Below are 144179 nucleotides of genomic sequence, written 5' to 3' on the forward strand. Positions count from 1 at the left end.
ACTCTCACTTTGGTAACTTCTCCCTCCCATTAAATGAGTCTTAGTAGTTGTGCCAACTCTTGGGAAGTCTTAGAAATGTTAGGCTCACCATATCAACTTCAGCAACTATAACCTCGATACTTCCAAGCTCACCCCGACATTGGGTGAACTTGGTCAAGTACTTCGATATTGTGTCACCCTTCTCCTCTTGATCTTTCTAACCTTATCCTTCAATGCCAGCTTCTTGTGGTCACTATTATTTTGGAACAGGTATGTCAAGGCCTTCCACATTGCAAATGGAGTTTCCTTACAGTGGAGGTTTGAGACAGTATGATATCAAACTCCTTGTAAGATAATCCTTCTCGCCTTTGCTACATAGTTTCTCCACTCTGCCAGATCCTAAGCATCAACTAGCTTAGGAATGTATTTGTTTATGAATTGCTTAAACCTGTTGTCTTCTAACACTGCCTCCATCCTGTCCTTTCAAGCGATATAATTAGAACTACCTCAAGGGAATATTTGAGTCTCAATCTGTAGAACAACATCTTGCTGGCTCTGAAGTATGATACTGCAAATTTGATTTCTCCTACAAAAGGCAAACTCGTGTTCTCCTCTTCTATAGTGATTTCAGCTCTGATACCATGTAGAAATTCCTTGTAGATTCAAACTGTAGATTGTAATATGTTTAAAAAATTGACTTGAGTCTACTCTACTCATCAACAAAAAAATAAATGATTGATCAAATCACGAAGAATAAAAAAGAAAGAATTCAATCACACATAACAAAATAATTTTCTAGGTAAATCCATAGCTAAAAACCCTTGCTATCTATATATTGCATTAATCGGAAAATATGAGAATATTACAATTCTTTGCTCAATCCGGAGCAACCTCTGCACTATCTCAATCTATCTCACTACTTCACAAACAAGCTCCAGCCAATACTTAGCCAAATTTATTGTCTGTCAAGCTCCTATTTCCTTATGTAGTTTCCTAGGGAATTTCCCATATTTAAATGGGAAATTCCTCAATAATGAACTACGCAATCCTCGTAGGCCTTCCTCTGATTGCAAGCACCACCTGTACAATTATAATGGTTATAAAACTAATAGTACATAGTCCCTAAACTCCAATCTCAACTGGGTCTTTCTCTAATCTGACATGCATGAGTTAATTATGAGTGAATCTTTAGTTTACTAGTTGAGCAGTGTTGGTTACACCCCACTACTGGATCTCCCACTAATTCCTCCATCAGTTCGAACTAGTTTAATTGAATTTGACTCAATTAAACTGAATTCAATAATTACAACTCAAAATAAACTCAACCTGGGCCCCTGAAATTTAGGAACCACTCTACATGACTCTAGATAGATTCCCAACTCGAATTAACTGAGCCAACTAAGTCAAATTAAATTAGTTAACTATTACAATTTTTTATGATAATTAGAATTACAATTTAATTCAAGGACAAAATAAAATTAGGATTTTCTTGTTGCATTTTCAACATCCTCATCACATAGATCCAGATCACGTTGGGTCCGATGTTGAGATGGAAGATGATGCTCATGATGACACAGATACAGATGACAATGAGGTCGACGTCAATACAGATGATGATCATGATCACAATCATAGTGATGATGATGATGACACAGTTGTTGCTACCAACCAATGACATTTGTGATCATATAGACTGCAGCGTGGATCATTTTTGTAGGTTTTTATGATGTCGATTTTCATGGTTACTTTCATATATATCATTTTCATGACCTCCAGTAGCATATTATTGAGTTGTATCTTTTTCGCATGTATCATTTTGACTTATATCATTTGGACATGACATATCATATTGACTTGTATCATTTTGTCTTACATAATATATCATTTATATTATTTGTACATGATGTATCATTTTGACTTATGTCAATTGTTGGACATGTACCATTTTCACATGTTATTGATGTACTAGTATATGTGAAATTCACTTGTTTTAGTTACATAAGATAATGATCTTATCAATATTGACTCATTTTTTATATATTGAAAGTGGTTGATGATTTGGATGCATATTTATTATGTATGATGGTTTTGATTTACTGCTCATGATGGATATTGTCAAATTCACTTAAATTATAGATATTTTACTCATTTGTTTTAATTATAGATGATGATCATGTTTATGATAATTATCATGGTATGTTTAGGCTGACAAGCCTTATTTTGAATCAATGCACCTCTCAGTTTAGTCTACACTTTTTCTCTACATTTGACATCTGGCACAATCCATCCTCTCTCCTTACATTTGGTTCCAGACATTATTTCTCTATACGCTCACTCTAAAACCACCGATACACCTATCGTTTACTCTCCTATAATTTTAGTTGGTTCCATAACCAAAAATTTTTGTGGTGCACGAGTTTTCGGTCATATATTTTTGGTCAGTTCCATACCCAACTATTTTTGCGGTGCATGATTAACAGATTCTTGGTTTCATAACGCATAATGAACATATCTGTTGTTGTATCAGTTCAAATTTCATCAACAATTGTGTTAATTTTGAAATCATATTAGTTACTTCGAAGATGCCTTCAGATTCCTAGTGATTTCTATCAGTCCACTCACTCCAGCGGTCCACCCGGTGCAGTTGCAACAACCATGACTTCTCTGGTCTACTTGAATGTTTGGACTGACAGAGGGAAGCCTTGGTCATTTTTGTGTCATTCGACAACAAGGAATTTTTGTCGAAACACCAAATTTGAGAGCTTGCACTGGGGTTGGAGGTGAGCATGCTCTCCTTCCTCTGGTGTATTCGTTTTCAAATTGTCAACAGTATTTGGACATCCGCTGGGGCTCCTTCCCAAGGAATCCCAAATTCGAACTTAGGACAGAGGACTAGTCGTGCAGGGTTGGGTACCATAGGTATGAATTCTTCGCATCCATCCAGTGGGTTTCTTAGCAACGCAAGATGAGCTATGTCATGAAGTCACCGAGCTTCAAAATATCTCTCATTCTTCTCCCAATCCAAGTTGACCAGAGCTTAAAGGCTCGGAAAATAGACACTGGATTGGAGGCAAATATCGAAATACAAAGAGGAGATGATGATTATTTTCTGAGGGAAAACATATATACAACATTAATAATGGCAATGGCGAGAGAGGAGGGGAAAAGTTGAGATCCAAAGCCGCAAAGGCCCCTAATATTATAACAGTCAAGAAGAAAAGTCACATCCATGATTTCCTTCAAAAGCTTGAACAGTTGGTTGAATAATACAAAATGAAAAGCCTGTAATGTATCGTTGTTATATAGCTGCTATTAGGATCATCATAGAATTATTAGTGCTTTGACGGGTTTTTGAAGGGAATTTGATACAAAATATTATATTCACAGTTGAGCACATATTTAACAGTTTGATATAGATTTGAATTCACCAGTTTTATATTTAGTAATCTAAAATTTTTGAACCAATCACCCTGCATGATGCGACACATGTTACAGTAACCACACATTGTATGTGACAAACGACTCGAGATGTCAGTGCAAGATAGAAATTGTTAATGTGCGTTGCACATGGTGTTCGTGATCCTGGTGCACGAAAAAAATATTAATATGCCTTTTGTAGACGGTTCGAAATCTTGGTGTAGGATAAAAATTGTTAATGTGCCTTGTGCAAATGGATGCAGATCTGGGTGCAAGATAAAATATGTCAACGTGCCTCGTGCACAATGTTCGCTATAGAATAAAAATTATTAAAATGCATCATTCTTAAAGAAGACATTTGGTTGTACACCAACTTGGATCTTAAGGAATGATTGATTTGTAGAGGAGTCATGATGCATCATAAAAATTTATTAACAACACATTTGGTTGTACACCAACTTGGTTTAATTGATGGAAGATTTGGAGAGGAGTCACTATGAATAATAATGCTCACATTACAGTGGCAGCAATTTTAATGTCCCTGATACATATGATTCCATAGATCAAATCGGTGCACATAAAATTATTAAGATGGGTCAAAAGGTGGCCAAAGTCATTTACATTATTGCTTTAAAAAAATCAGTTCCTTTACATGCACAACAATTTTAATGCATCTGGTTCAATAGATCAAATCGTTGCATATAAAATTCTTGAGATGGGTGAAAGGGACCAATACTGCTCTTTACATTATTGATTAATACCATATCTATTAAGCAAATTTTTTATTTTTTTTTACCCAATGAATTAATCTAAATTATTGCTATGGCAGAGACTCATGCATAGGGTTGTGGCCCATAAGCTATTCCAACTCCCAACACGAACCTACTCATTATTTAAATGACACATTAAGAAAATGTTAGGTAAACATGACCTTGTCATAGTGTTGACAAGGTTAATCCTCTCTGCAGACAGAGATGGTCCCTCTAGCCCAATGAGTGGGTCTAGCAACTGAAGTGACAATCAACTAGATATCTTCCTAGGTTATAATTGAAAAGTAGAATGAAAGAGATGACCTACCTCATTCTGATGCTATTCCAATTTCCTTTGTTGAAGGCCTTGAACCGCTTTTTTCATGAACTTGTTCCTGCTTCTCTCAATGTTTATATACTTGCACAAGTGATCAAGAAACAACAAAGCATGACAAAACCAATAGCAAATCCAATAACAACTTACTTAACTGATCAAGGAATGTCAAGCTAAATAAATATATGAGCATATATATTTTGGGAAGATGAACCAACAGTTGTATATTATTAGGAAATAAGGGGAAGCTTACAACCAAAGCCTTAATGTTGAAAGGCTCTCCTTGAGTGGTAATCTGAGTCCAAGCCAAGAAACTCTCCAAGCACTCCTCCAAGTCTAATGAACAGTCTTAGGCACAATCTCAGCATAAGGGTGCAAATAGACATAGACCAACCATTTGGGAATGGGAGAAGAGGAATTTATAGGCTGGGAGAGGGAGTTAGGACTTCTCCAAAGATATGATTAGGCCCAAATCTCAAGGAGGTAGCTCATAGGGATAAGACAAAGAGGTCAATATGGGAGGATTCGACCTCATCTACGTGAAACCACCTCTAGCTCGCCACTCTGGAAGCTTCTAGATCACGAAGCTTCTCATCTCCTTTGGGAAAATTACCTTTTTGGGATCATCACAGGTATGCAAGGGAACATAGTGATGCCATCACAGGTCAAACACAGTGCAACAGGCGACCATCATTGATTTAATCCTCATAAGAGCGATGATTCTCATTTTAGGGTTTTAAGAGCTATTTCTTCAGGGAAAGCTTAAGGAATTTTCCAAACAAAGTCTTAGGAGGGATTTGAGATATATACATGGATGAGTATACTGTATAATGATCATGTTTCAGGCACTTCAGGGTATGTCATAGGGAAGTGCAGGAGGCATGACAAAATACTGTGTAACAGATGCTCCCTAAAGCATGAAGGCAGAATGAGGAGTGATGGTTGAGATGCTTTACAAGCTCTTGCAAGGATGAGGACACGCATTGTCGGGAGACCTATAAATCAAAGATGCATATACATATACATATCTGAGATCAAGACATGAATCCAAAACATGGACGCAGCCATCCAAGCGATGAAGAATATATGAAAATATCCATGGTATGGGCACATCCATCCAGATAATGAGGATCATCATAAATATAAAGTCTCACAGTATGGTCACAGCCATTCATATAGTAGAAACATTTGTACAATCATCAATGACATATAACTCCATGCAACCTGAGTCATAACAGACAAGACTCAGGGTCTTGCGCTCCATCTTGACCCGATCAATGTATGAATCCTAACATGCGAATAAATGTGTTGAGGTTGAACATGCTAGAAAACTACCTGATTACTAGCCAATGGTGTAGATCGTTAACAGGTACCAGATAAACCACCAATAATTACAATGGCTCTCAAGGTAAAAAAAGTACAATATGTGAATGTGATAATGAAGCTGAGGTCGAACACTCATGCAATCACCCAATCGAAAGCCAATATTGAAGACCTGTCATCGGATGCGAAGAAATGGCTATTAGGGCATGCCAGCCCTAAGGTATTGAAAGGGAGTTTCTAAGTCATCTTCCTAGATAATGAGCTGAATTCGACAGGAAACGACCGGTCGAAGCAGGACAATGATCAATCCCCCATCATCGACATGAAACAAGGAATAAAGTGGAATAATATTCAGGACTGTAACAATGAATCAAACAATGCATAGGTAAATAGCTGCAAATTGGACTTCTCTGGAACATTGGTGACACGATTCCAGAGTGTGGCAACATCTGACTCGACATAGGACTAAAGGTCATGATGACAGAATGGAATAGTCAAATGAGAGGCAAAATGGATCACCCAAACCTGGGAGGACACGTGACTCAGTGAGGATATCCCAAACCTCCACGAGGGCAGAAGAGTGTCATGTTCAAGAGCAACATGTTGCCTATACAAAGGTTGTCTCATCTTCATTTCCCCCACTATTTCTAGCGAGTACCCCAATTATTTTTATCACAAGCTTGAAGAGGATAGCATATGCTTGTCATGTAAGTTCATTCTTCGAATGAATCCATCCTAGTAATTTTTACGAGCCCTAGGAAGGAGAAGCTCGGTCTCATCATGGTGACAAGTCTTTCGTCGTAAAGTTTTAACGAGTCCAACGTAAGAATAACTCGATATCTTTTTCATATTTAGAGAGTTTGAAAAAGAAACGAAAAAGAAAACTCCATCATGTCCCTTTTTGTAATTTGTCCCTCGAATCCGAAAAGGTAGAAAACAATATCTGAGGGAACCTCTTGACCATGTCGACCAAGGTGTACCTTTTTTCGTAAATAGTCAATCTCAGCTCGAAAAAGGGGTAAATGTATATTGAGGTGACGTTGATTCATTTACTTTAATGAGTTCAAAATGATAAGTACTCAACAATATTTTCAGTTTTCGAGAGCCAGAAAAGAGATCAAAGATGACTCCAGGGGGGTTCCTTTTTCATTTATTTAATGATTCTGAAAAGGAGATAAAATAAAACTCAAAAGAATCAGTCAATAATGATCATTGTTCAATTTGAAGGTACTTGTAGCTGCACAAGAAACACACCCATCACTGATATCGAGAGAAAATATTAAAATATTATGAAAATATCGACAAAAATGACTTGCAAAACTTATAAATAGTTAAAAGTAATTTCATTTTTTACCATTTTACCACAGTAAGCTCTGAAAGTGCATTTTTCACTCCGATTCTCTTGATTTTCAAGTGGTTGTTACGAGAGATCCAGGGTATTGTTTCACGAACCATCTGCAACAAGTAAGAGGATCATCCCTGATCTTGCATTTTATCACTTTTTTATGCATTTTAAACGGTAAATTTTATGCCATAAGGGAGGATTTTAAATTTTTAGGGTGCCGACAACCATCGCGGGTATGGTCATCGGACACACGATGATCGCACTTAAGCCCAAAGGCTCGTACAATGCCATTGCTCTGTTTGTAAAAACGGGAGTGATGGCACAGAGGCAGATTTCTTTGGAAATAAAATCCTATGTTAAAGCAAAAATTGATTATTTTAATCCATGAAAAAGCATTAATTGATGCTCAAATGATGTTTTGTAGGAGAAAATGGTTTTGGAATGGAAAGAAATAGGCCATGAGGTTGAATACTTCCAAGTAGCTCACGATCCTGAATGTATAAATGCTCTGAGGAATTGTGGGCTGCTAAAATTCTTCAGGACCACAGGCTTAAGGTCTTAGAGGGAATTGCTACCCTATTTGATCAATCTTTGAGATGTAGATCAAGAGATATTCATCATAAAAGGCCATGAACTAGAACTGGAGGAGATGGATATCTACTTCATCACGGGATTGTCCCGACAAGGGGAAGTGATCCAACTCTTTGGATCTCGCCAAGGAGGTGAAAGTACAAGGACTCTAGTCCAGAGGCATTGTCCCGGTGCCAAAATGACCAATGGAGGGAAGGTGAAGATAGCGACAATCACCAAAAACCTCATCTTGAGAACACTATGGCATGTGTTTCTAGCACGCAAGCCTTGCATGAGGCTTCAAAATCCTAGTTCCAATATGTTATTGCATGTTTGACCCCCACCATATTCAACTGGTGTGGAGGCCTTTTGGCAAACATGAAACGACAACTGACCAAGGGGAAGCATGGACACCTGAAGAAATTCAGGTTTGGTTCGATATTGGTGACCTTCTTTTTAGAGCGAGTGCCCTTATTTTGGTATCAGTGGGTAGAGGTACTAGATCCTACCCCCTGAGATCCAAGACTCGTGCGATGGAGTCAACTCATGCCTCGAGGAGGAACGGGTCAACATATGCATTACCCACCACAATTTTTCACTTGGCTAGAACATCAACTACTCATGGTAGATGACTATGCTTATGTTAGCACAGATTTCAGGTGGGATCCAAATCTACCTCTACCACCAAGAGAACAGTGGACTGATGTAGGTAAAAAACTTGTTTTTTGGATTTTTTCAAGTTTTATGATTTTATTAAAGTGTAAAATGAGACTCAACTTGTGATAAATGTGTAGATGTGGGACCAAAGAGACCACCAGGCATGTCGCCAATAGCACAGCAAGTTGCACATCAGATAGTGGGTGTAGACTATGAAGAAGGGGCAGACCCCTTAACTGAGATGGAGCATAATCTAGAGGCGATAACTCGTGGATTCCCAGAGTATGCCACTATTGATGATGTTCCATTGCGTTTGTAGAGACACACAGTGGGAGTATTTGTGAGACTGTGTTGGTTGTTAGTTCGAGTGATCAGAGCGGTCTTGTGCTATCATGAGCACCATGCAGGTTGATAGTTTATCTGGTTCTTTTACACATTTTGTAGGCTTAGAAAGCCAAGTGTCCCAGAACACTTTATTTTTTTATATTTTGATGTAAACACTCTGATAGACGCGATATATATATATATATATATATATATATATATATATATATATAATTTCCTACTTGTGTGTCGATAACATGATCAGTTTTATAAATAACACAAATGCCTATCATGGAAAAATTTTTCTAATGCACCTGTTAATGCATTTAAATTATGTGGAATATGTTGATATGTAATGAAATCAAAATTTATTTCTAGCAATCTAACATGTAAATACATATGCAATATTTGTGGATTTCTCACGAAGTAATGCTTATTTAATTGTAACACAATGAGTTGTGAATCCAACTTGACAACTAAATCCCTAATGCCAAGAACAGTTGCTTCTAACAAGAGTTCAATAACTGCACTATATTCAACAATATTATTGGTTGTTCAATGAAGGCAAATACCTTGTAAGTTAATCAACTCGCCATTAGGTTCATAGAGTACACATGCTGCGGAAGATAGATTACATGTGCTACGACAAGCACCATCAACAAAACCAATGTAATGGCTTGATGACATCTACAAACCGAGTGGAACACAAGGTAAGCACAAAAACACGTCTGCAAAGCAAACAAACACACCAAAACTCGAAAACGCACACTAATGAATTAACACACTAATGTACAAAAGTCATTACACAAATGTCATGCATAATACTTCTTCAGATACAACCCATTACGGGGTTGTGACAATGCATTTCCCTCATAATCACATAGTTCATAGGCACCTTTTTGTAAGACACGCAGGATGATGTAGGGCCCGTTCCACATGGGTTCAAACTTTCCTGCTCCCAATTTATAATTGGCTTGATCGTAAAGAAGGACCAAGTCGTCTTCAACAAAAGTGCGAGGGGAGACGGTTTGGTAAAAATGAGCTTTGACCCATTTATTTTGAGTTTCGATGACCATCACAGCAGTACGATGAGTCTCATCAAGCCTCTCAAGATATAGTAGCCACTCCTCTTCAGGCGAGGTATTCAGAATAAGTTCGATAGCTAGTTTAAGTGAGGGGATCTCGGATTTGATTGGAAGAGTTGCCTCTAAACCATACACCAGCTGGAATGGAGTGAATCTAGTGGCCGTCTTAGCAGAATTTTTGTAAGCCCAAAGAGCTAAGAATAGCATCAAATGCTAGTCCTTTTTGTGCTTCCCAATGGTATGCTGAAGCATAGTAATCAAAACTTTATTAACTGCTTCAACTTGGCCATTGGCCTGTGGATAATGAGTTGAGCTATCATGACGAAGGCCCAACTGAGCAGTCAGCTCTGCCATCATGTGCTAATGAAAATGTGATCCATGGTTAGTTATGATAGCTTGAGGAACACCAAAATGTGCTATGACATGGTTAAAAAGGAACTGAGCAGCAGTAATACTGTCAGCATTGTATGTAGGCATCACCTCAGCCCATTTTGTAAAATAGTCGATAGTGACGATTATATAACCATGCCCCCCTGTCGAGCGAGGTTTACATGTCATGAAATCAATGCCCCATATACCAAATGGGCCAATGTTAATTAATAGGTGTAAGGGTGCAGGTGGGGCGCGCTGCTTGTGGTTGAAAATCTAGCATTCATGGCATTTTTGGACAGCTAGAATGTAATCTTTAAAGATAGAAGGCCAGAAATAACTGGCGCGAAGGATTTTCTGAGTAGTGGCATATCCAGACATATGACCACCACAGGCACTAAAGTGGCAATCATTTAAGACCTGCTCAGCCTCTTCTAGGGTGAGACACCTGCGAAGAACAAAGTCCACACCGACCCGATACAATGTATCACCAAGGATCCGATAGGGTTGGGACTGATGCCGAATGCGGCGTCGATCGGATCGAGACAACTCAAATTGGAAGGTTTGGGTTTGGAGATAAACGATAATATCTCCATACCATGGGTCAAGAGTGCTGATCAGAAACAAAGTTTCATCGGGTATCTACTCAGTAAAATCAGTTGAAGTGCTTGCAGACAGAAGAGTGCAAATCAACTCAGCAAAGACGAGCGATTTCTTTGATTTGGTAGCAGTAAATTCCAAATCAAACTCTTGCAGGATAACGATCCATTTGGAGTATTTTCCCCCCAGTAACTAGCGAGTTAGTATATATGTCATGGGGTTGCAATCAGAAATCATTGTGGTTTTCCGTAAAAGGATATAGTGTCGAAATCTTTGGACGACATGAACTGCCGCCAAGGCAAGTTTCTCGACATGGGCATATCGAGACTCAGTATCAAGAAGATTTCAGCTCAAATAATAAACCACATGCTCATTTCCATTGTCGTCATCCTGAACTAACACCATAGCAATAGTGGTATCAGTTGCAGCCAAGTATAGGAAGTAATCGCGTCGATAATTGGGGGGATGCAGTAAAGGAGCACTGATAAGCGTGTCTTTTAAAGCATCGAAGGATTTCTGGGCAACTTCATCCCAAATAAAAGGGATCCCCTTCTTAAGTAAGCGAGTAAAACCCTTGGTGAGTTCGACATAATTAGGGACAAATCAACGGAGAAAATTAGCCTTTCCCTGCAGGCTCTGCAATTGCAGTAATGATGTAGGGGGGGTAAATTGACAATGGCCTCAAATTTCAAAGGATCAATCCAGATACCTTTGCGAGACACCACAAAACCCAAGAGTTGGCCAGACTCAACACAAAACACACATTTGTGTGGATTGAGATGGATATTATAATGCTGACATCATAAAAATATGGATATTAAGTTATCTGGATGGTCACAATGCTTAGCAGGATGAGTTGGTAAGTCGTTGAGGTATGGTTGAACAATGTGTCGAATGTCGTGAAATGCATAAGACATTTCTCTTTGGAAGGTAGCGCCAACATTCTTCAAACTGAAAGGAAGATTTTTGTAAGCAAAAGTACCCCAGGGATAGATAAAGGTTGTTTTATGTTGATCAGTAGGTGAAATGTTAATCTAGTTATAGCCATAAAAACTGTCCATGAACGAGAAAATCTCACTCCCAGTGCATTCGTCAATGATTTGATAGATAAATGGAATGGGATAATTGTCCTTGGGCATGCGCGATTGATATCATGGTAATCAACACAAACATGGATTGTACCCTGTATTTTGGCAATAGGGACAATATTATACACCCAATCCGTCAATGGAATAGGATAAATAAAACCGGATTTTAAAATCTTCTCCACTTTTGCTTTAATAGTAGCAGCCTTTCGAAGGTGCATAGGGCGAAGCCATTATCAAACGGGCTTAGCAGCAGGATAGGTCGAAATATCATGCACCACTATTTTTGGATCGATACCAAGCATTTTCTCGTATGACCATGCGAAGACGTCTCAAAATTCTTTAAAAATTTGAGTATAAATCCTAATCTCATCTGGAGAACAGGAAACCCCAATATGAATGTTCTCGACAATTCTAGGTTTAGTGGAAATGTTAAGAGGCATAGTAGTAGTTATGTTCCCCATATTACCCTCCAAAAAGACTTCATGCACCAGGAGAGGTGTCTGAAGTGGAAGCGTGGGACATTAAGAAAAAGACACTTCAAGACAAGAATGCATCTCATTGAGGCTGGGAAGAAATGAAGAATGATGATGTAGACCGTTCCATGGAGTTTCATCCAGAGACATGACCTCAACGATACTCTCGTTGGTGGGGAATGTCTCGTTCAAAGGATCCAGAGAATCCCAAGAACCAAGCCAAGGAGATGGCACATAAGTGTCCATGTTCATACTGAAAATAGTATGACTTTCTGAAGTGGCCATCAAAGACAAGATGATTTCTTGATAATTTTTCTCTAATTGACTTAAAGGCATAGCATCGCCAAATGAATCAATTTGATCTGGGGTAGGGATAATCCAAGGATCTGTAGAGACCGAGATCATATTGATTGAATGAAAATTGAAGGTGAGAGAGTAAAAGTACCCATTAAAGTAAAGTCTTTGAAGAGACTTGCCTCCACACTCTCGTAAGGAATTTCGGTATTTCCCACGTAAGGGACGTTGTCTCTCAACGAACTAGAAGAAAAGAAGGATAGTTGATCAATAGTGATAATTTTTCCTTCATGAGGAAAACAAAGTACTCTGAATAAAGAAGACACCACACAAAACATAGCATGGGTCTAGCTTCTTCCAAGAAGAAGGTTGTAGTTAAGATTGGCATCTACAACTTCTACTTCTAATTCAATGGTCTTTCCCTCCAATGTAATCAGAAAGTTCATGAGAATACTGTAAGGACGTGAACCTCTACCATCAAAGGAATCCAAGGTGTTCAAGGATTGGTTAAGAGTAGGAAATCCAATGGCCTTCCAACACGAAATAGACATGATGCAGGTAAAGGCACCTTCATCGATAATAGTCCCATGGATCATCTTTCCTTTGATAAGAACATGTATCAGAAAAACAATCTAATGAGGAAGACGAGGCACGTGGTTTTCAAGATCGAAGGTAATCAGACTCGAATCAGAAGGATCAATAGCACCTATAGTAGACAACAGTGACTTTCACTGCATTGGACAAGATTGGAGAACCTCCAACGCAGACATCGTTGGAAGTTCTTGAGCTAAATCCTCAACAATATTGTAATGTTGTGCAGCTCTAGCATTCAGATTAAAAGATGATTTCCAAAGAACACCTTTGGGAGGTGGTCAGATTACGGACTCACTGTTAGGGCGCTCAATATGGAGTGGACCAGAACTGGACGAAGTAGAAGTAGAAGGAATATCGGTAGCTTCTTTCTCCATCATCTGCTTAGGCGTGGTTTGATAGTCCTTAGTTTGAGTAGCGATCGAGATAGGTGATGAACCTTGCATCATGAACACTTGGGAACCTAAGGAAGTAGAGGACTACGGTTGATCTACCAACTGTGTTTGCTGAGATGGAAAGGGTTCTTTTAAGACAGTTGGAGTCCCTTTCAACAAGCGATTAACTTCAAAATGTCGGGGACAATCCTTGGTGTAATGATCCTCCTCATAGATGAGGAAAGGATACTTCGGCTTTCTCTTAGAAGCATCATCAACAGATGATTTAGGTGGGTCTTTTTTTGGGGCATCAGCTTTGACTTTGGCTTTTCCTTTGCCCTTCTTCTTACCTTTAGAGGCCTTATCTATTGCGGTAGACTAAACAACATGTACCTCAGAGGTTTTACCAGGACTGGATGAATTCTTCGAGGGATTATTGGAACTAGTGTTTGAGACAAATTTCTGCTTCGAAGAAGCTTTCGTGGAAGTCTGAGACACGGAACCAATCACACCATCAATAGGTGGTGTATCAGCGGACTTTGATGCTATTAGATCTGATGATGGTCTCGGAGCATCAAGAAACATCTCATACAACGTTCCAGATTTTGAGTAGACTAAGTCTAGATACTGAGCATGGGAAATAGATTGATCTTCAGTAACACATCCACCCATAGTTATGTCCTTAGCAATCTTGTTAATGAATGATTTTGTGAACCATTCTGTCAACAACTCATCAGCAATCTCAAATTTGATGAGGTGACGCTGACATCTCCATTCATGGATGTGATAAAAAATGTGGGTCGCGGTGTCTTGCTTAAGGGACGTAAAAAAATGAGTGACAGTTTCATATTAAACCTGCAATTGGAATTAAGTGAGGAAAGCCATAGCCAGAGAGCTGAAGTCACCATATGTACCTCGAGGAAACTCAATATACCATTTAGCAGCAGCACCTATGATAGTTCTTTGAAAGAGTCGAAGATGGATAGAATCATCGACATACGAATTGGAGGAGCACCATAGGTGATATGTCATCACATGGGCTTGCAGGTCCTCCTTAGCTTTTCCCTCGAATTTGGGGAAATCGCTCAGAATTTTCGTTGGAACTGGAGGCCAGTAAGGCAAATGAAGAATGGGATCATTCATGAGCCTTGAGACATCAGGAAGCTCCAACGTAGCCAAGAAAGGCAATTGCGTGTTAAACGACATATAGGGCCTTTGAGGAGACCCAAACTGCGGAGTCCATCCTTGCTGGTAAGGATTTTTCCCCCACAATGGAGGATTTTGTCCATATGGGACCTGATTTTGTCCCCACTGAGGGTTACCTTGATTGTAAGGTGGATTCGGTCCAGGGTAGGCTTGATATTGTCCTACCATAGGCCATTGATAAGCATTGTATGCGGCATATGGGTTATAAGGTTGTTGAACTTGTTGACCCTGGACGTAAGGAGATTGACCCTGCTGCTGCAGGGGTTGACCTTGGGCTTGCAAAGGCTAACCTTGTTGATATGCATATAAATCTTATTGTTGCCAAGTTTGACCTTTTTGTTGCAAAGGTTGACTTCGTTGCTATAAAGGTTGACCTTAATGTCGTAAAGGCGAGGAAAAAGGTTGAGAAAACTGTCGAACAAACTAAGTTTCTGGCTGCAAAGGCTACTGCGACTACGACAAAGGTTGTCCCTGTCACTGTAACAGTTTCCCTTGTTGCTGCAATGCTTGCCCTTGCTGTTGTTGTTGGGCCACTAATTTGTTATTATTATTATCACTTTTTAACGCCTATTTCATCCATTTCTACCCTTCTTTATCACGTCATTTATCATATAATTCCATTTTATAATTATTTATGCTCTTATAGATAAATATTATTTCTTCTCCTTTATTTTTAATAAATTGATGATTATTATGCATGATTTTACCAATGATGGCTTATTAATGAATTTGTTGTAACATCACTTATGATTTTAACCTCCAAGATCTTTTCCAAATTGAAATTTCGATCTCCAACTCATAATTAAATATTCCAACTCAGAAATTCGTTGGAATAAGAAGTGACAATTTTTCATTGGATGTTTTGGACAAATGAAGGAGAATATAGAAAATTTGAAACATGGGTTCTGTCGAGAACAGACCGAATTAGTTTTATATTGAACAGTTTTCCAAAATTCGGTCTCTATTAAGAGAAATGGAAGGTTCTTCAAAGATGATTTTCTCATATTTGATGTTGCGGTCGTTTTCCAAATTCTTCCAATTGCATTACCAAATTCGACTTGTTCTTGCTGAATGTTGATGGAAAGATCTTTAAGATATGATCTTGCTGATCAATATGTTTAGTACAATCCAAATTTGTAATGGAAATCAATTTGTAATCAACTTTGTTGAAACTTCCCTTTGCTCTCTGTGTATTTAAATGAAAACATAGATCAAAGAGGGAGGGGATAATTTGGAGGGATAATGGAAGGATAATTAGGAGATAGGATATGGACAATTATTAGATAGGATGTAGGAGATAAGAGATGAGATATTGGAGATGAACAATTGTTGAATTTCAGGAAAAGCTAAGAACTTCATTATGTTGTAATTATTTCTCAGAGATCTTTTAATGAAGTAAGTTATCCATTGAGTCTTACATCTGTTATCTGTAATCTGATCTGAGTTATTTCTCAAGGCGGAACTAAGTCTTGGGTAGTTGGGCCCACTACCTTGGATGAGGTGTTTCCTTGAGCATCTAAAGTAGTTTAATTATGTGCTTGTTTCTTTGAATTTCAACCGTTGTTCTTTAAAGTAAATTTCCATTTTAATCAAGTAATTTGTTAAGTTGCTACATTTCCAGATTTGTTATTTCCTGTAGCTTCTAGATTTCATTTGATTTGTTGCTATAGATTAGCATTTGAATTTTTTTGAGTGCAATAGATTAAATTTCAAATTTAGCAAGGTGTGATTTAATTTAGAAATTATTCAAGTTGTGTGATTAACATAATTGTTTTTCCTGTCATTTACTTTCTTCTTTTTAATTTTAGTTTTATTATTCAAGTCTTACATTTTATTTGTTTTTGAGTGAGCTTGATAGTATAGAACACAACCATATAGAACCAGTGTTAGTTGTTGGTATTTTTATGCATATATTTTTTCAATTGCCTTGAAATAAAAAGACGCTCCTTGGGTTGATAATTAATGTTCAACTGATTAGTTGTTTTTTAAGCAATTAATTTTACCCAACAGTTGCAAGGCTACCTGGACAGTCCCTTGGGATATACCCTGAGGGTATTGATAATTCTCAAATTGAATATGACCATATCCACCAGGAATAGCATATTGACCAGGCAGGACATAAGCTCCTGCTTGAGGAATGTAAGACGGATTAACCAAGGCTTGTGAACCATATAGGACATAAGCCTGTTGGAGTCGAACCTAAACCATATAAGGCTATTGATATTGGATGTTACCTGACCTAGATGGACCAACAGGGTTAGGAATACTACCATAATAAGGTTGATTAACTTTAACCATGTGAGTTTGGAATCCACTCACGTTGGTTCCGCCTGACACAAGAGGAGTATTCGGATCTTTCCCCCAGACAGTGGCACATTATGTCCACTTGATGGAGGGGTAGACGAAATTACCAAAACACGACCTAAAACAGTCGGTTGTACCAAAAGGGTCGGTTGAAATGACAAGACAGGCTGTGACGGAATGGTAGGTTGAGCAGGAACTGAAGTGACAACAGTTTGTATAGAAGTTCGAGAGGTCGTGCTCGGATTGAATGGACCTGATGTAGGTAGAGCATTAGAAGACCAAATGGGGTTTTGATACAATGACGAGGTAATACGAGTACCCAAAACTAACTGAGCTAAGGTGGTATAACCATGTGGCAACATGGGTCCACTAGTTTCAAGAAAGGTGAGAGATGAGACTCTTCCTATATAAGGAAAGCCTTCTGGAGGAAATTCATATCCTTTCTCATCATCGACATGAGGAGTATGGGTAGCAGAAACTTTTGAATGACCCAGAGAAGAGGCTGGGATTTCACCTTCTGACTCCATAGATGGAAACAACTGGTGACGAGGAACCCGAGATGTACGAGGAGATAACTCCAAAGGAATACCAAGCCGATCATAGGGACTGTAAGGATGTTGAGGAGATATCACAACATAATCGAATAACAGATTTGATGAATAGACAACAAGCCTCTGCAAACTCTCAGGGGTCTAAATAAGATTATTAGAGGTATCTGGATCATATTCTTGAGGTGACTAGGAATCTGATGGAGGGGGACGAGAAGACAAGGGTGGATACTTGGAATAATCCCAAGTTCAGAACCTTGATCCTCAAGTGACTAAGGAAGTTAAGGATGAACTCCTTGGGAAGACCCTTCAGTATCAGATAATGAAGGGGAACTATGAGATGAACTCAATGGTTTAGCAATGATGACTTCCTCTCAAAAGATAAAAAAGAAGGGAGATTCGTTTAAGGCTTTTAACAATCTTGAAATTAACATGGAATTACTCAATATTGGTCCAAGAAGCAACTTCTTGGGTTCGACATGTTTATCATGGGAAGTTATTTTTAGAAACAAAAACTTTGCCTTTTCATCTTTTAAGAGTCGAGAAAAGGATAAAAAGGTGACTCTAGTCACTTTCAATGGTTTATCGAGCTTGACATGACAATTTGCTCAATGATCTTTTCAAATTTAAAGAGTCAGAAAAGATCGAAATGACTGTTCAGGTGAATCTAGGTAAAAGGAGTACCAAGTAACTGTGAACTGCAATATACACCTCAACAAATAAATTTACCAAGGACTTGATGTACGTGTAGGCAATCTCCCTGAATGTTGTGTTCAGTGTATCACATTTACAGGGTGGAAGACTCAGCTTCCTATGGATAAAGTTTTGCAACCTATGGGGGTCTCCCTTTATATACGCGATAGTATGGGGAGCACAAGTCTGTGCTAGTGTTGTCTAATGTCGAAGCGAGCAACAACTGCTAAGTTTTAAAGACACCTCAATACATCTCCAGCCTAGACCACTAAATATGAATGTTAATGTTTCAAATTCTCCTTAGAGTAATTGATAGATTTTAAAGTTGATCTTGGAATTATGTTTCGATTTTAAGGCCTTAACGATGTTACCTATTCCTAAAATGCAAACTAGATGATGAAATGAAATCCTTCAATTCGATGAAAACTATCTATGTAGGGAAGAAGATCACTCAAATCATGCATCAAACCAAATTAAAAAATGCATCCATGACAATCTTCAAATGCTAAATGCAAAATATGAAATCTAATCTTTCATATGATAAGAAAATGCAATGCCAAAACAAACCTTAAAGCAAAACTTCCTTAAGATATAATGATGATTTTTCTCTTTTCACTTAAATGCAATCAATGTAATCTAGTGCAAAAGTAAAAGAGAATGCAAGCAAGCCAACAAATATGAAAATATCTTTCACATTAATGATTTGAATGCAACTCAAAATGCTTCGAAAACTATGAAAAGGTAAACACTTTCACTTTCAAAACACAAAACTCAAAGCAAAAGCTTCCTTTTGATTCAAATGGGACAATCAATTTGTAATATATTGTTTTTCAAGCGGAACTTAAGTGACTTCACAGTATCTACTAATGAAAACAACTTAAGGCACAAGAACCAAAAGTGATCTGCAAAGGACATCTGAACACACAAATACTTTTTAACACAGGTAATTGATCTCTAATCTCTTATGAGAAGACCAATGAGTGGACAAAAGTTGACCTAGAAGACCTAGAAACCCTAAAAGGCTAATCAAACTTCAAGCACACTCAAACCAAGTTAAAAGGTAATTGCAATCAGACAATAAGAGAGTCAACCAAAATCACACTGGTAAATCACTGGGAGAAGGCCAACAGAACTGAAAATAAGAAGACAAACCCTAAATTTCTTAATCTTCTACAATCATCACACCTGTCAAGAGGAAAGTAGCGATCATCGCTACTGTAATCAACAAACCCACGATATCATCGCAACTGTCAAGGTAAAAAACGTGATGGTCGAGGAAATCAAAGAAAAAACACAAAATCTTCAAGAACAGCTCAAATCAACAACCTCCAAGCATCTACCGGAAGGTGAGACTGACTACAAACAAACAATGAGGTCTAAGAATGAATAATTGATCAAACTCATCAAAAGACAAGGTGAAGAAAGGGAATGAAAGGATCATAGGCTCCCTAATGGAGTTGCCATTTTGTTGACAAGGTTAATCCTCTATGCAGACAGAGATGATCCCTCTAGCCCAATGAGTTGATCTAGAAACTGAAGTGACAATCAACTAGATATCTTCATAGGTTATAATTGAAAAGTAGAACGAAATAGATGACCTACCTCATTTTGATGCTATTTTGATTTCCTTTATTGAAGGCCTCGAACTGCTTGTGTCATGAACTTGTTCCTGCTTCTCTCAGTGTTTATGTACCTGCACAAGTGATCAAGAAACAACAAAGCATGCCAAAACCAATAGAAAATCCAATAACAGCGTACTTAACTGATCAAGGAATGTCAAGCTAAATAAATACATCAACATATATATTTTGGGAAGATGAACCAACAGTTTTATATTATTAGGAAATAAAAGGAAGCTTACAACCAAAGCCTTGATGTTAAAAGGCTCTCCTTGAGTGGCAATCCAAGTCCAAGCCAAGAAAATCTCCAAGCACTCCTTATCCAAGTCTAATGAATAGCCTTAGGCATAATCTCAGCATAAGGGTGCAAATAGACATAGACCAACCATTTGGGAATGGGAGAAGAGGAATTTATAGGCTAGGAGAGGGAGTTAGGACTTCTCCAAAGATAGGATTAGGCCCACATCTCAAGGAGGTAGCTCATAGGGATAAGACAAAGAGGTCAAGATGGGAGGATTCGACCTCATCTATGTGAAACCACCTCTAGCTCGCTACTCTGGAAGCTTCTAGATCACAAAGCTTCTCATCTCCTTTGGGAAAATTACCTTTTTGGGATCATCACGAGTATGCAAGGGAATAAAGCGATGCCATCACGGGTCAAACACAGTGCAATAGGCGACCATCGTTGTTTTAAGCCTCATAAGAATGATGACTCTCATTTTAGGGTTTTAAGAGTTATTTCTTCAGGAAAATCTCAAGGAATTTTTCAAACAAAGTTTTAAAAGGGATGTGAGCTATATACTTGGATGAGTATACTGTATAATGATCATGTTTTGGGAACTTCGGGGTATGTCACAAGGAAGTGCAGGAGGCGTGACAAAATACTATGTAACACATAGAGTTAAAAATTATTAGTTTATAGTGATGGTTTGAATAACATGTACTAAAGCTTCAAATCCTTACTTGGACAAATGGTAATAAAATATATTCTTCTCTTAGGGGTTGTTGCTATATTGTTCATGTTTTTCTCTATTGCATTTTAATTTTAAAAGTGGTATTAGGTTAAGATTAATTTATATTTTTCAAGGAAAGTGGTTTAATGTTGGTGCTAAAGAAGAATGGAAAGCCCGATGACATGATTACTGAAATACAAATTTAGGATTTTGATAAAAGAAATCCCATAAGGACTAGTTTTGAAAGAGTGAGAGAAAATCTCTTGCAAAAGTTCAATAACCATCAAATGTCAATGAAATGGTATGACAAAGAGTGTTTCTACATTAAATCGAATTCGAATGTTGGTCTTGTTTCTCAACATAATGAAGTTGTTGTTACTAAGGCAGGCTATGCACCATTCGATATACAACAATGATTTCACGGTCGACCATTGGAGGAATCCCAGTGTTATGCAGATTGTAACCACTGGTAAGCGTCTGCTAGACTTCCCAATATCTAGAATGAGCTCCTTTATTCGACTCTCTTCTGCCCAACAGGCTTGGAATCGTCAATACATCATTGGCAAGAGAGTTTGACCTCCAGACCCCACCCAATAACAAGTCGGCCGTGAAATGGGAGTTCACGGTCTACACTTTCTGATTCATCATTGTTAGAGCCAATAATTATTTTTATTGTTAGAGTTGTATCATTATCTGTAAGTTTGTTTTAACTTAAAGTTGGCATTCAGAGTATCTCCATATTTATATTTTTGATTGCCTCATGTATAAAGTTTACTTCATTGATTTTAAGTTTGTTTGAATGTAAAGTTGGATTCCAGGTCTCTTCATACCGTTATTTTAAATTTACCAAAAGTTTTGTATACCTTAATGGATAAGATAAACTTCATTATCTAATATATTTTGAATTTTGAATTATATTATAATGTGTTAATTTATTTTATTTTAAATTTATTTTTTATGGAAAATTAAAATTGATTTATAGAATTAAACCAAATATAATTTTTAAAAATTACAATATATTTAAAAAATAAATTAAAATATTAAATTAATCAATTAAATAAATAAAAAAGGCAAAAAAAAAACTCTTACTACATATAAACAAACTTGTTTTACACAAGTATTGTAAATATTTATGATGAATTTGAGAGTATGATATGGATGGAATCTTAACATTTTCCTATGGGTTGAATCTTAAAATTTCATATGAATATGTTGTCTTTTTTCCTCATGAATGGATTATCATTGCTTTAAATAAAATATATCACATATGCATATGAGAATTTAATAAATACTATAAAATATTGTTTTAAATTGTATGTTCTTTATTTTGATGTGTAATCATTATTTATATTTTTGGAATTATAATTATATAAAAAATGGAATTTTTCAAAATGTAAATTTTATTAATATGGTTGAAATAAATCAAATATATAATTATCATATAAATCTTTATTAGTATTTTTAAAAAATCATTATTTTTCTTTATAACAAATATATAATCACTAATAATAGGGAATACAAATGGAAATAAGAATACAACTTATATTTTGAATGCCACCATATCATAGATTGGCAAAAAAATATATTGAATGCCCTTCATCAAACGCCATAGAATGCCTAAAATGAGGCAAAATTAATTTGTACCTGCGGTTTCCTCACTGTATAAATTGCCCATTCTAGAAAATTGATATTTCTTCACAATAGTTCTAAATCTTTCATTGGTAAAATAAGTGGTAAATTATATCTTGGTCAACCTTCATCATCTATTGTGTATTACCAACTTAACACAAATACACTAAACAACCTAAATATAATACAACAACCATTATTATTTCAAACCAAAGTACAACTTTTCCAATTCATCAATTCCAATTTAACAATCCTATCGGCCTTTCTTTGGACCTTTTGGGGCAATTGGTAGAATATATATTGGATGTTGTAGATTCTATTTTGATGGAGATTTAACAAGTATAATGATGTTTTTAATTTGTACGCATTTTTGTTTCCCTAAAAATTCTTTATAAATGTTATCCTATAAAATATTTCAAATGCATTCATATGACTTACTATATAATCATATAAATTATTTAAGAGATATGATATATTTAACTAATAATTGAAATAAAACATATCAATTTAACTGTATGCAAAACAATAATCATTTCTGGAAGCAAAACAAGAAGCAACAATGGAATCCAAATTGAAAGTAAACTCGGAAGCCACACTAGAAGCAAAACAGAAAGCAAAACAGAAAGAAAAACTTGAAGCAAAACTGGAAGCCAAATTGGGTGCATATCCTGGCACTATTTTCGATGCATGGAAGAAAAAAAGCAACAATGGAAGCCAAAATTGGAAGAAAAATTGGAAGCGACACTAGAAGCAAAAGTAGAAGCAAAATTGGATGCAAAACTAAAAGCCAAATTAGAAACAAATCTTGGCGCTAAAACTATCACTATTTATGGCTCTATTCCTGACACTATTTCCAGCTCTATTCCTGACATTATTTCCAACGTAATTCTCGGTGTTTTTTACAGCACAATTCCCGATGTTATTTCTGGTGCGATTTCTGGCACTATTTCCAACGCTATTTTTGGCACAATTCCCGGTGTTCTTTTTCTGGCGTTATTTCTGACATTATTTCCAATGCAATTTCTGGTGCTATGATAAACATTCCTGATTACACCCTTTTTGTGCTGGAAAAAGTGTCCAATCCATGAACTGAAATACACTAAATTTCAACATTATTTTAGGTGTTATTTTCATGTTTTGTTGTAGTGGGTATTGCAAGGAAATCGAGGAAGATAATCAACTCTAATGGCATGATAAAACTTTTGAAGAAGGAATAATGAGGGGTAATTGCACAATTATGCTGACTAGTTGTTCAAACATTTAAGTCATCCATTTCTTCATATATCCAGGGTTTCCATGAAAACCATTCCAAGGTATTTGAGACTCCCAAAGGTCTCCCATTTATTAGCAATGATGATCAAGTTATTCAATTGATTTTAGGAAGTGTTTCTCCAAAAATTAGACCTTACAGATATCCATATTCCTAGAAGAGTGAAATTGAACATATGGTTGCAGAAATGCTAGAGGCTGGTATAATTCAACCTAGCCAAAGTTCTTTCTCTTCTCCAGTAGTATTGATACACAAGAAGGATGGATCATGGTGTATGTGTCTAGATTATAGAGAACTCAACAAGCTCACTATTAAAGATAATTTTCTCATTCCTATCATTGATGAATTCTTGAATAAAATACATAGTGAAATTAACTTCACCAAGTTGGATCTTCGTTAGGGATATCATTAAATTAGAATGAAGATAGAAAACATTCTGAAAACAACATTCAAAACTCATGAAGATCATTATGGACTTTTGGTCATTCCTTTTGGCCTTACTAATGCATCTTCCATATTTCAAGGTTTTTTTAATTCCAATTTCAAACCTTTCCTTAGAAAATATGTGTTAGTATATTTTGATGATACATTAATCTACAACAAGTCTCGGAAAGATCATGTTCAACATGTTGACAGGGTGCTCAAAATATTGCAGAAATAATTGTATGAAAAACTCTCCAAATTTTTCTTTGGGGTATATGAAGTAGAATATTTGGGTCATATTATATCTGATGAGGGTGTTAAGGTAGACCCTAACAAAAGTAAAGCCATCAAGGAATGAAAATCTACCACAACTTTAAGGCATCTTCAAGGATTTCTCGAGTTGATAGGGTATTATCACAAGTTTTTTAAACATTATGTGAAAATAGCAACATCTCTAACAACATTACTGAAGAAAGATGGATTTTTTTGGACTCTAAAAGAAACTAAGGCCTTTGAACATCTTAAAGAGGAAATGTGCTAAGCTCTAGTCTTAGCTACACTAGATTTCACAAAAACCTTCATTGTGGAATGTGATGCTTGAGGAAATGGAATTGGTGCTATTTTAATGCAAGAAGGAAGACCCATTGCTTTTGAAAATCATCCAATTAAGGGAAAGTATTTACATAAACCTAGTTATGAGAAGGAAATGTTGGCAATACTACATGCCCTAAAGCAATGGTATCCTTGCCTAATGGGAAGATACTTCAAGATAAAAACATGTCATGATAGTCTTAAATGCTTCTTGGAACAAATATTATCTTTAGAAGAGCAACAAAAATGGGTCACAAAGATGTTGGGTTATGACTTTGAAATCATCTACAAAAAAGGGAAGTGAAATGTTGTTGTAGATGCACTCTCATGAAGGGATGAAGATGTAGAGGAATTGGTTTGTGCCATTTATATTATCTAACTTGATTGAATAACTAAATAAAAGGATGAATGGAATAATAATGAAGACATGTGGAAACTCATTCAAAACTTGTAGCAAGATCCCAATGCATTTGATACATTTATCTGGAAAAATGATTCATTGTGGTACAAAGATCGCTTATATTTATGTAAGAACTCTCAAATCAAACAAAAGTTTCTTTTGGAATTACACACCTCTCCAATAGGAGAGCACTCATGATTTTTAAAAACTTACCATAGGGTCAAGAAGGATATTTTGGGATGGCCTTAAATCTGATATTTAGACGTTTGTGGAAGAATGTTTGGTTTGCTAACAAAATAAAGTTGAGACAATTAACACCCCAGGTATTTTACAATCATTAGCGGTTCTGAGTCAGTGTTGGGAGGAGGTATCAATGGATTTTATCATAAGTCTACCCAAGGCTAAAGGAAAGAGTGCCATCATGGTGGTAGTTGATATACTTACCAAGTATGCACACTTTTGTGCATTATCTCATCCTTACAAATCTAGTACAGTTGCTAGTGCATTTAAGGAAATAGTTTAAAAGCTACATGGAAACCCAAATATTATTGTAAGTGACAAAGATCCCATTTTCACTAGAAAATTTTGGGCATAAGTATTTTCTTGTCTTGGTACTCAATTATCTCATAGCTCATCTCATCATCCTCAATCTAATGGGAAAATTGAGATAGTGAACAAATGTTTGGAAGGATATCTTCATTGCTTTGTATTTGATAAGCAAACATAATGGGTCAAATGGTTACCTCTGATAGAATGGTGGTATAACACTTCTTTCAATTCCACAACAAAAATGACCCCATTTATGGAACTTTATGGATATCATCCACCATCCATCACATCATCTCTAATAGAAAATTCTAAGGTTCAAGAAGTGGAATATCACATCAAACATCAACAACAAGTTCTCTATCTCTTAAAGAATAACTTGAATCTGGCACAGAATCTAATGAAACAACAAGCAAATCAATATCACAGTGAAAGAAGTTTTGATGTGGCCAATTGGGTATTTTTTTGTTTAAAACCATACAAACAAATGTCCCTCAAGCAAGCTAAGAAGGACGATAAATTATCATCCAAGTACATGTCCCTTACGAGGTGTTGTGGCATAAAAATTGGAGTTGTCGGAATCTTCGGGAGTACACCCACTTTTCAATGTTTCATGCTTAAAGAAGGTTATATATGACAAGATCCCAGTTCAAACTATATTGCCAGAACTTGACGATGAAGGAAAAATCATATTGGAGCCTAAATAAATCACGAAAACAAGAATCAAATAGCTATGGAATTTATCAATTTCAGAGTATCTCATTAAGTGGAAGAACTTACCTGTTGAATATTCCATATGGGAGGATGAGTAATTTATATAGAAGCATCCATAACTCCTCAAGCATTGAGGATGACACTTTTTTGAAGGAGAGGGGCATGTTAGGTCCCTATAGTACTAGTATAGTCCCTATATTATTATTATGTGCCCTGTGAAAGCCCATTATTTTTATTTTGTGGCCTTACATTATTATTGTTATGTAGGCCCTATTTATATTTTGACCCTTTAGACTGCTATATATACCAAGGAGGTATTTTCTTTTGAATAATCCAAGAAATGTTCATTTATGTGATGTAAAGGGAGCTTGCCTCCTCAAAGTGGCTAATTATCTAGCCGTTGATTTATCTTTTCTTATGTTTCTGTGATATTTTTTATATGGATACATAACAAACAAGAATGCCTATAATATAGAATGTTGATCATCATGCTATGATCCTTACACCTTAAAAATGATAAGAAATCAATAATTATAGTCCTCTTCAAGGGAAAACTTCATTTTACAATGAATACAATCCACAAGACAATATTTTATCATTCTAATACTAGGTCTCCTCATTATATATATAAGAGACAAGGAGTCAATTATAATAAAATGGGACCATGAGGGGTTCTAGCCTACATAACAATATAGAAATAGAAATGTAATAACTCGATATATAAGGCTTAATAATAGGTTTTAAGGTTATGTTGTTACTACAACAAACACCCTCCAAAATTTTTCCTACATTTGAATTTTGGAGCCTACTGAGGATCCTATGATCTATCGTCCCATGGTCATTTCGTGTTTGATCAATGTTTTGTAAAGTGTTTAAGTCTTCTTCTCGGGTTCTAAGTGTCAAAGTAACTTACTCACACATGCTCATTCCTTGATGAATCGACAAGAACACCTCTCTTTTTCAATCTTAGACAGGAATTGCACAATTCCTAAATGTAAGGCTTATGCAGTCTCTAGAAATAGAGCTTGTGCAATTCTTAGACACAGTGCTTGCACAGTTACTGTTGAAAGTGATTGTGCAATCCATGACAATAGTGTATGTGCAATGATAAACCCATGCTGACAGTCAGTAGGCACTCTCCATTGACAATCCCTCTCACTTTGGTTGCAATTGTACTTCTATTTTGGTGAGTTTTTCCAACTGTCACTTTTGTGCACCTTTGTTTTCACAAGTTCCTCTTTCACTTTCATGGCTATCATTTTTACTTTCTTTCACTTTAACAATTTTTTTTCATGTTTTCTTGCTTCGGCATGTGTTTCTTTCAGTTTATTTAGCTTTTGCAAGTGTCATTTTCACGTTTTCTCACTACCGCAAGTTTCATTTTTAACTTCTTTCACTCTTGCATGTGTCACACCTTTGCACATAACTAGAGGTAGCTCTATCACACTCTTTGGCATTAGATGGTCCTACATATCATTAGAATATGAACTAGACACATTCCTATGACTTAGCGCACTTTATGGTCATAGTCAGCACTTGTGTCACAACTTGTGTTCTAAGTGTCACAATGTTATGTTTCAATTGTTGCACTTAGAAATAAGTGTCACAATGTTATGTTTCAATTGTTGCACTTAGAAATAAGTGTCACTTTGTTGTTGTTTTAAGGTGTAATTGTTATTTATGAATCTTGTACATTCCCCTTATTGCATTGATGGAATTCATGTGTGTGATCTTTGTTTGAGTCTCGTTAAGATGCTTTTCCCTCTCTTACTTTACTGATCCCACACTTAGCCATTTTGGATCTCTTCTTAGTTCTTTGCTTCGACATTGTTTCTTTCAGTTTATTTAGCTTTTGCAAGTACCTTTTTCACGCTTCTCACTACAGCAAGTTTTTTTTTAACTTCTTTCACTCCTACATGTGTCACAACTTTGCACATCACTAGAGGTATCTCTAGCACACTCTTCGGCATTAGATGGTCCTACATATCATTAGAATATGCACTAGACACATTCCTACAACTTAACGCACTTTATGGTCATAGTTAGCGCTTGTGTCGCAACTTGTGTTCTAAGTGTCGCAATGTTATGTTTCAACTGTTGCACTTAGAAATAATTGTCACTTTGTTGTTGTTTCAAGGTGTAATTATTTTTTATTAGTCTTGTACATTCCCTGGATTATATTAATGGAATTCATGTGTGTGATCTATGTTTGAGTCTCGTTCAGATGATTTTCCCTCTCTTACTATACTGATCCCACACTTAGCCATTTTGGAGCTCTTCTTGGTTCTACTGCCTAGTGCGAGTTATGAAGGCATTGACTCTCTTACAATGTGATGAGAAGAGCCTATCCATGAGCCTCATTGATGAGAAATCTCCCTATCAAAATTGTGCATTGAGTCTTCCCCAAGGTCAATTATTATCATTACGCATTGAGAACCTTCAAGGCATAGTCACCTAACCCTTATTGTATGCACTAACTCACTGAGTTTTGAGAAATTTTGCCTTGTATAGAACATGGAGAATATCTAGTGGCCCTCTACAAAAGAAAACTACGCAATATAAGTTCTCTTCTCTTTCACAGTGCAGTGCCACCTTCCTGGCTAAGTGACTTGATAGTCTATTGCTTTCCTTAGCCAACTATGCAATCTCCTCTTCCAGTGAGCCCTCTTGAGTGCCAGTCACATTTCTAGTTGACAGTCAGCCATTGCATAACCAAATTGCGCTAGCATAGGAGCCTGCCCCTTAAGCATTGCACTTGTCACAGTTACAGTACCTAGTCTTTCCTTCTTTGTTCACTGGAACCCTTCACTGCACCATGCCTTGTCTTACTCGCCTTCCAATCACATGTCATAGTTCTAGTGGACATTGGAGATTTTCCTAGATCACTACTAAAGAAAACAACACTCTTCCTTAATCCCGACTCTTAGTTATAATGCATGTCATAGTTTTAATCAATAAGGCATCAACCATTTTCCACTAGACTCCCTCACTTCGTAGTCATTGAGTCCTGCCTTGCCTCCCTAGTGCATGTCATAGTTATAGTCCATAGTGAGGCTCTCCCTTAGTCACAGTGAAGCTCAACTGTGTTATCCCTATCTTCATGTCCCTTCAACCCAATGTACTGTGCAGTTTCAATTAGTAAACTCATCACATTGACTCTTGTGCTTTCCCATTGCCCTAGACCCTGAAGAGCCCCTCCTTATAGCACATGTCACAGTTCTAGTGAGTAGGGTGCCTTTCTCATCCATTGTTGGGCTCAACTGCACCATATTCAACAAGCCCTTCCTCCTCAATCCTCACATAGGCCCATCACGAGCAACTTCTTCCATGAGAAAAGGACGGATAAAATAGATGATCTTTAGACTGACATTGCCTTATCATGAGTGAATTTCATTGACATGTGCACCTCAACAAGGCAAGGCGGTGCTCAAGGAAGATGTTAAGGAGAAGGAAAAAAGAAGCACTTGCAGGGAAGAAGCACAAGGAAGAACCATCATGGAGACATGGAGATATCCCAAACCAAGACAGAATGAAGACTTTTCATGATGACTCAAAAGATTCTCATACAAATCCAAGACCCTTTGGAGGGTGAAGATAAAGAGCAATGCATATCTCTCATAGATATTGAAGACAAAGTAGCAAAGACAAGAACTTGGCATCGCCACATCATCATGAAGTTCCATGCCATCATTGTCGATTCATGGCATGTACAAGTGTCTTCACAATATCATATATGTCAATGAGTCTATCCACATTATGTGCAATGTAATGATGGATTTTCAAGAAAATGACAAAATGTAAATATGTGGAAGTCCAAAAATCACATGTGGAACATGAAAAGTCACATCTGGACCAAAGAGTCATATAGAAGTTCAAATGTCACTTAGGAATCCAAGATTCGTGAGGGTAGCTCAAGAGTCATAAGGGGAAATCAAAGGTCATTCTTTTTGTTATAAAAGAAAGCTCATAAATCAAGCAAGGGGCTTTTTGGGAGGCTTAGACTTTGGAGAGATAGCCTTGGCTTCTTTAGTTTGGCATAGGAGAGAAGATCATTATTTTGGAGAAACAAGAGGTGACTTAATGTTCCACTACTGGAGCTAGTGGTTCACCATTTTAACTATGTATTTGGATCTTTCACTTAATAATTGAACATCATTGAGCCAACACACCTTTATACATGTATCGTGAATATTGTAAGACTATTCTTTAGATGTTTGTGGTATGTGTTTATGTTCATATGTACTAAAGGAATTGAACTACTTCATTGGCTTTGGTGCTTATCTTATTGAATGTGTGTTGTATTTTCTTTAATGTTCGTTGTGTCTATGTGAACTACTTTGTTAGATAACTAAAAAAAAATTCCTTGCTCTAATGTGTCTGTCTTAAGATAGTACTATTACTTTCCTTATAGAGACTCACTTTTGTCTCCCCCCTCGTGAAGGCCTCCTTTTACACATTATAATTGGTGTTTCATGGTGTCAACTTACTTGTTGAATTCAAAGGCTATGTGCATAGTCTCTTATGTTATTCATTGCAGCTAAGGAAAATTTGTGAGGTATGGTGGTTAGGTTGATACTACATATGGGGTTCCTACTCCAAACTGTGTGAGGTCTAATTGGCATTTCACATCAGGGAGACCCCCTGTATGTTGGCGGTGTCTAGTACCATCAACATTCTAGCACTAGGAGGTTTAGATGACAAGTTTCACCCATTGAGTCTGTTTTGAACCTCTTATCTTAAATGGATCATCCCCAAATCATACTCTTGGGGTGTTTTTCTAATAACTATAATGGTAAAATTTTAATCCCTGATGAACCTCTTTATAACTTTTCTCAATTAAATTTTGATGATGAGGGTGATCCATCCAAAGCTGAGCATCTCTTTCAGTTTTCCAAGTTTTGTGAATCATATGAAATTAATTGTTAAGATGTTGCTTGAGTGTTTTTCTTCCTCACACTTGAAGGTTGAGTTAACAAGTGGTGTCATACCTTACAATCCACTTCCATTCATTCATTTGAACAATTCCTCAAGGATCTTCATCAACCCTTTGATATATGTGATTACCAAGATGTTTATAAACGAATAGATGAAACCTAATGAATCAATAGAGGATTTTTCTAATAGATTTATTCACTTTTGTTATGATTTTCCTGAAGAATATATAGACTGTGATTTCTTTAAAGAAAAGTTTCACCGCTTGGTTCAAATATCCTTGAAACAATTTGAATATGAATCCTTAGTTAATAGTGTCCCCCAAACTTTCATTAATCATGACACATATCTAGTTTCAAAGGAGGAATCTACCACTCCTTTTATTCCTTCTCCTCCTCCTTTCGATGTTGGCATTGGGAAATTTGTAAATCAGATTGTTGATCCATTTATCTGAGATTTCATCCAAGAAAACTTTGAATGTAGGGTGAAGACCAATCCCTTGAATTTTCAAGATAATATTAACACTCATAACTTCAACCTTGAATCTAATTTAATTGAAAGCATGACCTCTTCAAGGGATGCTTATCCTCCTCTATCATCTTATTCTCATAACCTCTTGTCTCTTGATCTGCTTGACCATCCTCTTTCAAACTCTTTCGATTTTCAGTTTGTAAGTCCAAGAAGTGATCAGGTGCAAGGTAGTCACATTTCACAGGTAGAGGAGCATAAAGGTGAATATTCTTTCGATATTTCTTCTCTTTTTCAAATTCCTCTATGTCAAGATAGTGTCCCTTCATCCTTGGTAGCTTTTGAATCTAGTAGTCTTGGTAATCAATCAAGTAAGGTATTGGGCAACCATCATTATGATGATGTTGACTCCATTGATGTATATGATCATGAATGCCCAAGTGCCCCATCATATCTTCTAGTTTCTCAAGAAGATTTTAATTCAAAAGATATAGGCCTTAATTTTGATTCAAGTTAAAGAATATTGTCTTATGGAAGCTTCTTCTTCAACTCATTATCCCTTGTGTCCTACTATTTGTAATGTGTTAATTTGTGATGAAGATACTCCATGCACTTTAATTTCATAATCTAATGAGAATATTTCTAAATCAAAACAAGGTAGTGAGGTTATCCATGATGAAAAAAAGGGAAATCAAATCATCAACCATCCATTCCATTCCTTATCATTTCCAGTTTTGCATGAGGACCATTCTTCAGTTCAGGTTACACATGAGATTTTTCCAATCTATCCATATATACATTTGCAATTAGAGGACTCTTATGACTTAAGTGACCTATTTGTTGAAGTTGGAAAATCCGATCAAATCAGTGATGTATATGGTTGTCATCTGGATAGTAAAGATCTTATTCAAATTACTGGTAATAGTTTTCCACACACCATGGATGATTTGATTCAATCTTCAGAATTTAATTCTACACTCATTGGAAGTTCTGGGACTTTTCAAGAAGTCGAGGCACTTCAACTTTCATTAATGGTTATGTTAGGTTCTCGCAATACTCATAAGATCCCTTAACTAAGTTAGATCTGGATTTTCTCGTAAAATTATTTTCTTTTAATGGTTTCACTATTATCATCTTATTTTACTCCCTAAGGTTAGTACCTCTAAGACATTATACTGCTTGACCTTTTTCTAGGCCTCAGATCTTTTTGTTTCCAGTCATGACACTTGGTCATGTGGATGATGTCTTATGCATGCGACTAGATCCTTCATGTCACTGGCAGCATGCCTTATGCGTGCAACTACAACTGATTTTTCCTTGTTCTGTTCTTGTGACTAGGGAATCTTTCTAGAGCTTTTTAGTTCCTAGGAGATCAGTTCGACTCAACAACTATTCAAGTTAGCCAGGACTTATCATTGAAAATCTTCCATAACTTCTCGTTGTCTTGAATGTCTACATTCATCCTCCTAGGAGCTCTTTTCACCCTATTTATACCGGAACATGTGAGAGGGTTAGGCTAGCCACAGTTCCAGTGATTGAACTTGAGTATTGGCACCAGATTTCTGAGAGAGATAAAGTTTTAGAGTGATTCCTTGAGGCTTATGATGCTAGAGTCTTTGTTCTTCATGGAACTTTTACTGTTGTAGTGGGGAGACACTGTTGGATTTTGGAGAGGTAGCGTGGGTGAAGGTATACTTGTATTTTGATTCCGTATTAATAGAAATCTATGTGCTTCCCTATATTTGCATGTTTGCAGTAGTTATATATGTTAATTGTATGATGTTTTGAGCTAACGGTCTTCTTAGGAATATCACTTGTCGTCTTTGAGAATTTGTGGTTGTTTGTAGGTGCTAAAATCGAGTGCAGATGAAGTAGATCACTTGAGTGGAGTGTAAGGATTTTGCTACGAATTCAAAACCCTTCATTGACCTACGAGGAGGCCAGGTGCACACTCTTTCCTTTATAGCATCTAGAATCATTTTTTTGCTACATATATGAGCATTGGATCAGGATTTGATTATCTATCCATTGGCCATTTTTCTCTTGTTGTATGGTGATCTTATGCAGACAAAAGATCACGGAGCAATAGCCACTTGCATATAAATTTCATTGCAACAAAAATGGTGCTTCCAATAAGAGAATTTTTGTTTTGTGTTTCTTTCACCTTGGGTGTTTGTCGATTTCTCTCCTATTCTAGTTTTGTGAGCTTCCCCAAAGTTTTCCAACTCTTTTTTGTTGTTTTTAGGGTGTAATTGTCTGAATATTCCTCATTTTCCTCTGCTTGTGCAGGAGTTTTTTGGAATTTTTAGTCTTTTTCTCTGGTCGCACACACAGTGGGTCATTTGTGTGACTATGTCTTGTTGGTCGCTGCCTTGTTGTTACAAGCTAGCGACCGGTTGCTAACTTCATGACTTATCCCTGCAATCGACCTTCTAGCCTTGAAAATTCAAATTTTCTCTCTAGAAATTTTTGTCTCTTCTTTGGATCTATGTTGGATTTCTATCTGTTGACTAGTTCTATTCAGATCTGTCTTCCAGAGCCTGATTTCCTTGGATTGGATTTTATTTTCATTAACAGAGTTTTTGGTCTACTTTGGCTCTTACCCTCTTGTTTTCTTTTTTTATCTATTTGAGATCTATCAAGTCTATGATTTTTTTTGCTACTAGTTTTTGATCTCTGTTTGATCTAAAGCAATTTCTGATTGGTTCATTTGGGGTATTCCATTGCTTTTGGCTTGCAAGGTTTTCTTCAAGATAATTTTGCTTTGGTTAAGGATTTTTTCTTGCCTCTAGATCTCATTTTTGGATCTTCTTGGCTGCTTTTGGTAACTATTTAGATCTCTTTCGTATCCCACTTTTGGGTCATTTTGGCCTTTGTGTGGTTTTGTCACTTGTTTCTAAGTGATATCTTCCCTTTCTCGTTTATTTTTGTCACAATTGGTGGTGTTGTGATTGGTTGCATAGGTGTCACCTAAAAAAATTATTTGAGTGTATTTCCATTGCTTCTTATTACCCTCATTTAGTCTCATTTAGGCCTTCCTGCCTCTAGGGTCTAGTTTTGACCTTTGTAAAACGTTGGTTCTTTTTGAATTGTTGTGCTACATCCCTAGCTTGTTGACATTTCCTTCGTCTTTCAATTTTGGCTTTCTTTTTTATTGCTTGAGTGTCTTTCTTTCTTTGGCTTTGTTTTCCTTTCTTTGACACTTTGAAGTGCTTTTCGTTCTAGCTTGGGGAATTTTCTTTGGCCTCTTTTCAGTTGTTTTACTTTTTGGTTTTTTTTTGTCAAAATATTTATAAATTTGTGGTTTTTGTATTTGAGAATTTAGTGAGAGGTGCATTATAATAGAAATTGGTGTGTTGCAATAAAAACTTCCCCTCTTGTAGTTAGCATTCGTTGAAGTGAAAAGAAAAAATTGCATATAGCTGCATCAGGGTTACTAACAAGAGTCATCCACACCATCTGAGTTTCATGCCGCATTCCAATTGTGTAAAAAAAAGCCACTTAAAATCAACTAGACTCATCCTTTTCTTTTTACTAGTAGTACACCAACACTAGCTTAGGCTAGGGTCTTGAAGATAGGTGTGTGAGTCAACTTCTCTAAGAGTACACAACAAACTTAGTAGCCGGCGGTAGGGAGACAAATCCATTTGTAGTAGTGCAGTCTAGGAAGCCCTTCTAACACGAGGGTCAATCATGAGGTCACACTTGGGTTGGGTGAGGTGACATACCCCATTTCGCTTCGTTTCAGGTGGCGCGGATTGTATAATTTCCTGCAAATTCTCTACAAATATCACTCTAAGACTATGTAGAAACTCTGACTGTAGATTAACTCAATAATGCAATATACCAAAGCAAAATACTATAATATACTTCTACTATCAAACTTGCAGAAGCTTAAAGCTTGAGCTAATCAGAGTTGAACACATATAACCATAAGAAGAAGAATCAATACACATGAAACACAGAAAATACTCAGGGGAAAGCCTCAGATAAAAAGCCCACTATCTATATTACCATACAAGGTGTAAATACATCAGAATTATACAAAGCCTTAGCTCTCACAGCTAGCCAGCTCTCAGTACAATCCTCCCGGATGCTCACAAGAAAACAAAGCTTCTCACAAGCATTCTCCTATGCCCTCCAAGCCTCCTATTTCCTTGCGCAGTTTCTCCTAGGTGATCCTCCTAGTACCAAGTGGAAGACTGATCACTCACACTGATCCTACACCCTGTCAGGACTGCGCAATCCTCAAGGAACCTTACCTTGATTGTATGCATGAGTTTCCCTTATAGGAAAACACATGCAACTGATAGCATATTGTCCTTAACATTTAGCTCAACTGGGTCTTTCTCAGAATAGACATGAATGAGTTTTTGATGAGGGAATATTCAGTTATCTGGAGTACACTGGTTGAGTGCATGCATTCATCAACTGACTGATAACTCACAATAAGTTCCTCAAACAGTTTGGAACTAATTTAACTGGACTTAACTTAGTAAACTAAGCTAACTAATGACAACTCAAATATAACTCAATCTTATCTCCTTAATTAAGGGATAATCTCCTTAATTTAAGGGATAACTCTTGCATGACTTCAAAAATACTTCTAACTTGAATTTCTCCAACTAATTAACTGAAGATGAATTAGTTACTTATTTTTCAAGCAACTGGTGAGACTAAATTCGAATTTAATTCACAATTTTAATTCAAGAACAAATTAAAATTGGAATATTCTGGATTCTATTTTTAACATTTCTTGTTGCTATTTTCAACATGGATTGTGGACTTTCCACGTATTATAAATGGTATTATTAGCATTTTGATGTAGCACTTGGGGGCACTTGGGAGGAACTCTCAAGGGAGTTATAGACTTAGTGTTACATAGTATTTTTTCACATTCCCAACTCTGTACCTGAAGATTCGTCCTTTGTGCCACTTTTTAGGGTCCTATAATAATAGGATTCATAATTTTGAATTCGCTATGGAAAGTCTTGTAATATTGTACATACTTTTTCTTTCTGTAAAATGTTTTCCCATATTAAAATTAAAAAATGTAAAGAGGGTATGTCCTAAAATAATAATCAAAGGACAAAAGGAAAGAAAAAGAACAAAAGAGTAAAAAAATATGAACCCCAGAAAGGGATAAAAATAGATCATGAAAGTGTGCAAATTCAAATGCCACTACCTTTTACTTTACTTTGCAAAATAAGATTATGTGAAGCTTGTAAAAAATGCCACAATCGATGAGGGTCAAATAGTTTAATCTTGACTCATCCATGCTTTAAATTTCATGTTGATAGATAGAGAAAAAAGATCTAGCCAAACTGTTTAATCTTGGCAGATCAGTGGTTAGGTAGAGAATAAAATGAGCTCATCAATTTAATCTGAGCCATTGGAAGTTATAAGGTTAGAATCAGATATATTGCTTATCAAAAGAAAAGGAATAAAGTGTCAGCAAGCTCAAATGCACCCAATGAATGAAGAAAAAATGCCAGGGTAAATAAAGGGTAGGTAGAAGTTTTGCAAGTGCACAAGGTTGCTAAGTCAAAAAGCACATTCATCATGCTTAATCCTATGTTTCATGTGTAGGAGAAATTGTGAAAGAGAAAGGATATTCACTTAAGCTTATTTACTAATTTCCCCTCATTTCACTACACCCCCACATACTTATTTGCTAATTTCCCCTCATTATCCCTTCATTACTCATAAAAACCATTTTCCTTCATTTTGACCTTTTATCCCTTTGTTTCACACCTTTCCCTTCAAAAAATCATCCCCCCTTCCCAAAACCCCTTTCCCTAGTGTGAAACACATTTCCATCACAAATAATACTTTCCCCCCTTATTAATTTCCCTTTTCCCCTTAAAAACCCACAAAAACCCTTTATCCTAAGTTTTTCCTAAAAGTCCCGCTTTATAAATCCCCCACGTTATAATTTCCTGACACCCTTTTTTAACCCACCAAGCCTTGGTGTATAGTTAAAAAACCCCGCAATATAACCCATGGTCCCCACCTTTTATTAACCCGCTGCTTATATTAAAAATCTTGTCATTATCTGTTAATTAATTACAATTCATTGTAATAAAAGCCTGGGCCCCACCAACCACTTTTCAACTCTGTTCGTGCAACTTCACCGCGCGATATCCCTCCAATCTCCCACCTCGAGATCTAATGGCACAAAGCCATATCGCGTGGATTCATCGTCCGATAGTTAATGGCCCGAGAGCACGCAAGATTCGCGGTTTTGGATGAGAACTGTTTGGCTACGTGGCGGCACCAGGTTATATCGCGTGCTCGCAAAAAATAACTCCCTCCATCCAAAAGTGATGCGATATGGCCAAAAACCACCTCCCTACCTAAACCAAAACTGCCCACTGTTCATTCACCAATACTCGCGCCAAAATATAACCGTTATTGGTTAAAAGGATGAAAATGCTCCACTTTTCTCTTTTCGCTCATTTTCACTAAAAACCTTTATTAAACCAACTCTTACACCTTGATGAGGCAAGAAAATTAGTCAAAGAAATGGAGGATATGTCCATTCAAACCAATGAGATAAATAAACTAAAACAACAAATAACAAGTCTAGAGGATGAGAAGAAACTAGCACATATTATGTACAAGAACGAAGTACAAAAGTCAACCAAGTTGACTAAGAGGATAAAGAACCTAGAGAAAGAGTTAACATTGAAGGAACCACTTGCCCAAGCTAAAGAACAACTATGGGCCAATATCATTGACTTTGTCAATGATATTTGGCCATCTATACAAGTCATCTTTGAACAAAATGATTTAGTCAAAGAGGCTACTAAAGAAATTCAAAGAATTAAGGCTGAACTTGGAGACATGCCAGAAGAAGCCACCAGAGTAATCCACTTCCTTAACTCTAAAAATAAATATGAATTGCAGGAGTTGGACATAGCTGACAGGACTGGCACCATACTAGAGGTGAAGAAAGTGCTCACCAAGAGGAACTTAATGATGAATCTTGAGGACAAATGCCAAACCATGGAGCTGGCTATAGACAGGTTCATGGTTAAGTTTGATGCTTTGAGGCAGAAAGGCCTGCCAAATCCCTTGGTGATAAATGACAGATTGATGCCACATGAAGACTACAACAGGAAAATCAGAGAAGTGGAAAGAGATCAAGCCAATAACTCTTCTATGAAAGGGATGCCTACAGGAAAGGTTATGTACCAAACTTTTGAGAACCTATTTTACCTCCAGCATGAGGTAAAACACCTTTTTGTGAACAGGCCCACCTTTGCAAAGTATACAAAGGCAGATGAAATCTACAAAAAAAATTGTAAATATCAAATTACTAGATGCAGACACTTGGGAGAAATTAAATCACTTACTATAAAATGAAAAGTAAAAGTGAAAACAGTGCAGTAAAAGAAAATCAGAAGGCTAGCTTAGATGAAAGAGTATCAGTTAAAAGGGAAAAGTAAAAAGAACAATCAACGTGGAAGACCAACAGTAAAGGAGAATAAACAGCAAAAGATCAAAGAATAAGACAACACAGCCTAATAAACAAGGACAGATTGCAGCAGCTGAATATTTGTCTCTATCTTCTTGCATGGACATATTTCTTTTTCCTAGGTTAATTCCCAAGATAGTTTGGGATATTTTGTAAACTATTTTTGTATAAATACTTCATAATTCAAAGTATAGGGTGTGGATTGCTAGACATTTCTATAGTTGTATTGATTTGTAACCGGAGGGTTCATTGTACCAATTTTCAAGTCAGCAGACTAGACTGAGTAATAAAGATATTGCATTATAGGATTCATGTGTTGAGCTACTTCAGTGGAGTATTTTCTTTGTCAAATTTGTTATTTTCTTGAGTGTTTCACAAACTTGCATGTTATCTAAATTGAATGAATTAACTGGAATTATATTACAGAATTTTTTTAAGTACACTCTACCTTGAACAGTTAATCATTTTAATGTTTTCTTCTGATATCCAGATTAGGGAACCCTTCATTTCTCCTTAGTTTCAATTGACCCCTACCATTTCCTTCATTATCTGGTTTAAGGAACCCTTAATTTCTCCTTGGATCTGATTGAAAACCACTTGACCATCCAGCCTTAAGATCTGAATTTACTCAACTACCTTACCCTGTAAACACTATCTGTAGAACTTGATCAAGTCCTATTTTCTTGACACTTGACACCATAGCCCAATGGTAAAATACATCCCTCTATCCATCTAAGTCAGTAATCCCACCACCAAATCAAAATCAAAACCCAAGTACAATCATAACTAGCCTAAAATCAATTAACTAAACAAATTTAAATCATAAAGACAGAGCCCTCTTTGAGCATTAGGAAGGCTATATCCTAATCTCCAAAGTATGTTTGTGGTTACCTCTATCATTTCTTTCACAACAACTCTAGAGAAATTTTGGAGTGATAACATATTGGCGACCATACTGGGGACCTGTCCTCAATTTAATAAAACTTTAAGGAAATCTTAAATCTTAACTTTTGCCCCTTAAGGTCATTTTAGAGTTGTTAAAAAGTTTCATCAAATAATTAAAAAATTAAAATTCTAGCTTCTTGGAGAACACATTATACCAGGGCTAATCCAAATCCAAGCCCTGCTATAATAGTTGATGACCCTAACAGAATTTTAAGAAAACCAAAAAGGGTAGAAACTCAAGCAAGTAGGAGCCAGTTAGTTAAAGAAAATTCACTCCCCAAGGAATTATCAAGTTTAGAGGATATTCAATTTGATTTATCATTTGAGCTTTCTTTGTTTAGAACCAAATCAGAAAATTCAATTCATGAAACTGTGATAGACCCTAATTTTATTTGATTCATTGAGTTAAAGAAGGTGCCTATACATGTAGATTTAGATCAACATGTTTTGGATACTTTTGACAAACTAGAAGCTCTAACCTCTACTTTGATCAGACATATAGACGAGGCCTATCTTCAGCAATCAGTTGAATTAGCTGCCTTAACTACTACTACCCCTAAAATTTCTATAGAGTTCAAAAACTGTAAGTACAACTTCATTTACTACCACCTCACCTATAATATCCACCACAATTCATTCCCCTAAACTATTTATTCCTCAACTTCCTCTCCAACTAAACATCTCAAGCTCATCTAGCTCATCTACAGCCATCTCAAGTTCTTCTTCAAGCACCACTACTTTGCCCCCTAGTCAAACCAAAATCTCAGCCATGGCAAACAGATATGCACCTTTGGTTCTACTAGCTCAATTATATGCCATGCCCCAAGATTGTCAAAGTAAGATCTTTCTATTTGATGCTATTGGCCAGTACACTACCCAACAACATGTAAACAAAATGACTAGCTATTTTGAGTTGCATGAGATTGATGAGTCTGATGTTAAAATGAGGTTATGTATCCAAACATTAACAGGAGATGTTAAAAAATGAGTCAAAGGCTTACCTACTAATCATATTGTAGATTTAGTTACTTTCCATAGATTGTTTATTGATAGATGGGAAAGAAAGAAAAACCCCTTACAAATACTATCTGAATATGAAAACATTAGAAGAGCTCCTAATGAGTCTGTTCAGGATTATTGTACTAGGTTCAATAGTATCTATAATGCAATCCCTGCTAATATTAAACCTCCACCAGACCTAGCATTAATCAAATTCCCTGATGGTTTTGACACTGATATGTCATACCAATTAAGAGAAAGAAACCTTGAAACATTAGAACAAATGCAAAGTAATGATGTTAGTGTAGAAGCCAATTTATTAGCTAAGAAAGCTAGGATGAGAAATGAAAAAAGAGTAGTCATTAAAGAGGAAACATCCACTTCGGATGGTAAGATAGATAGTTTAGCCAAAAGTGTAGAAAGGATAATGGATAGATTAGAAAACATGGAAAGAAAATCTCAGTGGGAGAATCAACAAGCACCCCCAATTAGAAACCCCAACTTTAGGAAAAATCCTAACACTAGAAAAAATGCTATACCAGATCAACAGATTAGGCCTCCTTTCCAAGAAAATTATGTTGAGGGTTCACAAAACCATGAAGAAGAGGAGGACACCCAGATAAACCTATTAGGGATTAAAAACGAAGATGTTGTTTTTCTTACTCAAGAAGAACAGGAAATGTACATGTTACAACAATTGAAATTAGAATCTGGGGAGTCCTTTGACTACAAACAAGGCTATGAATCTGCTATTTATGAAGTCCACAAATAGTATAGCCTTAAAAGAAAAAAGAATAATGAAATTCCCACTAAGAAATCAGTCCAAACCCAAACTAAGAAGATAACAGAAGCTCCTGTGACCAAACTTCTACAAATTCTCCCTAGATGAACTCAAGAGACTTCCACCCCAAAAATTGTAGATATAACTTCAGCTGAAACTCAAACTGAAACTGTTACTCAAGCCATTCCAAAAAATACAATTCAAAACAAAATTGTTGGTACACAAACTGAGTTGCCAACTACTGTTAAAGAAGATAAAAGTACGCAAACCACATTTTCTAAGGAAGACCTCATACAATCAGGCAAAACTCAATTGCCATTCAACATAAATAATGAGATAGCCAAGTTGAAAATATCAATTCCTTTGACCGAGCTAGTGGAAAATGAATCATACAGAATACAAATCATTGAAACACTAAACATAGGTGAAGGAGAAGATGTTGTAAACCTTAACGATGACCAACCTGAGTTATTATTTGGTCCAAAAGTGAATGGAAAAAATCAACAAGGGGGTATCCCTCCATTCTACATTAGCTTAAATTTTCATGATAAAATCTTACATGATGCTATGCTAGACTCAGGGGCATCCCATAACCTAATGCCTAAAGAAATCATGGAGAGATTAAACTTAGATATCATCAGACCATACAAGGACTTGCCAAGTCAAATTCCTTGGCCTGGTTAGAGATTTGTGTGTGACTCTAGTCCAGTGCCTAGCAAAGAGTATTGTTATGGACATAGTAGTTGTTGATATCCCACCCAAGTATGGAATGCTATTATCTCGCTCATGGGGAGCAAAATTGCAGGGATCTCTACAGTTAGACATGTCATATGCTACCATCTCTGTTTTTGGTCAGCAAAGAAAACTTTACAGAGAAACCTTGATGAAATACATGGTAAGTAGTTCAGAAAAACCACAGAATTACCCCATATATTCCATGCATTCTGATATGGACTCATTTATCTTGTATAATTTAGACAATGGCAAAATTGAAATCACAGCTGTAGAAGAAGAAAAATACAAAGCACCTGATAGTGAAAACATATTTCATGAGTCTCTATGGCATTTAGATTTTGATGGCTTTGTAAATAGATTAGGAGCAGGAGTAGGAGTTTGGATTCACAACATGGAAAATAATCATTCTGAAGGTCATGCCTTTAGATTAAACTTTAAATGCACAAACAACATGGCAGAATATGAAGCTTTAATCTTAGGACTACAAATTGTAAGAAAACTTGGAGCCAAGAGAGTTTCTATCATGGGAGACTTAGAATTGATTATAAAACAAATTAAAGGAGAATATTCTGTGAATAATCCTAGGCTTAGCCAATATAGGGAAATTGTCCTAGATTTGATCAAGGAACTTCTTGAAACTAATTTTGTTGCTATTCCTAGGAAATAGAACATGCAAGCTCACAGTTTGGCTACTTTTGCTAGTACTTGTAAATTACCTTTTTAGCCCAACCACTAGTACACAGTAGAACTAAGACATAGACTTGTTATACCTGATAATTTGAAATATTGGCAAATGTTCTCACAAGATTCTCAAATCTATGATTTCGTGAATGCTGGAGGAGAGTTTCAAAATTGTAACATAGATACAGATTGTACAGTAAATAACATCATAGATAGTGAGATAGATATAAATGCTTTAGATGTAGATAAACCCACTAAATTCATTAAAGTAGAAATAGATAACTTAGAAAAAGTAGAAATAGAAGAAATGATCAATGATGATTCTCAGATTTTAAACCTTAAAATTAACTTTTTGTCTAAGGGATTAGTCCCATTAGAAGATTTATTTGATTAAAATGATGTAGATAGAAACCAAAAATGGAGCCTTTGAGAGAAGACATAGAAGAATGTAACATAGGAACAAAAGAAAAACCCAAGGTGATGAAAAGCTAAAATATATAAGTTTGTTCAAAGAGTTTCAAGATATCTTTGTCTAGAGTTATGAAGACCTTGGGTCTTATGATACCAACATTATTCAACATAAGATACCTATCAAAGAAGATCAGAAACCCTTTAAACAAAAGCTTAGCAGTATTAATCCAGTTCTTATGCCATTAATTGAAAAAGAAGTAAAAAGGATGTATGATGTGTTATCACCAAAAAACAAAGGTTTACATTTTGTTAGTCATGGTCTTAGATAAGTGTCAAGTCACCCTATGTTCCAATGGGTAGGTGGTAGGTTAGGAGTCTCAAAGGCTTAATTTTTCATGTCCAAATAAAGTCTAGCATGCTTTTTCTATGTTTCATGAATTGTACAGTCTTGTTAGAAACTGATAGATTAAGGCCAATTTGAAAATTTTTGGAATTAGCCCCGAAACCACATTTTCGTAGCGTAGACAGTGTAAATTGTTTGTTTTGCACTACAAAAACACTGCTCTTTTTGTAGCACTTTTCCCTGTGCACTACGAAAGCACGGATTCGTAAAAATAGTCTTGTCAAACATCAATCCGTTAAAATTCCGTTAAAATTTTCATTATTAGGTGTCAGCTAGGAGTCAGTCCTTAAGCATGCCACCGCTCCAAACTCATCATTTTGAATTTAGGGTTCATTATGAAAGATAATTTCAAAATTCGAAAGGGTTGGCTAGTCTTATCGTTTTAGTGTGCATGCAAACCCTTGAAACAGAATTGTTTTCGAACAATAAACTTTGGTAATTGTTCACCAAGGTTTTCCTCATTCATCATTCAGGCGAGGCTGACCACCATTGGCAAGCGAGGCTGATCAATTGAGTTTCAAAAGAGGTCAGTTTTGTCATAGGAATTCAGAAGAAAAGATGATAGAGGAGAAGAAATGGCACAGGGCTGGTCATTGCTTGAGAACGGAGCCTGAACGCACTGAGGTCCTAAACAGAGACAAAGTAGTTGTAGAAGCCTTCAAGAAAGCAGGGTGCTAGACGTTTTTTAAGAAATTGTAGGGAGGGCATACCCAGGTGAAAAAGGAGTTTGCACTCAATTTCAGTGGCTTAAGTACAAAGGTTGGAATGCTTAATTTGCAGATTTCTCCAGAGGTCATAGCGTTGGTGACAAAAATTCCTAGGGGGAAAGAGACATGGTTCAAAAACTTCAGATTCGACTTGGAACCATATAAGGTGTTCCTGAAGCCACAGTTTTCAAAAACCAACTTAACCAAGGAAGTTCTCAAAGACTACATCAAGGACAACTATACCAACCTGCTCTTCAACATTCAGCGTTATTTCACCTATGAAGGCAGATATCAAAAGGTTTATTCATATCATTTTAAACTCCTTTTACATTTTACTGGTATGATTTCTCTAGATTTTCCTTACTTCTTATTTCGAAGTATAGCTAAGATGGCAGATAAAGTATAGTTAAAATCCCAAGGATGTGAGACCTCCCTGTTTCATCATGGTCTAATTAAATTGATAGTTCTACATGAGCTCAAAAGGGTCAACAAAGATTGGTCTTCGTTTTTGTTTGTATGTGACTTTAGAATAGAAAAAAAAGGTGAAGACACTATCCCTAGGGTTAAAGGAACTCCATCAGCAGAAACCAGCAAGTCTGCAATGTCCAGGGCAAAAAGGTATGTTAAGTTAAAGCCTAGGAAGTAGGTGAAAGAGCAAGCAAGCAAAACCCCAGTAGTCAAAACCCCAGCAGTCATTCTTGAAACTCCTAAATATTCCAAGGAAAAGATATCTGAGGTTAAAGGAAAGACACAAGAGTAGTCAACCAATAAACCAGTTCAAAAGAGGTTGACTAGGAGCCAAATTGCAAAGGAGAAAGGAAAAATAGTGATCTCAGGAGAAGGTTCAAGCTTGAAGGGTGATTTAAATGATATCTTAAAGGCCATTGACATTACAGAATCCCCTTTGGTGTAGGCAGACATGACAAAATTTGATCAAAGGAAGTCGAAAAAAGTGAAACCCTCCGAGAAACTGGAATTTGAGGATGATGTTACAGCGTTTGTTTTTAAACCTAGAAAGCCTTTAACCAGGAAATCCAAGAAAATGCAGGAATCCAATGTTGGATTGGAGAGGACAGAAGAAACATTTGTTGTTCAAGAGGAATTGATAGACTTAACATCTCCAAGACCTAAAGGAGACAAAAACACAGTTCCCACCACTCAAACAGAAAAGGCCAGTTATGAAGTTATGGAAGAAAGGTTAAAATATGCCAACAATGAAATTTCTAAACTAAGAGTGAGAGAAAGAAAGCATGCTGTTGAAAGGACAAATTTCAAAAGGATGAAGGCTCTTTGGGAGGCTGAAAAGGTGTCCAAACCAAAAATAGTTAGCAGTGAAAATCAATACTTCACCTAGACTGTTCCTGCAATCAAAGAAGCCAAATTTGTAAGGAAAATCATTGCTTAGCTCAGAGCTACAAACAGGGGGTTAAAGAGGCAAATTGAAGGTCTGGAAATACAACTAAAAAAATCTAGTCAAGGGTCTACAACAATTATAAAACAGGGTGTTGAAAAGAGGCAGTGAAGGAGATATATTATAACAGTTTTGGCACACAAAAAGAGTTTTGGCATATAAAGGAAGGACAACTATGAAGAAGAAAATCTATAAGGATAAGTGATTTTGATTTTTTGTGGTTGATCATATCATTCCTCTTGGAATTTTGAAAAAACTCCCCAAATTGCAGACTTTTGAAGGCCGTGTTGAAAAAAGAACATACACAGCAGTTTCGTAGCGCGCTACGAAACTGCTAAAGATGATTATTTAGCACTTATGGATGCTTTCTGGAGGCAGGATTGGATTAGTTACAAATTTTGAGGTTGCTGGTAGATAGGTGATCATGTATGAACTCTCAGATGGTAGTGGTGTAGATAGCAGAACTTCAAGGAGTATTTCATAGGTAATATGAAGGTTGTGCTACGAAAACAGAGTATTTTCGTAGCACAGTCATGTTTCATCCTTTACACCATATGCTCGAATTTCCTTTTGCACAGGTGGAAAATGATACTTTAACAAATTATTAATGTATGCCACATATACACCAGCAAAAAATTGTTTGAAGATAAGCACCAAGGGTTAAGGGCCTTAAAAAGAGGAACTTTGTCTCCTATTTTTCAGGACAGTTAGGGCATAACTCAATAGGTTTTGCAATAGCACTATGGACATCATCAAACTCGAAGACATGGTTGGAAGCTAATTCAAGAATGTATTGAAGACCCAGATAAGGCTATTGAAAGCATGTTCTAGGAGTTTTACTCTTATTTGTATTAAGACTCTTAAAGACGGCTAGTTGTCAAGTTGTAATTAAATAGTTTGTTTTTGAATAGATAGGTGTCTAAGTTAGGAATTCGAATTCCTCTAAAGGTGGATGATAGTATCCAAGGATGTAAAACTCTATATTAAGCTTGAGAATCGAATTCCTCAGGGTTGGAAATTTCATTAGTAAAGGAAAGATTTTGTTATTGTAAAAAATTGTGGTTTTCATACTTAATACAGAAATCAGTTTGACTACTCAAGCTTCATAAAGAGTTTATGTGTTTGATGTTCTTATGGCTTTGTTCAATTACTTATTTGTAGTGGTATGAGCTTTTGATACTTAGAATTCATTGGAAAATGCTCTAACTTCCTTCACATGCTTGTAAATTGTGTTGTTTCACTGTGTTACTGTTTTATTCATAAACCTAAACTCTAAGTGCCTTGACTTCCATGTTTTGTTGATCATGTTGTTTTGTTGAAGACTATTTTGACTCCATAGCCCAATATATATTTGCTAATCATAGTTTCAACCAATCAACCAGTTATACTTTTGTTCATTTTGTTCCTAGAGTTAGCCATCTAATCATTAATCAAAACCCTAAACCTAGTGAGAGAGCCCTCTCAGGTTGAGGAGGCTAATCCTCAACCAAAAGATTGGTTTGAAAGAGTTACTCAGAGTCTACTTGATCAGCAGCCTGTCAAGGTGAGATTTTGTGATAACATTTTGGTGCGTCTACTGAGAGACTAAAGATTACTCATCCCTGAAATCAAGAAGTTGAACTTCTGAAGGTAGCAGGAGCTCAGAAAGTTTCTCGAGGCTGCAATCTACCTTGGTGACTCCATATATTTTCAAAGTTTTAAAGGTGGCTTCAAGAAGGAGATACACATGGAGCAATCATGATCCCAATCCACCTACCATTGGAGACAACCCTAACACTGCTTCAAGAGTCAGTCAAAGATTTTTAGAAATATCAGGTACTCCATCTTATTCAAAATCTTTGCTCTCTGAATTCTCAAGAAGTCCTAAAGACAAAAAAGTTGATGATAAAATTCATGAAGTGTTGTTTAGATTAGAAAATGAAGAGGAGCTCATTGGTATTATCTTAGACTTGCAAAAGAGAGGAATTGACACCTCAGCCCTAGTATCACAAGAAGACAAAGAAGAATTTTGGGAAGTTGTTACCTCTGAGCTATTGTTAGAAAAGGAAGCTTTAGATAAACTCAAAGAACTTGACCCTTTCGAAGTCCTGCTGAAATCTAAAGCTTTTCTACCTCTTCCAAATTAGAGTTCATTTTTAGTGGTTTACAAAATCCAAGTAGTCCTCCTCATAGCAGTTCTTCATCTTTTGTTTCTGCTATTCCTAGTGGCTTTCAGAAACCAAGCAACCCTCCCCATATCAGTTCTTCATCCTCTATCCCTGTAATTCTTGTAAATATTATTCCTCCTTTAATCATGGCTGCACCTTCTAGGTATGCTCCACTTGTGCTCCTTGTTGTTTTGCATGACCTGCCTAGTAAATATGCTACTAGGATCCCTGCCTGGGGTAGTAATTAAGAAATTATAGCAGAGGAACATGTAGATAGATTCAATGATTTTGTTGACAGAGAAGAAGTCGATGATGAGGATGTGAAATTAAGATTTTTTTCACAAAGCTTCATTGGTGAAGTTAGAAAATGCTTTAAAGCCCTTATGCCAAGAAGCATTCGAAATTGGCTAGAGTTTGAAGATTACTTTCTAAGGAAATGGGGAAATGGAACTAATCCAGTTCAAGCACTTACTGAATATAACAACCTTAGAAGAGCATCTGATGAAATTGTCCAAAAATTTTCAAAAAGATTCAATAAAGTGTTTAACTCAATTCCAACTCGTTTGAAACCTCCAAAAGCCCTAGCACAAATGAGATATGCTGACGCATTTGATTATGACTTTTCTCTCTCGCTAAGAGAAAGAGAATCTCCTACACTTGATGATATGTAGAATGATGCAGTAAAGGTAGAGGTAAACATGATAGCTGCCCAAAAGTCAAAAATGGGAAAAACTAAATTGAAAGAAGAAGAGAAACCTTCCTCTTCAACTCCTAAAGATAAATTAGACTCAATGATGAAAACCATGGAGAAGTTGATGGACAAGTTAGTTCTTGGAAACACCTCTTCTCCTCCTGTGCAACATGAACCTCAATTTAGAAACCCTCAATTCAGGAGACCTCAAAACCAACAAAGGCCAAGAGAAAATAGAAATTAGCAACTTGACCCTCCAGTGAGACCTCCTTTTCAACAGAATTTGGTTGATGAAGAAGATGATCCTGAAATTCCTGAAGAATCTATCCATTGTCTTGACGAAGAGATGTCAGGAATTTTCTTGACTAAAGAAGAACATGATGAGTCAGGTTTGACCAATCAAGGGGAAGAGCCTTCAGATTATTTTAAAGGGTATCAACATGCTATCTTTGAAATGCAAAAACAATACAATCTTAGAAACAGAAATGTGTCGATTATTGCAAACAAAGCGTAGCCCAAGAAAGATGCTTCAAAGGTTACTGACGCCAAAAATGATACCCCAAAGGTTGTTGAAGGTAAGAAAGACTCTCCACTTGGTAAAAAAGACACTCAACTCCCTCCTCCTATTAAAGAAGCTTAAAAATATGTTTTTGTTTTTAACCTTGAGAATGAAATTTCAAAGATTAAAATATCAGTCCCTTTTAGTGAGATTCTCAAGGTAAATAAATATAGAAGCAATATTGTTGAGATGTTGAATTCACAACCAGGATTTGCCGATATTTTAAGTGTCTAAGAAGATAATCCTACTATATATTTGGGTCCAAGGTTAGAATATGATCAAAATGAGGAGTTTCCTCCTTTCTATGTAAGCATTAGTTTTCATGATATGACTTTACATAATGCTATGTTGGATTCGGGGGCTTCTCATAATCTCATGCCTAAAGTAATTATGGAGAGGTTAGGGTTACAGGTAACAATACCATATAAGGATTTATTCTCTTTTGATTCAAAAAGAGTTCAATGTATCGGTTTAATCAAAGATGTTGTTGGTATAACACAAATCCCAGCAAAGACAATTGTTATGGACATTGTTGTGGCTGATATTTTGCCAAAGTTTGGGATGTTGCTATCAAGACAATGGGCAGCAAAAATCAAAGGTGCAATGTAGATGGACCTCACTTATGCCACCATTCCTGTTTTTGGTGAACAAAGGAGATTGTATCGGGAGACTAGAATGGCCTATATGGTAAGCAGCAAAGATAAACCTCAGAACTTTCCTATTTATTCATTTGATACTGAACTTGGATTTGTCATTCTTTTTAATGAGTCAGTTGATAGTGGATCGGAAGAAATGAAAGCAAAAAATCAGCACTCAGAAAATCAGCAAGAAAATGAAAAAGAGATGAAGGGATGGTGGTCTTTGTAATTTGATGGATCAGCAGGAAAAGAAAGGGTAGGAGCAGGAATTTGGATCACAAGTCCAAGTGATGAGAGTAATTTTTACTCTTACAAATTGAATTTTGATTGCACAAATAACATGGTTGAATATGAATCTTTGATTTTGGGTCTAGATGTTTTGATAAGAATGAAGGCTCGAAATATTTATATTTTTGGGGATTCCGAATTGGTTATTAGACAAGTTGAGGGTGTCTATCAAACAAAATATGTAAGAATGAGAGCATACAGAAATCTAGTTTTAGACATGTTAGAAATTTTTCAAGCATATTTTTTCACTATCAAAACAAGAGACCAAAATTCCATTGTTGATTCTCTTGCTGTTTCGGCAAGTCTTTTTGTCATTCCTATTCATTCTTCTGAGAAATATGAGATTGAAGGTTGTCATAGACCAGCTATACCAGATAATATCACCAATTGGCAAGTTTTTTAAGATGATCAACAGGTAAAGAATTTTATTGAGCTAAAAGAAGAATTTGAAAGTACTCAAGTAGATCAACAAAACATGCTTGTTGAGTCTAAATAAAATTTTGAAGTCTTGCAATTAAAGAATAATTCAATACCCAAGGGTCTTATTCCTCTTGAAAAGCTTTTGATCAGATAGATGTGTTCAAATCGCCAAAGATACAAGCTGATGAAGAGGAAATAGAAAGTTGTAATCTGGGTACATCAGCTTTGCCTAAGATGATCAAAATTTCGAAGTCTCTTTCAGTAGATATGAAATTCAAGTATATTGAGATGATGAATATGTTTGTTGATGTTTTTGGTTGGAATTGTGCTGACTTAAAACAGTATGATCCTTCCATTATTCAACATACTATTCCTATTAAATAAAATGAGAAACCATTCAAACAGAAGTTGAGGAGAATTAATCCCCTTCTCATGCCATTGATTGAAAAGGAGATTAAGAAGCTTTTTGATGCTAAAATCATTGTCCCAATCAGATTCTCAAATTGGCTTGCAAATTTGGTTCCAGTTAGAAAGAAGAGTGGAGAAATCAAAATTTGTATTGATTTCAGAAATTTGAATAAGGCTTCATTAAAGGACAACTATCCTCTTCCCAAGATGGATTCAATTCTGCAAAATATTTTTGGTTCACAAAGAATGTCTATGCTTGACGGTTTCTCAGGGTACAATCAGATTCTTGTGCATCTGGATGATCAAGAGAAAATAGCCTTCACACCACCATGAGGCACATTCATGTACGCCAAGATGCATTTTGGTCTCATGAATGCGGGAGCTACTTTTCAAAGAGCAATGGACATTGTTTTTTCTGAAGAAAAGGACAAGACGGTGGTTGTTTATCTTGATGACATCACAGTCTTTTCAAAGAAAGAAGAAGATCACCTGAAGCACCTAGAAAAAATTCTGCTGAAATGTAGAAGGTTTGGTATCTCTCTCAATCCTACTAAAAGCATCTTTGCTTTAACTACAAGCAAATTACTTGGTCATATAATTTCTGAAGATGGAATTAGGATTGATCCTAATAGAGTTAATGCCATTCAAAGGGTAGATTTTCCAAGAAGTAGGAAAGAAATTCAATCATTTCTTGGAAAAGTGAATTTTGTTAGGCGTTTCATTCCTAACTTTGTTGAGATTGTCAAAGATATAATAAGGATGTTAAAAAAAGGAGTTGATATTAAATGGATAGCTGAGGCAAAGAATTATTTTGAGCAAATTAAGAAGGCACTCACACAAGCACCGGTACTCATCAGTCCAGATTTCTCAAAGGAATTTCTGGTTTTTACATTTGCTTCCGAAAACACCATTGCTAGAGTTTTACTTCAAAAGGGAAAAGAAGGTACTGAACAGCCTATCTCTTTCTTTAGTCGAACATTAGCTAATGCTGAGCTGAAATATAATATTCTAGAAAAAAAAGCTTATGCTTTGGTAAAAGCTATTAAAGACTTCAGAATTAACATTCTGCATTCTCACATTGTGGCATATGTTTCAAGTATTGTGGTGAAAGATATTCTAACTCAGGCAGATCTTGATGGCAAAAGGGGAAAATGGATTGCAAAATTGTTTGAATATGATATAGATATCAAACCAAACAAATTGGTGAAGGGACAAGGATTGGAAAAGTTAATGACTCAATCAAACTTGGATTGTCTTGACATAAATTTGAATGCAGAAATATCAAAAATTTCTGATGATGAGGAAGAATTGGTTCCAATTGATGAGAAATATCTTGTTTCAGATTGGTACAAAAATGTGGTATTTTTTTTACAACATCACAAAGCTCCTGTTGATCTAAAAAAATCCAAAGCAAGGTTTGTTTAGTTGAAATCTTTGAGATTTTTTATATTTGACAAAAATCTTTTTTGGAAAGATACAGGAGGAATTTTGTTGAATTTTTTACTTGAAGAAGAGGCTGAAAAGTTCATTGAAGAATTCCATAAAGGTGATTGTGGAGGACATCATTATTGGAAGGCTACAGCAAATAAGATCCTAGGAGAAATATATTTTTGGCCAACAATGTTTAAAGACATTTACAAAAGAGTTGTTACATGTCATGAATGCCAAATTTTTGAAGGAAGAAGAAAAATTGTGCCTCTACCTTTGGTTCCTATCTATGTGGAAGCACCTTTCCAGCAGTGGGGGTTAGATTTTATTGGAGAAATACATCCATCATCATCAGGACAACATCGCTGGATTCTCACAGCAACAGACTACTTCACCAAATGGATAGAGGCAATTCCAACAAGGCAAGCTAATGATTCTGTATTTATTTCTTTTCTAGAGAATAATATATTGTCTCGATTTGGCTGCCCCATGAAGATTATAACAGATAATTCTCAAGCTTTCAAGTCTAAGAAAATGATTAGCTTTTGTCATCAATATCACATCACTCTTGGACACTCTACAGCATCTTGCTGAATCATCAAATAAGAGTATTGTAAGAATCATCAAAAAGGTATTGCAGGAGAACAAGAAAGCTTGGCACTTAAATCTGAAGTACGCCTTATGGACTGATAGGATATGTACAAAGAGGTCAATTTGGACTTCACCGTATGAATTATTTTATGGTGCTGAAGTTGTTTTTTTGACATCACTGGGGGTACCAGTCATGAAATTAATTCAAGGACTTGAAGAAGAACTAAATGTCATTCAGAGGAAGATAAACCAGCTTGTAGCTTTGCAGGAGAAGAGGAATGAAGTCTATGATAACCATCAACATGCTCAAAAAAAAATTAAAGGTACATTTGATAGCAAGATTAAAGAAGACAGTTTCCAAATGCAAGACAAAGTGCTGAAATGGGAGGCTAAAATTGAGGAAAAGGGCAAGCATGGTAAGTTTGAGAATTTATGGAAGGGTCCTTTTAAGATTGTTGGTTTTCATGGGAACAACACTTATATATTTCAAGAAATTGAAGGAGGATCATATGCTGGAGGGCTTGTCAATGGCAGGTTCCTAAAGCATTATACTTGCTAAGGTTTCATTAGCCACTCATGACATTGTATATATTCCATTTTTCTCAGTTTTTATTGCTAATAATGACAAGCTGAAACAGAGAGCTCAAGCCCAATTTGAAGGCCCAACAGTTTGAAGAAGATGCTTGTCAAGTCAAATAAAAGTATTTCTATTTTACCAAAAATGAATAGCACTGGATCTACGAGTTCTTAGTGTGCCACAGGGGTACACTATCCCAAGTGGAGCCACTGTTATCACCAAAAAACAAAGGTTTACATTTTGTTAGTCATGGTCTTAGATAAGTGTCAAGTCACCCTATGTTTCAATGGGTAGGTGGTAGGTTAGGAGTCTCAAAGGCTTATTTTTTCATGTCCAAATAAAGTCTAGCATGCTTTTTCTATGTTTCATGAGTCCTATAGTCTTGTTAGAAACTCATAGCTTAAGGCCAATTTGAAAATTTTTGGAATTAGCCCCGAAACCACGTTTTTGTAGTGCAAACAGTGTAAATTGTCTGTTTTGCGCTATGAAAACACTACTATTTTCATAGCGCTTTTCCCTGCATGCTACGAAAGCATGGATTCATAAAAACAGTCGTGTCAAACATAAATCCGTTAAAATTCTGTTAAAATTTTCATTGTTAGGTGTTAGCTAGGAGTCAATCCTTAAGCACATCACCGCTCCAAACACATCATTTCGAATTTAGGGTTCATTATGAAAGATAATTTCGAAATTCAAAAGGGTTGGCTAGTCTTATCATTTTAGTGTGCATGCAAACCCTTGAAACATAATTGTTTTCGAACAATAAACTTTGGTAATTGTTCACCAAGGTTTTCCCCATTCATCATTTAGGCGAGGCTGACCACCATTGGAAAGCGAGGCCGATCAATTGAGTTTCAAAAGAGGTTGGTTTTGTCATAGGAATTCAAAAGAAGAGATAACATAGGAGAAGAAACGACACATGTCTGGTCATTGCTTGAGAACAGAGCCTGAAAGCACTGAGCTCCTAAACAGAGAGAAAGCAGTTGTAGAAGCCTTCAAGAAAGCAGGGTGCTGGAAGTTTTGTAAGAAATTGCAGGGAGGGCATACCCAGGTGACAAAGGAGTTTGCACTCAATTTCAGTGGCTTAAGTACAAAGGTTGGGATGCTTAATTTGTAGATTTCTCCAAAGGTAATAGTGTTGGTGACAGAAATTCCTAGGGAGAAAGAGACATGGTTCAAAAACTTCAGATTTGACATGGAACCATGTAAGGTGTTCCTGAAGCCATAGTTTTCAAAAACCAACTTAACCAAGGCAGTTCCCAAAGACTACATCAAGGACAGCTACACCAACCTGCTCTTCAACATTCAGCGTTATTTCACCTATGAAGGCAGATATCAAAAGGTTTATTCATATCATTTTAAACTCCTTTTACATTTTACTGGTATGATTTCACTAGATTTGCCTTACTTCTTATTTCGAAGTATAGCTAAGATGGTAGATAAAATACAGTTAAAATCTCAAGGATGTGAGACCTCCATGCTTCATCATGGTCTAATTAAATTGATAGTTCTACATGAGCTCAAAAGGGTCAACAAAGATTGGTCTTCATTTTTGTTTGTATGTGACTTTGGAATAGAAAAAAAAGGTGAAGACACTAGCCCTAGGGTTAAAGGAACTCCATCAGCAGAAACTAGCAAGTCTGCAATGTCCAGGGCAAAAAGGTATGTTAAGTTAAAGCCTAGGAAGCATGTGAAAGAGAAAGTAAGAAAAACCCCAGCAGTCATTCCCGAAACTCCTAAATCTGCCAAGGAAAAGATATATGAGGTTAAAGGAAAGACACACGAGCATTCAACCAGTAAACCAGTTCAAAAGAGGTTGACTAGGAGCCAAATTGCAAAGGAGAAAGGAAAAACAGTGATCTCGGGAGAAGGTTCAAGCTTGAAGGGTGATTTAAATGATATCTTAAAGGCCATTGACATTATAGAATCCCCTTTGGTGTAGGAAGATGTGACAAAATTTGATCAAAGGAAGTCGAAAAAAGTGAAACCCTCCAAGAACTTGGAATTTGAGGATGATGTTATAGCTTTTGTTTTTAAACCTAGAAAGCCCTTAACCAGGCAATCCAAGAAAATGCAGGCATCCAATGTTGGATTCGAGAGGACAGAAGAAACCTTTGTTGTTCAAGAGGAATTGATAGACTTACCATCTCCAAGACCTAAAGGAGACAAAAACACAGTTCCTTCCACTCAAACAGAAAAGGCCAGTTATGAAGTTATGGAAGAAAGGTTAAAATATGCCAACAATGAAATTTCTAAAATAAGAGTGAGAGCAAGAGAGCATGCTGCTGAAAGGACAAATTTCAAAAGGATGAAGGCTCTCTGGGAGGCTAAAAAGGTGTCCGAACTAGAAATAGTTAGCAATGAAAATCAATACTTCACCTGCACTGTTCCTGCAATCAAAGAAGCCAGATTTGTAAGGAAAATCAATGCTCAGCTTAGAGCTACAAACAGGGGGTTAAAGAGGCAAATTGAAGATCTGGAAATACAACTAATCAAATCTGGTCAAGGGTCTACAACAATTATAAAACAGGGTGTTGAAAAGAGGCAGTGAAGGAGATGTATTATAATAGTTTTGGCACACAAAAAGAGTTTTGGCATATAAAGGAAGGACAACTATTAAGAAGAACATCTATAAGGATAAGTGATTTTGATTTTTTTGTGGTTGATCATATCAGTCCTCTTGGAATTTTGAATAACCTCCCCAAATTACATATTTTTGAAGGCCATGTTGAAAAAATAACATACACATCAGTTTCATAGCGTGCTACGTGTTGAGCTAATTTGTTTACCGAAATTAACACAAATATTTCTTATCAATCCGGGTTGGTTATGCTTTGAGGCAAGTTCACTATGTGTGAATAACAGATGTAATCAAACCTTGAAAGATAAGTTATTCAAAAACTAAAGCAATACATACTACAACTCCAATTCAATTGGTTTGGAAAGAGGAAAAATACTGAAATAGTTCTTAACTCAAAAAGTCCACTTCTATCTCAATTACTACTTAATGAATCAGAGATTGAAACTAAGAACTTAAGATGGATAAATTATCAATGAAAGAAGGCTCTTAACTTAAGAGACACATAATATGTTTCATCATAATTCATTCACCTTAATGCCAAAATTACATAAGGAAACTACTTGCATGCAATCAAAGGAAACTAGTTACAATTCACCATATTAATAAAAGGAGAGCTCAACTTGAACACTTTGTTTTTCCAACTTAATAAAATGATGAATAAGCTACGATCTAATGAAATCAATTACCATACATTAACCATCAATCAATCTGAAATAAAGCATGAAAACTAGTTCTACAATAACCAGATTACAAGAAATAAAACTAGTTAACAAGGAAGTGTACTTAGCTTGGAATGGGGGCCCTCCACCCTTGCTTTGCACACTTGAAGAGTGATATCAGAAGCTCAAATTCAGTCACACATCCATAGCATTGAACAGCAAAATAATAATAGAACAAGTCTTCAAATTAACTCTCCAATCCAAAAGTGTCTCAGCATAAAAGTATAATAAGTCAATACATAAGCCATCAAAGTCTTGGCTTTTAAATAGAAGTCTCATGAAACAAACTGATCTATATTCACTCAAAAAAACCCATCTACTCTTATCCATCTATCTAAGTCGAATTCATCACTCCCATCCCAAGAGATATGGTCAATCCCATAGAATCTCAAAACTACCCTATTTCTATGGGATTTCTGAATGACTAGTCATGATTGACTAGCACTAAATGGGCCTAATAAAGCTTGTTCTGTTCGAACTAAGCATAGCTGGCTTAGTCCTAGTTCCCAAGCTGTCCATACATGCATTCAATTCGTTCCCAAGTGTCTTGCAACCATATCAACCATAGATCTATTACGGGAATTTCTGAATCTACCAATTTTTGCACTTAAAACCAAATTTTCATAAAAACTTTAGAATTTGAAAAATTAAAATTAAATACCTGAATGGATATAAAATACATCAAAATGGGATGGATAAAGGGAAAAATTGATGGTAAATAAATAGATTAGTAAGTTTCTTAGAGAAAAAACAAGACCAAAACTGAGGCCCAACATCTCCCCCTTGTTTATCATCAAGCATGTCCCCATGCTTGCTTATTCCTCTTTGATCTTCTTCTCTCTGTAGTAGATGTTGTTCCTGTAGATGCTTCCTGTTGTGCTGCCCTAACCAAACAATCCAAACCTGAGTCATGTCCTTCCCTGAACAAAGCTGCTTTTACCTTCTGCTTTTCATACTTTGCCTGCCACATATTCTTTTCCTTTAACCATTTAAATGCCTGTTTAGAAAGTAGATCATTTTTCCATTTTAATCTCCCTAGCTCTTCATTTAACTTTTCATTTGCCTTGACCAACCTAGTATTATCCTTCTTACTTGCCTTGTTTTCCTCTTTTAATTGTTTTTCCATGATTTTACTAATTTCTAGTTGGTCAGTTAAGTCCCTGATTCTTCCCAAATTGATTTCTTTTTCAAAATCTTGTGTAGTTTTGATTAATGATGCTGCTGCTGCATCATCATATGAAGAATCCCTCTCAAATACTTCCTATGCAATGTCATTTTCTACCTGTTTTCTTGGGGAATATGTGTCTACTTCCTTTTCTGTGTCAATGGGACTTTTATTCCTAAATCTTCTAGGAATAGACATAACAGATACTTCATTTTCCTGCATGGCCATGTTACTTTGCTGTTTAGCTCTAGTTCTGGGATACAAGGGTGAACTCATCAATCCTCTGTTTTCCTGCTCTACTTTATCCTGCACTTCATTAACCTGTTCATTAAACTGGTTTCTAGTCATGAACTCCCTCCAAACTATGCCTTGCGACCTTACCTGATACTCAACCAGGATTTTTATCAATCCCTGGTGGTAAATCTATCCTGCTTTGGGCCTGTGTTCATGTCTCATTGTTTCAGTCATTCTCAAGAGGCTCCTAAATAGGGAATATGGCAAGTTAATCATATCTTCTCCCTTAATATGTTGTAAAAGTCGGACATGATATAGGTGGGCAACACTATATCCTCTATCACAAGTCAAAAACTTCTAGATGACTAGAACCAGCTCACCCCATGGTTTATTGAACCATTCCCTTGGTATCCCCTTGGTTCTATCAAAAGTCCCTTTCCGGTTCTTTTCAAAGAAGAAAGTCCATGCTTTCTCCTTGAAGTGCAGGCCTTTGTAATATTTTTCCCCTATAATTGGAAGATCTAGAGCTTGGGAAAGGTATTCCTGAGTCACAGGAATAATAACATCTCCTACCCATGTTTGTTCCTGACTGTAGTTGTTTATGAAGTCCCTGATTATCTCCTCACTGTGGCCATCTAAATTTTGCAAAAAACCTATCAATCCTGCCTGGTAAAGCTTTTCTATAGTTTCATTTTTCCAGCTCTCTATTTGAAATTTGGGCTCTATTCTGGCTGACATTGTTTCTAAAAACCAGTGGATATATGCTTCTGCTGTTATTAATATCATCTTAACAATAATAATTTACAACTACTGTTCTGTCGAAAATTAAATTCCGAAATCAGAGAAGCTTACCTGATTTTTCGCAACAATTTTAATTCAATTTCCTCGGCCTCTGTTTATCCTCTCTCTACAGCAACACAGTTTTAAATCCCCTGTCCAAACAATCAAACACCTGTATATCTCTGTCAACATGCTAAACTCTGTCTGGAAAACAAAATACATATGAAAACAACATATTCATGATGGGCCTTTGGTTCTTAATGTATTTTTTTAGGTATCATTCTTATATTGTTCCATATATGCCTAACACCCTGCACTGTGTATATAAAGTTACTAAAAACAAGCAGCGCATTTCCTCAAATGGCTCGGCCTTTATATCTATGAAAAATGGAAAATCAGCGCTCGACCTTATATATAAAAACTTGAAAATCAAACAACACATTTAAATGGGATGAGATTTAAATGGCTTGGCCTTTTAGCAATCTTTATTATACCTTGCATACCAATCCCCTGTATCAACCAAAACAAAACTCACAGTCTTCTCGTTTGTTCACATTACAGGTTGCTTCCATTCAAAAACATGCAATATATCAGCCATACAAGCAATAAAATCAACCAAACAATGCAAAACAAAATCGGCTATACAAACACATCCAAAAATCGCATCCTCGGCGCTAGCAAATATGACTCTGCCTCCTCTGTTTTATAAACTCTGTTTCAACTTGCAAAAATACGCATGCGAGCCTATGCTAATGACGTGTTGTGCATGCAACAAGATATGGTTAGATTGCTGCGCTGTTTCCATAGTGTTTATGCCGTGATACATGCAACTACATCTATGAATCTTATCGCCTAGCCGCGTATTTATTAAACTGCTGTCATCTGACCCTTAGAGTTATTAATTCTGGAGTTTTTCGGCGTTTTTACCTGGCTATTGACGAGCGCTGAGGAGTGTTAAATGGCGCTCTGAATCCCTGTAGCTGCATTTGGCTGACTGGTGGCAAGAGCAGGTGCATTGGTCATTAAATAACAGGCAGTGTTTCAACACAACTCATGGTTTGCGAGCTAAGCAAATCACACCATTACCTGAGTTATCCTGAGATTTCAGTGATCAATTTGCGTTGCATTCGGGACGTTTACCTTCTTATATCTCCACAGATCTGCTTCAGTTTCCTCTTTGCTTGCAACTATGCAGCTCTCAACACACAACGTTCTGAGCTATTCGGCGATGATGAAGTTGTTTTAACAGGTGCAGGAGACCGTCGGTCAGTTCATGACCGTTTACGTGTTTCTGTCGTGCGCTTGGCTGAGCTGAGCCATAGGCTTTCTTATTGGCTATCATGGGCACGTAGGCATGCCGTGCAAGTCATGGTAGTCCTGTTGACCAGTCGCTTGACTGTGTCATTAGGATGGCCTATCTATTCTTATGATTTAAATTTGAGCCTACCGTCCATGCAGGTCGTGGCTGTCCTCCTATGCAGCTTACGGTACCATGCAAACATTTGACGGTTTACATGTACCTCCATACCACGTTGCTCAAACCACATACGCGCTTGAAGGCCTGTCGTAATTCATGCATTGGGTTGGTGCTTGGGTGGACTGTCGTTGCACTCATAACCTCCTCTGCACTCACTGTATATGCAATAATGTTTGATCATGCAATAACCCTTTGCCACGTATAAACTTGACTTTGTGTTGCATGCAGTCGTATCTCCTTATTCCATATGCATATTGCCTTGTGCCTTCATTACATATTGCATATATATCCCAAGTTTGATTGTATTCGTCCATATTGTGCATTATGCAAATGTCTTCTCATACTGCATATTATTCAAATATATTTCCATATTGCGCATTAATTCCAAAGTTATATGCACACCCCTATATTGTGATTATGTACACTTATAATTTTAAAATGACCACCTTGGGTCATATTTAAAATTATCACCATTTCTAATCATTGAATTGTATGTGCAGGTTGAAAAATGTTGTCCTCGTTTGGTCCCATTATGCCTCTAAAGAAAAATACTTAGGGGTTAATGAACATGAAATGAGATAGGATATTTATGGACATGGAATGGGATAGGATGTGCAAGGGTTATAGGGTATGTATAAGGAATATAGGGTATAATATTTACAAGAATAGGGATGATAATAGATATCTTCAGGTACTAATTTCAACTTAACAAAAACTAAAAATTCGTAAGAAAAAATTGAATTTTCAAGCACAAAATGACTATACATATACTCCCCTGGATGATGTCTGTACAAGTGGGATGAAATCAGTTGATCAAATTTTGTAGAAAGATTGAAAAGTAGAATTTATTACTGCTCCTTGTTCTGCATGCTCGGGTTCTTGAATTGCTGACTATTGTTCAGGTCCCTCTGCAATGACTTCATGATTCAGGTCCCGATTGTTATGCACATGCTTATGAAATATGTACATGTTGCTACTGATATTTTTCAGGTCCCTCTGATATTTTTGTTCAGGTCCCAACTGTTAACAATACAAGTTCCATCTTTACTTTAGCTGCACAACTAAAGTTCTTATGCAATCCTCCCCCTTGCTTGAGATTTGACTTGTCCACAAGTCAGATGTGTGTGGAGGATTTCCTGCAATGAATTTTTGTGAGAACAGTAGAACAAGAATAAGGAATTCATAGAGTCCAAGTTGCCTTGGTTTTCCCCTATGAATTCATGTTTGCTTGGTGCCAGTTTCCTGGTTTTCACTAGCAAACGATTTTTATTTTATTTTTTTTTTTTTTTATTTTTTTTTTTTTTTATTCTGCTACAGGACTGGAAGATGGATAAGCCTGTTGTGCCATGATTTTCAGTTCTGTATCTTCTACCAATTGTTTCATAAATGCTTCCTTGCTAATAGACCTGTTATAAACTTTGAGCCTATGTCCGTTTACTAAAAATGATGTGGAGTCCTGGTCAATTGTCCTGATCTTGACTGCTCCATTGTCAAAGATTTCTTCGATTTCATATGGGCCTAGCCAGTGTGTTGTGAACTTGGCTTTGAAATATTTGAATTTGGAGTCGAACAGTAGTTCCCAGTCTCCCTTGTGAAATGTCTTGCTCTTGATAAATCTGTCGTGCCACTTCATTCTTTGCTGCTGCACCAATGTGGTATGTTCTATGGCCTGCTGACGATGCTCATCTAGTCGATTTAATTCCATGATCCGCTGCTGTTGTGCTTCAGACAGGTCCAGTCCTAGTTCGGCTACCAGTTTGTATGTGTGTATCTGAAACTCTATAGGCAGTAAGGCCTCTTTTCTGTATACCAACTGGTATGGGCTAAAGCAAGTTGTATTTTTCCATGTGATTCTATAGGCCCATAGTGCATCTCTTAATTTTTCAGACCAATCTTTTCTGTTCAGCTGTATTGTTTTAGTCATGATATTTTCTAGGACTTTATTTGTTGATTCGACCTGCCCATTTGCTTGAGAATGGTATGGTGTAGACTTCCTGTGCTTGATCTTTTATTTCTCTGTAAGATCTCGTACCAGCATTGAAGTAAACTGTGCTCCTTGATCTGTTACAATTTGTCTAGGTACCCCGTATCTTACAAAGGTTTCTTCAAAGAGAAAGGTGACCACTATATTTTCTGTTGCTCTAGTCACTGCCTTGGCTTCCACCCACTTGGTGACATAATTTGTACATACTAAGATGTACCTCTTTCCATTTGATGGTGGATTAATAGGTCCGACAAAATCTAGCGCCCATTGATCAAATGGTTTTATAAGGACTTGTGGTTTGAGCGACATCTCATCTGATACTATTGGTCTCCCTGTTCTTTGGCAACTGTCACATTGCTTGACATATGCCTCGGAGTTTTTGAAGATGACTGGCCAGTAGTAGCCCAGTTGCAGCACCTTGTGGGCTGTTCATTTGTCTGCAAAATGACCACCACATGGTTCATCATGATATGTTTTCAGGATGTCTAATATTTCATCTTCTCGCACACATTTTCTGATTATCAAATCTGAACCAGTATAAAACAAATCACCATTTACCCAACTATATCTAGAGCTTTCTCTAACAATTTTTCGTTTTTGCTTCTTAGAGAATTGCGTTGGAAACTTCCCAGAAGATAAATAATTTGCAATGTCTACAAACCATGGTGTTTTTACTGTTATTGCAAACAGGTGTTCGTCTGGAAAGTTGTCTACAACTAGATTTGGATTGTTGAGTGAATGTATGCGGGATAGAAAGTTAGCCACTTGATTTTCTTTGCCTGGCCGGTCTTGTATTGTAATGTTAAACTCTTGCAATAACAGTAACCATCTTGTTATTCTACCATTGGTGATGGGTTTATTCATCAAATATTTTTTTGCTGAATGATCTGTATGAATAAAAACTTGGTAACCTATTATATATTGCTTGAATTTGTTTACTGCATGTATCACGGCTAGCATTTCTTTTTCTGTGACTGTATAATTCAATTCTTCAGGTGTTAAGTTCTTTCTTATGAAGTATAGTGCATAATTGAACAGATTCTCTTTCTGCCCAAGTGAGGCACCTATCGTGGTATCAGATGCATCAGTTGAAATATGAAATGGCAAAGATCAATTTGGCCCATGGAGAATGGGTGAAACTGATAATTTTTCTTTTAATATTTGAAATTCATTTTGACAACTATTTGTCCATTGAAATTCAATATCTTTTGCTAATAGTTTGAACAGAGGTTGGGCTATTTTACTAAAGTTTTCAATGAATCGTCTATAGTAGCCTGCATAGCCCAAGAAACTTCTTACCTCTTTTTGTGTTGTAGGTGGCATTAAGTTAACTAGGACTTGGATTTTTGTTGGATCCACCTTAATTCCTGAAGCGGAAATATGGTGTCCCAAAACTATACCTTCTGTCAACATCATATAGCATTTTTCATTACTCAATGACAAATTTGTTTCAATGCATCGTTTCAAGACTTTCTCAAGATTGTTGAGGCAATCATTATATGTGTTTCCATAAACTGTGAAGTCATCCATATAAACCTCTACACATTCGTGGACTAGATCAGCAAATATTGCAAGCACTGCTCTTTGGAAGGTTGCAGGTGCATTGCATAAACCAAATGGCAAAACATTATATGCATAGGTTCCCCATGGGCAAGTAAATGTGGTCTTGTCTTGGTCTTCTGTTGCTATTCTAATCTGATTGTACCCACTAAACCCATCTAGGAAGGAGAAAAATTTCTTTCCAGCTAATGAGTCTAACACCTGGTCAATGAATGGTAGGGGAAAATGATCTTTTAATGTGGCTTTGTTTAATTCCTGATAGTCCACACATACCCTCCATTTTCCATTTTTCTTTGGTACTATTACCAATGGAGAAACCCATTGACTATCTGAAATAGGATAAATGAATCCAACTTTTAACAATTTTTGCAGTTCCTCTTTCACTATTTCTTTCATCATGGGATTCATTCATCTTTGAAGTTGCCTTACAGGTTTGATTTGATCATCTGTATAGATGTGGTGGATACATGTGCTGGGATGGATTCCTTGCATGTTAGTATAATCCCAGGCAAAATCTTTTGAATATTTTTGTAATAATGCAATTACCTCTTGTTCTTGTGTTGATTGCAACTGGTTTCCAATGTTCAAATGTTTTCCAGGATATATCTCAATTGTTTTTGTTGTTGGATTGGAGATTGTGTTTACAGGAAATATGTCTATAAAAGAATTTCGCAAGGTTTAAACAGTACAAGTTTCCTGAAAACATTGATTCAAGAGATTACTTGCAGCTTCATATTGTACCTCTATAAGTTGCTCTGAAATATTTGGTTTTGAGATGAAAAGATCCATTAAGTCTTCATTCTCCTCTTCTTCTCTAAGGTCAAAGAATTGATTTATACTTAAAACTGATTTAGTTTGTTGTTGTTCTTGAGTTTCAAGTACTGATTCTAAAGAAGATGATTGTGCAGGTGAAGAAAGAGAAATGTGTTTCCTTTCATCTCCATGTGAAACAATCATGCTTCCTGATCTGCATCCTATAAAGGCATCAGCGGTAGCTAACCATGGTCTGCCTAAGATTAGAGGATGTCCTCCCAAATTTGTTTTTGGTTACAAGATAAGGAAGTCAACAAGATACTCCCATGAATCCAAAGAGACTATGATATCTTCTAGTATTCCTTCTGGAACAACTTTAAATCTGTCTGCTAATTCTGGAATTGTAGAAGTTGATCTAATGTTGTTTAAATGCAGATTTTTCATTGTCTCCATAGTCATTACATTTATAGCTACTCCCAAGTCTATTAATGTGTTTGGTACTGAGAAATTATTTATTGAGATAGTAACCATAGAGATACCAGGATAAATATATTTCTCTACAATGGTTTGTGTAGACATGAGGCTTGTTAATTTGCCAATGACTTTGATTGTAGTAGGATCCTTCTTCTTTTTACCTGTTTTCTTAATGCACAATTCCTTTATTGTTTTAGCATATATTGGTATCTCTTTAATTGCCTTCAATAAAGGAATTTTTACATAAGCATTTTTTAATTCATCTAAAATATCAAATTCAGGAAGGGTCATTTCTTTTTGTTGTTCCACTAACCTCTCAGGATAAGGTGGTGTTTGAGTTGTAATGGTTTTCCCTTTCTGAATTTGTGTTTCAGATTGTGATGTTTCAGGTGATTCTCCTTGTTCAATTGGCTCTTCTATGATTGGAGGAGAATCCTTTTTAAGCACCTTTCCAGACCTTAAATGGACATCATTTAGAGGAAGAATAGAATATGTGGGAAAATATGCTGCTTCCTCTACAGTGTATGCAGACTTATCCACTTTATTATTCGCATTTGCCACTGGTTGGGTTGGTAATTGAGTTGGTCTGGGTTGGTTTGAGGGTAGTTGTAACTATTGTGGTTGAGTCAACAATGGTGGTGGATTCTGCTGTGGGAATGACATGGATTGTGGATATGCAGAATTTTGTTGCAGAAATGGCATGGACTGTGAATATTGCGGATATGGAAATGGCTGTTGGTATTGTTGCTGGTATTATTGTTGATACTGTTGAGGTGGCTGGTTTCCATAACCATATCCTCTCCATCCTTGTGCAGGTTGGTGTGGATATTGTTGTGGAGGCCAAGCTTGCCATGGCATTGGAGGGTTCCAAAGATTTTGAGGTGGATAGAGGTAATTTTGTTGAGGGAATTGTTGCGGATTTTGTTGAGGCATCCTAGGTTGCCATGGTCTTCGTGGTGCTACATAATAAAAACCTTCTATTCCTAGCACCTCTTCCATTGAGTTCGTTTGCAATTCTTTCAATCTTAGACAATTTTCTGTTGAATGATTTTCTGTACAAAGACCACATACCTGAATACTATCCAAAGGACATTCTCTTAATGGATGTTTCTTTCTACATTTGGAACAAAAGATTGCTAGAGCTTGTTCTTGTTCTTCCTTCTTCTTATTTGCCTTCAGAACATCTACTTGTGTTCCGAATGTACTTAAGAGGTCAGTTTTGAAGTTTTCCAATAAGCTTCCTATTTCCGCTCTTGTTATCCCTCCTGCGGCTGACTTTGTTGCTTTTGAACTTGCTTCTCTTTCTGGTTTTTGATCTTCCCCTAGAATATTTTTGACATAACTCAACAATTTCTTCGAATAGTAGGTTTGAAATGTCTCCTTTACCCATCACATTCAAAACGTCAAGGTATTCATCCTTTACATCCTTGAGAAAGATTGTTCGAATGGTTTCTTGATTTAGAGAGTGTTGTTTAGATTTTTGTAGATTATATGCAAATCTTTCCAAATATTCTTCTAAACTTTCATCTTCTTGTTGTGTCATTCTGAAAACATCTTCCTTTGAATCTCTAGATCTACAATAAGCTTGATATTTTTTAAGGAAGACTGATCTCATCTCATCCCAAGAATTTATTGTTTGCTCTCCTAAACCCATGAACCATTTTAAAGCTGCTGCTTTTAATGTAGCAGGAAAAAGACGAAGTTTGTGAATGTCATCAGTGTATCCATATGTTCTACATAGAATATCAAATTCAAACATAAAAGCATCAGGATCTTCCGTTGACATTCCATAAAAATTTGGCAATACAGAAGGTGGAATATTTTTCATTTTCACCTCTTCTCCTAATATTGCACTTGTATCTACTATTGGAAAGCCAAAGGTAGCTTCTTGATCATGACCATCTTCTTGTCTTTTCCGATCATTTTCTATCTTTCTATCATTTTCTTGTTTTGCCTCCTCCTCTCTTTTTCTTCTCCATTCTCTTTGTTGTCTCTCATATTCAATTCGTTGTTCAGGAGTGAAAATAACAGATCCATGTCCCTCTTCTGCCATTGGTTTAGTTGTTTCAATTTTGAGTGGAGATTCAGGTTGTTCAAAGACAGGTTGATTTATAGATGGAAAGATAGGTTTTTTTTCTTTGATAATTTCCTTTTGTTTTCCTGAAGTTGATGGTTGTTTTTGTTTTGCTTCATAAGCTAACAAAGTTTTCCTCTCAATTAAAGTTAACCTTTGTGCAGTTCTTTGTTTTTCTTCCAATTCCTCAATTATTGGATTACCAGTAACTGTGGTTTTTGATAATCCTATCTCTACTTGTGGGGGCTTTTTAACAAATCTACCTTGAGGATCTCTATATCTAGGCATAAAGAAACATAACTAAAAGGAGTCGAATTAATTTTTTTTTGTTTTTTTTTTTAAATTTGAAAGTTATCTTCCTATTGACTATGCCGATATTTGCCTCCCCGGCAATGGCGCCAAAATGTTGAGCTAATTTGTTTACCGAAATTAACACAAATATTTCTTATCAATCCGGGTTGGTTATGCTTTGAGGCAAGTTCACTATGTGTGAATATCAGATGTAATCAAACCTTGACAGATAAGTTATTCAAAAACTAAAGCAATACATACTACAACTCCAATTCAATTGGTTTGTAAAGAGGAAAAATACTAAAATGATTCTTAACTCAAGAAGCCCACTTCTATCTCAATTACCACTTAATGAATCAGAGATTGAAACTAAGAACTTAATATGGATAAATTATCAATAAAAGAAGGCTCCTAACTTAAGAGACACATAATATGTTTCATCATAATTCATTCACCTTAATGCCAAAAGTACATAAGGAAACTACTTGCATGCAATCAAAGGAAACTAGTTACAATTCACCATATTAATAGAAGGAGTGCTCAACTTGAACACTTTGTTTTTCCAACTTAATAAAATGATGAATAAGCTAATATCTAATGAAATCAATCACCATACATTAACTATCAATCAATCTGAAATAAAGCATGAAAACTAGTTCTACAATAACCAGATTACAAGAAATAAAACTAGTTAACAAGAAAGTGTACTTAGCTTGGAATGGGGGCCCTCCACCCTTGCTTTGCACACTTGAAGAGTGATATCAGAAGCTAGAATTCAGTCACACATCCATAGCATTGAACAGCAAAATAATAATAGAACAAGTCTTTAAATTAACTCTCCAATCCAAAAGTGTCTCAGCATAAAAGTATAATAAGTCAATACATAAGCCATCAAAGTCTTGGCTTTTAAATAGAAGTCTCATGAAACAAACTGATCTATATTCACTCAAAAAAACCCATCTACTCTTATCCATCTATCTAAGTCAAATTCATCACTCCCATCCCAAGAGATATGGTCAATCCCATAGAATCTCAAAACTACCCTATGTCTATGGGATTTCTGAATGACTAGTCATGATTGACTAGCACTAAATGGGCCTAATAAAGCTTGTTCTGTTCGAACTAAGCATAGTTGGCTTAGTCCTAGTTCCCAAGATATTCATCCATGCATTCAATTCGTTCCCAAGTGTCCTGCAACCATATCAACCATAGAGTTATTACGGGAATTTCTGAATCTGCCAATTTTTTCACTTAAAACCAAATTTTCATAAAAACTTTAGAATTTGAAAAATTAAAATTAAATACCTGAATGGATATAAAATACATCAAAATGGGATGGATAAAGGGAAAAATGGATGGTAAATAAATGGATTAGTAAGTTTCTTAGAGCAAAAACAAGACCAAAACTGAGGCCCAACACTACGAAACTGCTGAAGATGATTGTTTAGCACTTATGGATGCTTTCCAGAGGTAAGATTGGATTAGTTCCAAATTTTGAGGCTGCTGGTAGACAGGTGATCATGTATGGACTCTCAGATGGCATTTTTGTAGATAACATAACTTCAAGGAGTATTTCGTAGGTAATATGAAGGTTGTGCTATGAAAACAAAGTATGTTCGTAGCATAGTCATGTTTCATCCTTTACACCATATGCTCGAATTTCCTTTTGCACAGGTGGAAAATGATACTTTAACATATTATTAATGTATGCCACATATACACTAGCAAAAAACTGTTTGAAGATAAGCACCAAGGGTTAAGGGCCTTAAAAAGAGGAACTCTATCTCCTATTTTTTAGGACAGTTAGGGCATAACTCAACAGGTTTTGCAACAACACTATGGACATCATCAAACTCGAAGACATGGTTGGAAGCTGATTCAAGAATGTATTGAAGACCCAGATAAGGTTGTTGAAAGCATGTTCTAGGAGTTTTACTCCTATTTGTATTAGGACTCTTAAAGACAGCTAGCTGTCAAGTTGTAATTAAATAGTTTGTTTTGTGAATAGATAGGTGTCTAAGTTAGGAATTCGAATTCCTCTAAAGGTGGATGATAGTATCCAAGGATGTAAAACTCTATATTAAGCTTGAGAATCGAATTCCTCAGGGTTGGAAATTTCATTAGTAAAGGAAAGATTGTGTTATTGTAAAAAACTGTGGTTTTCATACTTAATACAGAGATCAATTTGACTACTCAAGATTCACAAAGAGTTTATGTGTTTGATGTTCTTATGGCTTTGTTCAATTACTTATTTGCAGTGGTATGAGCTTGTGATACTTAGAATTCATTGGAAAATGCTCTAACTTCCTTCACATGCTTGTAAATTGTGTTGTTTCACTGTGTTACTATTTTATTCATAAACCTAAACTCTAAGTGCCTTGACTTCCATGTTTTGTTGATCATGTTGTTTTTTTGAAGACTATTTTGACTCCATAGCCCAATAGATATTTTCTAATCATAGTTTCAACCAGTCAACCAATTATACTTTTGTTCATTTTGTTCCTAGAGTTAGCCATCTAATCATTAATAAAAAACCCTAAACCTAGTGAGAGAGCCCTCTCAGGTTGAGGAGGCTAAGCCTCAACCAAAAGATTGGTTTGAAAGAGTTACTCAGAGTCTACTTGATCAGTAGCCTATCAAGGTCATATTTTGTGATAACATGATGTACAAATCGTAGCATCAATTAGATATTCATATTGGGTCTTTAATTTAGTCACTACTAGAAAGAAAATAGGTGAAATCAGACTTTGTGTTGATTTCAGAAACTTGAACAAAGTGCCATTAAAAGATAACTATCTTCTCGCTAAAATGGACCATATTCTCCAGAGGGTAGTAGGCTCATCCAAAATTTCATTGCTTGATGGATTCTTTGGATACAACCAAATCTTAGTTCAACCAGAGGATCAAACAAAGACTGCATTTACCACTCCCTGGGGTACTTTCATGTATTTGAAAATGCCTTTTGGATTGATGAATGCTGTAGAAAAATTCCAAAGAGAAATGGACATAGCTTTTGCAAAAGAAATCCATGACTTTCTAGTGGTTTACCAAGATAACATCACAGTGATTTCCAAATCAGATAATGAACATCTGGATCACCTAAGAAGAGTTTTCATTAAATGTAGAAAATTTGGTATTTCCTTAAATCCCAAAAAGACACTCTTTGGTCTAGAAGAAGGTAAACTCTTGGGGCACATAATATCAAAAGGTGGAATTAGAATAGATCCAGCTAGAATAGAGGGAATTCTAAACATCACTCATCCTAGAAACATCAAAGAATTACAACCATTTTTAGGCAAAATAAATTTTCTTAAGAGATTCATTTCTAACTTAGCAGAATTAATTAGAGAATAAAAAAAATGATAAAGAAAGATTCAACACTTAAGTGGAAAGTAGAGGTTAAACAGTCTTTTGAGGCAATCAAAGAAGCCCTTACTAAAACACCAGTCCTCATAAGTCCTGATTTCAAAAAAGATTTTATATTTTTTCTTTTGCTTTAGAACATACTATTGCAACAGTCTTGTTGCAAAAGAATGATCAAGTCTATGAGCAGCCTATTGCATTTTTTAGCAAATCTTTGAGAGTTGCTACACTGAAGTAAAACATAATGGAAAAACAAGCACTTGCTTTAGTGAAAGCTATTAAAGATTTTAGAGTGTACATCTTATGTTCACACATAATTGCTTATGTTCCAAATTCAGTTGTAAAGGACATTCTGACATAGAATGGGCCTGAAGGAAAATGAGGCAAATGGATTGCCACTATTTTGGAATATGACATAGACATAATTCCTACAAAACTTATCAATGGCCAAGGTTTAGCTAAACTCATGGTTGAATCGAACTGTCAGGCCTTAGATATAAATTTCATCGGTGCCCTAGATGATCAAGAAGAGATGGAAACTCCACAGATCAGTGAAGCTTTCATAGATTCACCTTGGTATGCAGATATCATATTTGTTTTACTAAACCTACAAGCTCCTCCTGGTTTATCTAGAACTAAAGGTAGATTTTTGAAAATGAAATCAATAAAATATTGTATTATAGACAATGCTTTATTTTGGAAAGATAATGGTTGTAGGTTTTAACCCTATATAGAAATTACCTGCATACGAATTCTAAAACACAAAAAATCAATAATGCGAGAGCAGAACACATAAAACACATATACACAAAGATTTTCCCCTGGATTCCAAAACCGGGACTACCAGCTTGATTTTTCATTATGTTCCTTTCAATGTTATAATACATATTTATACATGTCGAAGCATCCAATACCATGGACCGAAAAACCATCGCGTCCAAAAAACATGTGCGAAAATCATGCACAAAACCATAGGTGGGTCCGCCCAACCTAACATAGGGTCCAAAACCAAAATTTTCCAGGGCACTGCCCCGGACCCCATAAAGTGGGGTTACAGGTGCCCCTCAAACCCCCTATTAACTACATGGAAAGAATATAACACAACCCAACATTCTCCCACTTGTTGTTTTCTTTCCACAGGGGGGCACAAGAGAGCTTAGTCATTTTTCCAGCCCTGAAATGCCCATTGTCTCTCTACACTAAGAGAACTTCTCAAAGCTCACAGATTTTGTCAATGCATCTGCAGTATTCTTCAAAGTGTCCACATTTACCAGCAACACCTTTTTGTCTTCTATCATATCCCTCACAAAGTGATAATGAACATCAATGTGCTTTATCTTTGAATGATATGCGGGGTTCTTTGCCAAAAAAATTGCACTTTGGCTGTCACAGTCTATCCTTATAGCTTCCTGTACTAACCCCATACTTGAACACAATCTCTACAACCAAAATGCTTCCTTGCTTGCATGAGTGGCTGCCATGTATTCTGCCTCTGTAGTTGATAGTGCCACTATAGATTGTTTCTTACTCATCCAACTAACTACAACTCCAAATAGGGTAAACACATACCCACTTGTAGATCTTCTCTAATCTAGATCTCTAGCCCAGTCTACATCAACAAAGCCAAGAATATCCAACACTCTGTCCAATCCTCGTCTTCCTTGGTAGCACAAATCATAATCACTAGTGCCACGCAAATACCTAGAAACCCGCTTCACTACTGTCTAGTGCTCCTTCCCTGGTTTTAACATAAACCTGCTCAATACTCCCACTGCACGTGCAATGTCTGGTCTAGTACAGACCATTGCATACATCAGGCTACCGACTGCACTTGCATATGGAACACGGGACATGTCCTCTTCCTCTTCTTGTGTCTTGGAACACTGTTCATAAAATAACCTCACACCTATAGGAATAGGAACCTTCACCAATTTACTATCTTGCATATTAAAACTCTGCAATATTGTCTCGACATACTTCCTCTGGTTTAACCAGAGCTTCCTCTTTGCTCGATCTCTTTTAATTTCCATGCCCAAAATATAGTTTGTAGCACCAAGATCTTTCATGTCGAATTTGGAGGACAATTGGGTCTTCAAATCCTGGATAACTTATTTGTCATTTCCAACCAACAACATATCAGCCACATACAAGATCGATAAATAACACGGTCACCAATTAATTTAAAATACACACAGTGATCTACTTTGCTTCTGGTGAAGCCAAGTCCCCGTATAAATGTATCAAATTTCTGATACCACATCCTTGGTGACTGTTTTAACCCATATAGAGACTTCTTTAACTTACATACCAGTTCTTTCTTACCCTTCACCTCAAAGCCTTCAGGTTGTTTCATGTAGATCTCCTCTTCCAGATCCCCGTGAAGAAATATTGTCTTCACATCCATCTGTTCTACCTCAAAATAAAAAGTAGCAACAACAGATAAAAGTAATCTAATAGAAGTTACCTTGGCAATAGGAGAAAAAATATCACCAAAATCAATTCCCGGCACCTAGGAATAACCTTTTGCTACCAACCGAGCTTTGTATTTCTCCACTTTTCCTTCTGCATTTGTCTTGTTTTTGAACACCCATTTGCTTCCAATGGGTTTCCTTCCAACTGGCAACTCCACCAGATCCCAAGCCTCATTTTTGTGCAAAGATGCCATTTCATCAACCATGGCCTCTTTCCAGAGTTTTCCATCCTCTGAATCCACTGCTTCCTTCACAATTCTAGGATCATCATCAATAACAGACAAAGCAAAATTTGAACAGAAAGCAGATGGACTATACCTTTCTGGTTACCTTCTTTCTCGAACTAATCTTCTCACAGCCGGAGTTTGTGACACTTCATCTTCTGATTCCTCCTCTGTTATAGAGTCTGATTCTTCCTCCTTTAGCTCAAACTCTATCTTCTCAGGTTCCTTTGGTTGGACTTCATGTTTAATAACATCTTTCACCTCTCTGAACACCACATCTCAGTGGTTTATAACCTTCCTTGTTACTGGGTTCCAAAGCTTATAACCCTTAAACCATCCTTATACCCAATAAAGATGCACTTTTCAGATTTACTATTCAACTTTGTTCTTTTCTCCTTTGGAACATGTACATATGCATCGCATCCAAATACCCTCAGATGTCAAAGAGAGGGTTTCTTACCAGTCCATACCTCTTATGGAGTCTTATCCTCCAATGCTGATGAAAGTGACCTGTTGACCAGGTAACATGCAATATCCACCGCCTCTGCCCAGAATTCCTATCCTAACCTAGCACCACTGAGCATGCTTCTTGCCCTTTCCATCAACATCTTGTTCATTCTTTCTGCAACTCCATTTTGCTGAGGTGTATATGGAGTAGTTTTTTGCCGTGCTATACCACACTTCTTGCAAAATTCTTCAAATTCCTTACTGCAAAACTCTCCACCATTATCTGTCCTCAACACCTTTATATTCTTCTCTGTCTGGTTTTCCACTAGAGCCTTAAATTCTTTAAACCTATCAAAGACTTCAAATTTCTTCTTAAGGAAATATATCCATGTATTCCTTGAGAAGTCATATATAAATGATACATAGTACACAAACTTACCCAGTGATGGAACCTTCATAGGTCCAAACACATCAATGTGCACAAGCTCTAATATATGTTTCGCCCTCTTACCACTAGAGGGGAAACTCACCCGATTCTGCTTCCCGTATACACAATTTTCATAGAAATCAAAATCCAAAGAGCTATTACTCATACCTTCTACTATACCTTTACCATGAAGTATTTGAAGGCCCTTCTCTCCAATATGTCCAAGCCTTTGATGCCACAGCATGGTTTTTTCTCCAGAGACCACTAGATTTTCTACTCCACTTTCAGGAACCATGGAACTGTTGTGCCCATCAACAATAGTGCTACCTTGTAGCTTGTACAGAGTTCCAATCCGAACTCCCCGCATCAATACCAGTGCTCCCCGAACCATCTTGCAGGTATCCTTCTCGAACACTGTTTTTACACCTGCATCATCCAGCTTACTAACAGAAATCAAATTTCTGGCTAATGCAGGAATATGTAGAACACCCAGAAGTGTTCTAACCCTTCCACTTTGCAGCTTCAACTTTACTTTTCCACGACCAATGATTCTAGCCTTCCTGTCATCCCCCAAGAAGACATCACCACCATCATATTTCTCATACTCATAGAACCACTCTCTATGGGGAGTGAAGTGAAAGGATGCACCTGAGTCAATCAACCATGCCTCATGATCTACATGTGTACTTGAAGAAGCCAAGTACATATCCCCACCTTCATCTGAGGTGGTTTTCGCCTCTGCAGAAGGAGCCTCATCAAATCCCTTTCCTTTGTTAGGAGCTTTAGATTTACAGTCCCTTTTGAAGTGGCCTTCCTTTCCGCATTTCCATCACACCACCTTTACAGGTTTTCCTGGAGATTTAGATCTCCCACTCGATGACTTATTTTTGTTTCTGTTCTGGGACCATCCTCATACAGACAAGGCATCACCATTTTGGCTCTCCATATTTTTCCGTCTCATCTCCTCCATCAGCAAGGCTAAGACTATTTCATCAAACTGAAAGGAAATTGCATTACTACCTATTGCAATAACCAAACTATCCCATGAATCTGGTAGAGAACACAACAAACTGATGAACTTATCTTCATCTGAAATTTTAATATCAACAGATGCTAACTGAATTACCATAGTATTAAATGCGTTCAGATGCTCTGTCACCGAGTCTCCATCTTTAATCCTCAGGTTATACAGCTTTTTCACAGGAACAATTTATTCACTAGAGACTTAAATTGGTACAAAGTCCCTAACTTGTCCCACAAAGCGTTTGTTGTAGCTTCCCCTGATACATTCAACAACACTGAATCTGAGACACACAATCGTATTGTGCTCTTCTCCTTCTGATCCAACTTATTCCATTATTCATCGAACACTCTCGTTGGTTTAGTACCTGGATCTACGCAATCCACTGATCTTTATCCACCAACAGATCCTCCATCTTGAGTTTCCACAACTCAAAACTCTGACCATTAAATTTCTTGATCTCTATCTTTCCACTGCTCGCCATCTTCTTTCACCACTAGAATCAATCTCATAGATCTCCCACTAAACAGGGTCTACCACAGGCCCGAGAGAAACCCCTCAGCAACAAAGGCGTCCCCTTGAAGCCAAATCTACTTTGATACCAAATGTAGGTTTTAACCCCGTACAGAAATTACCTACATACGAATTCTAAAACACAGAAAATAAATAATGCGAGAGAATAACACATAAAACACATATACACAGAGATTTTCCCCTAGATCCCAAAACCAGGACTACCAGCTTGATTTTTCATTAATTTCCTTTCAATGTTATAATACATATTTATACATGCCGAAGCATCCAATACCATGGACCGAAAAACCATCGCGTCCAAAAAACATGTGCGAAAATCATGCACAAAACCATAGGTGGGTCTGCCCAACCTAACATCCCTCAAACCCCCTGTTAACTACGTGGAAAGAATATAACACAACCCAACAATGGTGGCATTTTATTGAATTGTTTATTAAAAGATGAAGTTGACAAAGTTATGCAAGAATTTCATGTAGGAGATTATGGAGGACACCTATATTGAAAAACAACAATTGATAAGATTTTAAGGGCAAGTTTTTACTGGCACACCCTTTTTTTAGACATAATGAAATATGTGACCTCCTATCACAAGTGCCAAATATTTTAGGGCAAAAGGAAGCTCTTACCATTACCTCTCAAACCCAAATCCACAAAAATGCCTTTTCAATAATGGGGTTTGGACTTCATTGGGGAAATTCACCCATCCTCCTCATCCTAGCATAAATGGATTTTGACAACCACTGATTACTTTACTAAATGGATAGAAGCCATCCCTTCTAGACAAGCCACAGACTCTGTCATCATTTCATTCCTTGAGAACAACATCCTTTCTATATTTGGATGCCCCCAAAATCTCATCATTGATAATGCAGTTGCTTTCAAATCCAATAAAATGGTTGACTTTTGTAACAAATATCACATTACCCTTGGCCATTCCACTACCTATTACCCTCAAGGTAATGGACTTGCAGAATCTTAAAACAAAAGCCTTGTCATTATCATCAAGAAACTGCTAGAACACTACAAGAAGACCTGGAACAAAAAGTTGGTTAATACCTTATGGGCAGACAAACTAACTATCAAAAAATCCATTGGTACATCTCCTTACCAGCTAGTATATGGAATGGATGTTGTTTTTCCATCCTCTTTAGGAGTACCAGTGATGAAAATGATTCAAGAGTTGCAAGTAGAACCAAATGATATCCAAAGGAGGATAAATTAAACAATACACTTGCAGCAAACCAAAGAAGAAGTCTATGTCAAATCACAAGTGATCCAGGATAAAATCAAAAAGATTTTTGACAAGAAAACCAAAGTTGATGATTTTTACATAGGTGATAAAGTACTCAAATGGGATTCTAGAAGAGAAGAAAAGGGTAAACATGGAAAATTTGATTTCCTATGGCAAGGCCCTTATATCATTTATGGTTATAGAGGTAACAATGCATTTTTCTTGAGACAGTTAGATGGAATAGATCTACCAGGAGGACCAGTCAATGGTAGAATGCTAAAGCATTACTTATCCACAGATTAACAGTAGTTCATTTTACTTATCTCATTGTATATAACATTGCAAAGTTTACGATGGATTGGATGGTAAACTTTTTGAGGTTGAAGCCCGAAGAGAAGGCCCTAAGCTTTGAAAGGTGTACCATCATATCTATGAATAAAGAAGATCATAGAGGAGTAATTACGAGGAAACCACAGTTAAAGTTTCAAAGGCTATTGATCTTAAAGTTCTTGACATTTCACCCGGAAATGTCAACCCCATGTGAAGCCATTGTTAGGGTAATATAATAATAGGATTCATAATTTTGAATTGGCTATGATAAGTCTTGTAATATTGAACATACTTTTTATTTTTGAAAAATGTTTTCCCATATTAAAATTAAAAAATGTAAAGAGGGTATCTTCTAAAAGAATAATCAAAGGACAAAAACAAAGAAAAATATCAAAAAAGTAAAAAATATGAACCCCAAAAAGAGATAAAAATAGATTATGAAAGTGTGCAAATTCAAATGCCACTACCTTTTACTTTACTTTGCAAAATAAGATTGTGTGCAGCTTGTCAAAAATGCCACAATCCATGAATGTCAAATAGTTTAATCTTGATTCATTCATGCTTTAAATTTCATGTTGATAGATAGAGAAAAAAGATTTAGCCAAACTATTTAATCTTGGCAAATCAGTAATTAGGTAGAGAATAAAATGAGCTCATTAGTTTAATCTAACCCATTGGAAGTTATAAGGTTAGAATTAGATACTTTTCTTATCAAAAGAAAAGGAATAAAGGGTCAGCAAGCTCAAAGACACCAAATTAATGAAGAAAAAATGCTAGGGTAAATAAAGGGCAGGTAGAAGAAGTTTTCCAAGTGCACAAGGTTGCTAAGTCAAAAAGCACATTCATCATGCTTAATCCTTTGTTTCATGTGCAGGAGGAATTGTGAAAGAGAAAGGATATTCATTGAAGCTTATTTACTAATTTCCCCTCATTTCACTACACCCCCACATACTTATTTGCTAATTTCCCCTCATTATCCCATCATTACTCATAAAAACCTTTTGCCTTCATTTTGACATTTTATCCCTTTGTTTCACACATTTCCCTACACCTTACCCTTCCAAAAATCATTCCCCCTTCCTAAAACCCCTTTCCCTATTGTGAAACACATTTCCATCACAAATAATACTTCCCCCCCTTATTAATTTCCCATTTCCCCTTACAAACCCACAAAAAAACCCTTTATCCTAAGTTTTTCCCACGTTATAATTTACCGACACCATTTTTTAACCCACCAAGCCTTGGTGTATAGTTTAAAAACCCCGCAATATAACCCATGTGTTAGAGCCTAGATTTGCCTCAGGCTGAAAAGACAAGGTTCTAGGTCCACATCAAACCACGCTCAGCCTCGTAGCTAGCCCTACGAGGACAGGAGAGGGCTCTCTTCGGGTAAATCTCGGCAAAATATAATCGATGGGCTCGAGATGACTGTAATAAAAGCTAATCTTAGGTTAGGTATTAAGTACAAGGGTTTGATTTGAGTTTTTGGGGGTTTTGTGCTGGAAACAGGGAAAGGCAAATTTGGGTCCGAGGATGAGGCACAGTTTCTGCAGAGTTCTAATTGGGGCAAGAAAGGCAATCGTTTTGATGCTTTAAATTGAGTGAATGGATAGATCGGACTGGTGAGGAGCTAAGGAGAGCAAGAGAGTCTCAAGAATTCTCCTTAAACAGATGAAAACATAGAAATTTAAACAAATTCAAAGGCAAAGCATAACAGTTAATGGATTCCACCTTAATCACTCATTTGTTCAAATTCAGAAGAAGAGACAGGAAAATGATACACATAACACTAATGAACTTACAATTACTTAGAGAAGCACACCATCAAAACATAAAGCCACATGGATCCCAAATAGTGCTGCAAAACCCTGGTCTTTCCTTAGCCAAAAATGCAGAGATAGAATGTACAATGATATGCCAAAGCAATCCCTAGTGTCCAACCCTGAAAATGACATAGGAATTACATGATATAGACTAGCCCAACCCATTCGCTTGCCTCTAGGGGTCTAGCTCATCATTCTAGGAGTTGTTTGAACCAATTCTAAACAAGGAACTAAAAACTAGGTAGTCAAACAACTTACCCCTATATGCTAGGAAACTTATTCATTCACTCACATTTCACCTTTTGGTGAATGAATCTTCTAGAACAAGTAAAAATGTGCCAATATTACATCATGGTTGTCAAATTACATCATGAAAGGTCAATAATAGCTTCAAGAAGCAAAACTGGTCAACATTGGGCAAATTGCTGAGCTGAACAGTGAAAAACAAGCCAAAATTCTCTATGCATCGTGCCAAAATCTGTATGTGTCGTGCCACTTTGGGGATGATTTTGAGTCACTTCCTAAAGTCCAAATTGAGCCCAAGTGTGCTTGTTGGAAATTACTACCAATCTACTTTCCAACCCAAGTAGAATTTCTGAATTTGGTGCCCATTTGCCCCTCCAAAACTTCAATCTCCCAAGACTGCTTCCTATGTGTCAAAATAGGGGCAGTGAGGTCATTTTTTGAGTGTTTTTGAACTCCTGGGGACTCAAAACTTTCCCAAACTTCTTGTACATGCACCAAGAGTCATGATTTTTCATGCCAAATCCAAAAATGTAAACTTTTTGCAGTTTGGAGCTCCCTAGCAAAAGCACGCGCCAGGTGGCGCGGCGCACAGGGAGAAAAACCCTGTTTTTTGTACCAAAATTTGTTATGGGATAAAGAGGCTTCGGACAATATCTGAAGACGATCAAGCTCCCTTTTCCTCTTTTGCTTCATTATTGCCTTCCTCAATTTTGCCTTTAAATTCCTGATTCGTGCGTTGCAAACCTTGTTTCGTGCCATGTAGTGGAAAGCCATGTGTCTCAGCAATGCATGGTCCTTATCGGCCTTGTCCAACAGCCTCTCTAAGTTCATGTTAACTCTCTCGAGATTAGACTCCCGATCCTCATTAATTTCTTGCTCTAATGACGTGAGCTCAATTCTTCTCCTTTGTGCAGCTTGGCGATTCTCGCGGATGTTTTGTAACTCCATGATTTCTTGCTGATCTTCAAGTTGTTTGTTCCTCTGCTCCAAATACTTCATGGTCCACTTAGCTCTCTCCAACTCAAGGGATAAGGCTTGGATCTCTGTTTGTTGCTCCTGGATGATCTCCCTAAGTTTGGCACTTTGTGGGCCTGTATCTGTATCATCATCATGAATGAGAATGAAGTCGGTCTCTCTTTCACCTGAAGGCTCACCTGAAGGCCCCTCATCCTACATTGACCTCTTGCCTTTGTCCTGTACCTGTGATACTAATGGAGGAAGCGAGGTCCCTTCCACCCCGGGTGGAGATAACACTCGTTTTGCCACTGCAAACAAATGTCTGGTGCCTCTCTGATATGTGATGAATACCGACACACTGGTGGTCTCATGGCGCTCATACTGATGAGAAGGTTGACCTTCATGCTTAACCTCTGATAATCCCTGTGAAGCTCTGAAGAAGTCACGGGAGATGAAATCATCCCAAGTGATGCCCTATAATCCAAGCTGATGAACCACCAAAATCTTAATAAGAGCAAAATGATAGACACTGTTAAGTTGCTGCTGAGGAGTTTTGTGCTGCACAAGGGTGGTCATCCTCTCTATGTTCTAGCAAATGAAATACGGAATGTTCATCATCCGTACCCTGGTGAAATGCATGAGCAACCTGATGTGATAAGCATAGAGACGAGAGAACCATCCCTCGTAGCTGAAATATTTCATGATCAATCTCATTAGTTGAGCATATTCATCTTTCAGATATCGGAATGGGAATACTCTCTTGAGCTGCCTCAGGAAACCAGTTTTAATGTATGGCTCATAATGCTGCTGGTCGATCTTCTGCTTCTTGTTCCATGGTTCTCCAATGTTTGTTATGCCGGTTGCTAATGAGACAGATTCTGGTGTAAGTGTAAAGGTGACACCGGCTAAGATAGCTTGATCTCCATGTAAGTGCAGCACGAATAGACGAGCCAGCTCATGATGAAATTGAACACTAGCCACCTTTTGACAAAACTCATAGCATGACTGATGCTGGAAACACAACATAGCAAGAGGGCAGGCCTGCAATTCTGTAAGGGTGGTCGGTTCTTCTCTAACATGTCTGCCACTTTTATGAGGCCTCTGGGGTGCCTGTTCTTCCAAGGGTGAGTCACTTTGGGTTTCCACTTCATAGTCTGATGAATGCTCAGATGCCATGACTGTTGTTTTTCAAACTGCCTTGAAGATGAAGATGCTGGTGTATGAAAACTATTTAAACTGCTCTTTTAGTAATGTGTGCCAACTCTGCCACCAAGGGGAAAACCAATGAAACAGGGACTATTAGGAAAGGGACATAATATCAAGGGATTAGGAATTATTGGGAGAGATTTGTTTGGGAAATATGGGAGGGGGTTTAGGATTTAGGTGTGGGAATAGGGTTTTAGGGTTTTTCACATTTGACAGTTTTGGGAAAGGGAATTTAGGATAGGGGTTTAATAACTTTCTGGGATGGGGAACAATGGAGTTAAGGAACAAAGGGAATTAAGGACAAAAGAAATAATGGAAAAGAGTAACCTTGGTGACAAACATGTTTTGAAACCCTAGCCAGCAGTTTAGATGTGAGGAATTCAAAATGATAGGGTTTGAATTTTTATTTCAATCATTAGCATCCATAAACCACCATCTCTTATCACAAAAATCGATGAAACATTGAGATGTCGACCCTACCTGGAGAATCCACGAAAATAAATGGAAATTTGGAGAAATTTGAAACGTTTTCGGGCTTTCAGGTGTGTGTGCCGCGCTGCATACCCAACGCGCCGCGCCGTCCCAGTGCACCACGCCTTTTTCCAGGAGATTTTTGGAGGCATTTCCGGTTTCCAAATTGGGTGCAGGATAGCTAGTTGGAAAGGTCTTTGAGTCTAATTTCCAACCCAACTAGAATTTTTCAATTTGGAGTTCATTTGCCCTATAAAAAATCAAATCTCCCAAGACTGGTCAAAATGTGCCAAATGAGGCTGCCTCAAGGTAGAGTGTTGTTGCAGTCAACGTTTGAATGCCTTCCTCAACTCCAAATTGAGCTCATGATAGCTCATTGGAAATATCTTTGTGTCTAGTTATCATCTGACTCATCAAGAAAGTCATTTGGCCAACCAAGCTAGGAGAAAACTTTATTTTCCCAAGGTCACTTCATAGGTGCATCAATTCTCCCGAGGCAATTTTATTTTTTACATTTCTCTAAAACCATGACACCTGTGTAAAAAGTGAAACAGGTTTTTCTTCCTTGGCCTGTTGTGGACAAAAATGTCTCTCATTTTTTTCCAAATTTATCTTTCCTTGCTCAGAAACGTCATTTGAGTAAAACCTACCCCGATGTGTGGAACAAGAAATTTGTCGAAATGAAGCGAAATGAAGGGGATAGGGAGCTTCTAAATTCTTGAGGAAATTTTGAGAAGTAGGGAGGGATGTTAGGAAGTAGGGGAAAATGTAATATCTGAAATTGAGTGAGGGGAAGGGGTCCAAAATGGAAAAACACAGGCCTAGCCTAGAAAATAGGGTTTGTAGCAAGAAACTAGGGTTTGTGTGAAAATGAGAAATTTGGGGAATCTCAGTGATGGTAAATGTTTAATAAGGTACATTAAGGATAGGGGAAGGTGGATGAACATCAGGATACAAGTTTTGCTGATGATTTGACCATCCAAGAATAATTGCCTTCAAAACCCTAGGAGAGGGAAATGAACTTTACCTAGGCACAACTGAAGCATGAACAAGGTGTAAAATGACCCGTTGAAACCTGACATGATGATGACAACCCTCTGAATGATAGTAGACTCAGCTGAATAGTGACATAGACCGAAATTTGGACAACTTTGAAAGGAGTGAAAGAAAACCCTAGACCTAATGCCTAGTGACCAAATTTTACTTGAAGACGCACTGAAATGATAAAATTTGACCTTGACACCTTAAAATCACTTTGTAAGAGCATGTTTGATCATTGGAGGAAGGCTGGAAAGACTGACGCTAACATTGGTTCCAATGGGGATGGTAGCTCCTAGGAGGGGCCAAGAATAGCAGATCTCTGGAAGAGCTAGACATTGCCTTCGTCCATTGGGCTATGGAGTCCATTATTTCGGCAAACAACACAAGACTTTGACTCATTTATTGACTGAAACCTTACTCAAACCGACACAAACTAACTTAACAACAAGACTGAAAACTGACTCACAAATGACTCATGATTGACTTAACTAAAACAAGAACTTACAAAGCTTATTGAAGGGCAGCAGTCCATCAAGATTTCAAATCATAATGACAACCACCTTCTTACTGATGAAATATGTACAATCATGTGTAATGAGCTTTCCAATGTAACCAATCCAGCAGATGGCTACATACCAAATTTCTGCTCTCACTTTTCTCGAGCAGGCAGAACGATGAACCTATAGGCAACTCACAATAACCACTGAAACCAAAGCTTATGATAATGAACCAGGCAATATTTATCTTTTCTAATGCTTGCAGAAGAATGCCGAAGGGATCTTGAAAATCCTGAAGCACTAGCTTATCTTGAGATCCAGCTGCAAAAATACAAGTACTCCCTCCATTTTGATCTGAAAGAACAATTGATTTCTGAGGGATAGGAATGCACAGAGAGGTATGTGCTTCTGCCATCTAAGTGTTAGTTGTAGGTTCCTTGACCATGAGAAATCCTGGCATATTGTCTCTCTCAAGCTCATATTCCTCAACTTCATGGTCTAGGTCATTCTTAAACAAAAAACAATCTTCAAGATTATCAAACATGACAGCCTTATCATCTTTGTGAAAGAAAATATTATCTGTTTGTTGATCTATAAAACTGATTACAAGACTGTCATCATTTTCAAAAGAGGAAGAAGTTTCACCAACACTTTCTTGACCATGTGTGCACTGCAAATCTGCTTTAGCTTGGGCTGTAACATGACCTTCCAAGAGTTGATCTATCTCATTTTCAGACAAAGGAGATAATGCTTTTTGTTTTCTTTTTCTCAAACAGTGGTTGTCTTCATTAATTTCAAGTGAAGGAGTGTACAAATTCTCCTCATACTGCTGATCCATTTCATGTAATTTCTGTTGACTGTCAAGATGCGAAATTCCTTCATCTTCCACCGTACTAAGATCTTGATCCTGCTGCAAATTTTCCTGATCATCTTGATAAGTATCACTCTCTTTATGCTGTTGAAATGGATTTTCATACAGGGCTTCCATGATCTCTTCATCCATGAAATTATCATCTTCATAAACTTTCTCAAGATTTTCAATAAAACTATGAACATGGCTACAACAGTCCCGAACTAAAGCCAAGGATGGATATGATTCTTTATACCTTTCAAAGAATATTGCATGAAAATCTTTTAAACCATAAATAGACACCGGTGGAAAACTTTCATACCAAGATCGGGCTTCGTCTTCCAGAGTAGCCATAAACAGTTTCATCAAACAGTCTTCAGGAAAAGTGATCTTTAATTTATGCACATGAATGTGAAATTTCACCAGATGAAGAGCAGCGTCATTACCTTCCGCATTTCTGAACATAGGCAAATTCTTTGACCAATCTACCTTGGGCATTTTATTTGGAAAACCTGGGATATGATCTCGGCTCATGGGAGTGTATCTTCTTGCAACCTGATCCATCTTGAAAACCTTAAAGCTACTAATCTTCCTGCAGTGGAGTCACCATGAAGCATTGATTTTTGGATTTTTCAGTGAATGGAGTCGCCAGGTGAATGATTTCAGCCTTCTTATGTCTGATCGTTGTCCACCATCAACAATCAGATCTGAACTTGATACATGTACTGGGGCAATTAACAAGTTAGATGTCACATTTACAAGCTAGACTGGAGATTGACTGAAGCAGCGTTTATCTACTTCCGCTACTGCAAATCAAAAGCATTTCGAAGGCTACCTGGCATAAATTCAGGCTCCGTCTGTAGCTTATAAAACAAATGACATCAACAAGAAAATCATTTTTTTCCCCAGTATGGTCGCCACTATGTTAGAACCTAGATTTGCCTCAGGCTGAAAAGACAAGGTTCTAGGTCCACATCAAACCACGCTCAGCTTCGTAGCTATCCCTACGAGGACAGGAGAGGGCTCTCTTCGGATCAATCTCGACAAAAGATAATCGATGGGGCTCGAGATGACTGTAATAAAAGCTAGTCTTAGGCTAGGTATTAAGTACAAGGGTTTGATTTGATTTTTTGGGGTTTTTTGCTGGAAACAGGGAAAGGCAAATTTGGGTCCGGGGATGAGGCACAGTTTCTGCAGAGTTCTAATTGGGGCAAGAAAGGAAATCGTTTTGATGCTTTAAATTGATTGAATGGATAGATCGGACTGGTGAGGAGCTAAGGAGAGCAAGAGAGTCTCAATAATTCTCCTTAAACAGATGAAAACATGGAAATTTAAACAAATTCAAAGGCAGAGCATAACAGTTAATGTATTCCACCTTAATCACTCATTTGTTCAAATTCAGAAGAAGAGACAGGAAAATGATACACATAACACTAATGAACTTACAATTACTTAGAGAAGAACACCATCAAAACATAAAGCCACATGGATCCCAAACAATGCTGCAAAACCCTAGTCTTTCCTTAGCCAAAGATGCAGAGATAGAATGTACAATGATATGCCAAAGCAATTCCTAGTGTCCAACCCTGAAAATGACTTAGGAATTACATTATATAGACTAGCCCAACCCATTCCCTTGCCTCTAGGGGTCGAGCTCATCATTCTATGATTTGTTTGAACCAATTCTAAACAAGGAACTGAAAACTAGGTAGTCAAACAACTTACCCCTATATGCTAGGAAACTGATTCATTCACTCACATTTCACCTTTTGGTGAATGAATCTTCTAGAACAAGTAAAAATGTGCCAATATTACATCATGGTTGTCAAATTACATCATGAAAAGTCAAGAATAAATTCAAGAAGCAAAACTGGTCAAAACTGGGCGAATTGCTGAGCTGAACAGTGAAGAACAAGCCAAAATTCTCTATGTGTAGCGCCAAAATCTATATGCGTCGCGCCACTTTGGGGCTGATTTTGAGGAACTTCCTGAAGTCCAAATTAAGTCCAAGTGTGCTTTTTCGAAATCCCTACCTAGCTACTTTCCAAACCAAGTGGAAATTTTGAATTTGGTGCCTATTTTCCCCTCCAAAAATTCAATCTCCCAAGACTGCTTCTTGTGTGTCAAAATAGGGGCAGTGAGGTCATTTTTTGAGTGTTTTTGAACTCCTGGGGACTCAAAACTTTCCCAAACTTCTTGGCCATGCACCAGCAGTCATGATTTTTCATGCCAAATCCAAAAACGTAAAATTTTTGTAGTTTGGAGCTCCCTAACAAAAGCGTGCGCCACGTGGCGCGGCGCACATGGAGAAAAACCCTGCTTTTTGTACCAAAATTTGTCAAAATGCCAAAAATGCCCCAAATTTCTTGAAATTTGGGTTGGAGCTTCTTCATTAAGTTTTATTCTGGGCTAAAGAGGCTTCGGCCAATATCTAAAGATGATCAAGCTCCCTTTGCCTCTTTTGCTTCCTTATTGCCTTCCTCAATTTTGCCTTTAAATTCCTGATTCGTGCCTTGCAAACCTTGTTTCGTGCCATGTAGTGGAAAGCCATGTGTCTCAGCAATGCATGGTCCTTATCGGCCTTGTCCAACAGCCTCTCTAAGTGCATGTTAACTCTCTCGAGATTAGACTCTCGATCCTCATTAATTTCTTGCTCCAATGACGTGAGCTCAATTCTTCTCCTTTGTGCAGCTTGGCGATTCTCGCGGATGTTTTGTAGCTCCATGATTTCTTTCTGATCTTCAAGTTGTTTGTTCCTTTGCTCCAAATACTTCATGGTCCACTTAGTTCTCTCCAAGTCAAGGGATAAGGATTGGATCTCTGTTTACTGCTCCTGGATGATCTCCCTAAGTTTGGTGCTTTGTGGGCCCGTATCTGTATCATCATCATGAATGAGAATGAAGTCGGTCTCTCTTTCACCTGGAGGCCCCTCATCCTGCATTGGCCTCTTGCCTTTGTCCTGTACCTATGATGCTGATGGAAGAAGCAAGACCCCTTCCACCTCGGGTGGAGATAACACTCGTTTTGCCGCTGGAAACAAATGTCTGGTGCCTCTCTGATATGTGATGAATACCGACACACTGGCAGTCTCATGGCGCTCATACTGATGAGAAGGTTGACCTTCATGCTTAACCTCTGATAATCCCTGTGAACCTCTGAAGAAGTCACGAGAGATGAAATCATCCCAAGTGATGCCCTGTAATCCAAGCTGATGAACCACCAAAATCTTAATAAGAGCAAAATGATAGACATTGTTAAGTTGCTGCTGAGGAGTTTTGTGTTGCACAAGGGTGGTCATCCTCTCTATGTTCCGGCAAATGAAATATGGAATGTTCATCATTCGTACCCTGGTGAAATTCATGAGCAACCTAATGTGATAAGCATAGAGACGAGAGAACCATCCCTCACAGCTGAAATATTTCATGATCAATTTCATTAGTGGAACATATGCATCTTTCAGATATCGGAATGGGAACACTCTCTTGAGCTGCCTCAAGAAACCAGTTTTAATGTATGGCTCATAATGCTGCCGGTCAATCTTCTACTTCTTGTTCCATGGTTCTCCAATGTTTGGTATGCCGATTGCTAATGAGACAGATTATGGTGTAAGTGTAAAGGTGACACCGGCTAAGATAGCTTGATCTCCATGTAAGTGCAGCATGAATAGACAAGCCAGATCATGATGAAATTGAACACTAGCCACCTTTTGACAAAACTCATAGCATGACTGATGCTGGAAACACAACATAGCAAGAGGGCAAGCCTACAATTCTATAAGGGTGGTCAGTTCTTCTCTAACATGTCTGCCATTTTTATGAGGCCTCTGGGGTGCCTGTTCTTCCACGAGTGAGTCACTTTGGGTTTCCACTTCATAGTCCGATGAATGCTCAGATGCCATGACTGTTGTTTTTCAAACTGCCTTGAAGATGAAGATGCTGGTGTATGAAAATTATTTAAACTGCTCTTTTAGTAATGTGTGCCAACTCCGCCACCATGGGGAAAACCAATGAAGCATGGAATGTTAGGAAAGGGACATAATATCAAGGGATTAGGAATTATTGGGAGAGATTTTTTTGGGAAATACGGGAGGGGGTTTTAGGATTTAGGTGTGGGAATAGGGTTTTAGGGTTTTTCACATTTGACAGTTTTGGGAAAGGGAATTTAGGATAGGGGTTTAATAACTTTCGGGGATGGGGAACAATGGAGTCAAGGAAAAAAGGGAATTAAGGAAAAAATAAATAATGGAAAAGAGTAACCTTGGTGAAAAACATGTTTTGAAACCCTAGGCAGCAGTTTAGATGTGAGGAATTCAAAATGATAGGGTTTGAATTTTTATTTCAATCATTAGCATCCATAAACCACCATCCCTTATCACAAAAATGGATGAAACATTGAGATGTCGACCCTAACTGGAAAATCCACACAAATAAATGGAAATTTGGAGAAATTTGAAACGTTTTCGGGCTTTCAGGTGTGTGCTCCGCACTGCATACCCAACGCGTCGCGCCATCCCAGTGCGCCGCGCCCGTTTAGAATTACACTGGACAATTTCTCCCAGTGCGCCGTGCCTTTTTCTAGGCGACGTTTGGAGGCCTTCCCAGTGTCAAAATTGGGTGCAAGATAGCTAGTTGGAAAGGTATTTGAATCTACTTTCCAACGCAACTAGAATTTTGCAATTTGGAGTTTATTCGCCCTATCAAAAATCAAATCTCCCAAGACTGGTAAAAATGTGCCAAATGAGGCTGCCTCAAGGTAGAGTGTTGTTGCAGTCAACTTTTGAATGCCTTCCTCAACTCCAAATTGAGCTCATGATATCTCATTGGAAAGCGCTTTGTGTCTAGTTATCATTTGACTCATCAAGAAAGTAATTTTGCCAACCAAGCTAGGAGAAAACTTGATTTTCCCAAGGTCAGTTCAGAGGTGCATCAATTCTCCCGAGGCAATTGTATTTTTGACATTTCTCTAAAACCATGATACCTGTGTAAAAAGTGAAGGACGTTTTTCTTCCTTTACTTGTTGTGGACAAAAAAATCTCTCAGTTTTTCCAAATTCATCTTTCCTTGCTCAGAAACATCATTTGAGTAAAACCTACCCCGATGTGTGGAACAAGAGATTTGTCGAAATGAAGCGAAATGAAGGGGATAGGGAGCTTCTAAATTCTTGAGGAAATTTTGGGAAGTAGGGAGGGATGTTAGGAAGTAGGGGAAAGTGTAATCTCTGAAATTGAGTGAGGGGAAGGGGTCCAAAAGGGCAAAACACAGGCCTAGCCTAGAAAATAGGGTTTGTAGCAAGAAACTAGGGTTTGTGTGAAAATGAGGAATTTGGGGGATCTCAGTGATGGGAAATGTTTAATAAGGTACATTAAGGATAGGGGAAGGTGGATGAACATCAGGATACAAGTTTTGTCGATGATTTGACCATCCAAGAGAAATTGCCTTCAAAACCCTAGGAGAGGGAAATGAACTTTACCTAGGCACAACTGAAGCATGAACAAGGTGTAAAATGACCCATTGGAACCTGACATGATGATGAAAACCCTTTGAATGATGGTAGACTCAGCTGAATAGTGACATAGACCGACATTTGGACAACTTTGAAAGGAGTGAAAGCAAACCCTAGACCTAATGCCTAGTGACCAAATTTTATTTGAAGACGCACTGAAATGATAAAATTTGACCTTGACACCTTAAAATCACTTTGTAAGAGCATGTTTGATCACTGGAGGAAGGTTGGAAAGACTGACACTAACACCATGGTCCCCACCTTTTATTAACCTGCCGCTTATGTTAAAAATTTTGGCATTATCTATTAATTAATTACAATTCATTGTAATTAAACCCCGGGCCCTGCCAACCACTTTCCAACTCCGTCTATGCAACTTCACCACATGATATCCCTCCAATCTCCCACCTCCAGATCCAATGGCGCACAACCTTATCACGTAGATTCATCATCCGATAGTTAATGGCCCGAGAGCACGCGAGATTCGCAATTTTGGCTGAGCACTGTTTGGCTACATGGCAGCACCAAGTTATATCGCATGCTCATGAAAAATACCATCCTCCATCCAAAAGCAATGTGATATGCCAAAAAACCACCTCCCCGCCTAAACCAAAACTTCCCATTGTTCATTTGCCAATACTCGCCCAAAAATCTAACCGTTATTGGTTAAAAGGCCGAAAATACCCCATTTTTCTCTTTTCACTCATTTTCACTTAAAACCTCTGTTAAACCAACTCTGACACCCTAAACCTCTACGCGACCAGTTTTACCTACTTTTGCCACCCAAAGACGCTGCACACCCCCAATTAAATCATCAAATTAACAAATTAAAGCCTTAGAAGCCTCTGTTGCCACCACAGAACCCCGTCTGCGCATCAAACATCAAATTTCTGGGTATTCTTGATAGAACTAGAATGGCCATGGGAATTTAAATTATACACAGTAATTATCCGAGGTTAATTAATTAAATTAATTAAAAAGCCTTCTTGAACTGAAGAGAAACCTACTGTGCACCCAAACCCCTTTTTTTACAGATTGAAATTACCCTCCCATTGTTCCAGACCTTCTGACCTTATTTCTAAAGCCACAGAAAGAGTAATTTAGTTGAATAAACCAAATTATGGCTTCCCAAAGCTCTCTGGATGTAAGACCTCTGCAAACCCCTCACCTAGATATTGACCACCTCCCTTTAGCTGACAGAGACTTTCAAATTAAAGATACTGCTTCCCCTGCCCACTTACTGAAACTCCACTACTGGAGTAAAGACAAGTTTTTATGATAACATTCACCTATGGGAGTCCAATTTTCCCAAGTACTTGTTCCCACAGGTACACCTATTCCCAGAAATCATCCACTTCTGCCAAGCTTGCTATGTTCCCAGTCAAAGAGCCATAATCTCCCCTGACCAGCAAGTTTTGTTCACCATTACTACAGAATCAATTAATCAAATGCTGCAAATCCAGCCAAGCCCAAATGAGACCCCACTTTCCATTGAAGGTTTACTTGAACTCTACACAAAGCTAGACCTTCCTAAGAAGGCTCAAATTTTTCAAACTTTCATCATAGAGCAGTCTCATACTCCTACAGATAGTCCTCCATATGCTGCCACCATTTTCTCTGACAGAGGAAGACAGATTATTACCATGCTCTCTTGCATTCTAGGGTACACCAAAGATGAACATGTGGATGAGGTTGTCATTGCTTTCCTTTCTATCTTTTTCCCAGGAAAGCCTCCTGGTACAATTTACAATTTTGCTCAGTTAATAGTAGACTAAATCCATGAACAGTTCATCAGATTACCAAATGAGAGAGTCTTCAAATATTCATCAGTATTGTTTCACATGTTCATATATTTTTAGTCAAATAAGTTTCCAGTTAGCATTCAAAAGTTAGACACCAAGGGAAATCCAAGATCTGTCATCTTTTGGACACCATTGATCCAAAGATATTCCACTGTTTTTTCTTATAAAGAGTTCATTGATTCATTTGTTCATCCTGTTATAAACATGTTAACCAGTAGCTATCAACCCAAGATAAGTGAGGAAATTAAGAGAGTTTTACAGTTGGCTAAGAACAGTAGAGTGTGAGACTGGTATCTATACCAGGACCATATAGAAATTAGAATATATGGATGCCAACTTACTCCCTACAAACTACCCAAATACCTCCCCATGAGGATATTTGCATTAGAGTATTTTAGACAAATCATAAACTCTGATGAAGTTAATTTCTTGTCAGCTAGGAAGAAGACTCAATTTAAAGTGAAAAACCAATTGGGCCCCTTTATTTGTAATAATAGGGAAGCTGGATTAGAGGCAGACAAAATCTTCTAGCAGATGAATTTCAAAAGCAGTTTTATGCGGCAGTATGACCCTAATGGAGTCCTAAATAAATTAAGGCTCAAATTCAAATTGAGTCCTTTCATACATGATCCTAGGCCAGGCATTGAGAGATATGCCAACCAGTCAGAATGGTTGGAAAACACTTTGATAGATGTGGAGAGTACTTTAATTGATGTGGAAAAGCAGATTGATACTAGTTCCTTTCTGCAAGTTCCAGAACTACAAGAACAGATGATTATTACTCCCATCCTACAGACTCCAGAAAATGAGGACAAAAATGTGAAAAGAACTAGGGAAGAAGGTTCTAGCTCAGGGATGGATACCAGATATGACCAATTTGAGATCAGTTATAGGAAGAGGCCCAAGCTTAATCTTGTAACTGAACGAGAAGACACCAGTGATACCGTGGATATCACTGACACTGACACAATGGTTGGAAGGAGTAAAGGCCCAACAGTTTCAGAGGAAACTCACCATCCTTCTACTGCAAACACTCCACTTATTGAGAATCAGCTCAATATTGAAGTCTCTTCATCCATCAAGCTTGTGGATAAAGAGAAAGATATTAAAGAAAAGTATAAGGAAATTAAGTTGAGAAATGAGGCATTTAAGGCTAATACTTATGCCTAGTACTTCAAACAAACACCAACAAATCAGAATAGATTAATGACAGCCTTTGACATTAAGACTGGGAATATGAAAATGACATTCATGCAGCCTACAGTCCAGCAGTCCCAATCATCAACAGACTACAAGAAGGCAGAGTTTGAAGTATTGGCTAGGGATGTTCACCCTATTGACTAGATCGAATTCTTTAAGCAGACAGGTGAGATGATTTACTCCACCATGAAAAATAAAGCAATGATTGTGCACATACTCCAAAGCTCATTGGATAATATCACAACATAGTAATAGCTAAAAAAGGCATCCTCACAAGCCAAGGATAATAGAATCAAGTCACTGGAAGACTTGGTGATTGAGCTTGGGTATAATCCCAATGATGTAAAATCTACAGAGAAACTAATAAAGAAGAATAATTTGGATATTGTTGCTTTAAAGAAGCAACTGAAGCTGCCTCATTCAGAGCATCCACATACCAAGGAGGTCCTTGAAAGCCAAACCCAGCAGGAACAAATGATGGATCTTATTCTTCAATTAAATGATCAATTGAAAGAAATGGAGAAGGAGTTGGACAGCTTAATACAGCTAAAACAGGCTAGCCTTGAGACAACCACTGCCACTGCCATTCCCACAGTGACTACAGGAGTTCCATCAACCTAGGAAGCTTCATTGGCCCCCACAGCTTCACTGGCTACAACATTTACAGTTGCAATAGCATCTACATCAGTAACAGGTTCAACAGTAGCAGCAACTCAGCCAAGTGATGAGGCAAGAAAACTGGTCAAAGCAATGGAGGACATGTCCATTCAAACCAATGAGATAAATAAGATAAAAGAACAAATAACAAGTCTGGAGGATGAGAAGAAACTGGCACAGATTATGCACAAGTATAGAAATCAACCACTTGCTCGAGATAAAGAATAGCTATGGGCCAATATCATTGACTCTGTCAATGATATTTTGCCATCTATACAAGTCATCTTTGAACAAAATGATTTAGTCAAATAGGCTACTGAAGCAATTCAAAGAGTTAAGGCTAAACTTGGAGACATGCCAAAAGAAGCCACCAAAATAATCCACTTCCTTAACTCTAAAAATAAATATGAATTGTAGGAGTTGGACATCGCTGACAGGACTGGCACCATACTAGAGGTGAAGAAAGTGCTCACCAAGAGGAACTTAATGATGAATCTTGAGGACAAATTCCAAACCATGGAGCTGGCTATAGACAAGTTCATGGTTAAGTTTGATGCTTTGAGGCAGAAAGTCCTACCAAATCCCTTGGTGATAAATGACAGATTGATGCCACATGAAGACTACAACAGGAAAATCAGAGAAGTGGCAAGAGATCAAGCCAATAACTTTTCTATGAAAGGGATGCCTACAAGAAAGGTATGTACCAAACTTTTGAGAACCTATTTTACCTCCAGCATGAGGTAAAACACCTTTTTGTGAACAGGCCCACCTTTGCAAAGTACACAGAGGCAGATGAAATCTACAGAAAAATGGTAAATATCAAATTACCAGATGCAAACACTTGGGAGAAATGAAATGACTTACTGTAAAATGCAAAGTAAAAGTGAAAACAGTACAGTAAAACAAAAGCAGATTGCCAGCTCAGATGAAATATTATCAAATGAAAGATTGTCATTTAAAAGGGCAAAGTAAAAAAGAATAGCCAACGTGGAAGGTCAACAGTAAAGGAGAATAAACAACAAAAGATCAAAGAATAAGACAACACAGCCTAATAAACGGGGACCGATTGCAGCAGTTAAATATCTGTCTCTATCTTCTTGCATGGAGATATTTCTTTTTCCTAGATTAATTCCCAAGATAGTTTGGGATATTTTGTAAACTATTTTTGTATAAATACTTCATAATTCGAAGTATAGGGTGTGGATTGCTAGACATTCCTATAGTTGTATTGATCTGTAACCTGAGGGTTCATTGTACCAACTTTTCAAGTCAGTAGACTGGACTGAGTAATAAAGAGACTGCATTACAGGATTCATGTGTTGAGATATTTCAACGGAGTATTTTCTTTGTCAAATTTGTTATTTTCTTAAGTGTTTCACAAACTTGCATGTTATCTAAATTGAATGAATTAACTGGAATTATATTACAGAATTTGTTTAAGTACACTCTGTCTTGAACAATTAATCATTTTAATGTTTTCTTCTGATATCCAGATTAGGGAACCCTTCATTGCTCCTTAGTTTTGATTGACCCCTACCATTTCCTTCATTATCTGGTTTAAGGAACCCTTAATTTCTCCTTGGATCCGATTGAAAACCACTTCACCATCCAGCCTTAAGATCTGAATTTACTCAGCTACCTTGCCCTATAAACACTATCTGTAGAACTTGATCCAGTCATGTTTTCTTGACACTTGACCCCATAGCCCAATGGTAAAAGACATCCCTCTATCCATCTAAGTCAGTAATCCCACCACCAAATCAAAATCAAAACCCAAGTACAATCATAACTAGCCTAAAATCAATTAACTAAACAAAGTTAAATCATAAAGAGAGAGCCCTATGTGAGCATTAGGAAGGCTAGATCCTAATATCCAAAGTAGGTTTGTGGTTACCTCTATCATTTCCTTCACAACAACTCTAGAGAAATTTTGGAGTGATAACACCACTGCCATCACAAATGTCGTAAAGCGACAAAAGCTGTTTAAACTCATTCACTATGAATTATATGCTCAATACATCACTGAAGAGATGGAGAACTAATGTCTTAAAGTAATTCTGGAAATACTTGTGAAAAACCCTAATTTTCAAGACCAGCACTACTTTTAGTAGGAAAATCTGTGTTGGTAACCTTTTGTCTAACTAGTGGCTAGTGATGGTAGCGTGACTTTTGATAGGAAAATCTGCGTTGATCCACTTCAGGAAGTTTCTCCAAAAATGGAGCAGAAGACTCTCTTACTAAAAGCCTCAAGAACGACAAGCTGGTAGTTGTTGGATGAAGATATGGTCAAGTACTCCCATTTAGAGCTCTTGATCCTACCTTTAGGGATTTTACCTTTGGGATAAGGACCTTCTTCCCCCTTTGGTGGATCTCTAACTCCCTCTCCCTCACTATAAATTTGTTCTTTGCTTTGCTCAATGGATTGGTCATTGCTAGTTGCCATTCTTCTGCTCGATTGTGCTTAGATACTACCATTTTGGTGAGAGAGGAAAGGAGAGCTTGTTAATTTTGGCTTGGACTTGAAACCATCCTGAAGGATGCCTTCAACATCAAGGCATCGGTTGTATGCTTCCCTCTTTGATTTAATCATTAATACAAAGCATGTTTTACTTCCCATAAGCTTGTCTATGATAGTTTTCTTAGTACAATACTCAATGATCTTTTGTATAACTTACATTGGAATGCATATGCTATGATCTCTCTTGCATGTATTCGGACGCAAAGAATAACAAGGAGTGAGCCTAGGAGCTAAGGGATCAGGATCATCATCAAAGGTCAAGCACATAGGAGAGAGGTAGGCCATCTCCCTTTCTCATTTTTCATTCTGATCTAGGTTAGGGAAGTTTGTTTGTTTTGTCACGGTTGTTACTAGACCCACACATTGGGCTAGAGGGATCGCTTCTATCCGTAGAAGGGATTGTCTGGTTAACAAATTGGCGATTCCGCTAGGGAAGCCTACACCCTTTTCATCCTCATTTCATTTTTTCCTTCTCATTAAGTTTGGCGAACCATCGAAAGACCCTGTCTTTGGATTCATTTTCAGTATGTACTCTAAAATGTTGGTATCTTAGGGTACCAGGTCTAGAGTTTATTCGTAAGTATTTCTTGGTTTTCCTAAAATTTCCTCACTCAGTGCGTGTTTTATTAGTGGTAGTCACGCTGGCAGCACCTTTTTTTCCATGTACATTCACGTTGAAAACCCTATCTTCCACTGTTTACCTGCGCTAAAGACTAGCACAGGTTTTGCTATGAAAAGTAGTGCTACGGGCATGGGTTTTGTTATGAAAATTAGTGATGATGACCCTATCAACACGGTTTTTGTTATATAAAGTAGTGTTGGTCCTTGAATGTGAGAATTTTTAGGGTTTTCGCTAAAAACTCTAGTGTATCCTGGTCTCGGAGGCCATTTCCCTGCTATGTGTGCAACAGATTTTGCCTATTTGCTTTCAATTTATTTGTGGTGTGCAAAAGTCAATCCCATCCCTTAAGTGGTAAAAGTGAAATTTTGATTAAGTTTTTGATGTTTTGATCCAATTAAAATCAGTGTTTGTTGCTTGTATTATTGGGAAAATATTGATCTGCTATTGATTGAGCATTAGAAGTTCTTTTCCAATCATAAAAGAAATTGATCGTGCATTTATTTAGTTTTCATTTCAAAAAAATACTTTTTGTAAAAGTGCATTAGATTAGTTGCATTGAAAAGTTATTTTTTTTAGATTAATCATTGAAAATAGATCACATTTTTCGATGATTGAAAGCGCAAGAGTTTATTACGTGCATTAAATCATTCAAAACAAAATAAAAGTGAAAGTTCATATTAGTGCATCTTAGTAAAAGTGAAAATCATTTTACTTTTGAAAAGTGGCATTTGGGAAGTGAAAAGTAAAAAACTAGTTAAGGGCACTTTGTTTGCTACATTACTTCTTGTTGCATCATTGTTTGAAATCTCTCTCATTACTAGTTTAGCTTTCATCGAATTGGAAAAGAATCTTTTTCTGATATAGCTACATCTTAGGTGTTTAGGTGACATCTCTTTTAGCCATAAAATTGAAACATAATTCAAGATAAATGATAAAATTTACTCAATTAACCTAAGGAGCATTTATAACTTAACGCAAACATTTAGAGGTCTAGGTTAGAGACGTGTTTCGGTGTCTATACACCTAGCAGTTGTCGTTATCTTCCAGCGTTGTATCCCGAGGGTGATATCCTATTCCACATATGGAAGTATATAGGATCGTTCTCTAGTACTCTCAGGTTGTAGTATACCTAGGGGGGATAGTATGGGGTACAAAGGGAGGTACCCAAGGGAATAATGTAATAATGGGATGGGCCATAGTAATAAATAAAGTGGTTACCCCGCGTATATATTGGGAGACCCCACTAGGTCATTTAGCCACAGGTAACTGAGTTAGCCGCCTTGTAAACGTGATACATCAAACACAACATTCGAGGAGATTGGTCGTCATAAGTTAAGTCCTTGGTTTCGACTAAGGTGTATATTGCGGTTCACGAATACTTGGTAAACCATTTTTCCTAGTTACCCTTTTTTTTTTTATTTGTTGTTAATTTCTAAAATTAATTGACTGCGGAACAACATCCTTCTTGTGGAAATACTCCTTAGTAGATCTTAGGTTGATATTGATGGCAACATTTCCTAAGTCTACCAATCAAGGAAACCCCTCTAACAAGAATCCTAGTTCTTTTTCTTCTTTTGGAAATACCGGTGCTCCCCATATGGAAATGTTGTCCCTTCCTGGATTGACCATTACTTTGTTAGTTTGGTTATTTTTGACCTCGGTGATTCCGAGTGTCCAAACTTCTTTTCAACTGAGTTCTCCTCCACCTCAACAACATCAACCTCATGTTGATCCTAAAGTTGACCCCTCACCTTCTTCACCTATTTCTTCACCTCGTTCTTACTCCTCGCCTGGTGAAAGTCTGGATTCTGATAACCAGGAAGCTAAGAAGAAGAAGAGGAGGACGAAGAAGAGGAAGCAAAATAAGCAGGGGGGAAACTAAGCAACCATTGTTATGGATGCAACTAATGTAGAAAAATATTCTAACCAGCCCTAAAAAGTAAACTTCCCTTGCATGTTATGTAAGAGTGACCACCTTCTTCGAAATTGTCCTGGTATTTCCAAGGTCTTAGAAGTGTGGTCCACAGGTTCACATCAACCTTTGTCATCAACCTCTAGAGATCATGCTAGTGATAACCTTCAACTAGTGATAGTAAATCCCATGGGAAAAAGGGAAAAGTCAAATTTCCCTATAATTTTTGTGAAGGTAATCATCCCATTCACCTTTGTCCTCTTCTGGATGAAGCTTCCAAAGAGTTGGAAAACCTTACAGCTTCTCAGCCTCATTTTCTGGCTGGTTATTGAAATCATTCCCCAGATCCTTCACTAGTTGATCCAATGATTGATCAAAAGTCATCTTTTGTCAACCTCACTGTCTCTGAAAGTGATTCTTGTGAATCCATTCTCGACCAACCATTGGTTGAGAAAATGATAGACCTAGCGCCACCTTCAGTTAACCGTGACTTTCTAATAGAGAGTGAACCTCGTAATGCTCAGGTTCTTCTGGTTTCTTCAGCTTCGAATGAACTGGAGGGAAATCCTCTCGTTCCCAAGGTGCATGAGAGTAGTTCTCTTGTTCCCATCATGCAAGAGGGTAGCTCTCACGTTCCTACGACACCCCCTCCGAGAAGTTTACTCACTTCTTTTGATTGGAGCCGACTAGAAGGCTATCATCTTCCATCTTATGTTCCTTTCTAGATTACAGTACATGTTTATAATATGGTCATACCAATCACAGTCATAGACGAGGGTGTATCTATTAGTATTATGTCCTCAATTGCTTGGCAAGCTTTAGGTTCTCTGTAGATTTTCCCCATCACCCAGAATCTGTTAGATTTTAACAGAGGAACCAATCAACCATTAGGGATCCTTCCTAAGTTGCCTATTAATTTGGAAGGAAATATTGTCTATATAGATGTGATGGTTTTCCAAGGCTTGTTGGATTTTAATCTACTCCTTGGTCGTGACTATGTTTATGTCATGGGACCTCTTGTCTCTTATCTCTTTCGTGTGGTTTGTTTCCCACATGAAGGAAGAATTGTGATCATTGATCATCTTACATTCATTGGTCCTGAATCAACTCATAATAAACCATCATCCCTAAATGGTTCTTATATGCAAGCGGTATCACCCCCACCATAGGTTAATTATGTGGCCACCTGTTCCATGCCCACATCTACTGATGATCTAGTAGGTGATGTAGTACATCATGTACTGGGGGCATTGGAGCCTGATTTTTCATTTGGATCCCTAGACATGTATCCCTTCCAGAGTGTTGTTCTCCCATTTGATGAGAACCTCATGGAAGCCATGGTCTCTTATAGTCCATGATCAAGGTCATGAGGATAGTTCTTTTACTATGTCAACCTTGTTAAAAAATGAAATAGGTGTTATGAGGATAGTTATTTTACTATCTCAACCTTGTTAAAAAATGAAATATGTTATGAGCGTGGTTCCTTTACTTGTGTCAAGCTTGGTAAAAAATGAAACAAGGTGTCATGGGGATGGTTCTTTTCTTGTGTCAAGCTCATTGATAAACGAAACAAAACCCTTCCAATTCAATTTTTTGATTAGATCTTGTAAAATCTCATCGATTCTTTCACTTGATCTCATAAATGAACCCTCATTCCATCCACCTGTTAGTAACTAGTAGTCTACTTAGGTGAATGAAATGAAGTTTGGGGGACATGTACCTCGAATTATGTACCTCGAATTGAGTCATTATGCTGGGGGCGTGCAAACTCATCTCAAGCATAGTTTATCTTTGTTTCAAGCTTGTGTAAAAATGAAACCAAACCTAGGCATAGTTTGTTTTTGTTTCAAGCTTGTGTAAAAATGAAACCAAATCTAAGCATAGTTTGTTTTCATTTCAAGCTTGTGTAAAAATGAAACCAAATCCAAGCATAGTTTTTTCTCATGTTTCAATCTTGTGAAAAAATGAAACCAACCTCAAGTATACTCATGCATAGTTTCCTGTGTTTCAAACTTATGTAAAAATGAAACCATTTCCCTTTTTACCTCTCATGATTGTCATTTTATCAATATTTTTTTGCTATATGAGCCTTGGTTTTTTCCTTTCTGTCGTCACCATCTCTTTGGCTGATCATATTCTTTCACTTGGTTGTTCTATCCTTGCCTAAGGAACATCTATGATGAGTGGTCTTACTAACCAGCCTCTTGAGCTTTACATGTTTTGAGCAATTCCATCATGACCAAAACAAGTTGTGATCGATTTATACCACTCATTCCTCCAGGTGGAGTCCTCTTTCAACTCTTTTTGGACTCCAAAAATATGAAAAGTTTGTCGAGCACTTGTCTTTTCAAACTCGTTAAAGTAAATGAAATGGCAACTATTCAGTATAAGTTTAACCCTTTTCCGAACTAAGATAGACTAGCTACAAAAAAGGAATACCTTAGTCAAAAATGGCTAAGAGGTTCTCTTGAATATTGTTTTCTACCTTTTCGGATTCAATAGACTATTTATGAAAAGGGACCTCTGGAGTTTTATTTTCCGCCTCTTTTTCAAACTCTTTAAACATGAAAAGAGGCCGAGTTACCCATCCGTCAAACTCGTAAAACATAAATGACGCAGGACTTATCACCATATGAGACCGAGTTACTCCTTCCTATGGCATGTTAAACTTACTAGGATGAATTCATCTGAAGGATGAACGTATACAACAAGCATATGGTATCCTCTTCAAGCTTGTGATTAAAAATAAAGATGTGCTCGCTAGAGATAGTGGGAAAAAATGGAAGTAAACATGTCCTGTATTTTGTGTAAAGGCAGCATGTCGCTCTTGAACATAACACTCATTTACATCTCGTGTCCAGTTTGGCATATCCTCTCTTCACCACTTGCCTTCCTGGGTTTGGGAAATCCATTTTCCTCTGATTCGATCACCCTTGTTGGCATCATGACCTCTGATTCATCTTGAGTCAAGCATTGCCAAACTTTGGAGTCATGTTGTTGATATGTTCAAGAGAAGTCCTATCTACAAAAGTCAAACCTCTTATACCTATGTGACCCTCTCTACAAAAATCCTTAATCACTCCTATAATTTTGAGATATCCTATGTTTTGTGTCGATGATGTGGGAAACTGTTATGAAACCAGCTCACAAAAAGATAGAAAAGAGAGATCCACGCCTTAGAATTCAGCCTCTTCGAGGGGGCTAGCTCCTTTAAATTACATAAATGAGCAATTCTTGGATGATTCAAATGACAAAACCTCCTTTCTGTATATAGGAGTCTAAGGAGTCACAATATAAACCAGCCGACCTAACAATAATAATATAAAGCCACAAAAATAACAATAGAGGGATTCTATGGGGCACAGTAATAACAATATGGGGACAATAGGGGCACAACAATATTAATAAGGGATACAACTACAATAGTAATGGGGTAATCACTAGTATTATAGGGACCCAACATGCCCCTCTCCTTCAAAAAAGTGTTTTCCTCAACGCTTCAGTAGTTCTGGATGCTTCTGTATAAAATTCTCATCCTCCCATGTGGAATCTTCAGTGGATAAGTTCTTCCACTTGATAAGATACTCTAAAATTGATCGATTTCGTAACTGTCGAGTTCTTGTTTTTGTGACTGCTTCTAGTTCCAATATAATTTTTCCCTCCTCGTCAAGTTCTGGCAATATTGTTTGAACTGGGAGCTTGTCGCCTATAACCTTCTTTAAACATGAAACATGGAAAACTGGGTGCAATCAAGAAGCTGCAGGAAGCTCCAATTTGTATGCCATAGTACCAATATTTTGCAACACCTTGTACGAACCATAATACTTTGGTGATAATTTATTATCCTTCTTAGCTTGCTTGAGGGACATTTGCTTATATGGCTGTATCCGTAGGAATACCCAATCACCTACATCAAAACTTCTTTCGCTGCGATATTGATCTACCTGTTGTTTCATTCTATTCTGTGCCAACACGAGGTTATCCTTTAAGAGTTGGAGGACATGTTGTTGATGTTCGATGTGATGTTCCACTGCTTGAACCTTAGAATTTTCTCTTAAATATGATGTGATGGATGGTGGCTGATATCCATAAAGTGCCATAAATGGGGTCATTTTTGTTGCTGTATGGAAGGAAGTGTTATACCACCATTCAGCTAGAGGCAACCATTTGACCCATTGTGTCTATTTATCAGATACAAAGCAACGAGGATATCCTTCCAAACATTTGTTTACTATCTCAGTTTGCCCATCAGATTGAGAATGATAAGATGAACTATGAGCTAACTGAGTACCAAGACAAGAAAATAATTATGTCCAAAAATTTCCAGTGAAAATGGGATCTCTGTCACTTACAATAATCTTTGGGTTTCCATGTAGCTTTTGAATTGTTTCCATAAATGCAGTAGAAACTGTACTGGCCTTAAATGGATGTGATAATGCACAAAAGTGTGCATACTTGGTAAGTCTGTCAACTACCACCATGATGACACTCTTTCCCTCAGACTTGGGTAAACCTGTGATAAAATCCATTGAAACCTCCTCCCAATGTTGGCTTGGAATGGATAAAGGTTGTAATAGACCCGGTGTCTTAATTGTTTCAACTTTATTTTGTTGGCAAACCAAACATTCCACCACAAACTTTTGAATATCCGATTTAAGGCCCTCCCAAAAAAATTCCTTCTTAACCCTGTGGTAAGTTTTTAAAAATCCTGAGTGCCCTCCTAAGGGAGAAGTGTGCAATTCCATAAGAATCTTTTGTTTTAGCTGGGAATTCTTATAGAGGTATAAGCGATCTTTGTACCATAACAAATCATTTTTCCAGCTAAATGTATTAGACGTACTGGAGCCTTGTTGTAACTTTCGAATAAGTGCCCACACTTCTTCGTTATTCTTCCATTCCTCCCTTGCTTCGTTTATCCAATCTGGTTGGATAATAGAAATGGTGCACAACAATGCTTCCACATCCTCATCCTTTCTTGAGAGTGCATCTGCCACCACATTTTGCTTCCCTTTTTTGTAGATGATTTCAAAGTCATAACCCAACATCTTTGTGACCCACTTTTGTTGCTCTTCAGAGGATAATCTTTGTTCTAAAAAGTATTTAAGGCTATCATGATCCGTTTTTACCTTGAAGTGTCTTCCCATTAGGTAGGGTCGCCATTTCTTAAGTGCATGGAGTATTTCCAACATTTCCTTCTCATAAATAGCTTTGTGTAAAAACTTTCCCTTGATTGGACGACTTTCAAAAGCAATGGGTCTTTCATCTTGCATTAAAACAACACCAATTCCATTTCTTGAAGCATCACATTCCACAATAAAGGTTTTTGTGAAGTCTGGTGTAGCTAAGACCGGTGCTTGGCACATTGCCCCTTTAAGATGTTCGAAGGCCTTTGTTGCTTCTAGAGTCCATGAAAATGCATCTTTCTTCAATAATGTTGTTAGAGGTGCTGCTATTCTCCCATAATTATTAATAAACTTGCGATAATACCCTGTCAACCCGAGAAATCTTCGCAGATGCTTTATGGATGTGGGGATTTTCCATTCCTTAATGGCTTTAATTTTGCTAGGGTCTACCTTAACTCCTTCATGAGATACAATATGACCCAGATATTCCACCTCTTGTACTCCAAAGAAACATTTGGATTTTTTTGCATATAATTGTTTCTCCTCCAATAGTTGTAGCACCCTGTCAACATGATCCTTCCAAGACTTGTTGTAGATTAGTATATCATCAAAAAATACTAACACAAATTTTCTAAGGAATGGTTTGAAAATGGAATTCATCAAACCTTGAAATGTTGAAGGTGCATTGGTAAGGCCAAAAGGCATGGCCAAAAATTCATAATGACCCTCATGAGTTCTAAATGTTATTTTCGAAATGTCTTCAATCTTCATTCTGATTTGATGATATCCTGAATGAAGATCCAACTTGGTGAAGTAAATTGATCCATGCAATTCATCAAGTAATTCATCAATGGCAGGAATGGGAAACTTATCTTTAATAGTGAGCTTGTTGAGCTCCCTATAATCCGGACACATGCGCCATGATCCATCCTTCTTGTGCAACAATACTACTAGAGCAGAGAAAGAACTTTGACTCGGTTGAATTATACTAGCCTCTAGCATTTCTGCAACCATACGTTCAATTTCACTCTTTTGGGCATAGGGATATCTGTACGACTTGATGTTTGGAAGAACACTTCCTGGAATCAGATGAATAGCATGATCATGATCACGAATAGGTGGGAGACCTTTGGGAGTCTCAAATATCTTGGAATGATTGTCTAAGACTTTTTGGAGATCTGGAGAAATAGATGATTCCAATGTGGAAACATCTAGCGAACATAATTGTGCAATTACACCTCTTTGTTCCTTTTTTAGAAGCTTTGTCATACCGTTAGAGCTGATTATCTTTCCCGGTTTCCCTGCAATACCCATTAATTCAACTTCCTTTCCTTCCACAGAAAATTTCATGAAAAGTTCTTGAAAATTAAAAGCTATTGTACCCAAGGATTGTAGCCATTGGACTCCTAGTACAACATCAGCACCTCCCATTGGAATGGAAAGCATTGGGCTAGTCAATACATATTCTCCCATGGATAGCTTGATATTATGGCACTTTCCAGAGCAATTTATTTTTCCTCCATTTGCAACTATCACTTGACACTCTGGTGCTGGATATAAGAAGCAATTAAATTCTTTTGCTACCTTACAATGAATAAAATTGTGGGTACTTCCTGAATCAATCAACACTATTACCTTTTTCTTCTTGATTTGTCCTTCTATCTTAATGGTTTGAGGAGTGGTAATTCCCGCCAATGCATTACAAGATATGGTTGGATTCATTTCTTCTTTATATGAGCTTTGTTCCTAGAGTATATCCTCTTCTTTTGACCTTTCTTGCTCCTTTTCTTCTTCCTCTTCACAATCTATGTAGAATAATTTCTTCTCAGCACACTTATGACCTTTAGTGTATTTGCTATCACAACTGTAACAAAGCCCTTTTTCTCTTTTTTCTTCCAATTTTTGTGGTGTCAACCTTATAGGTTGTGGAAGACTAGGGGCAACAACACTTCCATCTTTATAGTTGTGAGTGGTATGCTTCCTGGTTGCCATAATTTTACTTTCCATTTTTCTTGCTAACCTGAATGCCTTCTCTAATGAATCAGGTTCCCAAAGGCAAACATCATGTTGGATATTATCCTTTAAAGACCCTATGAACACATCAATCCTATGCTCCTCTGGAATATTTTTTACCCTTATGTTCAATTTTTGGAACTCCTCAATGTGCTCCATTATTGAACCCTTTTGTTTGAGACTTATCAATTGGCTAAAAAAAGTGTTGCTTTTTGTATCCTCATAATGCGCTGCCAATTCTTCTATAAAAATTGCCCAAGTGATAATTTGTTTACAAGAGAAAAGCCATTGATACCATACAAACTGATTTGGTTCCAAATATAAAGTTGCAATACGTAACTTTTGTGTGTTTTGCACATTATTGAGATCGAAAAATTGCTCCATTTGTAATATCCATGTTGTGGGATCCTTGCCATCAATCTTCCTTATATCGATTTTTGGAATATGGTGGGTCTTCGATGCAACATTAGAGTCTATGGAATCATGATTAACATTTCTTTTGTTCTCATCATGAGTTTCCTTTACTACCCTTTCACTATTAGTGACCATTTCTTGTAGCAACTTATTCATATTTATCTTCAATTCTTCCATCTTATCATCCATGCCATCAATTTTAGCATCCATGCCATTCATCTTAGCTTCCATACCATCCATCTTAGCTTCTACACCTTTCTTTAAACAATCCATTTTAGCTTCTACACCTTTCTTTAAACCATCCATCTTAACTTCTACATCTTTCCTTAAACCATCCATCTTAGATTCTGTTGCTTTTTGTGCAAGTGACACTTGTTGCACTTGGTCTCATAATTTTGATATATCATGTTGCATTTCTTCCTCTTCTTCATAATTCATGCTAGAGATTTTAGGTTGCTTACTAGGTGTTTGCATTTTCTTTCCTCAGGGCATCAATTACCAATTCAAACTAATTTTTCAAACCAAGCTTATGCAAAAATTTAAAAAAAACTACACACCTTTTTTCACTTTGTAGAAGCTTGATATTGAATCTAATGTATCTCTGCAATTTCGGATCATCCAGTTCTGAAATTGCGACCTGTAGTAGCCCTCTGTGTCCTTTTTCCAATGCTGCTAGTCTGATCCAAGTTGGATTCTCCAAGGAAAAGTTATACAAAATCTCCCAAGATGACCTAATTATAGACTAGTTGAGTAGAGCGAACTTGTACGACGTGCCACGAGTCACTGTTTCAACCTTTGGATCTGAAAAAGATATATAAGAAACTATAGTCCGTCCTCTTTCTGTACCTTCTTACAAAATTTCAATCTGATTCTCAGAGAGAAAGTTATGACGATTTTACCCAGGTCACCTGTTTGGAATGTAATTCAGGAGTTTGCAAAAAGACCAACTTTCTCAAATCATTTATCTGCAAATATAGCGCAAAAAGCTCTGAAATTCGGACCCGAGATTCAGCGCGATTTTTTCTCAAATGGGTTTTTTTTTTTGCTTATGAAATGTCGCAGAAAAAAGTTATAGCGAAAATTCCACGATGACCTATTTGGAGCAGCGAAACCCTAGAATCCAAAGTTCTGATACCAAATGTTATGAAACCAGCTCACAAAAAGATAGAAAAGCGAGATCCACGCCTTAGAATTCAGCCTCTTCGAGGGGGCAACCTCCTTTACATTACATAAATGAAAAATTCTTGGATGATTCAAATGACAAAACCTCCTTTCTGTATATAGGAGTCTAAGGAGTCACAATATAACCCAGCCGACCTAACAATAATAATATAAAGCCACAAAAATAACAATAGAGGGATTCTACGGAGCACAGTAATAACAATATGGGGACAATAGGGGCACAACAATATTAATAAGGGATACAACTACAATAGTAATGGGGTAATCACTAGTATTATAGGGACCCAACAGAAACATTATGGCCCTCCTTTGATGGATCACTTCCTGTAGACTTTAGCTCATTATCCAGGAAGATGATTTAGAAACGCCCTTTTAGTACCTTGGAACTTGCATGCCTCAATGGCAAGTTCTTCATGTTCGATGACAGGATTACAATATTGGCCTTCGATTGAATGATTTGGAAAGTGTTCGACTTCATCTCACATATTCACACTTGTAGATTGTACTGGCATACCTTGAGGGCCATCGTCATTATTGGTGGTTTCTCTTACACTTGTTAACGGTTTACACTATTGACTGATAATCAAGTGGTTTCTACCATGTTCGACATCATCACATCTATTCACATGGTTAGATTCATACTTTGCTCGAGATAGAGATGAATACCCTAGATCTCATTTGTTGAAATCCAAGTTGCGAGGATTTATTGAGTATACATCATTGTACACATTATCCTTTTCATACGGATGGCTACGTCCATGCAGTGGATCCTTCGACATGATCCTTTTCGTACGGATGGCTGCATCCATACTGTGGATCCATAGACATGATCCTTTTCAGATGGATGACTGCGTCCATACCATGGATTCATGTATTATATTTTGATGCCTATTCAAATGTATTATCAGGCATATGTATATATCAGAGATGTCATATATTGTATCATGTTTGATTTGTAGGTCTCCTGACGGTGGTCTTCCAAGCTCCTTGCCTTAATTGATAATGCACTTCAACCATCACTTCATGTTCTACTTTCATGCTTTAGTGGGCATCTGTTACATAGTATTTTGACACATTCCCAACTCTATACCTGAAGTTTCGTCATTTGTGCCATTGTCGTCACAAATATCGTAAAGCGACAAAAGTTGTGTAAACTCATCACCATGAATTTTATGCTCAATACATCCCTGAAGAAATGGGGAACTAATGCCTTGAAGTAATTCTAGAAAAACTTGTGAAAAAAACTAATTTTCAAGACCAACGCTACTTTTAGTAGGGAAATCCGTGCCGGTAACCTTTTGTCTAACTAGAGACCAGCATTGGAAGTGTGACTTTTGATATGAAAATTTGCATTGATCCTCTTCAGGTGGTTTCTCCAAAAATGGAGCAGAAGCTTCTCTTACTAGGAACCTCGAGAAGGGCAAGCTAGTAGTTGTTGGATGAATATATGGTCGAGTACTCCCATTTAGAGCCCTTGATCCTACCTTTAGGGATCTTACCTTTGGGATAAGGACCTTCTTCCCCCTTTGGTGGATCTCTAACTCCCTCTCCCTCACTATAAATCCGTTCTTCACTTTCCTCAATGGGTTGGTCATTGCTGGTTGCCATTCTTCTGCTCGATTGTGCTTAGATGCTGCCATTTTGGTGAGAGAGGAAAGGAGATCTTGTTAAGTTTGGCTTGGACTTGGAACCATCCTAAAGGATGCCTCCAACATCAAGGCACTGGTGGTATGCTTCTTTCTTTGATTTAATCATTAATACAAAGCATGTTTTACTTTCCATAAGCTTGTTTATGATAGTTTTCTTAGTACAATACTCTTGATCTATTGTATAACTTACATTGGAATTCATATGCTATGATCTCTCTTTTTTTTGTCTTTTGATCTCTCTTGTAGGTATTCAGACGCAAGGAATAGTGAGGAGCGAGCCTGGGAGCTAAGGGATCGGTATTATCATCAAAGGTCAAGTGCATAGGAGTGAGGTAGGCCATCGCCCTTTCTCATTTTTCATTCTGATCTAGGTTAGGAAATTTTTCTTGTTTTTTCACAATTGTTACTAGACCCACACATTGGGCTAGAGGGATCGCTTCTATCCGTAGAAGGGATTTCTTGGTTAACACTTAGCTATCCTATAATTGCATGTGAATTTGGCTTATGACTGTCCCCCCAAGACATATTATTATTGGTGGTAACCATATTGGCCAATCCTTTTAGGGCTTATACACAGGTGCAGGGTCAAGCTCATCTTCTCTATACCTAGGACGGATATTAGTCATACTCTCTTTGTCCTCTTGTTGGGTGACCCATGTCTAATAAGGGAACTTGGACCAAGTTCGTAGCTAAAAGGGTTGGGAAGCAGGTCGCTAGTATAATTGTCCCACCACCAGTTTCTTTCTATTTGGTTTTGCTTATGTGACTACCTCTTAGGAATTTTCTAGTGTGTGTTGTTCGTTCTAAGTTAGAAGTCTTAGCCTTAGGGTATTTGCACTGACATAATTGTGTTAATTTATAATTTTTCACCTTGGTTGAATATAATTGTCATCAATCACGTCGTATTCACAGTTTTCCTCCTGAACGAGGTGGACTCTCTACTCCTGCACGGAGAGTGCCTGTTGGTGCTCAAGACCCTAACCAACCCATAGTTGTGGAGTTTATACCTGGTCCTTCTGGTAGCGATTTGATTTCTATTGAAACATTAGTAGATGAGTTAGCTTCTCCTGCTAATCCACCTTTGACCGATCCTTTGGGACCAGATTTATTGTGGCTAAACCCTGACGGTTCAACACCTACTTACACATATATGCCTTTATCTGTATTTCCTATGGAGGAGGTTAGTTCCTCGCTACCTTCTGCATTGGTAGTCTCAACTTCCATGCCATAATTGCCACAACTCAGTGTGACTGCACCTACTCCTCTATCTACACCTCTCACATCTTCTTGGGGCATTCCACTAGTCTCATCTATAGCTCCTACAAATTTCTCGTATGTTTCCATGCCTACTTCATCATGTACATTGACCATGGTCATTAACCCTAGTCACTCAGTAGGGTTGGAAGTCTTTTCTCCTAACTTCACTCAACCTATGATTCTTATCCCTCAGTTAGGTGTGGTTACTCTTGGAAATATGTTGGGGAGGTCATCAGTTGCTCCTAGCCAACCTAGGGGCAACGTTACATCAAATATATCACAAGCCTAGGATAGTTCAATATTTGGAGGGATGCCAACTTCCAACACCTTTCCTGGAATGGCTAGTATACCTGGGGGCAACCCTGCTGCTAGTGTTGTTGATTCTATGAGTCATCCTCCTTACATTGGTGCCACCACTCAAGTTGGTCCATCTGTCCCTTTCGGGTACAACCCCGTTAGCAGTCATGCTCTTGGGGGTCCTACACTCTCTAGGGGCATTTACCCTGGGGGGAATCCTCTCACCAGTCATACTAGCCCTTAAGCTTTATCTACTGGGGCAAACCCTTACCAGACCAACAATTGTTACATCATAATCCTTATATGGGGGGACCTCACAGTTGGACTAGCGGCTCTCTTGCCTATGACTCATTCAATCAACTTCATAATCCATTTATATCTTCTCTTGATTTACCGAATTTGGATAAGTTGACCAACAACCCCATTCGACATGACCCCTGGTGGCCACCTATGCCCGCAAAATTGCCTTCTGATATACCCAAATTTGAAGGAAAGCCTAGAGAGAATTTGTCCACTCATATCACCATGTATCACCTATGGTGTTCATCCAACTCTTTAGTGGATGATTCGATTAAGTTATGCTTGTTCTAACAAACTTTGACTGTGGATGTTGCCAAATGGTACATCGAATTGGACACAACATCCTACAGTGATTTTTCATCCTTAGATCAAACCCTTTTAACACACTTCCAGTTACCTATGAGGTATGATATTGATTTTGATCTCTTGTCTAACTTTAAATAAGATGATGCCATGTTGATTTCTGATCATATCCATGAGTGGTGTCATCACAAGAGGTTGGTAAGAACCAAGCTTCCTAATGAGATATTGCATAAATGGTTCATTCAATCCTTATGACCTCAGATTTCCAAAGATGTGTCTATGTTTAGATTTGTCACGGAGGAGCAAGCTATCTTAGCTGCCCAACAATTGGATTTGATCTATTCATAATCGGGTACACTTTATGAAGTATTGCCTAATGCTCCTAGGCGTTCCATTGACCCACCAAATTTGCTCCTGGCCCACATGTTGATGACATTATTGGGTTTCTGATTCTGTGAGCTAACTTGTTGCTCAACTTGGGAAATTGATTGTTACATTGCAAGCCCTAGCAAGAGCTTCTAGCTCTACAAAAGCACCTTCTTTTGAGAAGTCCACTGATGTTCTTATGGTGAAGTCCAAAACACCTAAGAATAACCAACAAACTGGTAGTAAAAAGAACAAGAAGAATAAAAATAAAATCAACCTGCTCAAGAAACTCAACCAAATCCTCAAAATCAGGGAGGGGGCACTAGTGAGCATCGTCGAAAGATCAAATTCCCTTGTAAAATATGTCAAGGAGAACATCTTAGTCACGAGTGCCCTCGGATGGATGAAGTTCATAGGCTACTCATACCACCACAATCTACTCAACAACTTGTTGTTTTAACTCATCCATTTCCTGTAGAATCTTAGCAACAAATGGTTGCACAACCTCCTCCACCTTCACAAGGGGGAAATGAGGGCCATTTTTTAAACCTTCCAACAGTTCATCCATCTTTATGTGCAAAGAAGACATTGATGTGACCACATGAGCTAAATCATATAATGTTTCTGAGTCGAGTTCTTCTTCTAAGAACTCACCTGCTCCACCTACTTCCATCGGATCCCTCACATTAGATAAGCCTTTGGAACCTGTTTACCTCTCCCCTAAAGGTGTCATTCGTAAGACATCACACAATCCCTCTGCATGAGTCTCTCAGCACTATAGTATTGTTGAAGATATTTCCCAAGATCCTTTTGCCATTTCTACCCTGGAGGTTTTGCAAATTTTTCCTTAGTAATGCAAGGCCTTATTGTCTACGATCAGTGGAGTAGACCCCTCTGACTTGAACCTCATTGCATAAACTGCAGACAAGGATGCCATTCGACTTTCCCACTAGATCGACTTTCATATTACATGTGTGTATCTTCTATAAGAATATTCATCGCACTTTCGTGGATGAAGGTTCTTCTACTTGCATCATGTCGACATCATGTTGAAAGGTTCTTGGCTCTCCGACGCTCACCAAGTATAATACCACTCTTCAAGCCTTTGATGGACATAACTTTATGCCTCATGGAGTTCTTCCCAAGTTCTTCATTGAGTTAGGGGAAACAAATTATGTCGATGTTGAAGTCGTTGATGCCACTTTAGGATATAACTTTCTCCTTGGTTGTAGTTGGTTCTATGCCATAAAGAATCGTTGTTGTCTCATCTATATTATGTTTACTTTTCTTTCCTCAGAAAGGAAAGATTGTCACTATCAACCAACTTGATTATTTTGTGCCATCAGCCCAAATTTCCACTATAGGGAGTTTAATACCACTTGTGGGAGATAAACCTGGTCAGTTTCAGAGTGTTGGCATGGGGTTGTTCAAAAGTAAATCCCTTATGGGTGTTTTTCCTCAATTACCCCCGCCTATCACTCCTTCCACATCTATTGTTGTTCATGCTCATATGATATCTTCTTGTACCTATGGACCCCAGGTTCTTGATGATCCCTAGGCAGTGCCATATAAATCTTATATTGATCAATATGGAAATCATATGCCTTTAAGTCCAACGGAACTTGCTTACCAAGTTATCCAGTTGGCCTCTGCATTTGTTGAGTCTAGTCATGCCATTATAGTACCACTTGACAACTATCTTATGCCTTCTTAGGATATTGACCATCCTCTCTCTTATGACTTCCTCGACTTCCCATTACCATCAGATGAAGTTATTCGAGAAGTAATGTCAATTTCTAACCATCCTTGGGGAGATCTTCATCACTCTTCCTTCCTTACCCATGTAGGGAGTTTGGTTTCCTCTGGCAAGACCAATGTTTCCTCGAACTTCAAGTGGATTTTTACTATTTCTTCTAAAGGGAACTTGGCTAATATATACACTACAATCCCTATTAATATTTCCACGAAGCCAGGTGTCATGGAAAATATTTTGATTGGATCAGGTTGTACTCTTCCTGAGATTAATATTTACACTACCCTTTTCAAAGAATTATGTGATGTTTTTGCTTGGTCTTACGATGAAATGCCTGGAATTGATCCACGAATTGTACAACATGAGATTAATACTTATCCTGTAGCCAAGATTTTTCGATAGAAACTCCGGTCGATCAACCTATGTAAGGAAGCAACTATTAAAGCTGAGGTCCAAAAACTTCTAGATGTTGGTTTCATTTATCATGTACCTTTGACAGAATGGGTCTCTAACCTTATTCCAGTTGATAAGAAACAAGGAACTATTTGAGTTTGTGTTGATTACTGTGACTTGAACCTGCCTTTCCCAAAAGATAATTATCCTACAACTTTTATTGACTAGATTCTAGACACATGTTCTAGTAATTACATCTTCTCTTTTATGGATGGTTTTTCCAGCTATAACCAGATTGAAATCAAACCCGAAGACCAACACAAAACTGCTTTTATCTTCCCATGGGGAACTTTTCCTATCGTAAACTACCCTTTAGTCTTAAAAATGTTGGTGCTACTTTCTAGCAAGCCATGTCTTATGTGTTTCACGATATCAAACACATCATTGAATTCTATCTTGATGACCTTACTACCCATTCTCTACTTTGTGAGGATCATCCTGCACACCTTCGAGAAGTTTTTCTCCGATGTCATTATTACAAAATTTGGCTTAATCTGCACAAGTGTTTTTTTTGTGTATGATCTGGATGATTTCTAGGCTTCATTGTCTCTCAAGGAGGGATTCATGTAGATCCCTCAAAGGTTGAGGAGATTCCTAATTTGTCTCCTCATATTGTTCGCCAACTTCAAAAACTTCACGGAAAAGCCAATTTCTTACAGCGATTCATTGCCAATTTCTTACAATGATTCTAGACATGTGTGTTGGTAATTACATCTTCTCTTTTATGGATAGTTTTTCCAACTATAACCAGATTGAAATCAAACCCGAAGACTAGCACAAAACTGCTTTTATCTTCCAGTGGGGAACTTTTGCCTATCGTAAACTACCCTTTGGTCTTAAAAAAGTTAGTGCTACTTTCCAGCAGGCCATGTCTTATGTGTTTCATGATATCTAACACATCATTGAATCCTATCGTAAAGACCTTACTTCCCATTCTCTACTTCATGAGGATCATCCTGCACACCTTCGAGAAGTTTTTCTCCGATGTCATTATAACAAAATTTGGCTTAATCCGCACGTGTGTTTTTTGTGTACGATCTGGACGATTTCTAGGCTTCATTGTCTCTCAATAAGGGATTCATGTAGATCCCTCAAAGGTTGAGGATATTCCTAATCTGTCTCCTCATATTGTTTGCAAGCTTCAAAAACTTCAGGGAAAAGCCAATTTCTTACAGCGATTCATTGCCAATTATGCTCACATTACCTAAGGCTTCATGCGCCTGTTGAAGAAAGGAGTACCTTTTATTTGGGACGACCAAGCCCAATGTTCTTTTGATACCCTTAAGAAAGCTTTGTTGTCCACACCTTTACTGAGTCCCCTGACTTCAACCGATATTTTCTTTTATAACTTGCAACCTTAGAGTTTTCCTTATCTATGGTCCTCATCCAAGAAGATGATATGTGCAATGAACATCCCATTTACTATCTTAGCAAAGGCCTTTTAGGTCTTGAGCTTCATTATTCCCATGTTGAGAAGTTGGCCTTAGTAGTTGTTATTGTTGTGCAACGATTAAGGTATTATATCTTATTGTGAAAGACTATCGTCATTGCTAACTCCAACCCCATGAAGCATATTCTTAGTCATCAAATCATTGGGGGGAAATACTCCAAGTGGATTTTTATCCTTCAAGAGTTTGATTTGGATTTTGCCATTGCTAAATCTAAAAAATCCTTATCTTTCGTTAAGATTCTTGTTGAAATGCCTCAGACTGATGAGGAAGTTCTTGCCATGGATCCTTTGCATAACGAATCCTTGTTCCTCATTAGTACTTTTGACCCTTGGTATGGAGACATCCTTTTGTATCTCTAAACACAACATTTTTGGCCTGAATTATCTCATGATGATCATTAGCGTATACACCATTAGTCTAAACACTATCTTATTATTGATGATACTCTATACCGTTGTGTTGTTAACATTGTGTTACGTCAATGCTTTACTCATGAAAAACAAACATGTCTTAAATGATTGCCATGCTGAGGCACGTGGTGATCATCTTTCTAGGCTTTCCACTTCTCTAAAAATCTTCTATGCAGGGTACTTTTGCCCTTCACCTTTTAAAGATTGTATCTCAACAGTCCAAGAGTGTCATCCCTATAAAATCTTTTCTCGTAAAATCTGCGGTCATCCTTCCCCATTACACCTAGTAGTTCATTTCGGACCTTTTCCACAATGGGGTATTAATTTTATGCAACGCAACCCACCCTATGCCTAAGGTCATCACTACATCATCGTGGTCGTTGACTATTTTACCAAATAGGTCGAGGCCATGCCTACACGATTAAATGATGATAATATTGTTTTTTTATTCTTCTCCAATCATGTCATCTCTAGGTTTGGTATGCCTAAACACATCGTGAACGATCATGGTAAACATTTTCAAAACCATATGATGTAAGAACTAGCTGCTAAGTTGGGTTTCCATCATGAACACTAAACGCCTTATTATCCTCAAGCCAATGGCCAAGTGGAAGTTGTCAATCGAACTTTGAAAACCATGTGCAATAGATGGTAGTGAAATATAAATTTAATTGGCATCTTATGTTATTTTCCGCCTTATGGGCATATTGAACCTCGATGAAATATGCCACTAGATTTACTCCTTTCTAATTGGTTTATGGAGTGGATTCAGTTCTTCCTATCCATTGTGAAATCTCTTCCCTTGAACTAGTTGTCATGTTACTCACTGTCACTTCGACCGAGGAAGAACACCTCCTACAACTCAACCATCTCGATGAACAACGCCTTCTCGCCCTGGTCAATAATGAAACTCATAAGAAACACATTAAGGCCCAATATGATAAGTCTATTCGACCTCGTGTTTTTTCCAAAGGAGATCTCATTTTGGTTTATGACCAAGACCATGACAAGTTGGGGATAGGTAAACTCGAACCCATGTGACATGGTCCCTACATTGTTAAACGTGTTCTCAAGAAAGGGGCCTATGAGTTAGTTGATTGTCATGGGTTGAAACCACGTAATGGGCTTTTTGAAACCCTATTATGCTTAGTTTCTTTACATGGTCACTTGTACATACTATATATAGGTGTGCATGTAATAAGTTTCCTTGTTTGTCTTGGTTTTTCCCATAGTTTTTTGTATGATTCGTGTCTCTAGTATTTGATGAGCATATGTCAACACCCTTGATTCCCTATAGAGGATTTTCAGATGGTGCAAGATGTTACACTTGAAATGCTACTTTCGTTGCTTGGGTCATCTTTTCACCCACTAATGAGCTTGTGAGTTCTAGGGGTATTTGTCTTTTCCTAGTTACCAACAATATGGCTAAATATAGTGTTGTCATTGAGATTTTGACCAAGGAAAGTAACCTTGGCATACGCCACTTAGTTATTTAGCTTGAGTCTCAACTTCTAGTGCATCAACTCAATTGTCTCTATTATGTAAGGAACTCTACTATCCTACGTTAAGTTTCAAGGGTATGCCTCTTGGAATGTTTATTTGATTACATTGATTATGTTCATATTCCTCGAGATCAAAACATCTTGGTTGATTTGTTATCTAATTATGTGTTAGATTGGATTTTTTCACATAAATATTTTTAACCATGCACATGATAGAGTAAACATTCATTGTCCATACACATCATTTAAACACAAACACATAGAGGTCGTCATTTTATTATATATAAAAAGTTTGGGTACATAGTTCCAAAAATGGGCATCAGAGGCCCTAGTTATACACCTACACATGTAGATGCATCAAAAACATGTATCCCTATAGACACCATTGTCTCGACTCACTGATGCTCATGATAGCATAAAACCGCAGTAAGGATGTGGCAGAGAAGGCTCCAACGATGGCCTGAAGTATCTCCTACGGTATGCATCTGCCAGTGTCAAGGGGTATCCTCAATGGTCCTTGGTGGAACCCCTAGTGTAAATCCCTTGACATTGCAAGTGAACTCAAGAAACTCCTCGTCCTCGTCCTCCACAATCTCCTGAGCCATAGTCAGTAGTACCCCCCTCTTGAGTGGGGAATAGCATGTAGAGTGTTTCTGCATTTCATACACAAATATATGTCAGTAACCATGTATCCATAGCAAAAAATTAAATATTTCAAAAATCCAAAAATATTTTTACCTTTGTCATCAAAGTCCACTACGAGGGGCAGCATCATGTCAAGATCTCCATTTGAAGTACATGGATAGAAACTAGCTACTACTATGTACTCCATCCTCCCTAGGCATGATCGAACACCACCTCATCATCTGAGGCTTTGTTGGTGGTGGATACACCACATAGTCAAGTGACATTGGTTGCATGCTCGGGACCTTTTGCATGAAAAGTGACACAACGAAACTCCCATAGCCAAAGTTCTTGTTTCTCCCCCTCTTCATCTTTTTAAGTTAAGCTTTCACACTAGCCAGCATGCCCTCACACCAGTTAAACATGGTGGGTTCCAAACATCTGAAACACAACTCCAAATGAGGTTTAGTCACAATATGGGGAGCTTTGGTGCTAGCTACCCGAGTCACAGTGTATGTTAGTTCCATGAAAGGTTAGGTCTTCCAAGTCCTCAATATGGATTTTCTCCTTATTTCTCTGTCTACCTTCCCTGCCATGTTGTTCCATCAAACTTTGAACTATCTCTCCATTGGTACTGTGTGCCCCTAATAACACCACCAAAGCACCATGCCTTCATAACCCTATGAGGAAATAAATGTCATCCACTTCTATGGAAAATGACTCCGGCCCCACAATGAACTGTTGAGTGTTTGCATCCCACCATCGAATGATTTGGTCCAACACAAAGGGTTGGTTTGTCATATTGGGAATCACATAAAATTTCAACAATACACAATTCCTCAAGGCATTTAGTTTTTATTTATGTCTCATTGCTTGAATCTCATTTATGGCATCGTATCTCTCCCTCCATTCAACCATTGTTTCTCCTGCATCCACAAGTTGAAAATATAAGTCATGGTCGCAATGTATAAATAGAAAAACCCCTGTAAAAACACGAAAAATGCACTAGGGGAAAATTTCAAGCCAAAATTAAAATTTTGACCCCAATTGCACCCTTGAAACTAAGAAAGTTCGACCACAACCATAGGCATGTTATGCCATGCATGCGACCAGCCTCTTCCAGTTGAAAATTCCATGTTGTGTGTGTGCGACCAAGGGTATTTTACAAAAACCAAAAAAGAATAAATATTTCCTAAAATTTCTACCATGGCTGGAGAAACCCACCTCTGTATCGCTTAACAGAGGGACAAGCTCGACTTACATTGATAAATATGCTCCTTCATTGGTTCCTCTTGCTGCTCCTTTCCCTAGCACCAACAAGCTTTGAAGTTCTCTCCTTCTATCTTCTACAAAACAAAATGACTAAATGAGGAGGTATAAGTTTCTTTTATAACAATTTTTGGAATCTTTGAGAATATTCCCTTTTTTATTTTTGGGCTTGAGAGGGTTTTTGTTCTTTATAATTCTTTTTCTAGTTCACTTTTTGTAGGAGGTTGGTGAGTTATCCTTTTAATGTCATTTTTTGGGGTCTCGTTTACAACAATGGGCTTGAGGTATGTTTCCATTCCTGACATATAAGGGTAGGTCATTTTTGTCGTCTCCATTGAATTTTGACCGTTAGTTCCATATTTATGCCTTGGGTCTAACCCCATCAAGTTGTGACTTTAGCCACTCTATTTTATGCACATCGTTGCTTGGCGGTAGAGCTTATCTGATCATGGATACCCTAGCTAGCACCTCTTTGTTGTCTTGGTGTCCATGTAGTCATTTTTTATTACATTTCAGAATCCCTCCTTTTGACCCACCATGACCTAGAATTTGAGCCTCATGTCCTCTTCTTCATCGTATTTATGGCCATACCCTAGGAGTATTCCACACTTTATCCCTTGTGATTGCCACTTTTTCTCAGCCTATTTTGCATGATGATCCTTGGTTTCTTCATTCCATCGTCATCATCTACTTGGCCTACCATTCAATTTCACTTGGTGTTTTACCCTTTCTTGGAGGAACTGTTGCGATGAGTGGTCCTATTAGCCAGCCTCTTGTCCTCATTATGTCATGAAAAATTCCATCACTACCAGAACTAGTTGCTACTCTTTTTACCACTCATTCCTCTAGGAGGAGTTTCCTTTAAACTCTTTTCAAACTCATTAATTTAGAAAAGATTGTTGAGTGAACATGTCTCCTTCATGCTCATAAAAGTACCTGAAGGGTCAACTACCCAGTAGAAGTTTAACCCTTTTCCAGACTAGGATAAACTAGTTACAAAAAAGGAATACCCTTGTATACTATGGTTAGGAGGTTCTCCCTTGTATACTTTTGTCTCTTTTTCGATCTTGGGGGACAACTTTACAAAAAAGGAACTTATAAAAAGAGCATGGAAGGAACATTTATTTCTATTAGTCTTCAAATGACAACATCCTTTGCATCGACCTTGAACACAACATCTGTTTGTTTCATTGTTTCACAGTTGGGTTTTATCTTTCCTAGAAGTTGTACCATATATATGATTTTGTCTACTCCAGATGGTTATTCTTCTAGTCATATGGAACATGCATCAATGCCTCCTGTGTTGTTGCATGATATCGAATGGTGCTCATTAGTCATGTTGTTAAGTCACTTTTGTGTCGTGTCGCTATGTGTTTAAGGGAAGTCTCAGCCTGTGTCGGCCATATACAATAGCCTACTGACCTTTTTGAGTTAACCATCTGTGGTAGCCTGTTGAACTTTTTGAGTCGACCATCCCTGTGTCAGTTGTACTTCATCATCTCATGACTTCATCCATACATCACATCTTCCTGGTTTGTTCTGTGTTAATTGATGGGGGATACATCAAGGCCCTCCTTCGACGATACTTCTCATGTCGACTTCATCTTAGTATCTATGAGCTTGATCTAGGAATGAGTAGTATCTTGGAGCTTGTAGACCTAAGTGGTAGGCTTCCTCGTGATCGAAAATGGGTTTACATCATTGGCTCCTGATTGGTCAAGTTCACTAGTGCTTGATGTCAAATCATCTATTCACATTTGGTGAACTATACTAGGTACCTTGGGGTCAATTTTCTTCATTGGTAGATTCCCTCGCATTTGTTACTAGTTTACCTAAGTGGTTGGTAATCAGGTGGTTTCTAACATGCTCGACATCAGCTCATCTATTTACATGTTGTAGATTCATACCATCAGGTTTATGTGAAAGACCCTAGGTTAGGGACATCTCACTCTTATATGGAATCCTTCCCAAGATGAGTTGGATTTATATATCATTTATGTACTTTGAGGGCTATTTGACACACTTCTTTGTCTATCATGTGTCCACAATCCTACTTATGTATATTATGACATGGATACACATTGCATTTGTTGGTGCCTATGCTCTATTTATTGAATCACATGGATCCACTGTCCATGTCTTCATGGCCATGTTCTAGCATTTCATGTCATGGATTTGTATTGTATTTTATGACGGCCATGTTTAGTAACTTCTTATGACCGAGCATGGGTATGCTTCCCTCGGGGATGTTATCAGCACAAATGAGACTCCAGCTCTAGTGTCTTCTGATCTGAGTCCTTGGCTTTGTCTCCTCACACCTGTCTTGACCTTTGAATTCTATCATAATGTATTTCGGACATCAACTTCTCTTCTAACCTCATACATTGGGGAGCATTTGTTATCAGACTATTTTTCTCCCTAGGGTTACTAACTCTGAGACACTATATTGGTTGACATTCTTTTGGGCCTCAGACCTTCGTTTCTCCAGTCATGACACCTGGTCACATGGATGATGGCTTATGCATGCGATTGGAACCTTCCAGTCGCAAGCAACATGCCTTATGCATGCAACTATAGCTGAGTTTTCCCTATTTTGTTCCTACAACCAAGGAATCTTTCTAGAGTTTTGTGGTTCCTAGGAGATCAGTTTGACTCATCACCTATTCAAGTTGGCCAGGACTTATCATTGAGAAGATTCCATAACTTCTCATTGTCCTGAGCGTCTACATTCATCCTCCTAGGAGCTCTCTTCACCCTATTTATACTGGACCATCTGAGAGGGTCAGGCTAGCTATAGTTCTAGTGATTGAGCTTGAGTATTGGCATCAAATTTCTAGAGAGAGACAGATTTTTAGAGTGATTCCTTGAGGCTTATGCTACTAGAGTCTTTGTTCTTCATGGATCTTTTCTTGTTGTAGTGGGGAGACTCTATCGGATTTTGGAGAGGCAACCTGGGTGAAGGTATACTTGTATTTTGATTCTAGATTAATAGAAATATATGTTCCTTCCCTGTATTTACATGTTTGCAGCAATTATATATGTTAATTCTATGATGTTTTGAGTTGACAATCTTCTAAGGAATATCTCTTTTCATCCTTGAGATTTTGTGGTTGTGTATAGGTGTTGAGATCGAGTGAAGATTAAGCACATGGTTTGAGTGGAGCAAGAGAATTCTGCTACAAATTCAAAACCCTTCACCCACCTGCGAGGAGGCTAGGTGCACGCTCTTTTCTTTATAACATCTAGAATTGTTTGTTTATTGCATATATGAGCATTGGGTTGGGATTTTATTGTCTATCCATTTGCCATTTTTATTTTGTTGTTTGGTGATCTTATGCAAACAAAATATCATAAAGCAATAGCTCCTTGCATGTAATTTCATTGAAATATTAACTGAATACAACTTCCTTCTAGGAAGATATTCAGTACTTTGGACATAGCTCTTCTAGCTTTCAAGATTCAGTTTCTAATCAGATTGAAGATTTTGTTTCAGTTAGTTAATCTCCATGCATATATTTTGTATCAAACATGAGTTTGGAGTGTATACCTTTCATATATGTATAGAGCTATGAATTTGATCATTTTAAAGATTAACATTGGCCGAAGGATTCATGTCTATCAGATACATCTAAAAATATTCAGCTCCTACTTTTTCTTGAGAATGTTATAATGTTAATAATTTTCCCTGGCATCAGATATCCTCTTTAGTATTAGTAAATTCTCGAGTGATCTAGTGAGTCAAATTCCTCTATCTGATATACATGCTTACTTGTTGTATCTTGACTAGTTTCGTGTGTTTTCTATGCTAACATTCATTTTCAATTATTTCAATGATTGTGATGTTGGTTCAGTCTGTAACTAGTTACAAGGAAATGGTTTGTCACATTCAACTTGTGAGGAAGATGATTCAACTATTTAAAGCATTTTCAAAGGTATCTAAATTGATTTATCTTTATTATCCACTAATCGAGAGTCTTATGCTTTAATCGGTCCATTTGATCATAAGTCTATTTCCCATAGTTGTCATTCAACTGATCATTTTCCCATCCATATATCTGATGATAGTTTCTTTGCACCAATTGATCTATGTTATTTATCATTTCACTATTCAGATACGTGTCAAGCAATTGAGGCACTTCAGCCTCCGTTGATGGTCATGTCAGGTCCTCACTACCTTGGAAATACTTCTGAACATGATCAGATTCATTTACCCTCACAAGATTCTCATCGTAATTTTGTGCCATTAATTGGAAGTTCATTTTGTCACAAGTTTCAGGGCTTTCAAGAGGATGTTTTGAATTTCATGATCAAATCTATGATTGGTTGCAAGCATCTTACTTAGCAAACCCTTATGTTAACAACAAGCTTTGATCTTTCCCAGTGTTTTCTAAATGATAAAACACAGATGAAGGTACACTTACAAGAAGTTTTCAAGGTTTGTTTGATTATGGTTATAATCAAAAAGGTAGGGTGGCAAGTTGGTTAAAGTTAGTTGTCATGACACACCTTTCTACCTTAGGCAAGACCTTATATCTTTTGTGTAAGTTATGTAAGTTCTCATCTTCTCTTTTTCACATTGTTTTATATATGTTTTCATTGCTCATATCTTTGTGATTACAGGTCAGGAACAACTACGGTTGCTACACTGGAAATTTCATTACACTTAACCCTGACCTTCTAGTTGGTTAGGTTAGGAGTAGGTCTAGCATCATTTTTAGTTTCCTTGCACACTCATCATGCACTTGCTCTCCTTTAGTATTTCCTTTGTTTTCTTACTTTGTCTAGCAAGTTGCTTTCTAGTTCGACCTCCATTTGCTTTGTGTTGATTTGTTTCATTGTTGTGTCTTGTCTTTTCTTTCATGTTTTTTTAATGAGACTTTGCATGAAAAATAATACTTTTGGCTCAAAAGAAAATGTAGAAAAACTTGAAAAGGGGCAGTTGTGATGACGAACAATGCTTGGCTAATTTGTTACCGTCTTATCTATTTGGGTGTATATACCTTTAAAGTATATGATGTCTGAATGGAAAATATGATTTGTTCCAAACATAAAACCTTTGGTCGAACTACGAAGCTAGTATCTCTATTTAGAATTTTCATTCCTGACCTAGCCTTGTATTGAATGGTGTTTTGACCTTTCGAACCAATCGAGTAGAGAAGCGAAAGTCAAAAACTTAAACGATCATATCAATTTCAAATATCTTTCAAATTCCTTAAACAAGGAACAACCACTCCTGCAAATAAATAAGACAAGATCCCTCTTCCACCTTCAAAATAAATAAGTGTCTTTGCACATTCTATTAGTAACTAAATAAAGGGTGAAGAAGAGAAAGGCTTCCTATGCATATAGGTAAAACAAGAAACTTCGTCGAGATATTGAACATGCTTGTTGGTAGTGAAGTAATGCTTGTGCTTTCTTGAGGTGACTCTGTCGGGGTACTAAATAAAATCGCTGGTAATAGAGCAACACCGGGGAATGTGCTTAAATTCGATGATCAAAAACTCAGCATACTTATTATCCTTCTTCCCTATCGAAACAGTTGAGGTATGACTAGTCTTGTAAATTTGTTTGAAGATGAGAAAGGAATAGAAGAGACTATATCTTTAACCAGGATAAGTGGAAAAGTCGGGGTGATCTATATGGTGAATCAATACTTCCTGAAAGATTGAGACCTTGCACTTAAGGGAAAATCCTAAATAGAGAAGTTGGAGTTCTACCAGTGTGTCACCAATTGTTTTCAATGCGACAAACACCCTCCAAAATTTTGCCTACACTTGAATTTTGGATCCTATTGAGGATCTTGTGATCTGTCGTCCCATGGTCACTTCATGGTTGATCAATGTTGTGAAAAGTGTTTAAGTATTCTTATCAGGTTTTGAGTGTCTAAGCCACTTGCACACACATGCTCAGTCCTTGATGAATCCACAAGCGTGCCTCTCTTTTGCAAACTTAGATAGGCATTGTGCAATTCCTGAAGATAAGGCTTGTGCAGTCTATAGAAATAGAGTTTTTGTAATGCTTAGTTATAATGCTTGCATAGTCACTGCTGACAGTGACTGTGCATTCCATGAGAACAATGCATGTGCAATTTTCACCCATGATAACAGTTAGTGTGCACTCTCCATTAACATTTCCTCTCACTTTGGTTGGAATTGTACTTTTATTTCAATGAGTTTTCCCAACTGTCGCTTTTGTGCACCTTTATTTTCACAGGTGTCGCTTTCACTTTCAAGATTGTCATTTTCACTTGCTTTCACTTTAACATGTTTTTTTTTCATGTGTTCTTCACTTTGGCATGTGTCACTTTCAATTTCTTTAGCTTTTTCAAGTGTCTTTTTCATGTTTTCTCACTGCCATAAGTGTTCCTTTTAAGTTCATTCACTCTTGTATGTGTCACACCTTACAATCGACACTTGTGTCGCAACTTGTGTTGTAAGTGTCACAATGTTATGTTTCAACTGTTGCACTTAGAAATAAGTGTCTCTTTGTTATCATTTCAAGGTGTGATTGTTGTTTATGTTTCTTATACATTCCCCTGACTTATATTGATGGCATTCATGTGTGTGATCTATGTTTGAGTCTCGTCCAGATTCTTTTTCATCTCTTACTCTACTAATCCCACAATTAGCCATTTTGGAGCTCTTCTTGGTTCTACTGCCTAGTGCAAGTTATGAAGGCATTGACTCTCTTACAACATGATGAACACAGCCTATTCATGAGCTTCACTGATGAGATATCTCCCTCCCAGACTTGTGAACTGAATCTTCCCTAATGTCAGTTCTTATCATTGAGCATTAAGAACCTTTAAGGCATAGTCATCTAACCCGTGTATGCGCTGAGTTTTGAGCAATTATACCTTGTATAGTGTATGGAGCATTTCAAATGGCCCTCTGCAAAAACAAACTGCACAATAAAAGTTATCTTCTCTTTCACAGTGCAGTGACACCTTCTTGGCTAAGTGACCTTATCTTTCGTTGCTTGCCTTAGCCAACTACACAATCTCCTCTTCCAGTGAGCCTTCCTTAGTGCAAGTCACATTTCTAGTGGACAGTTAGCCACTACAAAAGAAAACTACACTAGCATAGGATATTGCACCTTAAGCATTGTGCATGTTGCAGTTACAGTGCCTAGTCTTGCCTTCTCTGCTGACTGGAACCCCTCACTGTGCCATGCCTTGTTCTGTGTTCCTTCTTGTTGCATGTTACAGTTCTAGTGGATAGTGGAGCCTTTCCTAGATCACTGTTGAAGAAAATTGCACTCTTCCTTAAGCTTTCTTCTCAATTACAATGCATGTCATTATTTTAGTAGCAAGCCATCAACCCTTGTCCACTAGACTCCCTCACTGCACAGTCATTGATTCCTACCCTACCTCCCTAGTGCATGTCACAGTTCTAGTCCACAGTCAGGGCCTCCCTTAGTCACTATGAAGCTCAACTATGCTATCATTGTCTCCTTGTCCCTTCAACCCTGCACACTATGCAGTTTCAGTCAACAAGCTCATCACATTATCTCTTGCACTTTCCCACTATGTTGGACCCTAAAGAGCCCCTCCTTATAGTACATGTAACAGTTCTAGTGAGCAATGGTTCCTTCCTTAGCCACTGTTGATCTCAACTACGCCATCTTCAACAAGCCCTTCCTCCTCAGTCCTTGCATAGGCCCATCACAAGCAGCTTCTTCCATGAGAAAATTAGGGATATAATAGATGATTTTCAGACTTATATTTCCTTGTCATGAGTGAACTTCATTGACATGTGCACCTCCTCAACAAGGCAAAGTGATGCTAAAGGAAGATGTCAAGAAGAATGAAAAAATAAGCACTTGTATGGAAGAAGCACAAGGAAGAACCATCATGGAGACATGGAGAGATTCCAAACCAAGACAAAATGAAGACTTTTCATGATGAATCAGAAGATTCCTATGTGGATCCAAGACCCTTTAGAGGGTGAAGATAAAGAACAAAGCAGATATCTCATGAAGATTAAAGACAAAGTAGAAAATAGAGGATCTTGGCATTGCCACATCATCATGAAGTTCCATGTCATCATTTCCAATTCATGGCTTGTACAAGTGTCATCATAATGTCATGTGTGTTAATGGGTCTTGCCACATGATGTGGAATTTAATGATGTATTTTCAAGAAAATGACAAAATGTAAATCTGTGGAAATCTAAGAGTCACATGTGGAATATGAAAATTCACATGTGGACCAAAGAGTCAAATAGAATTTCAAGTGTCATTGACGAGTCCAAGAGTCATGAGGGTAGCTCAAGAGTCATAAGGGGAAATGAAAGGTCATTCCTCTTGTTATAAAAGAAACCTCATAAATCAAGAAAGGGGATTTTTGGGAGGCTTAGACTTTGGAGAGAAAGAAATGGCTTCTTTAGCTTAGCATAAAAGAGAAGATCATTCTTTTGGAGAAGCAAGAAGTGACTTAATGTTCCACCACTGGAGCTAGTGGCTCACCATTGTAACTATGTACTTAGATATTTCACTTAATAATTGAAGGTCATTGGGCCAACACACTTTCATGCATGTATCATGAATATTGTAAGATTGTTCTTAAGATGTTTGTGGTATTTGTTTATGTTAATATGTACAGGAATTGAACTACTTCATTCGCTTCGGTGCTTATATTATTTTGTTGTATTTGTTTTAATGGTCATTGTGTCTATGTGCACTACTTTTCTAGATAACTAATGAATATTTTCTTTCTCTCATGTGCCTCTCTTAGGATAATATTATTGCATTCCTTCTAGAGACTCACTTTTGTCTCCCCCCTTGTGAAGGCCTCCTTTTACACATTCAAATTGGTGTTTCACGATGTCAACTTACTTGTTGATTTCAAAGGCTATGTGCATACTCTCTTATGTTATTCATTGCAGCTAAGACAAATCTTTGAGTTATGGTGGTCGAGTCGATACTTTGGATGGGGCTCCTACTCCAAACGATGTGAGGCCTAATTGGGACTTCACATCGAGGAGACCCCCTATATGTTGGTGGTATCCAACATCGTCAACATGTTAACATGGGGCTTATATAGGGCTTAACATGCCCCTCCACTTCAAACAAGTGTTGTAGTCAACACTTGACTAAATACTAGTGATTTTGCTAGAATAAGTCATCTTCCTATGTCATATCTTCCATTGATAGGTTCTCTTGTTTGATGATGTGCTCCATAATTGTTGGGTTACTCATCCACTTAATCCTTGTTTCAAGAATTCTTTTTACTCCTAGTATGATTTTCCTTTATTCATTTATCTCTAGTACATTTCTTGACTGCAAATGAATATCATTATCATGATCTTGATTAGGTGGAAGACCCTTAAGCATTAATCCAAATAACTTGGGATGATTTTTAACAGCTTTATGGAGATCCCCTTACATAGATGATATTGAAATTTGAACATTTAGTGAACATAATTGTGCCATTACACCTCGATGCCCATTTTTGAGTAATTTTGTCATTCCATTAGAGCTTATCATTTTAGATAGATTCCCTTAGATACCTATAAGTTGAATTTCCTTCTCTTCTGAGGTAAATCTTATGAAGATATATTGAAAATTAAAGGACATTTATCCCAATAATTATAAGAATTATACCCTAATATGGTCAACTGCACCCATTTTTATTGCAATCATGGGGTTGTCGAATAAATACTCTCCCATATTGATCATAATACTATGCAACTTCCCTGAATGATTTATTGTGCCTCCATATGCAATCATTACTTGAAACTTTGGTGTTATATATAAGAAACAATTAAGAAGTTTTTTTAATTTGCAATTGATGAAGTTATGGGTACTGCTTGAATCAATCAGCATTGTTACCTTTTTCTTTTTGATATATCCTTCTATCTTGAGGGTTTGTGGAATATTGATGTCAACCAAAGCATGACATGATATTGTTGTAGTCTCTTCTAGCTCTATATCTTAAATGTTACAATTCTTGAACTTCTTCCTTTTCATAAACTATGTATAGTTATTTATTCTCACTGCATTTATGCCCCTTACTATACTTGTTGTCACAGTTGAAACATGGTCCATTTTATCTTCTTTAATCCATTTTCCAAGGAGTCAACCTTGTAGATATATGAGAGGGAGCATGATCTTCATTATAGTTATTAGTGACCAATTTTTCGGTGGCCATATTTTTACTTTCAACTTTTCTTGTTAGACTAAAATCCTACTCTAAAGATTTAGGTGCAAAGAGACACACCTCATGTTGGATGAATTCATTTAAAGTTCCCATAAATAGGTCTAACAAATTATCCTTTGAAATATTATTTAATATGAGACTCAACTGTTGGAATTGTTGAATGTGCTCTATAACTGGACCTTTATGTCGAAGATTTACCAATTGATAAAGAATGTGTTTCTCTTAATACCTTCATAATGTACTATAAATTCCTCTATAAAAACGAACAAAGATATAACCAAATCATTTTTTCTTTCAAAAAGCCATTGATACCATACATGTTGATCTTGTTTTAAAAATATAGATGCAATATTTACCTTTTGTAAGGATGTCACTCAATGTAGATCAAATTATTGATCCATCTAAATATCCATGTTACAGGATCATTACCATCGAATTTCCTCATATCAATATTTGGGATGTATTAGTTCCTTGGTGCTAACTTGAAGCTCTGATGGTGTGGATCTTGGATTGAATATTCACTATTATGGTTTTTCCATTCAATATTTGTGCTCTTCAAATGTGATAGCATGCTCCCCATATGAGATCGATTCTCAACAACATGCTTCTCCTTATGTTCATGACTTCCTTAGATCTCCGCATCCCTTTTAGGAAGCCTCTCAAAGAGAATATTTTCCATGGAAATAATGAATTTTTGTATTTATTCCTTATTCTCATTCATCTTTTTTTCTATTTCTTACTTATTTTCATTCGTCTTATTTTCTATTCCTTCCTTATTTTCATTCATCTTGTTTTGTATTTCTTCCTTATTTTCATTCATCTTCTTTTCCATTTTTTTGAGAACTTGATAAATCCTCCTTTTTCAACTTACTACCATCCATTTCATAACTTTCTTCTCAATTTGACATAACATAAATTCTAAGCCTTCACTGTCTTCATGAATCAGGGATGAATCTTCAGTAGATTTAATTGGTGTTGTATCTTTCTTTGGAGGTAGCTTGGAAAATAGTCATACCTCTCCTCTTTATAACAACTTTCAGTCACCAAGAAAAAAGGAAATCTTCTAATCAATAGTTAGGTCACTAGTAAGTTTCATAGCTTAATTTGGAGAATGTCATAATGGCTAAAGTTTTATTGATACATATTTGAGATTTGAGCCCTTATGTATCTGAAAAATTGTTTTGTAATACTCTGGTATGATATTTCTACAATTCCATAGATATGACCTGAATTTGATGTGTCAAGTGAAAGTTATGATAACCTTACCAAAACTTGCTTACTTTTGGCTTCTTCCCATGAGCAAACTTATATAGTGTGCCATGTGTCCAAGTCTTCAAAAACAATTCCAAATTTGTATGTGAGGTTCTTTTATATGTATCCTGAGATCCATGAAGATTTCATAGTCTGAAAAGTTGCAAACATGAGGATATAGCAAAAAAATTAAGCTGAATCGTTTAAAATTTATTCCAGGATTGTTCACAAACTCTAACATCCATAGGGTATAACTGTGAAAGTATAGAAAACCAAATTCTATTCGAAATTGATTTCAATAGCATTCAAGAACCTGGACTTCCTTAGAGCATATATTTGAAAATATAATGAACCATGTTTTGAAACTTGAATTAGTTGTTCACCACTATTTTGTCTCAATGTGGTCCAAGTTTCATGGTTTGAAACCTCATAGACAAAAATCTATAGCGAAAATTATGAATTGTTAATTTGGCAGCTCAGTGACAAATTCCAACCATGGGACAATATTCCTCTTTATGATAGGATCAATTTTGACTATTGAAGTGTTCAATTTGGACAAGGGAAAGTGTATTTTTAGCCCACATGTGCACATTTGATTAGGTTGGCCCTATAGAAAATTGGACACTCTTGGAAGCATATAAATACAAGTGACCTCAACCTCATATGGTAATCGTCATGAAGCATTCTTCTATTCTCTTTCTTGGTTTTGTCTTGCACGGGTCTAAGGCAGGTTCACTGAGATTGGCTCGCACAAGTCCAAAATTACAGGGTTTGAATCTCACATGTGTGTTCTAGGGTTTTTGATTCCCAACCGTAGGCATACAACAGGGAAATTTTGGTTGTAACCGCAAGCATGTAAGCCTATAAATGTGGTTGAAAGGTTTTAGTTGCATGCACAAATCTCTCTCCGTGTGGTTGGGACCTAGGGTTTGGTCTTGTAGTTGACCAAAGATTTTGTCAGTTGAACACAGAGTTTAGCAGTTGACCACAGACAGTGATAGTTGATCGCAAGCTTCTAAAGAAATTTTTTGATTATTAACATTGTTGGGTTTATCCTATGGATGTTGTTTAGTTGATTTTGCTAGATAGGATTATGGTTGAAGATATGGATCATTGTACTCCCTTCTGTTGAATCATCCAATGGCAATCTAATAAGAAGAAGAATTTGAAAGGGTTTTCCCATAATGGGTTTTTCCCTAGTCTCCGACCAATCCTGGTGTCTCTATGTGTGAATGATTTTCTTCTATTGTTCTTTTATGTTCCACTGCATTGATGATGATGTTGTTGTTTCTATATAATTGCATATGTTGTTGAATAATGTGGTAAATATGAAAAATGTTAGAAGTTGTGGGGTGTATTCTACATGTAAATGATAAAATGCAATTATCTAAAGCAAAGAACAATAATCCTTAAGAAAATTTAACATGGTATTAGAGCTAGGCTAAAGAAAAGTTATTGAATATCACCCATATGAATCCTAATTTGTTGGAAGCAAGAGAAGATGGTGGAGACCTAAAAGAATAATATGGTTTGAAGGAAACCCTGGGCAATTTTGCTATTAGGGTTTGATGGGTATTATGAGGTTAGGGTTTGGAAGAAACCTTGGATTATGACAAAGTTTTGAGATATGCAACCTAGAAACCATAACATGATCAGTGTGAATATTTTCTAGCACTTATGGCAGATTTTATGTAGCCCTTGATGGGATAGTCTCAATTAGGCCTGGTTGAAATATATTGAAGGAAACAAGTGATATATGGATAACGGACAGTGACAACTCTTGAAGGTTGTTTCAAGAGAAAATTGATCACCTCTCATTCAAGATAAGTACTTTTGTATTTATGTTACTCCTTTATGTCTTTACTTTTTATCTGATTATTGATTATACTTCCTACATGTCTGAGTATTTGGACACTTCTAACCTCCTGTTGAGATGTGATATGTGGATCCTTCTTGAGGATAATCTGATGTGTGGGAAAAGATGGTCAGTGCAAGAAGAGAAGAGTTAGGGCTGGAAAAGGAAAAGAGGTGCCTGATGAAAATTTAACAAAGTGCTCCAACTGTCAATGTCAAGGTGCATAGGTATTTTAATACTACAAGGTATGTTTGTTAGGTTTAAATCCAAACCCTTTTATTTATGTAATAAGCCCAAGGGGCCTCATCAAAGTCATAGTTAATTAGTTGAGTCAATAAAGTTTGTAAGCGGTTATCTGCATTAATAATAATTGTAAGTGGTTGACCCACCTTATAGAAAAGGGACCACAATTAGTTATAAACATACCATAGTTAATAAATAAAGTGGTTAACCCATATTATTCTAGGGACCACTAGTAGTTAGGGTTTTGGATGCCATAAAGTTATAAATAGTCTTAGATAGAAAAGGAAGAATCATTCAGTTTTATTGTAATTGAGCTCTGCTCTGTTGGAGGTTGCCCCTTCGAAGAGGCAAGTGAACATTGTATTTTGCTTCTAAATAATAAAATATCTATGTAACTTGTCTCAATTCATGTGATGTTTATGTGTTCCTAGAAATATTGTTTCATATTTCTAGCATTATGTTATTCTCACAGGTCAAGTGCATAACAAGTGGCATCAGAGCACTTTCCAAGGCCAATTGTACCTCCAGTTTTGGTAGAAATTCTTTTTAGGCTAGATATGTGTTCTAGCATCTTTAAACCACAAGATATGTCATTGAGCGCATAAACATGCGGACTTGGGGAGCCATGCACGCAGGAACTACAAGAGGTGGTCACGCTTGTTGGACTCCCTTGTAACCCATGTGGGTACCCCTTTGAGTAGTAGCACATTAGATAGAACCATGCATAGATTGCACTTCCACGTACCCTTGGATATATCGGAAGCTCCCCTAAGGTAACCTGTAACCTAACCTTAGATAAGCCGTCGGTTGTCATGAAATTACAGTATAGTAAGAAAAATGCTCAGGGATATTACTTGCACGTACAGAAGGATAGTCGGGTAATATGGATAAGGGTATAGTCGATCCTCCTTAGTTGGTTCTTTGCAAGATTGGACCGAGTACTATTATTGGACCCCTATGTATTTCGCAATTTGTACCACTTGACACTCCTTGGTGACCATAGTTCCCTCAACTATCTAAAGATCGCCCCCTACCTTTTCGTGTAGATTAGATCCAATAGTTCGGGTTTGGTCGTTGTTGTACAGAGAAGATCTAGTAGTTGGGGTTATGTTGTTGTCATACAGATCAAATTCAACAGTTGGGGTTTTCACAACGCATATCAGACTCTTTTTGCAATGAGGGTTTTAGCCACTATAGTCCAGATCAGATTGTCGCAAAATATTTTTCAATGCTACAACTTTGGGGTATTTTCTACTACAGTCCAACCCCGACTTTCACAAGATATTTGGTAATATCAAACATTTTGGATTTTGACCACCACAGTATTGATCAGTTGGGAGTAAAACTCCTTTCAGAGTAAAAAAAAATGGAAACATGTACAAATTTGATGGATATAACCCGGAAATATTGGTGGCACAAATGAAACAATATATCCACCTTAATAATATATGGAAGGATGACACTAAACTACAAGTGGTAACTCTTTACTGGGACCAAGAGCGATGAAGCAACAAAACTGTAGCTTGTTGTCTTTAATGTAAAAATACACAAAAAATATTTTGTAATAAGAATTTATTATATATAAAAATGTACAAGTGATGTTGAATGTTACAATGAGGACCCGCATATATACTAGGAAGGTGTCCCTTCATGATTGGGCATGTCTTTTAGACATGCCTTTTCACTTAACTTGATGACTATTTAACATAATCATTATTTGATTATTTATCATTTACAATATTTATATTTATTTTATTTTGTTATGAATTATATTGTCCTCAAAGCTTATTACTGACCCGCTTTTTCCTCAAGCTTATTGATGATATTTTTCTTCATGTTGTGATTATTATCTCGGCATATGTAGTTAATCATTGGTATGTATAGTTCGTCAGTGACATTCTCTTGGTTTTCTTTATATAATAATATTTTTTTTTAATTAAATAATATTTTTTATTATTTTATTATTTGTTTAATAGATTATTTCAATGAGTTTTATTTGATTTTCATTTCTTCAAGTCTACAATAGAAGCAAAGTAGTATGGAGTACATAAGCTGGAATGCAATACATATAAAGAGGAACAGGCTCATCTGATAGAGCCATGAAAGCAAGAATGCTATATACAGGTGTAAACCATCTTATTATCCACTCTAACATAAAATTTTGTAAATCACCAAACTTCATATATAATCTTGCCAACAAAACAGCAAAGAGGAATCCACTTGAGTAGCCACAACGTAGTCTCCTTAAAAAAAAATCAAATGACACTACAAAATAGACCATGGGGACTTTCTAATCTACTAATCGCAATTGTTTTTACGATGCTTACATATATTCCACATTTCCAACCACAATCAACCAATATAATTTTGCATTGCTTATACGACGAAGAATATGTCATTGAGAACAAATCTTATTCATTCATTTAATTTTTTTTAATATTAAATTATATATAATTGTAATTAATATTAATTCCAATATAACTATATAGTAACATTAATTTAAATATGATTGGACACCAAAACAAATCGTGACCGACTAACCTAAGGGTCACGATGGTTTGACCAGGAAGAAAGAAGGACGGCAGGGGATGAAATTGTCGGGACTGGATGACAGTGCACGATGGAACTCCTCGAAGTCAGTGTTATTCGTCCCAGCACCATCCCTTATTCATCTTCCATGTTCATGATTTTAAAGAAGAATGGTGAATGGTGCATGTGTCCAGACTTTAGGGCCCTTAACAAGCTCACTATCAAGGACAAATTTCCTATTCCAGTATTTTATGATCTACTTGATGCACTGCATGGTGTCAAATTTTTTACCAAGTTGGACCTTCGCTTGGGATATCACCAAATATTGATGATGGAATTTGACATTCTCAAGACATCCCTCCGAACTCATGAAGGCCATTATGAATTCTTTGTCATGCCATTTGGTCAATGTAATGCCCCATCCACTTTTTAGAGCCTCTTGAGCCACCTTCTGAAACCATATCTCAGAAAATTCATCCTAGTCTTTTTTTATGGCATTCTCATCTACAACATAACATGGGACACACACCTTCAGCATGTTGACCAGGTATTGCAACTGCTCCAAGATCACAAATTATTTGTCAAATTATCCAAGTGTTCCTTTGGCATGGAAGAAGTAGAGTATTTGGGACACATTGTGGGTCGTGAAGGAGTGAGATTTGATCTGAAAAAGATTTAGGCAATGCAAGATTGGCCCCAACTAAAAACCTTAAAGAGATTGAGGGGATTCTTGGGTTTAATGGGCTACTATCGCAATTTTTTCAACAATTATGGATGCATTGCTCGTCCCCTCACTAATATTCTCAAAGAAAATTCATTTCTTTGGACTAACGCAACTCAGCAGGACTTCCTCTCTCTCAAACATTCCATGTGCTCCACTCTAGTATTGGCCCTACCAAACTTCACAAAACCTTTTGTGATTGAATGTGATGCTTCAAGTACAGACATTTGGGGCAGTATTAATGCAAGAAGGTAGACCATTGGCTTTCACCAGTCAACAACTTAATGGAAAACATATGGGTTAATTTACATATGAGAAAGAAATGATGAGCATCTTACATGCAATAGACACCTGTGTTGGGACAGGGTCCCCTGGGGTAAATTTTGTAACTAATTTTGTTAATTATGTAAAGTCTCCACATTTTGAGGGAGCGGAGTGCGAAGGTCATAAGAGTCAAAGGGGATTTAGTCCCTTAGTTTGTTAGAAGATAGGATGTTTTGTGACCCACCATGGTTCGCGAACCATGGTATTGTAAAAGAAGAAGCTATATAAAGAAGTCATAGTGAGTCATAGGAAGTAAGCAGATAATAGAAGATCATTGTATGGGAAAGTAGTCTGAGGCAGAAAAGTCTATTTTCTGCACTTAGGTGAAGGGGAAGGCTCTTGTAGTTGTGTGCATGGAGACCTTGGTAAGTCCACAAGATGAGTGCACGGGCCCCTGCGGTTATATGCGCACTTGTGTATCTGTGCCTTTATCTTTACTTATGTAATTTATGTATTCGCTCTGTTTTTCTATAATTATTTGAAGAAACACTAAATTGGTGCACGCAAATAGTAGATTTGATAGTTTACATGATGTTATGAATGTTTTAAGTGTTCCACAAAGGGGTAGATATTGTTTTTGTAAGTTACTGTGATTTATGCAATTAAAGGGTTAGGGTTCACGAAGGTCGGGATAAAACCCTAAAAGTAACAGAAATCCATCACATAGACCTCTAGATGCAAAAACCTGGTTCTATCATCCCCCAATATTGCTTCGAGTGATACTGCAACCTGCGCTATGCGGGATGTTGCCGAAAGGGCCATCAATTTAGGCTTTTGTTGGTTGGCGCAGTAACTCTGAACCTGGGTCAATACCCCTCAAGCCAACAAATGGTTTCGTTGTCAGGATCGGGATTTGTCTGAGGAATATGTGATGTCAAATAAATGGTTCCCAACTAAGAAAAAAATAGATAGATCGGAAGTTGCATGAATTTGCAACTCAGGAAAATAGGAATTTGTGTCTGTCGAAGGAAGAGTGGTTGTATAGATATCTATATACCGTCGAACATGAAATTCTGTTTTGCTTTTTTTCATGTGAATTACACCAGTGGTTATCAAAATTGGCAAATAGCCAAGGCACATGGAAGTTGGACAACCCTCTTGTGTGGACTCCAGAGTTGGTAAGGCATATGGAAGCTTTAGAGAACAAGATTGTGACGGTTGTCAATTATTGGATCGATAGCATTTTGGGTGGATTCATCAGTGAATTTGTGATTGATACATTTGTAAGCTATAGCAAAGCTGAACGAGGATCCTTTAAATGACCAAGAGGTAAGTACCTGAAATCCCTGATGACTTGGACTAAAATGATATTGTGCGAGAAAATGGTTATGCCATTAAATTAATGTTTAGAAGAGACCTGATGGGAGTTACTTGCAGTGGAAAAACATTCAAAAGAGACCTAGATTCAGGTGCTGAATACAACCCTCTATTGCGAGCGTATGATAGTGACGAAGAAAGTAGTGTTCTAAGAACACATCTAGGTGCGCTACAGATGGTAAAGCAGGGTATCGTGGGGATACCAAATCCATCTACTCTGCCTCCACCATCACCTCCGCCTCACACATCTACACCTACACCACCACCTCCACCTCCAACTCCACTATTCAACATGGCCAATGCGATGAAGATGCCCATATTCAAGGGCCTAGGGACAGAAGACCCTAAATAGTTTTGGTTTGCAGCAGATGTTGTGAGGAAGTCACAACAGGTTACAAATAATGATGTGAAGAAAGCGAGATTGGTTACAAAACTGCAAGATAGAGCATTACGCTGGTACATTAAGTATTGTTCAGCACATCCAAATGTAACATTGGATGAGACAAAGAAGGCACTCAATAGTGAATTCAAGAAGCCTAAGTCACAAGCTCAGTCAGTGACAGAGGTTAAAGAGATCTAGCAAAAGGTGAATGATTCTGCATGGGACTTTGATCAGAGGTTGAAATGTTTGTTGCAGCAGGCTAATATGCAGATCACAGATGATCAACATAGGGATTGGTACATTACTTCGTTGTTACCCCATTTGATATTGCCGCTGTCACAATAGAAAATTGGCATGCAAGCTGAAGCGTTAGAGATTGCTATGAGATTGGAAGCTTCGCCCATTCAGGATATGAATCTGGGGGTGCAACAGATTCAGTCACAACTGGCTAGCCTACATATGGAGTTGTAGAGCCTGAAGAAGGGAAAGGAAGCCCAGCCTGAGGTTCGCACAGAAGTTTGGTGCTTGAAATGCAAGGGCCATGGTCACAATAAGGACCATTGTCTGGTCTATCAGAATTATCTTATTGGGGGAGGCCCTATCCCCCTAAAGCCAGAAAATACCGTTGGGTAGAGCACACGAGTAGCACCATGGTGTGATATTTGTCAGGTTACAGGACAACATGCAACAAATAATTGTCATCTACTACAGAATTTTGTAGAGACCAACCCGCCCCTGGCAGTTATTTTGCAATTTCTTCAAATTTATGCATCATGATGAGCATCATTATCGAAGTAATGAATTAATGATGGGTAGAAGCCCTAGGTATTGAATGCAGGGAGAGACTTGTCCTCAACAAGATCATGCCACAACTGTAGTGCGCGAAGGGTTCCAAGGATGAGGAAGAGGGCAAGGAGGAGGAGCTGGAAGGGGTCATGGTCAGATCATCTGTTACAATTGTGGGGAAGCAAGTCATTTTGCACGTGATTGTCAGAATCTAACACACCCTTCTTGTCAATATTGTCCACAATTTGACCACGTCATAGAAGATTGCCTAGTTCTTTTTGCGAAGATGCAAGAAAAGAAGACTCAGACCCAGCAACCTATGTAGAATATCTATATGATAAGGTCGGAGCCTTGCGAAGATGGGCCTAATGCCAATATTGTTACACGAAGTGGTATAACTACTGGAGAAGATAAGGGGAAAGAACCAGAAGTAAATGTATGGGTACGCAAGGCTATTGATAAGGAGACAGGATTTGATGTGAATAAGGTGAAGGAAATTTTTATGGAAGCAAAATGGAGCTTTACAGACGAAGGAGCTTCTATGTCAAGGCCTCAACATACATGAAAGCCTGAAGATACTAGTACTGTGCAGGAGGAAGACGCCTCCTTATTAGCGTCCTTTTTGAAAACTTGCATGAAACTCCTAAGGGATAAGAAGGCAATCGAAGGACTGCAAGAATTGATAGATAATTGCATGGGTAATAACAAGCCTCTGACAGAACAGCACGCGATACATAAGGTGGGCAAAAGTAAGAAGAGGACTGGTCATGAAATGAGATTAACTACCCAGATTGGAGAATACGAAATGGACCAGGTAATTCTTGATTTAGGGTTTGATGCAAATGTTCTGCCAAAGAAAACTTGGGAAAGAATGGGAAGACCGATGCTACAGTGGTCCTTGATCTAGCTAAGAATGGTCAATCAACAAAATATTATTCCTATGGGGCGCCTACATGGAGTGACTATGGATATTGAAGGGGTGCGCACCATAGCCGACTTTGAAGTGATCGAAATCATGGACGATAGTAACCCTTATCCAGTACTGCTTGGAATTGACTGGGCATTTGATATGAACGTAGTCATCAATCTAAAGAAGCGCAACATGACATTCGAAAAGAAAGAAATGAGGGTCATTGTACCATTAAACCCAGTGGAAAGTACATGATATACTGAACCAATATGTGATTAAGAAGAAGACGATGATATTGAGCAGATATATAAGCTGACTGCGTGAGATGAAGATTGGATCAACCCTATGGTGGATGGGCGAATTACATGGGAGAAGGATAGCTCCTGTAATTCAGATTTTGACGAGGAGCTTGAGCACTGGCAAAACTGATTGCATGAAGTATCATTGCTACGCTGTAACAGGGTTACAAAATCTCTACAATGTATATCCACCAAGGTACGCAATTTACCTTATTATGATGTTTTAGAGGATGTCAATTTATTTCTCAACAAATTTGAAAGGGATGTACCGGAGGAACATCGGTTCCGAGCATTAGACATTGTGCTATGAGCTATGCATGCCCGTTGGTGGGGCACGCATAAGAACAGTTTTGAAAACTGGAAGGAGTATCAGAGAATGATGAATTTGAGGTTTGGGTACGCTAATACCTGCATTACAGAGAAATACACAAGGAAGGACGATCCACGTAAGCACTTACCTCATTGGACAAAAGCATGGGGAGAAGAACCGCAACGGAGTGGGTTCATATATTCTACCACACTTTGGATACAATCCCGATGAACTAGTATCTGGAAATGGAGTTGCGACACAGGACCGCGGAATGGAATGTTTTGAAAGAATGTTTTATGTTAACTTTTAGTTTTGAAGATGGGTTTGAGTGTATAGATGAAGCACTGCAGACGATCAAAGTTGCTATATTCAAAATGCTTGAAGAATCAGTTGAATGGGTACAACCAGATTGGGGTACACAGCTGTGCCATGTGCTTGAATACTACAATGTAACCATGTAGGATGGTGAAGAAGATCCCAGGAACATCCAGATTCCTGAGTCTGAAGGACAATGCGAAATCGAAGGACCTAAGGCAGAAATCCCTGATATATCAAAACCCTTAAAGACCAAGTAGGTGAATATTGGATTGGAAGCGTAGTCAAAGTTCACGAACATAGGTGACTATTGGGACAAAGATATAGTAGATAAAGTCGCAGAGCTATTGCAAGAGTATCAAGACTTGTTTCCCACCAAGTTTTTTTATCTCAAAGGGATTGTAGGGGATTTAGGAGTCATGAAGATCACTTTGAAGCCAGATACAAATCCAGTGAAACAACACCCTAATGATTAAATCCTAAGTATAAGGAAAAAGTGCACAAGGAATTGGATAAAATGCTTGAAGCTGGGATAATTGAACCTGTTGAGGAATCAGACTGGGTTAGTCCTATGGTGATTCAAGAAAAGAAAACACAGGGTGAAATTCGGATATGCGTAGACTTAAGGAAGTTGAATGACGCATGTGTCCATGATCCATTCCCTACGTCATTCATGGATGAGGTACTGGAGAATGTGTGAGGACAAGAAGCCTATTCATTCACAAATGGATTCTTAGGGTACCATCAGATCAAGATCGCGTCGGAGGACCGGAGTAAGGCCACCTTTGCGACTGAATGGGGTTGTTTTTAGTATATAGTGATGCCTTTCGGGTTGAAGAATACCCTTGCAATTTTCTCTAAGGTGGTAATTGCAACCTTCAAGGAATTTATCCATAAATGTTTGGAGGTTTACTTCGATGACTGGACAGTTTTCGAGTTATTAAAGAGACTTGTTGCTAGTCTATGCCTCATGTTGGATACTTTTCGAAAGCATCAGGTAGCCCTTAATTTGAAGAAATGCGTATTTTGTTTACCCTACGAGATACTCTTAGGTCATGTTGTTTGCAAGCAGGGATTGATGGTAGACCCTGCCAAGATTGCAGTAATCATCAATTTGGAGGCTCCAAAGAATGTTAAACAAATGCGTGCAACAATGGGCCATATAGGATATTATAGGAAATTTATCAAAGCGTATGCAAAAATCACTGTGCCCATGGAGAAATTGTTGAAAAAGGATGTGACATTCTGTTGGGACAGGGACTGCCAAAAGAGTTTGGATATTTTGAAGGAGAAAATGGTCACCATGCCCATTTTAGTGTTCCTTGATTGGAAGGAGTTACACATTCATGTAGATGTTTCTTGTATCGCGCTAGGAGATGTACTGACCCAACCAGGTGAAGGAGATATTAAACATCCAATAGCATTTATGAGTAGAAAGTTGTCTAAGTTGGAAAATAACTATTCAACCACAGAATGTGAAGGTTTAGCAATGGTGTATGTGCTACAAAAATTCAGGTGCTATCTATTGGGTGCGCACTCAAAGATGTATACAGATCATTCTACTTTGAAATACTTGGTCAACAAGCCTGTGTTCGGGGGAAATATTTGCATATGGTTGCTACTTTTCCATGAATATGATTTTTAAGTAACTGTGAAGCCAAGAAAGTGGAATTTTGGTCCAGATCACTTATCGCGCATTAAGAATGGGGATGAGCATACTGATGAGCCCCAGAAATGGGTAATTATATGGGCTCATTTGGCCTCCTAACTCAGCTTAATCCACCATTCTCATTAGTTTATTGCATGTTTTTTATTATATTTATGCTAATAGAGTGAAATGGGTTAGTCATTATGCCATGAAGTCTAATGTGTGCTTTATGCAGATTTTTGGTCAATTTTTGGACAAATTCAAAGGATTAATGAGCATTTGGCAGCCAATATTCAAGGGAAACAAGGGAGAGGATTTGTAGGAGGGTGTCCCCCTCATTTATGACTCCCTACCTTGAATCCTCCATCAGAAACTCAGAGCACAAACAACCAAATTGATGCATCCAAGGGGGCCGCCGAGCAAGTCAAGAAGAACTGTTGTCTATCTCTAGTTCCACAAGTCAAGCCCCTTGATGTTAGGAGGACTGCTGGAGGACTTCATTTGTATAAATAGGGGGGCTTAGAGCCTCAGTAGGTTAGCCAATTATTAGTAGAATTTTCACACTTTTCTGCAGCTCTTGTTTAGCTCATTTTCGAGCTTCTTTTTGTGAACAGTTTATGTAATGTGACTTTTATTTTGATAATGGAGATGACATTTTTTATGAGCCAGCATTGATTTCTTCTAGAGGGTTGAAGCTCTCGGGTTAGGGCCCAACCCAAGCTGCCTAGCACATCTTTCTTTGTACTTATATGTTTTTGCTTCAATTCATGAGTTAATTTCTGTTACATAGATTCATTTCTGTTACATAGATTCATTTTACCTTGTTTAGCATAGGTTGCTTTTGATGGTTCGCATAGCTGCTTTTGTTTCAGTTGATCAAATAGGTTAATACAGTGATATTCTAAGATTCAAAAAGTCCAACAGTAGGCCCTTATCTCCTTTCTCCCTTCCTAGGGCCATGATTTGAGGTCAAGACACTATTGCTGCCACTAAAAACACAGTTTTGCTTCTTCCATGCAATTTCTAGTGTGATGATTTGATTTGAAAAGTTAAAGTTTTTCTTCAGATTCATTTTTCAAGATTATTTCTTGCTTCTATAATAAATCTCTTTGCAAGATTTTCTATTCATAGGGTATTGTTCAGCACTTCATG

Source organism: Pinus tabuliformis, chromosome 8 (genome assembly GCF_031772625.1).
Source record: "Pinus tabuliformis cultivar Carrire ecotype Pingquan chromosome 8, CPIR1, whole genome shotgun sequence".
In the NCBI taxonomy this organism is placed as follows: domain Eukaryota; kingdom Viridiplantae; phylum Streptophyta; class Pinopsida; order Pinales; family Pinaceae; genus Pinus; species Pinus tabuliformis.